Genomic DNA, 123,903 nt, shown 5'->3' with positions numbered 1-123,903 from the left:
TGACTCTGATCCGTGATCAGATCCGAACGGTGAGTTTTATGATCCGTTGCACCACTGGCAGTTATCCAGTCTGTTTCTAATGGAGCGTGTTCTTGGTTCAGCGCTGACACTGCTCTCACATCTTGTCATCATGACACTAAAGAACTCCAGATCACCCACAGAGAGCGTTGTGAGCAGCTTCTACCGAACTACACCGCAGACGCAAGCGGGACACACCGGAACAGAGACCAGGATGTCGAGTTGTTCAAATGTAGTTTTGCTTTTTTGCGGTGTGATGGCGCCATCTAATATTTTACAAATTTTATTGGAGGGAAGTCGTACATTTCAACGGCATTAACTGAACCGTTCGTTAGGAAGAAAGAAAAAACGATTTTGCATATTAACATACTCTGCAAAAAATGTATTGACAAAAGTATCTGTTCCATAATTCAGGCACCAAATCGGCAATGTAGGAAGTCAAGCTATTTATCTTTTGTCTTCCCGGTTTTCTTTAACCAGACATCACAATCAAACCAACAAAGAAGACTCCTTCTGTGGCTCTCTGTGTTGTAGACACAAAAAGCCGACTGCAGCATTTATTCCTCTCCGCCGCCGCTCGGAGACGTCGACCCCGCTGACCTCTGAGTGGTTTCACTGAGTCCCCCCACCCGAGATCAGCGGAGGAGATGGGGAGGCACGAACAGAAGTGCTTTCTCACACGGCGTCTTTTCATTCCTTTGGCAGGAAGTGTTTGTATGAGAGAAGCCATTCGTGCTGCAGTCAGAGAGCCTTCAACCTGAAGGGCTTCACAACAGGAGACGCTTTTTACTTTCTCTTAAGTCGGAGGCTCCTGAGCAGGCGAAGAAAGCACATTAAGAACTCTGCTCTGAAGAAGGTGGATGAGACTGAATTAAAACAAATCAGTTTTTGGGAGATCACAACCTGAGGTTCAACGTCTAATTCTACAACATGAAGGATTCAATCTGAAAAGTCTTCACAACATTTTTGCCAACCAAGGACATCGAGTCCTTTTTGTTGTAAACAGAGTTGCTTACAAGAAAATTGGTTTTATTTGCATGTTTTATATCCCGATCGCTCGGGAACTTCAGCTCTGAATTATGTACATCCGTCTACATAATGTGTATTCTGGCCCAGTATCACTGGTTTGGGAAATAGTCACAAAATACTTAATAATAATAATAAATCTGTTGTGCAGAAAAATGAATTGTCAGTTTTTTTGTGTTGATCAGGACAAAATGAATGCCAATGCAAAGTCAATTTAGTCAAACCTTATTTGTTGACGTATTTTTTAATATCCAAAGTGTGGGCGGGTCCAACTAACCGGACTTTCCACCAGAAGACTGGTGTTTGACACCGTGATGGGATTTTATGGTTGTGGTTTAGTTGCTTCAAACGAACTGTTGGTTTAGTTGCTTCAACCGAACTGTTTGTGGTTTAGTTGCTTCAACCGAACTGTTTGTGGTTTAGTTGCTTCAACCGAACTGTTGGTTTAGTTGCTTCAACCGAACTGTTGGTTTAGTTGCTTCAACCGAACTGTTTGTGGTTTAGTTGCTTCAACCGAACTGTTTGTGGTTTAGTTGCTTCGACTGAACTGTTTGTGGTTTAGTTGCTTCAACTGAACTGTTTGTGGTTTAGTTGCTTCAACCGAACTGTTTGTGGTTTAGTTGCTTCAACCGAACTGTTTGTAGTTTAGTTGCTTCAACTGAACTGTTTGTGGTTTAGTTGCTTCAACTGAACTGTTTGTGGTTTAGTTGCTTCAACCGAACTGTTTGTGGTTTAGTTGCTTCAACCGAACTGTTTGTGGTTTAGTTGCTTCAACCGAACTGTTTGTGGTTTAGTTGCTTCAACCGAACTGTTTGTGGTTTAGTTGCTTCAACCGAACTGTTGGTTTAGTTGCTTCAACCGAACTGTTTGTGGTTTAGTTGCTTCAACCGAACTGTTTGTGGTTTAGTTGCTTCAACCGAACTGTTGGTTTAGTTGCTTCAACCGAACTGTTGGTTTAGTTGCCTATTTGTAACGTAATACGGTCCAGAAGTAGAAGTACTCGAGCCTACCTAAAACACCTAGTAAATAATTCAATGTCCTTGATTTAGCGTCTGCTTGCCGTCTCTTCACTCTCTTCTCTGCTCACAGCTTGCTGGTAAATGATTTCACTAAATAAGATCCACAAACTGGTCTGACTCTATCCAAATCTCTCCTATGTGAGGGGGAATGTGTTTTTGTGGCATGAATACTTCCTCAGATAGCCGGCTGCTGCTGTTGTACTTTTACCACATTTCTCTCCGACACTGGCCTTCAGCAGGAGTCCCCTTATCTGTAATGAACTATGCGTTTCACATTTTCAACCCGTTAGATGGAGGTTGAGTCGCTTTGAATGCAAACGGCCACAACCTGCTGCTTCCCTTAAATTCCCCGTCTCCTCCTCCTCCTCCTCCGGTGGTTTAGAGGCGACCCTCTGCGGCTCCATTTAGACACAGAAAGGCGAAGGAGCCCACACAAAGAGCTGTCAGCCGGAGATAAGTCTCTGCTCACTTTGTGCGGGTGAAATTGGCACTTTGACTCTGTATTTGTATTTGTATCTGTATGTGACTCTCAATGTATTTGTTGCCAACACTGTTGGAACAAGCGGAAGAATAATGGTTTAATTTCCACCCAACGACGCCGCCGTGCTCATACATATGCAGCTTATGAGCCGCAGCTTCTGTCGCTCATGAAAACTTAAAATTCTCATTCAAGACAATATTCGGCTGCGGTTCACTGGGCAGGAATCACCCGGACCGATGACATTTATGGGAAGGATTTTTTTTTTCTTCCTTCGGGCATGACTGCTCTGCTTTACTGAGAATTGCTCCTCTGAAAAATGTTGTTATTGATGGAAAATATTAACTTCACCGCACTAGACCCTTGGATGTAGTGGATAGATGAGGAGATGGAGGTAGCAGGGCTAGTCTGGCTCTGCCCTGCAGCAACAAAAGCCATCTACCACCACCTCTAAACAACATAGATTCACACCTTGTGTTCTGATGTAGGCCCAGAAACAAACCCTAACTAACTAACCCTACTGTTCAAATAAAGAGTCAGTTTCACCAAAACAGTCTGACTGCCACTCTTTGTGGTGGACGAAATGAACTTCCAGTGAGAAACTTTAGGTGAAAAACTTGTTATGTTTTGGAAAAGATCGTGATATACTTAGTTATGTGTAGGAAAAGATCGTGATATACTTAGTTATGTTTAGGAAAAGATCGTGATATACTTAGTTATGTTTAGGAAAAGATCGTGATTTACTTAGTTATGTTTTGGAAAAGATCGTGATTTACTTGGTTATGTTTTGGAAAAGATCGGGATATACTTAGTTATGTTTAGGAAAAGATCGTGATTTACTTAGTTATGTTTAGGAAAAGATCGTGATTTACTTAGTTATGTTTAGGAAAAGATTGTGATTTACTTAGTTATGTTTAGGAAAAGATCGTGATTTACTTAGTTATGTTTTGGAAAAGATCGTGATATACTTAGTTATGTGTAGGAAAAGATCGTGATATACTTAGTTATGTGTAGGAAAAGATCGTGATATACTTAGTTATGTTTAGGAAAAGATCGTGATATACTTAGTTATGTTTAGGAAAAGATCGTGATTTACTTAGTTATGTTTTGGAAAAGATCGTGATTTACTTGGTTATGTTTTGGAAAAGATCGGGATATACTTAGTTATGTTTAGGAAAAGATCGGGATTTACTTAGTTATGTTTAGGAAAAGATCGTGATTTACTTAGTTATGTGTAGGAAAAGATCGTGATTTACTTAGTTATGTTTAGGAAAAGATCGTGATTTACTTAGTTATGTTTAGGAAAAGATTGTGATATACTTAGTTATGTTTAGGAAAAGATCGTGATTTACTTAGTTATGTTTAGGAAAAGATCGTGATTTACTTAGTTATGTTTAGGAAAAGATCGTGATTTACTTAGTTATGTTTAGGAAAAGATCGTGATTTACTTAGTTATGTTTAGGAAAAGATTGTGATTTACTTAGTTATGTTTAGGAAAAGATCGTGATTTACTTAGTTATGTTTAGGAAAAGATCGTGATTTACTTCGTTGTGGTTTAGGAAAAGGTCGTGAAATAGCTAGGTTTCGGAAAAGGTCGTGGTTTTGATTGATAGAACAAAGGAAGTTTCAAAAGTACGGAGTTTCGGTGACAAATTAAAGTCGACGTCTCGAACGTTCCGAAAACATTATGATAAAAACTCTCCAGGAATGTTAAGAACACAACGTTCCGAGAAAGTTCCGTGGACAATCTGTCAACAATGTCCCGTAAACATGAAGAACAAACGAAGACGGCTCTGTGCTGCCTGGAAAGGACCAGAAAGAAGTTCGATACTTAGAATCTTCGGTATGCTTCTTTTTCGTGAACCTCCATCATTCTCCAAAACATGTCTGAACGTTTTTTCCAGCACATCGTCTTCCCGTGTTGTTTTTGGAGAGCTCTGTTTCCGAATGAAAGACATTTGTTAGACGATGAGGCTCTTCGTCGTAATGACGCCGTCGACACGCTGTCACGCTTTAACAATGAGTCTAATCTTGTACTTTTTGTTCTGTTTCTCTTCCTCCCTATCATCTTCCTCTCCATCTGTTTCTAATTGATAACACCCTCCTCTGCCAACATCTTCCTCCTCCATCATCTTCCTCTGCTGTTTCTCAGGTGAACAAGCAGCAGCTGCAGGCGGTGAAGGAGCGTTTCCTCGCCTTCCTCAACGGGGAATCTCAGATTGTGGCCGATGAGGCTTTCTGCAACGCCGTGAGAAGCTACTATGAGGCAAGGCAATCTCTTTTTAATTATTCAGCTTTACAAATCCCCAAAGCTGAGAATTTGTTTCCCCCCCACCCCTCCTCTGCTGAAGCACCCATCATCCGGTTTGAGACGGAGATCTTGTCGGCCTCTCGCAGCTCGTCTCCTTAATCGTGTGAGGCGAGAGGATCTCGGTGAAGCTCTCTGTGTCGCTGCAGAACGATCAAAGTCTTCTTCGGTGGACGTCTTCGTCCTCCTGAGAGACGCTGGTTGTGTTTCTCGTGTCCTCCTGAGACGTCGCACTGGTACATTGATGTACTTTCATGGAGTCGGCGCATCGGTAACAGAGCATCAACGCCCTAAACACTCACGGGGATTTGTTTGTCATTCATCATATAATTCTTGACAGATGTTTCACATCAGGAGAGATGAGGTGATCCACGTCTGCCTCTCGCTCTGAACAAACTGCACCTTTTACTGTAAAAATAAATAAATATAATAAATGCTAGGAGCATTCTTCAGACGTGTTCCAGCTCACTCAGAACATGCGTCTCAATAGAGGGTTCTACGTCTCCTTCCTGTTTACGAGCAGAACACAAACCAACCAGTAAAGCTGGAGAAGAGATGCGTCCTCTCAATGTGGAACCCGGTGTGAGACACGTTCCTCAGTTATCCGTCTTTCAGTAGATTAAATGTCGCCTGCAGATCTCCTGACAGGAAGAAGAGTAGACGAGCAGACGTTACTGACGACCGTGGATTCAAAATAGATTAAATGTTCTATTCCTGCATCTGTCATTTTAGATCATCCTAATTATCTTAAAATAACCACATGGAATCTAATATTAACATAAAACACTCATGATGAGGAGATACTGGTGACATCTTTGTAACAAAATCTTGAAAATGGTGGTTTTTATATTGAGAAGAGATCTGACTGTAAATGAGAGAGAGAGAGAGAGAGAGAGAGAGAGAGAGAGAGAGAGAGAGAGAGAGAGAGAGAGAGAGAGAGAGAGAGAGAGAGAGAGAGAGAGAGAGAGAGAGAGAGAGAGAGAGAGAGAGAGAGAGAGAGAGAGAGAGAGAGAGAGAGAGAGAGAGAGAGAGAGAGAGAGAGAAAAAAGCAATTCAGCAGCAGAGTGAATCATCAGCAGAGGAGGGACCTCTGACCTGGCAACCCAACAGGAAGTGACACGGCTAGTAGAGGATGTCCTCATCGCATGAACACGTCGCTGTTGTAAATAGGAAAAGCGTTCAGCTCCCTGCGCCGCCTCAGCATCTTCTCATCCAGACTGTGTTTTTCAACCTGCGAGGTGAAACGGTTCAGATCGGAACACAAATGGTTCATTGAGACGCTGCTGCAGAGGCCTTGAGACCAACAGACTGCTCACACGATGAGAGTGGAGCCGGGAGATCATCCCAAAACTCTCTGAGATATGAAGAGGGAGGACAGAATAACAGGAAGGCTTTTTACCAACCAGATACTATAACACGTCAGCTGTGCTCGGTGTTTGCGTGACCTGGTAGGACGTGTGACTGGAGTCACCTTACAGCACACGGCACACTCGCTGTTTGCTGTTCGTATCTCTGCCAACAAAAATAAATGTCCTGTTATTTGTAGATCATCCACCTAATCGTGAACCAGGAAGTAAGAAGACAGCCAAAACCCACACAGAACAGGAAGGGGGGCGTCAAAACAAAAAACGGTCTTTCAGCCCGGAGACGATTGTTCATGTGAAACGTAAAGTCAGCTTTGAGTTATTCCTCACAAAGCTTTCTTATTTGAACTCAAACCATCTTCAAAATCTTCTCTTAAACCTAACCACGTAGTTTTGTTTCCTAAACCTGACTGAGTTCCGCAAGAAATAAACAGGAAGTGACCATATCTGGAGTGATGTGGAGACGCCGGCTACGTCTCTGGTAGGGACCTGTCAATCACTGTGTAGCCCCGCCCTAAAGCCCCTTCATGGTCTGTTTATTCTCCTGTAAGAACACTGCAACAGGTAACAAAAGCAATGGTACCGTGGCTATCTCCCCAGCAGGGACCCTGATGGCACTGTTTGACAGGATTGATGTGTGTTTCTGCAGTTTTTATATCTTTGAGGACACACTCGTGTGTGACCTGTAATCCAGCGCTCTAGAGCAGCTGGAGGCCGGCGCTGCAGGTGTGTGTGGCATTCTACAGCCGCTCAGGCTGTAAGTGCCTCCAGTTATTTATTCATCAAGGGATCTCACAGATTGTCGATCTGACCTTCTGACATCAGATCTGCTGCTGGTTTCTTCTCAGGCTCCCAGTAATCACAGCTTCTTTTTTTTAATCAGTGTGGGAAAAAAACCGAGGCGGCGGAGGGCAGCAGGGAGATCAACCGTTCATAGGTCAACATCATCAAGTCCGATCGATACGTGTTCTGGTGAAAAATAAATCAATGTTTCCTGACTGGCAGGCTCTCAGCGTGAGGCTGTGTGGCCCGATCCCACAAAGTCCATTCAGGGTTTGGTGCTGTCTCTCTGTCAAACCCGCCCGTCTTTTGACCACAGACCGTAGAGGAAGTGGACGTAGTCATCGTATCGTCACTCATTGGTTTTTGGACGTTTTGAAGCCTCCAGTTCGGCGATTTCGCTGTCGCCCGCTTTGATTACGGTCGTCGCCATCTTGACTTTTTGCAACCAGTGAACAGGAAGTGACCATATTAGGAATGAGGAGTGACGTAGAGACTCCGTATACGTCTCTGGTAGAGACCTGTCAATCACAGTAGCCCCGCCCTAAAGCATCCCCTGCTTTATGGTCTGTGTGACTCTAAATGGACCATAATGTACTAAATGAACATCATGCTGTATTGAAGAAGACTTGAAACTAGAGATTGAGACATAAACTCATGTTTACAATGTTTACTGAGGTAATAAATCAAGAGAGAAGTAGAGTCATTTTCTCATAGACTTCTATACAACCAGAGGAGTCGCCCCCTGGTGGACACTAGAGAGAATGCAGCTTTAACACGTGAAGCTTTGACGTCACTCTTCCGAACCGGAGGTTGCTGACTGTGCTCCGCTCATAGAAAACTTATCAAATCAATATCATATCAAATCAGGCTGACAGAATGAGGATCTGTGGTGAGAGGACTGCTGGAAATGGCAGCACTCCTAATGTGACAGACTAACAGGTTGATCAGGACGCCGTTGAGTCATCGTCACCTCACACTGATCCCGGAGGAGGAAGGAGACGAGGAGGAGGAAGCAGCAGCAGCTGGAGATCATTTAGGCGAAAAAAAAGGAAATATAGATTTGTTGGTCACTGAGATCTTCTGTTTTCTCGGCACACTAACGAGGTGCAATATTGTGAAGACGTGATGAATGATTACAACACATGAATCGTATGCAGTGGGCTCTGGTGATATGACGAGGTCATAGTTTATTGACGACAATATGTTCCTGACGATAACAACTTCCACGCTGACAAAGTGTGTGTGTGTTAAACTATCATGCGCTGGCGACACACTCAGCGGTGTCCTTTCATACGTTTTCCATCACCACAAAAAACGATCTGAATCAAATGTAGTCTTTTTTGATTCCTTAATCCTGACAAACACGGCAGCTCTTAAACATCACTGCTGTTTGGGAACATCCTTTCGGCACAAACATTAAAGCTGTGCATCCTCAGAAGAAGAAGCAACAAACAGAAACTTGAACTTGCGCGGGTGAATAAATGTGGAAATAAACACGCTGAAGAAGACTCGCATGCTCCTCTGTGGAAAAGAACAAACTGGCCGCATGCACACTTCAAACGTTCACACTCCTCCTCGGCTGAGCGTGGATCCACTTTCATGCTGCATTGGCGAGCTTCCATGTGAAACTTGTATCAAAGCAAACAGACAGACACAGAACTCCCACTCACAGGAGCACATGTGCTCAGACGGCCTGCAGGCAGACACGACAGCTGCTGTGTGTGATGACTTTACATGGTGTTCAGTCAGTTTACGGTTACTTTTCTTTATCATCACTGATCCTGAAGTCAAAGTACACATCACTTACTGTCATGAACACAGTTAACACCACGGACTGTATATAGGACGTGGACTTAGTCACCGCAGACATTGGTTTGTGTCGTATGGTTTTGAAGCCTTGAGTTCGGTATTTTGGATGTCGCATCTTGAGTTCTAGCCACCTGAACCCGAAAGCATACCCTGCTTTATGGTCCGTTTTATGTTTATGTTTAAAGTTTATTGTTTTATTTCTTTGCCGTTTCCTCCTCACCCGTTTGTTGTCGGCTCAGGGAATCAGAATGGATATAACGTCACACAGCAGGGGGTTCGTTCCCCATCAGAGCAGCGGGTTAGAGCAGCGGTGTGCTCTGACTTCCTGCTTCACAGGTCTGATCAGACACGAAGCTGGACCCAATCCTCCAGCTGCTCCTGACCAATCTGAGCCGTCACCTGGACACAAAGCAAACCGCTGTAACTTCTGACTCTGATCCTCCCGTCTGTGCTCTTTTAGTCCGACAGACTGATGCTTTCATACCTTCACGGTTCATCTGTGACATTTGCAATTTGAGAGGCGCGATGGGACCGGTGTTAAAAAGATTCTGCAGCTTCGCTGGAGGCAGAGGAGAAGCCCACGCGTGTTCCTTTAATCTGCACATCGTCAGCTCTTTAGTGAACATGAAGTAATTGGTTTTTAAGAATAAACACTCAGATCGGTTCAGCTGGTAGACGATCTGTTACAGGCTTCACAAAATTACACATGGCTTCGATGAAGGCACCACTGTGGGAGGTTTCTCTTCGTCGAATCGCTCCAAATCGAGCTTCCACAGAGTCTCACATGCTGCCAAAGTCTGGATCAGTACCTGCTTCCTGTCCACTGAATCCATCAGACTCCGAGAACCTCGCATTCAAACAACTCGTGTGTTTATTTTTTTAGTGACGCATTTCAACTTTGTCTCTTCTTCAGTGGTCCTATATATATACTGTGTGTGTGTGTGTGTGTGTGTGTGTGTATATATATATATGTATATGTATGTATATGTGTGTGTGTGTATATGTATATATTTATATACGTGTATATATATTTATATATATATATATATTTATATACGTATATATATACGTATATATATGTATATGTATTTACATATATATGTATATGTATTTACATATATATGTATTTACATATATATACGTGTGTGTGTGTGTGTGTGTGTGTGTGTGTGTGTGTGTGTGTGTGTGTGTGTGTGTGTGTGTGTGTGTGTGTGTGTGTGTGTGTGTGTGTGTGTGTGTGTGTGTCAGTCAGAAGTAATTTTCCTTGTGGATAGTTTAATTGTCAGAGCTTCATTCACATAATGAGTCACACGGTCTTTATTGGATCTCTTCATCACAGGATTCAGGATTTAAACTCGTCACTGATGACTTGTCTCTCTGGAGACATTGCCGTTTTATTGTCCTGGGTTGCCAGTTGCAGTGTTCAGCAATAAATAAATGTTGGATTTTTGGATCAAAATCTTCTTGCCTATTTCTTTAATGGCCTGAAGAAACTTTCTGATTGATCCAAGAAATAATCTGAAGTGAGTGTGTACTTTCTCCCTGAAGCCGAATTGTATCTATGGAGCTCATTCCAGCACTGTTGACTTTCAGATTTCTTTGTGATGGAAGTTATTCTTTAAATCTTTTTCTTATTCTGATAAACGAAGTGTTCGGTCTCTCTGACAGACGGACTCACCGAGTTTCAGCCGGCGATGGAGTTGTTTTAATATCGAGCTGGAGCATGTTTTATGCATGAAGGCGGCGATGATGCAGCGCTCCTCACTGCTGATGGAAGAACATTTAAACACTTCAATGTGGAGATCAACTGAGAAGTCTGATCAGAAACTTTTCTCTGACTTCAGAGATGTTTCTTATTCTGTCTTTATTCAAGCAACATTTCCTACTTATTTCGAGACAAACCTGTTTTGTTCGACATGTGACCACCAGTTTTAATTGTTTTCTCTTTGTTTCTGGGGAATCATGTGTCAGCTGTCAGTTTGGCAGATGGCTCTAAATACTACAATACCCATGAGCCCTGGCTGCCGTTGCCATGGAGAAGCCAGTCAGAGGCACGAATCGGAGGAAATTCAGAAGGCCGAGTAGTAGTTGTTGTTGTTGTTTGTGTCCTGATGATGATTCAGCCAGGAGTTTCCTGATGGTCCAAACCGTAGAAGAGCTCCAACAGTGAGTCACTAACGAGTCCTCACACTCTGCCAACATAAAGTACCACAAGTTCTCATCTCTACCAACATAAAGTACCACAAGTTCTCATCTCTACCAACATAAAGTACCACAAGTTCTCATCTCTACCAACATAAAGTACCACAAGTTCTCATCTCTATCATCATACAAGTACCACAAGTTCTCATCTCTATCAACATAAAGTACCACAAGTTCTCATCTCTATCAACATAAAGTACCACAAGTTCTCATCTCTATCAACAAAGTACCACAAGTTCTCATCTCTACCAACATAAAGTACCACAAGTTCTCATCTCTATCATCATACAAGTACCACAAGTTCTCATCTCTATCAACATAAAGTACCACAAGTTCTCATCTCTGCCAACATAAAGTACCACAAGTTCTCATCTCTATCAACATAAAGTACCACAAGTTCTCATCTCTACCAACATAAAGTACCACAAGTTCTCATCTCTATCATCATACAAGTACCACGAGTTCTCATCTCTACCAACATACAAGTACCACAAGTTCTCATCTCTATCATCATACAAGTACCACGAGTTCTCATCTCTACCAACATAAAGTACCACAAGTTCTCATCTCTATCATCATACAAGTACCACGAGTTCTCATCTCTACCAACATACAAGTACCACAAGTTCTCATCTCTATCATCATACAAGTACCACGAGTTCTCATCTCTACCAACATAAAGTACCACAAGTTCTCATCTCTATCATCATACAAGTACCACGAGTTCTCATCTCTACCAACATAAAGTACCACAAGTTCTCATCTCTATCATCATACAAGTACCACAAGTTCTCATCTCTACCAACATAAAGTACCACGAGTTCTCATCTCTACCAACATAAAGTACCACGAGTTCTCATCTCTACCAACATAAAGTACCACAAGTTCTCATCTCTACCAACATAAAGTACCACAAGTTCTCATCTCTACCAACATAAAGTACCACAAGTTCTCATCTCTGCCAACATAAAGTACCACAAGTTCTCATCTCTATCATCATACAAGTACCACGAGTTCTCATCTCTATCAACATACAAGTACCACAAGTTCTCATCTCTGCCATCATACAAGTACCACAAGTTCTCATCTCTGCCATCATAAAGTACCACAAGTTCTCATCTCTACCAACATAAAGTACCACAAGTTCTCATCTCTGCCAACATAAAGTACCACAAGTTCTCATCTCTGCCAACATAAAGTACCACAAGTTCTCATCTCTATCATCATACAAGTACCACAAGTTCTCATCTCTACCAACATAAAGTACCACGAGTTCTCATCTCTACCAACATAAAGTACCACAAGTTCTCATCTCTACCAACATAAAGTACCACAAGTTCTCATCTCTGCCAACATAAAGTACCACAAGTTCTCATCTCTATCATCATACAAGTACCACAAGTTCTCATCTCTACCAACATAAAGTACCACAAGTTCTCATCTCTGCCAACATAAAGTACCACAAGTTCTCATCTCTATCATCATACAAGTACCACGAGTTCTCATCTCTACCAACATACAAGTACCACAAGTTCTCATCTCTGCCATCATACAAGTACCACAAGTTCTCATCTCTACCAACATAAAGTACCACAAGTTCTCATCTCTACCAACATACAAGTACCACAAGTTCTCATCTCTATCATCATACAAGTACCACAAGTTCTCATCTCTACCAACATAAAGTACCACAAGTTCTCATCTCTGCCATCATACAAGTACCACGAGTTCTCATCTCTGCCATCATACAAGTACCACAAGTTCTCATCTCTACCATCCACTTCAGAGGACGGGAACGCTGCATTAACTGCGTCTCTTTAGTGCTGAAATCATTCGTTGAATATTTTATTGTGTTGCTTTGTTTGGCAGCGATGGTTAATAAAACATTCCTGTAAATGTGGCAGTGTTACGTATCGGGCAGAATTCTCTCCTCTGGTTGCAGCTCCTCCAGTGTGACGAGTTGCTGCTTTTCTGTTTTTGATCATTTTAAACTTGAATGTTATTGCGTTTGTTGGTCGTTTGTAAGACAAAACGAGACGGGCCACAAGCGCTCGTCTCCTGTGTCTCTAATCTCCCGGCTCCCAGCCCGGCGCTCTGCTGGTGTGTAAATAATTTAGCCAAACTTTTAAAGCTCCAATTAATTCGACCAGCGGGGAGGGAGGAAGCCCCCCGCTGATCGATTCATTAGTAATAATGGCTGACATTTGTGTCACCAGACAAAGCGGAGGAGAGCCTATAGAATCCAGAGAGCGGGGGAGGGGAGGGGGAGGGGGAGGGGGGCGTCTCTCTGATGCTCAAAACCACCCGACGTACTGCTTCAGTCTGAGTGTGTGTTAGCGGGTTCGTTTTCTTTTACTGATACAGACATTTATGTGAACTACAAATGGAGCATAATGTACTAAATGAACATCATGCTGTATTGAAGAAGACTTGAAACTAGAGATTGAGACATAAACTCATGTTTACAATGTTTACTGAGGGAATAAATCAAGAGAGAAGTAGAGCCATTTTCTATCGACTGTTTATCTGCAGAAACACTGAACAGAATGTGGCTCACTATTTTTGAGTGAGGCCAAAATAAATTCTATCTTTTGAAAATTGTTTAACATCCAGACTTTTGTTTGAATGATCCAGTAAGTGTGTGTTTTTATGGTTTGGGTTAAACAAGTGCACGTCTAATTCTAACATAACCTCAGAGCAGTCAAATACTCTTTAAAAACAAAATGAAACTACACAGTTGTGAGTGATGCCGCCAAGTCAACACATTCCCAACAGCATCTTTCTTCCTGCGATGAAACGTCAGATCTGCAAAGCTTCATTGGCTTGTAATTCTGTTCTCGGACAACAGATAAGTGTTTTTCTGTTAAATGATCATTGAGTGCATCGCCTGCTAGAACATAGAGTCCGATTAAATGAAAAGCAGAGGAGAGATGAAAACAAGTGTTTACATAACCGCTGTACTTTACTGCACTATTAGATGTACACTTTGAATATTTATCAGTATAAAGTTGTCTTTATTTGGTTCGTCGCTGTGTCATTTTTTAAGGAGCCATCTCAAAAGTGTCGTCTCGGTTAAGGAAAGGTGGCATCGGTTTCACCAGCATGCGTAGCTGTAAATAACGCGCTGTAGTTCGTCGATACACCACGGAATTATTTTGTGTGTTAAGAGAAAGTATGACGACCGCGAAAGGACACAACGTGTGCGGAAAGGGAGAGGAGGGGGATGGATCACATGAACGGCATCTTTCAGACGTTTGTGTGGAAGCAGAAGTCAACGTTGCCTTTTAGGTAACTGCACATCCGCGGTTCTCTTAACCCAAACAACAAAGGTTTCCTCAGCCTAACGTCGTACTTTTGTTTCCTAAACCTAACTGGGTTGTTTCCTGTCGAGACGGAAATTTATTTTTGAAAAGACTGGAGTAACTTTTCATAAGATAGAAGAACCGTTGACTGACACTACGGTTGAAATAATACTAGTTGTAGTGTTTTAAATATTTCCAATACTTTGATTATATACCAACTATAGCAGCCGGTTCCTCTCCATCCGCAGCCGGTTCCTACCACAACCCTCGCAGCAGACTGAGGCGTCACGTGGTGGTGTTTGAATGTCTGTCAGCAGCTTCTGCAAGTTTTTTCACATTCTGCTGATGTTGATCATTGCGTCAGCTTGATTTAAACAACCCAAAGTCAGAAATCACAAATTTGCCTCAAGGGGATCTACAATCTGTCCAGCGTACAAGTGTACGCTGCGTACCCTCCGCCTTCTGACCCTCGATTCAGATAAAGAAAAACTCTTTAGCGGGAAAGAAGGCAGAACCCCCCCCCCCCCCCCCCGCCTTCTGGTATGTTTTAAGATGTTTGTTCACATGGTTCAGTCCTGTTGTCTTTATGCTGCATTGAAGAAGACTTGAAACTAGAGATTGAGACATAAACTCATGTTTACAATGTTTACTGAGGTAATAAATCAAGAGAGAAGTAGAGTCATTTTCTATAGACTTCTATACAACCAGAGGAGTCGCCCCCTGGTGGACACTAGAGAGAATGCAGCTTTAACACGTGAAGCTTTGGCTTCACTCTGCAGAACCGGAGGCTGCCTGTAGGTACAAGGTGGTACGAAACATTTCATCTCTCTCTGCATGTGCTGCTGCACTCGTTATGTTCTTCTTCTCTTCGTGACTCTAACATGGAAGTGACCAGGGTGCTTATTCACACATGAGAGCGGCCGTCAGATGAACATAAAGGAGTTGGTATCGGTGTAGATGGCGTCCGATACGCGATGAGAAACGTCAACGATTAGTTTGAGATCGTTCAGAGCGGTGTCTCCATTAACAGTTTGTTTTGACCCTCTAAAATGTCGCTCCTACTACAGATCTTGATCACTAATCTTTAAGAACTTGTGTTCGTTAAATGCAAATGTGCTGTTATATAACAGTCAGATTATTTTTTAATTCTCAAATATTGAGCGGTGTTGAGAAATCCAACACTTAGAAGCAAAACCTGATGTTACGTAATCACGGATGCACATGACTTTTACAAAATGTAGCAGAATATTATTGATATTAATGAATTGTGTGTTCCTCTGGGTTTTGGATGAAGGGAATCGGTCGGGAACATGAAGCTGAATAAGTGAGAACGTTTGATGCTGGTGTCCTCAGCTGCTGCTCTCTGAGCTCTCGGCTTCCATCAGATGAATCATTTCCTCTCACTGTTGACGCGCTGCTCGCAGAGCGACTCACAGGAGGAGGTGAAGCAGCCGGCTGAGAGGCGTTTAATGTCGCCGCCTCAGTCTGAGCCGCTTGTTCTCCCGTCGGACTCGGAGAGCGGCGCTCTGGATAAAGAACTTCTGCCAAAAGCCGCCGATGTGACAGAGTTTAACATTCGACACAGAATGGCTGAGCGGAGGAGGACGGCGCCCTCTGCACGTTCTGGTGATTTCACTATCAAACGCCTGAACAGAGTTTGGTAAACCTCGACAGGATTCCTTTAGATTTTAAAGTATTTTTGTTAACAGCGTTTGGATGCATTTAAAAGGAATTGAAAGCCAGTGTTTTTACTTTGTCAGTGTACTGAATTATGCTGGATTATTGATTTATTATAATTCAACCCTACATGAATAACTCATGTCTGAACGGTATCGAGATGTCTGAAGGGTCCACGAAATTACACAAAATCTCTGCAGACTTAAGCGCACATCAAAACCACAGACTGTCTAAGTAGTGGACGTTGTCATCGGGACGTTAGTGGTTTGTGGACTGATGTTTTGAAGCCTCGAATTCGGCGATTTCGCCATCTTGGATTACGACCGTCGCCATCTTGGTTTTTTTTCTTGCAGCCAGTTAACGGCAGTTACCATGTTTGGATTGAGGAATGACGTAGAGATGCTGTATACTTTGTTTGGACGAGAGGTTTGAGTTGGGGAAGAGCCAGGCACACGTAGCAGCGCCGGCTAGCTAGCATGTTAGCAAGGTGCATCGATGATTCAAGATGAACTGTGACGATATCTGGGATGCTCATTTTGGCGGGCGAGACACAGGCTCGTTAGTCCGGTGTTCAATTCAGAACACGATGAGCTGTCGTCGCTGATGTTTCTTTTTTCTTCTGCATCTCTTCCCTCGGCAGGGCTTCCTGAAGAGCGAGCGCGTCTCCCGGATGGTCCACAGCGGCGGCTGCTCGGCCAGCGACTTCCGCGAGGTCTTCAAGAAGAACATCGAGCGGCGCGTCCGCAGCCTCCCGGAGATCGACGGCCTGAGCAAAGAGACGGTCCTGAGCTCCTGGATCGCCAAGTACGACGCCATCTACAGGGGGGACGAGGACATGCGGCGCCAGCCCCAGCGGGCCCACCTGAGCGCCGTGTCGGAGCTCATCCTCAGCAAGGAGCAACTGTACGAGATGTTCCAGCAGATCCTCGGCATCCGCAAGTTCGAGCACCAGCTGCTGTACAACGCCTGCCAGGTGAGCCGCTGGAGCCACTTCATGGCTAGAAGTAGAGGGAACTCTAAACAGTATCTTGTGCAGAATAACAGCAGCCTGAAGTTCAACGTTTTTTTGTCACATGACTGTTGGTCCCAGGTGAGTCAATCATGGCTTCATAGTTTCACCGAGGAGCTCACAGCTTAATGTTCTTTACAGGATCTGGTTCCTTCAAACAGTTTATTTGTGAAGGGATTTTAAATGAGACATAGAATAAAACGTTTTTGACGAAATATCACAACCTTAAGCTTAGCTTCAGTTGCGTTTTCTGACGGAAGTGTTTGTCACCTATGATGTGTTCATGGCCCGTCGGAAATATGAAAATCTGACAGCTTCTGGCTGTGATAAATGTGTAGTTTTGGTGGACGTTCAAAGAACACCTGCTTTTCCGTCCCGCCGGTGGGTTTTGGGGTTCAGAGGGTTAACACATTCTCACCTCTACGGTTGAATGATGAAGCAAATGTCCACAGCTGTAGTTCCCCTAATGTCCACTAGGTGCTGCTCTAGAGTCTTATACGGGACCACCGCTGCCTGCTTATTAGACCCGACCTTTTTTCATTTCTACAACTCTGATTAAACAGAATTATAACTTTGATCATCAATCTTGTCAGTTTGTCAAACAGCCTCATCTGCAGCAGAACATCACGACGGTCTCGGGGTCTCAGCACGCTGCTGCTCAGCAATTAGACCAATCAGAATCTGCACAGTGAGCACCATCCAGACTGGAATAACACTTATTTAAATACGTTGGGGAGCTGACATGCACGCAGAATGAAGATGAGGACTGAACATGAGTCCGGAGTTCACCGTCTCAAACTCAATAGTCCTTCAGGGTTTCATGATGATGATCATTAAATAATAATGAAGAATGTGCCCAGTTTTTGCAGGTCAAACTTGTTTGAACTGTTGTCCCAGTGAGTATTTAATGTTTGCCTCTTGTTGCTAGGTGGGAGCACATGTCTGGAGCTGAATCTTTAAAGTAAACCATTAAAGAGGCGCCGTTAAGTCTCTTCTTCTGTGATGAGTGAGAGTTTATGCACTAATGTAATGTTGTTGTTTGTCAACCTAAATGTAGTTGATTTGGAGGATAAAATAGAGAAGCAGAGAAAAATATAATGTTGTTATGAGCAGGTTGATTAAAATCAGACTCAGCGGGAGAGCTGTTGACCTCTCAGCCGGTGTGTCGGGTCTTCAGGTCTGACCGGTTCAGGTCCCGTTGAGTTCCTCAGAGTCCGCCTCCTGACCTGCAGCGACCTGCCGTCTGCTGGAGGCTTAAAGTTCACAGACGGCAGCAGAGATGAGTTCTAACAGAGCGAGAGGAGCCGGCGGACACACGGGACGCTTCACTTCATTCATCTCACAACCGGCTCGGCTCTTTGTGTTTCAGGACTTGGCTTTTTAATATTTGTTACCTTGAGACCATAAAGAAGGAAGTCAGTGCAGGCGGACATTAAACACATCGTTAACAAAGAGCAGCAGAAATATATCATATATTTAGGAACAGCAGATAAAGAATTTAAAATATCCAAAGAGATCTACATTATTAAAACGCAGTGGAAGATACAGATAATATGAATATGATTAATACCAACTGCAAATATAAAGCGACGTCTCAGAGTAACACACAAGAGCTTGGACTCATTCTGAAGTGGCCGGTGAGGGAAGTTAAAAACCGATTCAATACAAAGATTAATAACGTCACAGCAGCAATAATCCAATCAAATGTTTATGTATATATATATGTGTATATATATGTGTATATATATATATATATGTGTATATATATATATGTGTATATATATATATATATATATATATATATATATACACATATATATATATATACACATATATATGTGTATATATATATATATATACACATATATATGTGTATATATATATATATACACATATATATGTGTATATATATATATATATATACACATATATATGTGTATATATATATATATATACACATATATATGTGTATATATATATATATGTGTATATATATATATATGTGTATATATATGTGTATATATATGTGTATATATATATATATATATATATATGTGTATATATATATATATATATATATATACACATATATATATATATATATATATATATATATATATATATAAATAAATAAATAAATAAAAGATGTCGGCCATCTTATCTGCCCAGAGAGTAGTTTTTGTGTCTGCTGTTTACATTCTTCATGACTCCAGGAATGTTCTACTGTTGCTTTAGTTCTGTTTGTCATGTTTGTGCATCCCTGTGCTGCCTAATGACAATAAATGATCTTTGAATCTTTGGATCCCTTCCTCCAGAGGAAGAATCGGCTCCCTTCACTTGAACCAGAGTCTAGATTTGATGCCTCAGGGAACCGGCTTCTTCCTAATCCCTTCAGGATGTGGCTGAATCACACCAGAGCCGTGTGCTTGGTTGGACACTTCTGGAGGAGAGCGTTTTAGTTGTTAGTTTGGCTGAACAGACTGAGTGTCCACCCTACAGAGGAAGGAGTGCGTCAGTCGTCCTCCTGATCGTTTCCTTCGCTCTGAACATAAATAGCTCCGTTTACAGATCGCTTCACGGCCCATTGAGACATCATCCGGTCTGTAGAACAACCAGAAGGGTCTGTTGCTAGGACGGGTTCTATTATCGTCCTGCGTCATTAGAGAAAGAAGAAGATCGAAGATGACGAAATAACTACATTATACCGGTTTGTAAAAAGCCTGAATTCATGTTTTGTTACTTCTCTCTGCAAGTAGACAATCAAATAAATTATAATAACATTGTAGCAGCTCCATCAACACCAACAATAACGTCATCTAGGCGTAAATACGGCAGCGTCTTTTCCATTGTCTGTACCGTCTGGTTTACACACACACACACACACACACACACACACACACACACACACACAGTCGGGTCTGGTCTCTACTACGAGGTCTCGTAGAGCTCTGGGTGAACACGGATGCCGACAGGACGTCTGTGATGGCCGGAGGAGGATCTCAACACTGATGGGCTTTCAGACGTGTCGGCTAGCTGAAGCTACACGTTAACTTACCAACGATACTTCAAGTTTGTCTGATTCAGATGGAGATAAAATGCAACGTCAGCTATTTCCAACCTAGCGACAGGACACGCTCTTTGTGTCCTCCTGCATCTTTGTGTCTCTTCAGCTTCTCTCTTCTCTTTGTTACCTTCCTCATCTGTCCCGTCACCTCTTCTAACCACTAATCCACTCTTAGCTCGAACAATAAGTCAAAACCAACAGCAGCATCTGAAACAACAGGGGACGAGTTGGCGTAGTGATTCAATGCTTCCTTTCCTATCTCCTTCAGCATAGGAAACACTGGACCATCCTTCACCACAGGGCTTGTTAATGCTAACGCTAAGCAGCAGCTCTGTGTGAGAGGCACACGCTGGGGCTCCGCTGGTAGATGTCGTGATGAGTCGGGAGGACAGCTCAGAGCTCGTGCCCTTTATTACCCGCAGTCCGTTCCAAGAGGAGGCCCGGAGGCAGCATGGGACCCAGGAGTTCAACCCTGAGGCTAATTAACCCTCTGGGCTACTGTTGCTACACCAGCTGACTCACCAAACCGTCCTCGGTCCTCCCTAACCTCCGTCACCTTTCAGGAGGGGCAGTTCATGTGACAGCGTTGCCGATCTGTTTCTATAGATGTTCAGTTCGTCGTGATGCGTAACGATAGAAATAAAACACAACTAGCACAGAGATTGTGGTTTGTTTGAGAGAAGCAGCATCATCAGAGGAATGTCTCTCTGTCAAAAATAGCACATTTACTAAGAATGAAGAACAAAAAACCAGAGCGGAGGATAGAAATAGAAGCTGCAGAGAGGAGAGGCGTAACCTCCGTCAGCGAGGGGAGATAGAAATAGAGGAGAGGACCAGCAGCTTGTGTGTGTGTGTGTGCTGATCTATTATCCAAAAATATGTTCATTCCGTCTTGATTTTTAGGAGGCTTCAATACAACGACACTGAATATCACACGAGGGAGTAAAGGAAGCAACTCAACAGAGTCTTCCTCTCTGTGGATGTTTCACAACAACTTGCTCCGTCAGTCGGGAGAAAGTTCAGCGTTGTGTGAATGTAAATCCGCTCGGTTGAATTTCGTGTTGCAGTCAAGTCATTTGCATCGTTTTATTTTGCATTTGTTACCAGCTGTTAGGAATATTCACCTTTAAATGTATGCCCAGTCAGCAGCATGAATGTACAGACTAGTGTCACACTGACGACAGCTTTACAAAGCTGAGGACCCTCAAGCAGCTTCTGCAGTAAGAAGAAGCGTCTTTTCAACGTCTTCAGACTGATTGAACTCCAGGGTTCGTCTCACGGTTTGCTTGTCCATGACCAAATGAGTGTTTGCCCTTTACGTCGTCCCGCCTCTGTTTCCGGATGAAAGATGCATATTTTTACACTTCTTAGCGGAGGGATCCGCGTCCGAAGCTTTGCTTATAATTACACTCTGAATGACTTCAGACTCTCTGACGATTGCTGGAATAGAAATGCTAATATGTCGGTTTATTATTAAACACGTTGGTTTGCATTCATTGCAAGCTTTTTGTATTTTAATCACATCGCAGCAGGGTCACGCTTCTTGTTCTTCACTGTCGTTCTGCTCTTCTGCTATCAGCTCTACGTGACCTCAGCAGTGATATCGGTGCTGTTTGTTTCAAGCGTAGAGAGTGAGAGGTCACTGAACAACGAGCCGCTAACGAAGGGTTAAAAGTGGATCTTTGCAGATCATGCTCATTTCATTTTACAGTCTGTATATCTGCAAATGTCTGTCTGTTTCCTCCAGATGTGAGCAGCTCAGATCGCTCTGCGTCGGTTTCATTTCACCGGGAGTCTCTCGCTGTTTGTGTTGGTGTGAAAGACACTCATTCATTGCTGATCCGCAGTGAATGAGCTCCGTACGGACGTTTGTACATTCATCATAAAGGAACTCGCTTCGGTCCTTTAATATTCACCAGTGTATTGAGCACAACGTTCATCTGTTTGTATTCCCTGTTTTTATCAATGAATATTCATTTATTAGCATCAAAAACTAAAGTCACAAAACCTCCAGAATCACTGGATTGTTTAAATAATATACAATATTTGTTTTGTCCGTCCTTAGTTCATGTTCTAAGCATTTCAAAATCGGTGAACTCGAGGCTTCAAAACGTCGGCCCACCAACCGATGGGTGACATCAAGATGACTACGGCCACTTCTTACATGCAGTCTGTGGTTTTAAGTAAATCCACTAATGTCGGCGATTTCAAATCCTTCCAAAGGAATTGAAATGTTGTTTTATATGTTGAACAGACCTTTAATCAAACCGTGTCCCCTCTTGCAGATTTGATTTCACCAAAGTTCTCTTTGCATTTGCTCTCAGGGCTTTGATTTGAGCCGCGCACGTAGTTTGTGATTAAAGTTGTAACGGGCTGCAGACGCTCACCAAAATAAATTGGTTGCAGGTAAAAACATGTCTGTGTCATTCTCCAAAGGTTCCATGCACAGAAGAAAGTGTTTTGAGCCGGGGGTCCGAAGACCTCGAGGGTCCGGGTCCTGTCCGGCAGCTCAGTGGGTTTACAGAAGCACCACCGCTGTCTGCCCTTCAATGCCGAGTAAGAACTCTCACATGATCGGAGTGCGTTGTGTTGCTAACCCAACACACTCCTCCATGTGTCTTCTGACATGACGACACGTTGCCGAACATGAACGGAGTCGCATGAAGGCCGGTTGTCATAGAAATGCTCTGAGAGGCAGAATTAGAAAGGCTGCAAACAAAGACCAAGTCCGGGAGAAGTCATGGTGCGTGTGTGTGTGTGTGTGTGCGTGCGTCCATTTTGGTACTTGCAGCCAAACTAAGAATTGCGACGCATTATTCTCCGTCGGTAAAGCTGACACTGAATGAGATGAGCCTCCTCCGTGAGACTGACCGGCTTCTCTTCTCTGAACCAACACTTTGTTTTTCTGTTGAATGCAGGAATGGAGCTTTGAACTAGATTTCAATCATTTATTCTTTGCTTCTTTGCACGCAGGATGTTATATTTGTGTTATTTCGTCATGTGGTTGATGGAGCTCTGTGTGTTTGATGAGCACAGTTAATTAGATCTGACCGTAATTAACCGGTCGGCAGAGTAACGGCGAGCAGCGGCAGCGTCTCTGCCCAGAAGTTAATCACGGCGCTGACGGACGGACTGCACGAGCACACGAGCCCAGAGGAAGCGTCTCGTGGTGACCCTCTCATTATGGTGGCGCATCGAGAGGTCAGCTCACGCTCACTCAGCCTTTATTCAGCCTCATCTGTCTGTCGGAAGACATTTGGAATGTGGAAAGCGTGAAGAGCAAAGAAGGTGTCTGACAAACATCAGTTCATAAGATTCATGGAGCTAACGCTACTGTAGCTCTCAGTAATGTAATCATCTGCAAGACAATTTGCAAAAAACACTGGACCTATGTCGTATTTATTGTCGAGTTGTGAATTTATGTTTCCAATCATTTTTAAACCAGACAAATCAGTTCGGCGTGTTTCATTCGGTCGCCTGTCGGTGGCTTTTCATTGGTCAGTTTTTACTCCATCTTCACCGGTTAGAAGGATTTTAGTCATCGGACGTCTGGATGTTCAGTTTTCAGAGAAACGAGCTGCGTTTGACCAGTTATGACAGTCAAGTGTGTACGATTTGGCGACATCTAGTGGCGAGGTTGCAGATTGCAGCCAACTGAAACTTCTCTCGTGTGCCCAGCGTGTAGAGAACGATGTCCTGTAAATGTCAGTCGGGGTTTAGTTTCTCCGTTCTGGGCGACTGTAGAAACATGGCGGCTGATGAAAGTGATTATATAAAAAGTAAAACATACTTATTGTTGCTCCACGCTGGCCCTTTAATCAGCGGGTCCGTTTGTTTTGAGGAGGAGGAAACCTCTGCAGTACAAACTTCCAACTGACTGCAATGAAGACAACAACTCCCATGATGCACGCTGCTTCATGACGTCACCAAAGTTTGTCTTTGTTCCCGTTTTGAATGAGAAACAAACATATTAATGTTTGAGCATAAACACATGTTGACCTCCAGCAACACGATGCTGCGCTGCAGGAGATAAACACGTAGAAGAACAATAAAAACATGCATTTTCAAAGTATATCAGATGTGTGCACGTTGGTTTGACCTGGTAATGAATTCCTCTTTCTTCCTCACAGTGTTGAGTTAATTAGGACTCAGTGATGAGCCGTAACGACTGCACTGAACGTGTTGTTTCTCCGCTCTGGGCGTCTCTGGATCCGCTCCGCCGGCTTTCTGAAACAGAAACAAAACCTGTCAAATCACCCGTGAACGAATCTCCATCGCTCAGCAATCAGTGCAGGCGGACGTCAGCCCTGACAGGAAGTGGTGACAGCGACGATGTTCATTTATTAAACTGACAAATTAATTATTGAACAACTACTTTTTTTGTTGCTCTCTGACGCTAAACTGCTGAGAACAAAAGCGAGTGTTAAAAGCAAACGCAGGTCATTGAGTCATGATGGTGACAGTTTGTATTGTCTCTGCTGGTCCGTCAGTCGATCAACCGAGACTGAAATATCTCAACAACTACTGGATGGACTGTGATTAAACTCACTGCAGACATTCATGCTCCCCTGAGGATGGATTCGGATAACTTTGGTGACTTTAACTTTCCCGTAGCGCCGTCGTCGGGTCACAGCATCACTTTGTCCAATACTTCCATGACGTTCCCATCAGCCCTGCTGTACAGAGCCCTTCGATCGCTTTTGTTCAACAGAGTGGAGCACGCACTTTAAATGTCACAATCACAGTGACTGCGATTCATATCAGATTATTTGTGCAGCAAAGATCATTTTAAGACAATCATTTCTTTCATCTCCTGTATTGTGTGTTGTTCATCATACTGACTCACTCTTAATGATATTCCTGATGTATAAAGTCAAAGAACCCTTCAGTGAGGTGACCGGAGGAAGGCTTCAGCCTGTTGGTTTGCCAGCAGAGCGTCTCATGTGATCCTCTCTGTGGCTCACTTTGATTTCTGACTTCAGAAGTGGCTACTCAGCATCTTTTCTTTCTCTCCTCCAGCTGCAGCTCTGCGTCGCTCCTCGGCGTGACGAAAGGAACTTTCCCTTCTCTGTGAATGAGACGCGAACTGATTCTGGGCTCAAATGAAACGGCTTATCTCTTTCTGCGTTATCGGCTCTGAAGGTTCCACTTGTCTCTGTGTCTTCGGGCCCGTTTCCATCGGAGCCTTTTTTATCTCTGCTTGTTACTGTAGACGCCTCGGCTCATCACGGATTTGTGAAACGAGGAGCTTGTTTTCTGCCCAGTGAGCAAAACCTCGTTCAGTTTTCACTCTGCTTTCATCTCTCTGAGTCTCGCTGACGTCGAGTTCAACCGACGACTTGTTGAATGAACCATCATGTACTAAATGAACATCATGCTGTATTGAAGAAGACTTGAAACTAGAGATTGAGACATAAACTCATGTTTACAATGTTTACTGAGGTAATAAATCAAGAGAGAAGTAGAGTCATTTTCTATAGACTTCTATACAACCAGAGGAGTCGCCCCCTGGTGGACACTAGAGTGTTCGATCCCGGACTCCTGTCCTCGAGGTGTCAAGATTCTCCAAATACACAAATCCGATTTAAACTTATTTATTTTGAAGATAAACAGATCATCGGTTTTATTTACAACTCTGCTTCGTGTGCTCCACTCAGACAGCTGTTTGAACATTAAAGCATCCAAACATGTTCCAGCAGAAAACCCCAAAAACAATATTTCAGAGCCTGAAAGTGCGTCTCCTTTAAAGATCCACAAATCTCCACTTCATTATGTTTTGTTCATAGTTTGATTTGTAAAACATTGTATCACTAAAAACATGCAGAACATGTTTTTGTATGGCTGTTGACAGTATTCATGAAGCGATGCAACGACATATCCAAAACTCCCCCTCAATATGTATCTCTCTAACATGTCAACAAAGTGAAACAATCATTGTGAACTTCATCCAACGCTCAGACTTCTGTTCTGGGTGTATATGCAAATGAGCACCGATTAGATAAGATAATGCCTCATTTACATATTTAAAACTACATCATTAGAAAAGCTGTAATGTGAGAATAATGTAAGTGATTATCCGGGGACGTTTCATGGTGATATCTGTGAGTGATTGTTGTTTCACCCTGTTCACGAGAAGTGTCTCCTCTTTATTTGATAATCTTTTGAAATAATATTTGTATGTTTAAAAGCTTGTAACATGTAAATCGTGTCCTGATATCTTCCCATCCGAACGCACTCGGTGGATGAGGTGGAATGAACCAAGTGAGGCGTGTTTCAATGCAGCTGATCTGTGAGCAGCACCTGGTGGACAGCAGAGGAACTGCAGCTCAACAACCTGCAGCTTTACCCTCAAAACTAACGGAGTGAACGTCTCGTCTCTGATTGGTCGAGAGAGATATGACGAAGTCCTTGACCTGCTACTCTCAGACCCTCGCTCCTGATTGGCTCATTGCCGACGTCTATTACCAGCTGAGCTGCTAAATGGTTCATCGATGCACAACTGAGCCTCCTTTGAGTGTCTGTCCTTCACCCTCTGATTGGTTTATTGATCGTGCAGCTCTCTGATTGGCTGCCTGATGTGACTCTTTGTGTTTGTTTTCTCTCTCAGCTGGACAACGTGGACGAGCAGGCGGCTCAGATCCGCAGAGAGCTGGACGGAAGGTTACAGCTGGCCGAGAAGATTTCCAGGGTGAGAGATGAACATCTCGCTCAACTGCCAAAAACGTCCAACAGCCGGTGGAAGAATTGGACGTGAAGTAAACGTGTTGATGATGAACCAAGACCGCGGCTTCTTTTTGTCCCCGCAGGAGAGGAGACACCCGAAGTTCGTCTCCGCCGACATGGAGCCCCTCTACGTGGAGGAGCTGCGTTCGTCGGTCAACCTGCTCATGGCCAACCTGGAGAGTCTGCCGGTCTCCAAAGGAGGGCCGGACTTCAAGCAGAAGCTCAAACGCTCCTCCATCAACAACTCCTTCCTGGACATGGGAGACGAGGGAGACGTCCTGTCCAAGTCTGACGTGGTGCTGTCTTTTACTCTGGAGGTCTGTGGACGAGGACGTGCAGCTCACTGATTGGTTACATGAGGAAGTTCATTGATAGAGAACATGAGGTTTATCGGTTTATGACTTCAAATGAGTCCACATCCGACAAACCACATTGAAAGATGTCTTGTTTTCTGTAAAATAGTGATTTTCCCAGTTTTCTGCTGCTCTTTAGTGTCGAAGAGTGAAAGAACTCTGAGGAGACGTGTCGTGTTTTGACGCTCTGTCTTCAGATTGTGATCGTGGAGGTCCAGGGTCTGAAGTCCGTGGCTCCGAACCGGGTCGTTTACTGCACCATGGAGGTGGAGGGAGGAGAAAAGCTGCAGACGGACCAAGCTGAAGCCTCCAGACCTCAGTGAGTTCTACTTCCTCCTGCTCCATTCACGCTGTCTCAGTACAGACAGACCCACACAGGGGGGGGGGGTCACACACACACACACACACACCGTTGTTTGAGGAGCGCCGTAAAGATGAAGATCTGACTCGTATGACCGTTTGTACAGCGTCTGATAAACGCCGTGATTTTGGCGATTGTTTAAAGAAAACATGCTTTTCAATCCTGCACTCGGCTTCTGGGCTTCAGATATTAAAGTGATCAAACTTGTGGCTGCTCCTCCTGCGTGCTGTAATTAACCCGCGGCTGACTGCGGTGACACGGACCTGCTGATTGTCTGTGATTACACCGCGTGTTTAATCACAGAGGACCTCTTTATTACAGCAGCTTAATGAGTCAGACTCCTCGTGTTTGTCACTGATCACGTACGCTCCTGATGGTCACGCTCACGCAGAGACGCACGGAGGTTTATGAATGAAACCGCTTCACTTTGTTTGTGTTGATTCTCCTCCTGTTTCACTCGCTGCAGGGCTTCACGCTCAAAGCGCGTTCACCTTCTTCCAGAGAGCGTAGAGCTCAGGTGGGCGTCGCCTTCAGACGTCGCCCTCAGGGTTTAGATCGTCAACGCGTTGAAACGAAAAAAACACAATTTCATACATCAGCAACCAATGAGCCTCTGAGAGGAACAGCAGCCGACGATGAAGCAGAGAATCAACACGAAGACGAGCGATTGACATGAAGTACGACGGGTTCACCCTCAGAGCCACAGAACCACAGAACCGCAGAGCCACAGAACCACAGAACCACAGAGCAGCAGAACCACAGAGCCACAGAACCACAGAACCACAGAGCCACAGAACCGCAGAGCCACAGAGCCACAGAACCACAGAGCCACAGAACCACAGAGCAGCAGAACCACAGAGCCACAGAGCCACAGAACCGCAGAGCCGCAGAATCGCAGAGCCGCAGAACCACAGAACCACAGAGCCACAGAGCAACAGAACCACAGAGCAACAGAACCACAGAGCCACAGAGCAGCAGAACCACAGAGCCACAGAGCCGCAGAATCGCAGAGCCGCAGAACCACAGAACCACAGAGCCACAGAGCAACAGAACCACAGAGCAACAGAACCACAGAGCCACAGAGCCACAGAACCAAAGAACCACAGAACCAAAGAACCACAGAATCACAGAGCCACAGAACCACAGAGCCACAGAACCACAGAGCCACAGAACCACAGAACCACAGAACCACAGAACCACAGAGCCACAGAATCACAGAGCCACAGAACCACAGAGCCACAGAGCCACAGAACCACAGAACCACAGAGCTACAGAACCACAGAGCTACAGAGCTACAGAACCACAGAGCCACAGAGCTACAGAACCACAGAGCTACAGAGCTACAGAACCACAGAGCCACAGAGCCACAGAGCTACAGAACCACAGAGCTACAGAGCTATAGAACCACAGAGCCACAGAGCCACAGAGCTACAGAACCACAGAGCCACAGAGCTACAGAACCACAGAACCACAGAGCCACAGAACCACAGAGCCACAGAGCTACAGAGCTACAGAGCCACAGAGCCACAGAGCTACAGAGCTACAGAACCACAGAGCTACAGAACCACAGAGCTATAGAACCACAGAGCCACAGAGCTACAGAACCACAGAACCACAGAGCCACAGAGCTACAGAGCTACAGAGCCACAGAGCCACAGAGCTACAGAGCTACAGAACCACAGAGCCACAGAGCTACAGAGCTATAGAACCACAGAGCCACAGAGCTACAGAACCACAGAACCACAGAGCTACAGAACCACAGAGCTACAGAGCTACAGAGCTACAGAACCACAGAACCACAGAACCACAGAACCACAGAGCTACAGAACCACAGAGCTACAGAGCCCACCGGAGGGAATGAAAAGCGTGTTCTTAATAAGTGGACCATCATTTACTGAATGAACTGCTAACATGGTTAAACACGTGACTATTATGAACACGCTGTGAGAAGAAGCACAACCAATGGAAATGCTGTGAAGATGATTCATGTTCCGTCAGCTTTTAATGCTCGAGGTCCATGAACAAAGCGTCGTAACAGCCGGCGTCGTGTTACATTGAAACGGTTCCCTCAGGTCAGTGACAACATGAGGTCATCCTGTCTGTCTCACAGATCTGAGGTCTGCCATCACTTAAAACACGCTGTGTGTGTGTGTGTGTACCTTTTGGTGCAATGTTGCCTTGGAAACTGGGGAAAAGTGAATACGGAGTTCAGCTTTGTGAAGAGGTCACTTGTCATTTGTGCAGCACACACACACACACACACACACAATGACAGCTCCGACATGGAGGCATGGGAGCGTGTCCTTGGGTGTGATGGTCATCGTGAGCAGAAGCGTCGCTCTGCTCCATTAGAGCCTCAGTGAGATGAAGTGATTGTTGACACTGATGGGACGGTTTACTGCCTCTGGTCCTCTGGTCCTCTGGTCCTCTGGTCCTCTGGGCCTCTGGTCCTCTGGTCCTGAAGTCTGTCGCACACCTGCAGATTTATTCTTCGTCTTACTTTACGTTCATAGAAGAATCTTAACAAAGCTGCCTTCATGGCTTCTGTCAACATGGTTGTCTTGTTTGAATAAACTTTATTCGTTGTTTTTTTACATTTGTTACCTGTTGTTATGTCATAAACACATGAATCAAAACAGTTTAAATCAGATTTAAAATGCTCTTCTTTTGCCTCTCAGGACTAAAGAGTTACAGCTTCTGACTCCACAGAAAGGATGATTCATAACTATAAATATAAAATGTAACCACGACGCACACGATGGATGAGCGCTCGGATGCTTGTGTGTTTCAGGTGGGGGACTCAGGGGGACTTCACCACCGCTCACCCGCTGCCCTCGGTCAAAGTGAAGCTGTTCACCGAGAGCACCGGGGTCCTGGCTCTGGAGGACAAGGAGCTGGGCCGGGTGAGTCCAGATCCACTACGACACACACACACGAGACACACACACACAACTACACACGACTACACACAACCTGCAGACACAACACACACAACCTGCAGACACAACACACACACACACAACTACACACGACAACACACAACCTGCAGACACAACCTGCAGACACAACACACACACACAACCTGCAGACACAACACACACAACCTGCAGACACAACACACACACACACACACAACCTGCAGACACAACACACACACACACAACCTGCAGACACAACACACACACAACCTGCAGACACAACACACACACACACAACCTGCAGACACAACACAACACACACACAACCTGCAGACACAACACACACACACACAACCTGCAGACACAACACACACACACACAACCTGCAGACACAACACACACACACACACAACCTGCAGACACAACACACACACACAACCTGCAGACACAACACACACACACACACAACCTGCAGACACAACACACACACACACACAACCTGCAGACACAACACACACACACACACAACCTGCAGACACAACACACACACACACACAACCTGCAGACACAACACACACAACCTGCAGACACAACACACACACACACAACCTGCAGACACAACACACACACACACAACCTGCAGACACAACACACACACACACAACCTGCAGACACAACACACACACAACCTGCAGACACAACACACACAACCTGCAGACACAACACACACACACACAACCTGCAGACACAACACACACACAACCTGCAGACACAACACACACACACACACAACCTGCAGACACAACACACACACACACAACCTGCAGACACAACACACACACAACCTGCAGACACAACACACACACACACACAACCTGCAGACACAACACACACACACAACCTGCAGACACAACACACACACACACACAACCTGCAGACACAACACACACACACACACAACCTGCAGACACAACACACACACACACACACAACCTGCAGACACAACACACACACACACACACACAACCTGCAGACACAACACACACACAACCTGCAGACACAACACACACACAACCTGCAGACACAACACACACACAACCTGCAGACACAACACACACACAACCTGCAGACACAACACACACACACACACACACAACCTGCAGACACAACAACACACACACAACCTGCAGACACAACACACACACACACATTATTTATTGACTTATGACCTGAGTCAGGTCTATTTAATACATTAAAGAATTTAAATGTGTACGCTCCCAATAACAATAAATAAAGTTGAATGGATAAACATGATGAATGTTTGATGTCTCTGTATAATATGCAACAACTTGCAGCTCAGTATCACGCAGCCTCATGCGACTTTAAGCAGATGACGACAGCTTGTCTCTAAAGTATCCCTGAAGCTGAACAGTCTGACACAAACACGACCTTCAATACATGCAAACAAGTACGAGCAGAGCAGCGCTGCAGCCGTCTGCTCGCTCGCTCGTGCTGTCATCGTTTAGAGAAGACAGAAGTTGACTGTGTTGCCAATCAAACAGCGTTTACAGAAGGACCCGCTTGCTGACCAATCCCTGCCCTCCTCTGTGACCCCCCCCCCCCCCCCCCCCTCAGGTGGTCATGAATCCCACCACGAACAGACCGAAGCAGGCCGAGTTCCACCGGATGGTGGTCCCCAAGAACAGCCAGGACACAGAGCTGAAGATCAAGCTGGCGGTCCGCATGGACAAACCCCCCAACATGAAGCACAGCGGGTGAGTCTACACCCGGGTCTGGTCCTCTACTGGGTCTGGTCCCCTACAGGGTCTGGTCCCCTACAGGGTCTGGTCCTCTACTTGGTCTGGTCCCCTACAGGGTCTGGTCCTCTACTTGGGCTGGTCCTCTACTGGGTCTTGTTCTCTACAGGGTCTGGTCCTCTACTGGGTCTGGTCCTCTACAGGGTCTTGATAATCAGAGTGACAGCTCCCTCTGCTGGTTAACTACAGGAAGCACTCTGAAGATGTGATCACATGATCAGTGGACTCTGTGTCTGAACATCCTGTTACTCCGTCATCAATGATGCTCTTTATTGATGAGCTCGTGATAGTTTGACAGCTGTTATTAAAAGTCAGTTTATTTATGAAAGATGGGTAACAGATGTTCTGGTTTTAACTCTGAGTTTTGATTGAGTGATCCAGCTGTGACTCAGGATCAGACCGGTTAGTTCGGGGACTTAACGATGTCATCGCATCAACAGTAACGTTTGCTAATTGTAGCAATTGCAGATAACGAATAATTAAAAACCATATCAAATGAAAACATTTTTTATATTTTTATTGACGAACAACATATTTGTGCATTTCTTCCTGTAACTTATGCAGTTTGGCCAGAAATCCTTAAATCAGACAAAAACAACAGGTTCACTTGTTGTTACTTCAAGATTTAAGTTTTATGAAAACAAAATATGAATCACTGAATCGTTGTGCCTGTTTTTTGTTGCTGCATCATATTTAGTAGCAGTGTTCTTTGTGCAGTTCTTACTTTGTGTCACAAGATGGAAGCAGAACCTTCTGTTCAAACCCACAGACGTGAAATGTTTCTGTTCATTTCATCTGCAGTCTTCTCCAGGTTCCTGTTCAGGAACTCACTCGTGATGTTGGTAAAGAATAAGAGAGATGAGATCATCAACTGATGCTTAAAGGAGCTTTAGCTCACACGTCCAGTGTGACACAGTTCTTTACATCATGGAAGGTGATAAAACACAATAGTTTCAACAATGTAAACATTTTATTACAAGATGATGAATAATCACGTCACAATGTATTCGTCTACAAAAACAAAATCACATTCTAGTACTTGTTGCTCCTAGCGAGGAGAGGAGACGAGGAAAGGAATCGAGGACGTACAAACTGAGATGTGAGAACATTTACACGAGTTCCATCAAAGTTTCACTTTTAGGAAAATAAAAGTACAGAATCAGAGAGACATACCCCGATAAATACACACTGTCAGATTGAATACAAGTCGAATTTATGTTCTGTTCTGTTTGTTTTATTTGATATGGACATCACAGTAGCATTCGAATTGTAACATACACGTATGCACAAAGCCCAGATGCACTGTGTTCAGTGTTTGTAGCCAAATGCTAATTTACAACACCTGTCCACTGGAGGCTTTTTTAAAGAAGTTAAAATAGAAAATAAAGAAGTTAAAATAGAAAATAAAGAAGTTAAAATGGAAAATAAAGAAGTTAAAATAGAAAATAAAGAAGTTAAAATAGAAAATAAAGAAGTTAAAATAGAAAATAAAGAAGTTAAAATAGAAAATAAAGAAGTTAAAATAGAAAATAAAGAAGTTAAAATAGAAAATAAAGAAGTTAAAATAGAAAATAAAGAAGTTAAAATAGAAAATAAAGAAGTTAAAATAGAAAATAAAGAAGTTAAAATAGAAAATAAAGAAGTTAAAATAGAAAATAAAGAAGTTAAAATAGAAAATAAAGAAGTTAAAATAGAAAATAAAGAAGTTAAAATAGAAAATAAAGAAGTTAAAATAGAAAATAAAAGAAAAATATATATCCACAAATACATACCCATGATTTAATACCTCTATTAAAAACATGACAATTTTGTTGCATTTTCAACTCAGTTGGTGGACAGTTCCATAGTTTTGCTCCTTTAACAGAGAAGACTGATTCTTTTTTTGGAGGAAGAAGAAGAAGAAGAAGAAGAAAGTGGGTTATTTAAGCCAGATGAGATGGAAAACAACAATTATTATTGTTTCTGTGTTCTTACTTATTCCCCAGAAGATTTCATAAGTTTGCCAAATGGATTTTGGGATTTTTCTCAGCCTTGTAGTTGTTTCTGGACGTGAGGAGAGGAGGCGAGGAAAGGAATTGAGGATGGACAAACTCTCGTGTCCTTCTCGGTTTTCCTTTGAGAACACAAGAGGAAGGAAACAGATGAGGTGCAGTTCTCCGCTGCGTCCACAAGGGGTCAGCGTGAGTCCGGCTGCGTTGAAACGCTTGAACCTGATTCACGAGACTCTGAGATGCTGCTGCTCAACGCTTTCCTCTTCAGCTCGTCTGATGCTGTTTTCACTGTGAGGCTTCGACCCACGCAGGGCACACGGGGTCACATTCCTCACGAGGAAATACATAAAAACCACATCTTCCAAGAACAGCAAACTGAACGGAGGAATGTTTGCTGCTCAGAGGAGAGAAAAGGGAAAATGTTTTCTAAATAGTTTTCACGTGAAAGTCGTGAATCCTTTAAAAGGCCGACGGACGATATTTTACCTTCGGCGTGAAAAAATAAGTGAACAAAGGTTTGGGGTCATTTGATGTTTTCTTCTGAAAGAAATGTTTCACGTGTCGAACGCGAGCAGCGATGAGAACGCGGAGCGCTTCATTGATGTCGTCATCAAATACTTCACCTTTCAGATCTGTGTTTCTCTTCTGCTTCTGCTGAACGTGACGGACGCGCAGCCTTTATGATTCCTCATTATCGTGCGTCATCATCTTTTATGGAAATGTAACACAGCCGCGTTAATGTAGGTTTGCTTCAAGAGTTGGGAGGAAGGGACACAAGTTACAGATTCTTTGACCAAAAAACTTCACTAATTAAAGAGAGAACTTCATTTATGTAAAAGCAAATGACTCCTCAAATATTACATATTCTCCTAAAACAATAAGAAAGAAATGTGCCGGTGAGATTAAGACTAAAACTGTCTTTTGAGCTTTTTAGTGGAATACTTCTGCTCCTGAAACAAATGATTGACATCAGTGTGGGTGCAGAAAGAGATCCGTGCTTTTATTAAAACAAGCGAAATCTTTCACACTGATAAGCTTGAATTAATATTCAAGTTAAAAAAAGAAGCCTAAAACAGGTGAAATGTTTTATTGTCACAACAGACAGAATTACTTTTTGAAGCCTTGGAACATAAAACATTGTTGAAATAATTGGAAGACGATAAAAACATTTTTTTATTTATTCTTAAATTATGTTTTTTATTCTTATGAAAATCACCAAACGCTTACTTTTCTGACAGATGATTATTTCAAGTCAGTCTTTCCTTCGGTTTCTCTTGTTCTGATGAAATGACCCCTCGGAGTGTGACTGCAGCTCAGTGAGATGTGTTTGTGGTGCCGGATCAGCTCTGCGGAGTCTGAAACGTCCTCGCAGGACGACGGACGGACAGAAAGACAAGTGGCGGCGAGCGACGCCGCATGTTTAACCCGCAGGATGCCCCGATGCTGCGTCCAGACGTGCAGCCTTGACCGGAGGGCCTCTTCTCCCTGAAGGGCTGAAGGAAGAGGTTCTCGCCCATCGATTGGTTTTCCCGTGTCCCGCGCCTGCAGGAGGCCCCGGGAGCAGCCATTGATCGAGGGGCCACGCTGGTCATTCTTCCATCTCCCCTCCATGAGCTGCTGGCCGTGTCACGGCCCCTCTCGCTGCTTTCTCCTTCCACTCTTTATTGGGGGAGGAGATGAATGTGTTGACGACGTGTTAACACAAAAAACAAGATGAAATAAGATTCATTTGAATACGTCAAGGAGCTTTAAAGTGGATCCTGATGGACCCTGATCCAGGAGGTCTCTACATAAGGTCTGGAGAGTCTAGAAGGTGTCGGCAGTAAAATAAATGCAGATCAATGCTTCCTTCAAATCATACATTGATGATATTCTTTGTTGTTTTATTGTTCTGATTTACATCCTCCGGTCAGAGCTTCTCTATCGACCTGTTCGTCTTGTGACGTCTTTCACAGTGAAACTCAATATTTGAGTGGCGTTAAGTTACAAGAGGGATTTAAATCCAGTTCTGAAAAGTGAAGCCAATGCTTCATGTGTCAAAGCTGCATTCTCTCTAGTGTCCACCAGGGGGCGACTCCTCTGGTTGTATAGAAGTCTATAGAAAATGACTCTACTTCTCTCTTGATTTATTACCTCAGTAAACATTGTAAACATGAGTTTATGTCTCAATCTCTAGTTTCAAAAAACCAAGATGGCGACGGCTAAAATGCCGAACTCGTCAGACGGTGATGTCACAGCGACGACGTCCACCTCGTACACGCGGTCTGTGGTTTCTGCACCGCAGACAAGCAGCAGTCTGTTAACATATAGCAGTCTGTTTACATATCTATAAGTAGCAACATAATTACATGTTAAAGATATTAAATCAAGAATATAAAGTTAAATAGGTGCTCAACATACGACTACAGAGAGACGTGATCTAAAAGGGAAAGATTCCATCTGGACTCTAAATGCCTCGTTCTCTTTGGATCAGTGTTGAAATACACTTATATTCATTATGAATCTGTTGATTATTCATTTGATCCACCTTTCTAATCTAGTTTGTCATCAGAACAGTGAATTCTGTCACAGTCGACGTCTTTAAACGTCAGTTAATGGTTTAAAAACAGAGAAAAAGCAGCAAATCCTCACAAAAATCCAAATATCTGCTTCATTCATCACTGAAATAATGATGCAAACAAAACGCTTTTATATTTAAAGTGTTGTGTGTTTCAGGTATCTGTACGCGGTGGGACAGAGAGTCTGGAAACGCTGGAAGAAAAGATATTTTGTTCTGGTTCAGGTAAGAAGCCGACGAGGTGGACTCACGTGATCTGTGACGACGTGAAGTCATTCAACAGAAGTCTGTTTGTATTTAAGAGGCATCAGATCAAAGCCTTCATCGGAAACGTCTTTCCAAAAACTTTCTTTTCCTTTTTATATGTTTGCAAAGTTTCAAAGAAAGGGCTGCTGGGAAATGAAAGAAACCGTTTGAGGTTCTGAGTCAGAAGGTTTCTCCACCTCGCTCAGCTCAAGCAGAGCTAATTGAGTTGTGACTCCTTTAAATCCTCCTTCACACCTCAGCTGTGTGAGCGCTCAGCGACCACGCCGGGTCTCTGAGGCCGCACCTTTAAATCCACTCTTCTGTGTGGAGTCCTCTCAGGGACTCACAGGAGAGGACGTTTAGCGTGAGTCTCTTCTGTGTTTGAATGATGTTCTGCACGTCTCTTCATCGTCTCCTTTATCCTAAAGCTGTGACACACATTCCCTTCATTCAGTCAAACCAAGATGCCTGCAGGAACATTCGGACTGTTTGAAAACATTACATTTCGACAAGAACGGATAAAAAGGTCAATCAATGCGTTGGATCCATGAAGGAATCTGCAAAAGATCTTTGTTTGGTTGAAGACGAGCATTCTTCATGTCAACGAGGGAGAAAGTATCTGAAACAGGGTTAGGGTTGGTCTGTGATATGTTGGTTGACCCGTCACTAAGTCCCGCCCCCTGTGTGTGTGTCCGTCCGTCCTGCAGGTGAGTCAGTACACCTTCGCCATGTGCAGCTACAGAGAGAAGAAGGCGGAGCCTCAGGAGCTGATGCAGCTGGAGGGCTACACGGTGGACTACTGCGACCCTCAGCCAGGTAGAGGAGGAACACCTGAGCCTCTCACACACACTCACACACACACTCACACTCACACTCACACACACACACACACACACACACACACACACACACACACACGGTCTCAGGTCTTATGATTTACAGGGAAACAGAAATATATGAAACACCAAAGCCGTTGAATCCTTCGAGCTTCAAACGTGAATGAACTTTCTTGGTAAACTTTACAGACGTCTGAGAATGCACGAGATGAACAAAGTGACGGATTGAAAACTAAAAACAGATGCAACACGGATTCAGCATCGTAGGTGGAAGATTCATTTACAGCTCAGGAGAACTTTCACAATAAAACTTTATTGTCTCCACTGATTAAGACAATTGACAGTAAAAACAATCAACACAGTTTTTACTGTCACGCACAAACACTCACCACAAATCATCTGCAATACAACAATTAAAGATGATATACGTTCTTCCTCCTCCTCCTCCTCAGGCCTGCAGGGCGGCCGGGTGTTCTTTAACGCGGTGAAGGAGGGCGACCTGGTGATGTTTGCGTGTGACGACGAGCAGGACCGGATGCTGTGGGTCCAGGCCATGTACCGAGCCACCGGGCAGTCCTACAAGCCGGTCCCTCCCACGCAGAGCAAGACCACCAACTGCCGAGGGGGACTCCAGAAACCAGCGTCCCCCATCAGTACGTTGTTTTCACCGTCCACAGCCCAGAGCGCTCTCCTGTCTTTCTTCCCGTCTTCTGAAAGTGGAGTCTTGGATTAAAAATGTTATTCCAGAAAGGCAGACAAGGAGCAGGGTCTGAAGCACACACTCTTCCTTTAACTTTCCACTTTTATTTGATCTTGTTTTCTATTCAATATTTCCTTGATTCTTCTTCTTTCACCTCTTTTTCCAAACTGACGTTCCTCTTTGCGTCCACAGATCTCGTTCTCTCGTCTTCCCCTCAAACCCACGAATCATTTCGTTCAGTGTGTGTGTGTGTGTGTGTGTGTGTGTGTGTGTGTGTGTGTGTGTGTGTGTGTGTGTGTGTGTGTGTGTGTGTGTGTGTAAAGTCTGCTGACTGTTACTGAAGGAGCCTCAGCTTCTGTTGTTCTGGGATCATCTCTTCTTCTTCTTGACGTCTCACAAGGTTCTCGCCTCGACGCATGCTTTTATTTTGTAGCTCCATCAGTAGACGAGTTGACGTGTGCGTTTAAATAAGCAGCACTTGTGGTTTGATGCATTTTTAACGGGTCACTTAAGGCCTTATAAAGACAGGTGACTGCAAAATACGGAAACTCACTTGTGCTCAGACACAGTGTACTTCCTGTGCACAATGGGTTTCCTCTCTTCAGTTTGTCAGCCGTTTTTTATTCAGTATTTTTAGTCATCAGATTATATTTAACATTTCAGTCGATTTCAGTTCAACCAAAACCAATCATCGAATTTATTTCACGTAAGTTTTCATCTTGCAAAAATATGTGAGGAGAGGAGAGGGGAGGAGAGGAGAAGAGAGGAGAAGAGAGGAGAAGAGGTGACGGAAATAAAGAGAGATCGTGGGAAAAAAATGTTAAACTGCAATTTAGGCCTTTAATTCGTCAACGGTGTTGCATTGATATTGTCGGATTCATTAGTGTTGATCAGTGCCGTCTCGTCATCGTCTTAGTTTCCGTGAACAATAACCAGCACTGCTCAGAAGAAGAAGAGACAAAGAGCAACAGAAGACGAAAAAACAACAACAAAGTGAAACAAAAACCTTCGTGATGCGGTTTCCAGGTGTGAGCTGATCTCAACAACTGGCCTTTGAAAAACGAAAGAAAAGGACAAACGCACGCGTGCGACTTCGCTGAAGAAGCTCCAGGAGACATCACTTCCTGTCACGCTTCTGGTTTCCTTGCAGCCGGCCGTTCAAACGACCCACAAAGAAAGTCCAAACAAGTGGAAATCATCGGACTCCAGCGCGAGCAGACGGCCCGTTGAGGGTCCAGACTCGCTCCTCCACTTGTGTTTACTCATGTTTGCGCCTGTCGGTTGTGTTTTTGTTTGTTGAAGAAGCAGGTGGTCAGTTTGACAGCGAGGCCGATCCCGAGGAGAGACGTCCCGACTGTCCGTTCGTCTTAACCTTCCACCGACTTCCAGCGCCGCCCTCGAACGGCGGCAGAAGCAGCTGCGGATCTCAAACTTCCCTCACGAGTTCTGTTTGCGCTGCGTGAAGCCAGACGGAGACTGATGGGCATGTCTGTCTCCATCTTTGTCTCTTCGTCTCTGCTCGCCCTGACATCATCCTCCTCGCGCTGCCGCCACGCTCCGACAGATCAAGTCACATCTCTCGAGCCGGCGCACCTGAAACCGAAACGCCCTCCTCCTCCTCCTCCTCCTCCTCCTCCTCCTCCTCCTCCTCCTCCTCTTCGTCCGCGTCAATAACCTGCCATCAGCGGCCGACCGCCACCTCTCCGGACAGGATGTCACATGGATGTGACTGTTGCCGTGATGATACCAATGGAGCCCAGACGAGATGGACATGGAGAGATTGAACGCACCCCCACCCTCCCACCTCACCCCACACACACACACACACACACACACACACACACACACACATACACACACACACCCCTCAACTGTCACTCAAACAGCCTAATGTTATGAATCTGGTACTCAGACAAAGACGGATACAAACCACCGTTTAACGGCAACATGTCGGCCTCAAGAAAGACACCTGAAAAAAAAGAAGTGATGCAGCAGAGCCAGAGACATCCGTCTTTTCTCATTCAACACATTCTTGGTCAAAACGCGGCGCCTACAGTACCCACAATGCAACTTAATTAAGTTAAGTCCGTAGACTGTTTATCAGAAGTGGACGAAGTCGTCGTGATGTCACCTCATTGGTGCAGTTTTATATTTTTTTTAAACCTAGAATTTGGCGATTTTTGGCCGTCGCCATCTTGGAGTTTTGCAACCCGTGAACAGGAAGTGACCGTATCTGGACTGAGGAGGAGCGAAGTAGAGACCTGTCAATCAGCGTGTAGCCCCGCCCTAAAGCATCCCCTGCTTTATGGTCTGTGTGACTCTAAATGGACCATAATGTACTAAATGAACATCATGCTGTATTGAAGAAGACTTGAAACTAGAGATTGAGACATAAACTCATGTTTACAATGTTTACTGAGGGAATAAATCAAGAGAGAAGTAGAGTCATTTTCTATAGACTTCTATACAACCAGAGGAGTCGCCCCCTGGTGGACACTAGAGAGAATGCCGCTTTAACACACTGGGTGTTTGACCACAGGCCTGTTGTTAAAAGAACAGTGTAGTCGTTGGTCTTCAGATCTCCATCCGGCATCTCATCTGAGTTTGCTGCTTGGGATGAACGTTTATTTCTATTCCTGAGAGTTTATCGTCCTTAAGATCTTCGTTTCCTTTGTAGTCTCCGTTTATCAACAACATGCATTCAGTGCGTCTACATTCTGAAATGACTTCTCCACACGGCACTCTTCATTGTTGGCGGCGGGGTCCGCCATTCCCACGTTGGACTCGAACAGCCTTCAAAAACAGTGATGAGAAACACGTTGACAAATACAAAGTGAGGAAACGATGCAGCCATCTGTGCCAGGAGCAGTGACACCATCCATATTTCTGTCACACACACACCCTCCCCCCTTTAACACACACACTCCCCCGCTGCAGATAATAGCTGAAAGTTGGACTTGACACGAATCAACATCTCTCCTCCGCTGTCTGTCTCCCAATCAATACTCCCCCTCCTCCCCCTCTTCCTACTATCAGAACTAATCTATATCTCTTTGTCTCGTTTTCTTTAGAGTCGCCTCCTTCGCTCGCCGCCTTTTCTCCAAATTAGATTAAGGGCAATCTTGTGATTTGGAGGTAACGAATGTAAAAATGACCTACATCGGAATTAGACAGAGGGAAAGCGGGCCACGGGGGCCACGGGGGCCACGGGGGCCACGGGGCAGTGACGGGAAAGTGGGAAGAGTCAAAAGAAAAGACGACTGGGTAGACAAGGAGACGAGCGTCGATTGGAAGTTGATTGTGGACGTTTCACTTTTGCTGTCTTTTTTTTCTCTTTCGGACAAAGACGGGAGGGAGGCGGGGGGGGGGGGGGGCGGGGGGGCCGGGGACAACAACCAAACACAAATGTCTGAGAGACCTTGCGGGCTTCTCTGCGTCCACACAAAAACAAAAATGGCAGCGTTGATAAAAAAGCGATCGCTAATGTTCGTCTCGGGCGCAAGGCCGCTGGCGTCGCAGGCGTGGAAACGGCGCCGGGCATTCTTCAGCGAGCCGTGGTCTTTTGTGGGGCCATGTGTCACGCTCAGAAACCTCCCATGCCGAAATGTACTCTCCCCCCCCCCCCCCTCCAGATAAAGGCAGGATGGAGAGTGTGGGCTTTTCTTTTGGCGGGGCCATTAACAGGAAGGCCTGAAAGGACTGGAAATGAACCCAGGTTTTGCTCTGCGCCTCTTCTGCTTCTTTTATTTCTCCCATTTCTTTCCTGTCGATTCTTCCGTCGTTGACCCCGAAGCCTCGTTATCATCTGCTGCTCCGGGCGTTTCAGCTAAAAGAACCCAAAGTATCGGTACTACTGCGTCAAAATACTTGAGTTTTAACTCAAAGTGTCAGTCTGGTGGTCTAGAATCTTCATATTCACAACAAATCTAATGAACAAATGAAGAAATATCTGCAGAGCACGTGCCCAAAATATCCTTTTAAAGGAGTTTCACCTCAGGTCACATGACGCCATCCTGAGCGACCTGTTTGTGTTGATGGAGACGGTGGCGTGAGGCTGAATGCTTGAGAAGCTGTGAGGTTCGATTATTTTGATACAAAAAGGTTGAGAGTGATCCTCAAACGGACTTATTAAGAGATTATTAGTCAATCGTTCTTTGATCATAAACATCATAAACATTGATTCCAGGATGCTGAGTTGGCTTCAGTCTGATTGTTCGGTCCGTCGTGAGAGCAGCAGCTCACTGGTCGACTCCTGTTTTCAGTGATTTGTCCAGTAATAGCAGCAAACCTCGTCGTCTGCTCTCCCGCTGGCCGGTCTGTCGACTCCGTGAGTCACTTCCAGTGTTTCTCCTCACATGTCGTCCACGTTGGCGAGTGTTTGGTGTCAGCTGAGAGAGAGCCGACAGCTTCACAGAGGATCCGTAGCCAACCGAGGTGGGAACTATTAACCGCGGTGCCGAGAGCCGGCGCTGCCAATGTAGTCGTGTTTACACTTCGGTTCACCGCCGAGCTCAAAGGGAGGCGTGAACGATCGAGGATCTGAACACATTCATGTGTCACCTCTTTAGCTGACGGCGTCATGCAAAGAAATCTGTGCCGCCATCCGTCTTCACAAGTCCACGCTGAGCTGGATGTCTCCATTCTGAGAGGTTTATTTGAATCTTTCCATCGTGCATCCTTCTACTAAAGCCGCTCACTGGACAAAACAACATCAAACATCTTTGTTTTCTGCAACCATTGAACAGAAGTGAGCATATCTGGACTGAGGAGGAGTGACGTAGAGGGAACGTGTACGTCTCTGGCAGAGACCTGTCAATCACAGTAGTCCCGCCCTAAAGCATCCCCTGCTTTATGGTCTGTGTGACTCTAAATGGACCATAATGTACTAAATGAACATCATGCTGTATTGAAGAAGACTTGAAACTAGAGATTGAGACATAAACTCATGTTTACAATGTTTACTGAGGTAATAAATCAAGAGAGAAGTAGAGTCATTTTCTATAGACTTCTATACAACCAGAGGAGTCGCCCCCTGGTGGACACATGAACATTTCATAACCGGAGGTCGGGCCTGCAAATTGTTTCTCCATCTAAAACATTCAGTGTTGGAAGTCGAGTTTTCATTCCGCTCTTTCCTGCGTTTCCTCTCCAGGTCTGGATCCGTCTCAGCGTCAGGGCGTGGAGGGGCTGATCTCTGCCGCTCCGTGTCGCTTCGACCACGCCGCCCTCTTCACCATCTTACAGAAGCAAACTCTGCAGCACCGCATGAGCGACTCCTTCTCCTGCCTGGTACGTGGACGCCATCGCGTCCTCTCACACACTGATCTCACTCAGAGCTCTGCTCTTTGCTCACCTCCGGGTTTAAAGAACATTCGGTCATAATCAGAGAGTTTAAAGAAGCAGAGACGTGCAGAAGAAGAGGAGGAAGGTGAGAAGGTGACATGCATGTCGGTGCTTTTCATTTGAAGGGACACCACGTTGAATCTGGTAAACAAAAGAAAAGTCCTGGACAGGAGATCTTTTCCAAAATAGAATCTGTAAAATAACTTTTAGGCTTCAGACAAATCAGTAAATAACATTTGGCACTTTTTGTGAATATAATAATATTATTATATAGAATCATGTTCTATATAATAATCTGTAGGAGTAGGAGGAAGTAAATAACACGTCTCACGCTATTTTTTCCACTAAATGTTTCCTGACAAACTCTACAGAAGTTGAAAATTGTGGAACTTAATTTTCCTATGAAATCAAAGTGAAATATAATGAGAAACTACAGGTGCTATTTTATAGTGCAGGGTTACCTGTCCATCCTTCTGTCGTCCGTCTGGCCCGTCCTCGTGAACGTGATGTATATCAGGAACCTCTTCAACTGTATCAGATGACCTCACAACACATGTTTTTGGTCATAACTCAAGCATTGATAATCATGACGGTGACAGAAACGGCCTCGCAGAGTGAAACACGTCCCTAAAGCACGAGGGTCATGAGATGCGCCTTTTACTTGTGAAGGAAGCACCTCGTCAGCGGCAGCGCTCTCGCATTACAGCTAAATCACAATACCTTTCAAAATAAAAGCCCCCAGAGTCTCGGGCTTTTATTATGAAAGGTATTGTGATTTTTATGATTATTGTTCCATTTTTCTAAGAGGCAACTCAACAAAAAAGCGTCCAGTACTGCTCGTACTTATCCCTGCACGGACTGAAGAGTTTCTCCAGTAAAATGTAAGAACACGCAGCTGAGAAGAAGAAATGTAACTTCCATGTTCATATGTTCTTATTTTCCATTACTTACGACAATGTGTACTTTCCTGATGTTTCATGTTTTTCCCCTGGCATCGAGATACTTTAGTCTTCGTATTGAAGTTCTACTGTTCTTGTCGTAAAATGAACCGCTTGACTGTTACTGAGTCTCTCCGCTGGCAGCCACCTTCATCATAGCACTCAGTCTCAGTGCTCCTCTTTATTCAGGGTTTCTCTCTGCGGTCAGATCATTTGGTAATCTGAAGTCCCCCACCCCACGGCGTGTTGAGCCTGGGGGGCTCTCTCACACTGATTGAGGGGATAAACGCTCTAATCAGTACTTTCCAAATAGGAACATGACCCTCATAGACAACTGCTGGGCTGACTCAATGGAGGGGGAGGGGAGGGGGGAGGGGGGGCAAATGAGGGGTTTGTGTTGTGTGCAGCAACGGAGCATGACCCCTCAGATCTGTGCAGATTTCATTCACGTTGTTTTATATTTGTCCTGTTCACAAAAAACGTAGATCCAGATCTCACTGGATCGATCTCATCATCGACCTGTTCAAGAGAAGGCCTCTACAGGAACATGAATATTCGTTACGCTTCTAATAACAGCAGTAATCTTTGTTGACACAGCACCTTTCATGCAGCCCATGTAGCTCAAAGTGCTGTACATTTAACAATCAATCAAATGAATAAAGCATGCATTTTACACTTACATTTTAAGTGCAATTAAAAAATGTCAAAAGATCAACAATGAATGGAAAGTGTTTTGCATTTCAAATGACAACAAAAAGAGAAATGTTTGGACATAAAAGATGGTTTGACAGATGTGTGACTCACATAAAGTGCTGTTAAAAAAGAGGCTTGATGAAATAGAGGCTGCCTCTCTAATGTTTCCGGGTCGGCTGTTTGTGCACTCAAAGGTCTCAGTTAGTCATGCGAGGCTCTATTCGACACGTAGAACCATCATCCGACACCACGGCCCCGTCTACACGCGTAGAAAACCTCTTCAAGCGTAACGCTTTGGCCTCTCGTTCACACGCAAACAGCGTCACCAAAGCGGATATTTTTGAAACGGCCTCTGGAGTGTAGATTTGTATTTCTGTACTTTGTATCGGCGTGGACATGTGAAACGAGGACGTCTAAACATAACGATGGTTTCATTTCAACAGCGACCAGTGAAGATCAGTCGGACTCAGCGGACGGTCTTGAGCTTTGTCATCGCGTCTGTTTCATGAGGAAACTCTTTCTCCAACTTCTCAGAAAGTTTCCTCAAAGTTCACAGAGACGTCTGAATATTTCGTATGACGAGACTCCCAATTAACCTCTTCTTGTGTTTTCCTCTCATCATATTGTAAAGTGCCGCTAAGCAGCGACTCCTCCTCGTCCGGCCACACGGGTCACATTTAGTCGCCTTTGTGTTCTCGTGTGGACGGAGATGTTTTATTTTGAAGCGTAGAGGAAAACAATCATTGAAAAGGTGTAGACGGGCCCTTTACCTCGAGACGGACCTCGATGAGTCAGCTCACACGGACATGTGTCGCGTTGTGTTCCCAGAATGAGGAGATGTTCACCGGAGTGACATCTGTGCCTGCTTTCATTTCTCTACCTGCCTCACCAGGACTCTTTTTCCCAGCTCTGCAATTAGACGGATCCATTCACGCCGCCCCTCCAGCTCCTCTCCGCTCGGCCTTTTGTGAGAACTCGAGGGCTTTGTGTTTCCAGCCTGAGCCCCCTTTTCACGAGCGCTCTGAGAAAAGGCCAGTGCCTCGGCGTGGGGGACATCTGTTGAGAAGTGGCTTGGATTCATGTCATGGACGGGGTCATATTTTATTCACAAAGAGTTGAACCCAACAACAACAACAGTAATTAGGCAGAAATTTGGTTTGTAGCTGGGGCCCAGAGTGCTGCTGACGGGATCAGGGTAGTTCCCACTGATGACTGAAGGGTTGAACCCCCCAGTGAAGCTGCTGGTGGACCAGTGGGTTCCAGCTGAAACGCTTTATTCTGACACAGCTCGGTCCATGTAGGTGGTAACACGAGGGAAAGGAAATAGCTTAAAAGCATATTACAGGAGGACTTTGTTGTAAGAACTTTGGACTTACTTTCACCTGAAGTCAGAAGAAGTAAACGTCTTTATATCTCACAACGCTGACATTTCTACGACCTCTTCTAATATCCTCGTCTCATACGGTGTCACTGTTTAACCCTCTTGGTGTCACTTTGGGCCGTGTTTCACCGTTACATTACATTACATGTAGTCATTTAGTCCATGGCTCAACATCAGCGATGGTGGAGACCAAACCAGACATTACTGAATGTTAGATGTTAGAATATTCCCGGACGTGGTGTTGTGGAAGCTGAATGTTTGTACATTCAACAGTTTTTATTCCATTTCCTGTAGAATCCTACCTTGAAACCGAGAACTCATGAAACGATATACAGTATACGTTTATTTTCTCTTCTGTATGATTGAACAAATCTTGATGGTCAGCTGATGAGTTCGATTATCAGCAGCTTGTCTTTGTCCCAGGCCCCCCCCCCCAAACCTCTGGCTAGTAAAGCAGAAGGAAGAGGATCATGGAGAATGAGCACTGAACTGGACAACATGTGTACCTCTCCACGTTGTTTTAATCCACACAACGTAACCCTGACCCACTTTGGTTTCCTGTCCGCCCTCAATGTTGACCACCAACACGAGACGTCTTTTTACTTTTAAAGGACCTCTACCATTCATAGACTCATCAAAGTAACAATGTCAGCAAGTAAAGTCACGTTTTTTGATCAACCTGACAAAATAACGTTCTTGTGGGAAGAAAAGAAAAGGCAACAATGTAACTTCTTTACATGATATTAGAATGTAAAGAAGTTACATTGTATTAGAATGTAACTTCTTTACATGACATTAGAATGTAAAGAAGCTACATTGTATTAGAATGTAACTTCTTTACATGATATTAGAATGTAAAGAAGCTACATTGTATTAGAATGTAACTTCTTTACATGACATTAGAATGTAAAGAAGTTACATTGTATTAGAATGTAACTTCTTTACATGACATTAGAATGTAAAGAAGCTACATTGTATTATAATGTAACTTCTTTACATGATATTAGAATGTAAAGAAGCTACATTGTATTAGAATGTAACTTCTTTACATGATATTAGAATGTAAAGAAGCTACATTGTATTAGAATGTAACTTCTTTACATGACATTAGAATGTAAAGAAGTTACATTGTATTAGAATGTAACTTCTTTACATGACATTAGAATGTAAAGAAGCTACATTGTATTAGAATGTAACTTCTTTACATGACATTAGAATGTAAAGAAGCTACATTGTATTAGAATGTAACTTCTTTACATGACATTAGAATGTAAAGAAGCTACATTGTATTAGAATGTAACTTCTTTACATGACATTAGAATGTAAAGAAGTTACATTGTATTAGAATGTAACTTCTTTACATGACATTAGAATGTAAAGAAGCTACATTGTATTATAATGTAACTTCTTTACATGATATTAGAATGTAAAGAAGCTACATTGTATTATAATGTAACTTCTTTACATGATATTAGAATGTAAAGAAGCTACATTGTATTAGAATGTAACTTCTTTACATGATATTAGAATGTAAAGAAGCTACATTGTATTAGAATGTAACTTCTTTACATGACATTAGAATGTAAAGAAGCTACATTGTATTAGAATGTAACTTCTTTACATGATATTAGAATGTAAAGAAGCTACATTGTATTAGAATGTAGCTTCTTTACATGACATTAGAATGTAAAGAAGTTACATTGTATTAGAATGTAACTTCTTTACATGACATTAGAATGTAAAGAAGCTACATTGTATTAGAATGTAACTTCTTTACATGACATTAGAATGTAAAGAAGCTACATTGTATTAGAATGTAGCTTCTTTACATGACATTAGAATGTAAAGAAGCTACATTGTATTAGAATGTAACTTCTTTACATGACATTAGAATGTAAAGAAGCTACATTGTATTAGAATGTAACTTCTTTACATGACATTAGAATGTAAAGAAGTTACATTGTATTAGAATGTAACTTCTTTACATGACATTAGAATGTAAAGAAGCTACATTGTATTAGAATGTAACTTCTTTACATGACATTAGAATGTAAAGAAGCTACATTGTATTAGAATGTAGCTTCTTTACATGACATTAGAATGTAAAGAAGCTACATTGTATTAGAATGTAACTTCTTTACATGATATTAGAATGTAAAGAAGCTACATTGTATTAGAATGTAACTTCTTTACATGATATTAGAATGTAAAGAAGCTACATTGTATTAGAATGTAACTTCTTTACATGACATTAGAATGTAAAGAAGCTACATTGTATTAGAATGTAGCTTCTTTACATGACATTAGAATGTAAAGAAGCTACATTGTATTAGAATGTAACTTCTTTACATATTAGAATGTAAAGAAGCTACATTGTATTAGAATGTAACTTCTTTACATGATATTAGAATGTAAAGAAGCTACATTGTATTAGAATGTAACTTCTTTACATGATATTAGAATGTAAAGAAGCTACATTGTATTAGAATGTAACTTCTTTACATGACATTAGAATGTAAAGAAGCTACATTGTATTAGAATGTAGCTTCTTTACATGACATTAGAATGTAAAGAAGCTACATTGTATTAGAATGTAACTTCTTTACATGATATTAGAATGTAAAGAAGCTACATTGTATTAGAATGTAACTTCTTTACATGATATTAGAATGTAAAGAAGCTACATTGTATTAGAATGTAACTTCTTTACATGATATTAGAATGTAAAGAAGCTACATTGTATTAGAATGTAACTTCTTTACATGATATTAGAATGTAAAGAAGCTACATTGTATTAGAATGTAACTTCTTTACATGACATTAGAATGTAAAGAAGTTACATTGTATTAGAATGTAACTTATTTACATGACATTAGAATGTAAAGAAGCTACATTGTATTAGAATGTAACTTCTTTACATGATATTAGAATGTAAAGAAGCTACATTGTATTAGAATGTAACTTCTTTACATGACATTAGAATGTAAAGAAGCTACATTGTATTAGAATGTAACTTCTTTACATGACATTAGAATGTAAAGAAGCTACATTGTATTAGAATGTAGCTTCTTTACATGACATTAGAATGTAAAGAAGCTACATTGTATTAGAATGTAACTTCTTTACATGACATTAGAATGTAAAGAAGCTACATTGTATTAGAATGTAACTTCTTTACATGACATTAGAATGTAAAGAAGCTACATTGTATTAGAATGTAACTTCTTTACATGATATTAGAATGTAAAGAAGCTACAGTGCATAGAATGATTCTATTGAAGTGATTCCTTTTTTAAATGTTTTAGACGAGTCACTAATCACTTTAAAAGAGTGATTATAGCTGATTTAACTTAGACATGAGATTGATCTTCTCATGTCACTCTCTTTATACAATGACATAAATTCATCTCCGTTTTATTGATATCTTACGAAAAGTTACTCCTCATTTTTCATGCGTTTTTCCTGCAAAAGTCCAGCAACATGAGTCTGTTGTCGCTTGTTACATGCATACTGTCTTTTCAAAATAAACTTCCATCTTCACAGGAAACAACTCAGGTTTAATGTAATAACTTGGATCAATGCATGCACGCGCTGCAGGCTCTCGTTCCTTTGAATGTTCACGCTTCGGTTACGTTTGTGTTAATTAGAGGAAACTGCAGAAGAAGAAGAGAGAGGCTCCAGATTGCGTTGCAGTGTTCTCATGGAGAGATGAGCCGCTGCTGCAGAGGGAAACAAGCCGAAGTGCTCTGAGAAAGTTACTCACATCTGAGTTTTCAGCGTCTGAGAAAATAAGAAATCTTTTTTTCAGCCTTTGTAATAACAATCCCTTTAATCTCTGAATGAAATCATTTGAAAGTGTAAACGTAAACGTGTGCTCTCTGGTGGACGGACTATATAACGGAGAAGACAAACTAAACTAAAGAAGCTCAACATTTATTGTACAGGATGTTTTGCGTTGCCTCCATGCCCCTAAAAACAGAACATGTATTTATGTGTAATTATTCAAGACAAAGTGACAAATCTTGACTGTTGGGGGGGTCATAAGAAATTTTGGACCAAAAGATGTTTTCGTGGGCCAAAAGAAGTCCTGTCAGGCGTCTGTAGCGAAGCGTCACGCCACACGCTGCTTTCACTTTTATTTCTTTTGGGGGGTCATGTCGTTCCTCTCGGGGAGGCGGCGGACTCGGAGACGTGCAGTCGTGGCTGACGAGGCTCTAACGAGGCTCTAACGAGGCAGTCGGCTCGTTAGCCGCTAATTGAGCGGTCAGCGCCAAGACTGGAGTTCGCCATCTGTTTGTCACAGAGGAACATCTTGTCGCTTCGCGCCTGTCGACAGGCCCCTCTCTCTCCCTGTGGTGTGATATTAATAGCTCGAGCTCACAGACGGAGAGAAAAATGAAAGAAAGAAACCGGAGAAGACGACAAACAAACTGGAGGGGGGGGCGGGGGAGACTAAATGGCCTGCAGAGGCGATATGTGCCAGGTCCAGTTAACCCCGACAGGAAGCAGCATGTCTGAGAGAGTCTAAATACAGTCCTCAAATGATCTTTAATTCAGTTAAACATACAGAAATCATTTTCACGAAACTAGATCTATATCTAACCAGATCTAGATCTAACCAGATCTAACCAGATCTATATCTAACCAGATCTAACCAGATCTATATCTAACCAGATCTATATCTAACCAGATCTATATCTAACCAGATCTATATCTAACCTGATCTATATCTAACCTGATCTATATCTAACCTGATCTATATCTAACCTGAACTATATCTAACCAGATCTAGATCTAACCAGATCTAGATCTAACCAGATCTAGATCTAACCAGATCTAGATCTAACCAGATCTAGATCTAACCAGATCTAACCTGTCTAACCTGATCTATGTCTAACCTGATCTATGTCTAACCTGATCTATGTCTAACCTGATCTATGTCTAACCTGATCTATATCTAACCTGATCTATATCTAACCTGATCTATATCTAACCAGATCTAACCTGTCTAACCTGATCTATGTCTAACCTGATCTATGTCTAACCTGATCTATGTCTAACCTGATCTATATCTAACCTGATCTATATCTAACCTGATCTATATCTAACCAGATCTATATCTAACCAGATCTATATCTAACCTGATCTATATCTAACCTGATCTATATCTAACCTGATCTATATCTAACCTGATCTATATCTAACCAGATCTATATCTAACCAGATCTATGTCTAACCAGATCTATATCTAACCTGATCTATATCTAACCTGATCTATATCTAACCTGATCTATATCTAACCTGATCTATATCTAACCAGATCTATATCTAACCAGATCTATGTCTAACCAGATCTATGTCTAACCAGATCTATGTCTAACCAGATCTATGTCTAACCTGATCTATATCTAACCTGATCTATGTCTAACCAGATCTATATCTAACCAGATCTATATCTAACCAGATCTATATCTAACCAGATCTATGTCTAACCTGAACCAGATCGAATATAAAGCCAGCAGACATATAGCCTCAACATTTTGATGCCTTTTTTCATTTTAATTCGTCTTCTTTCAAAACTTAGACCCGAAAACATGTTGTGCAGAAAGTACTTTTATTTATTTTTTTATGTGAAAAATTATCCTTAAATGTGAATAACAAACCCATCAAGACGATAATCAGAGAGTCAAGATGCTATTTAGGGATCAACCGATATGATGTTCTGTTTACGGCCAACTATTAGCAATCAAGGAGAACTACGACCTGTAAATGTAAATCTACAAGGAGCAGTGTGAAGGATTTAGTGTTCAGTTCTTTATCAGTGAAGTGTATGAACTACACTGCAGACTGGATCCAATGAACAGTCAATGACACCGTTTGGTGAAACGTATCCTCACTGCCTTTCTTTATTTAGTAAACTGATGATCTGCTCCTTTTTGCTCCCCTTACAGTTCTCATACAGCTGGAGTTACATCCCGTAACTAACATTACGAACAGGAACGTTACAAGTGGCTGTTACTCTCACGTGTAACCAATCGGATACGAACGACATCAGAGACGGGAAGCGTATTTTTCAACTCATTTGTTTTTGCGGCTGTGTGTTAAAAATTCCGATCATCATAAAAATGCTGAATGTTGCCGCTCCAAAGCTGTTTGATTTCAAATATACTTGAAACGTTTCAGGTGGAAACTATGATTTTGAAATTAAAATATCAAGTCAACACTTTTTTTATTTTTTCTGCACTAATAAGAAACAGAAACAAATCTTTTCCAAAAGCCGAATGAAGAAGAACCTTCACTTTACAATTCATGCGCTCACATTTTAAACAATATATCTGGTGTGTAAAATAATTTCAATGAAATATGAACTCGGTGTCATTTTACCAGATAAACCGTCGCTTTCATCTTTCAAACGACAGACAATGTCCAAGAGAGAAAGAAGCCGCTCTGAAGGTAAAACCAAACGGCTTCTTTGCAGCTCGTCTTCTCCTCTGGGTCGCCTGTCGCCGGGCGGAAAGTCATGGCTGTGCGTGTGTGTGTGTGTGTGTGTGTGTGTGTGTGTGTGTATAGTGTCAGCTCGGTGGAGGTGCTAATTTGTTAATGCTCCTCCGTGAGGAATCTTAATTGGCGTTGTAGGTTTCATGCCTAATTTGGTGATTACGTGCAGGATGAATGAGCTGATGAAGATCTCGGGGTGAGCCACACCTTCCTCTACCTTATCTGCTGAAGGGTTATTAACCTTTACTCTTCTGCAGTTGGTTGTGTGTAAAGTATCCAGGGTTTTTTTGTTTGTATGTGTGAGTTTTGTGGAGTCAAAAGGTCTGTTCACGTCTCCCATGGTGGCGGGCAGCTGTGCGTCAGGAGTCCTGGTTCTTCCAGGACCGTAGTTTCAGCGGACGCAGGGCGCTGCTCTGCTGTCTGATGATGTGATGCTCTCTTAATACTCTTCACAATCCCAATGTGGTTCATCCCCATGAAGGTTTTCACAAACAAGGAATTTGCTCTGTGGTTTGGTGCACAACAATAAGCATCGTAAGAGAACATAAACATGAAAGCAAGTTCTACAAAGGTCAATACAAATCCCATAACATGTGCAATATATCAGTTTTAAAATGACAGAGTGGTGCTTTTGTGCTAACTATTGTATTTGCAAATGTTCTGAGAATGAAAGTATAACTTGTATGTTTGTGTCTTCTTTCTCTTCAGGGTTGGTTCAGTCCCGGTCAGGTGTTCGTCCTGGATGAGTACTGCGCCCGCTACGGCGTTCGAGGCTGCCACCGCCACCTGAGCTACCTGAAGGATCTGATGGATTATTCGGAGAACAGCGCGCTGGTGGACCCGACGCTGCTGCACTACAGCTACGCCTTCTGCGCCTCCCACGTCCACGGAAACAGGTACGACGCCGACCCAGTCCCAAGAATCAGAGCTCATTGTAAGGACGGCCGGCCCTGCAGAGACCCAGGACTGAGGCTCCCTGTAGCCGGGCCAATAGAGGACCCTGTTCATGTCTGTGGGTGGGAAGCCAGTGAGGGATTGTCCTTCCCGCTCACTGTAGTGACTCCTGCAGTGAAGAAGAAATGGTTCATCTAGATTCATGAATAATATTGTGTAGAACGTCTGTTGGTCGAACTCGAATAGGAGGCTTTTATTTTGCTAAATCAAAGATCATTAACGAGGACGATGAAAGCAGTGGGCACTTCCTGGATCATCTTCAGTGACGACCTCATGCTGCATGTCAGAGTAATAACATCATCGAAAATGTTTCAGGAATTTAGCTTTTCTCACCATCCGATCAAATGAGACTCAATATTCACAGCTGCTGATCCGTCAGCGTCGTCGTTTCAACAGGAACTACATCACATTTAGGACGTGCTGATGACTTCAGTGGACCTTAAACCCAGTGAATCCCCGAGCAGTACATCTCCAGAATAAAATACCATGTGGAGATTTATTCTCTTTATTCCACTCAATCAGTTGTAAAATAACATTTTTAAATAGAATAACGTGCAACTAATAAAGCAACAACTAGCTGAGAACTGTAATTTGACCTTTTCGTTTCCTTCTGTACATCCTCTCTGAGCACAGATGCTCTTTCTTCAGCCACACACGCACACGCACACACACACGCACACCACACACACACACGCACACACACACGCACACCACACACACAGAGGCTGAATCCAAAATGTCCGAACTTTCAGACTCCGTTTGTGGCGCGTAGTCGTGAAGGCGAGAATAAACTTTCACACTGAATTTAGTTTTCAGATCCGTTCGGAGACTCAGCTGGAGGTTTTCTCCACTGGAGGTTTTCTCCGCTGGAGGTTTTCTCCACTGGAGGTTTTCTCCGCTGGAGGTTTTCTCCGCTGGAGGTTTTCTCCACTGGAGGTTTTCTCCGCTGGAGGTTTTCTCCGCTGGAGGTTTTCTCCACTGGAGGTTTTCTCCGCTGGAGTTTTTCTCCACTGGAGGTTTTCTCCGCTGGAGGTTTTCTCCGCTGCAGGTTTTCTCCGCTGGAGGTTTTCTAGGTTTTCTCCGCTGGAGGTTTTCTCCGCTGGAGGTTTTCTCCGCTGGAGGTTTTCTAGGTTTTCTCCACTGGAGGTTTTCTCCGCTGGAGGTTTTCTCCGCTGGAGGTTTTCTCCGCTGGAGGTTTTCTCCGCTGGAGGTTTTCTCCACTGGAGGTTTTCTCCGCTGCAGGTTTTCTCCGCTGGAGGTTTTCTAGGTTTTCTCCACTGGAGGTTTTCTCCGCTGGAGGTTTTCTCCGCTGGAGGTTTTCTCCGCTGGAGGTTTTCTCCGCTGGAGGTTTTCTCCACTGGAGGTTTTCTCCACTGGAGGTTTTCTCCGCTGGAGGTTTTCTCCGCTGGAGGTTTTCTCCGCTGGAGGTTTTCTCCGCTGGAGGTTTTCTCCGCTGGAGGTTTTCTCCGCTGGAGGTTTTCTCCGCTGGAGGTTTTCGCCGCTGGAGGTTTTCGCCACTGGAGGTTTTCTCCACTGGAGGTTTTCTCCGCTGGAGGTTTTCTCCACTGGAGGTTTTCTCCGCCGGAGGTTTTCTCCGCTGGAGGTTTTCGCCACCGGAGGTTTTCTCCGCCGGAGGTTTTCTCCACCGGAGGTTTTCTCCGCCGGAGGTTTTCTCCGCTGCAGGTTTTCTCCGCTGGAGGTTTTCTAGGTTTTCTCCGCTGGAGGTTTTCTCCGCTGGAGGTTTTCTAGGTTTTCTCCACTGGAGGTTTTCTCCGCTGGAGGTTTTCTCCGCTGGAGGTTTTCTCCACTCGAGGTTTTCTCCACTGGAGGTTTTCACGGTAACGATTGAGGACTTCCCTTCTGCACATTCTCTCAATCGTGGACTTGACGAGATGGCAGTAAACACTCACAATACTTATGATCAAACACATTCCAGGGAAATCATTCCATCTGATTTTCATGGTGAATAAACCAGTTCAATATGAAAGTGATCCAGCGTCTGTTCATCCTTGGCTTCACTGCTAACAGGAACTGTGAGTGGTTCATCCTTTCATACTCTTAATGGGGCCAATCTGCCAGAATGTGAGCAGATATCTGCTCGGAGTAAGCGGGGTTCAGCTCTGGGCACCTTCAGCTTTCCGCTGACTAGCGAGCCGCCCGGATATGAGCAGCAGCGTCTTTTAGCCACTTGTTGGCATCGGCGTCACTCCAGCAGTTCAGTTCTCCACTTCACTCCCAGCAGCCCCGGCTGCTAATTACCGATATCTGTGCTTTCTATCTTTGTCGACAAATTTAGTCAATTAGAAAGAGTAATGATGAGCTTCTCTTAGCAAACCGCCAGTTATAAAATGGAGGCGCGGGGGGGGGGGGGGGGGCTACTGGAATTGGCTTTTTGTCAGTTGGAGCTGTAATTTGAATAATTGATGCCCATTCAGGGCTCTTGGAGCTGCCTGAGTGGGTGTGGATGGAAAAAAAAGAGGTTTTTGGATGTCTGGCAGGCTCGAAGGTTGAAAAAACAACAACAACTTAATTACAAAACTGAAGTTTCCCTGGAAAAACTCTTTCGTTTTATTATTCAAAATCTGCCCCATTCATCCTCTTCGGTTGCAGCCGCGTCACACTTCCAAATGAAGGGCTTTCAAGCTGCCGTGTTTCCTGAAGATGACGTTCCCGTACAACGAAACTGCATCGTCAGTTATGTTCCGGGGAACGTTTTTATTTCACAGATTACAGATGCGTGTCATCAAAGAGAGCGTCGAGGTGTTTGAACGGGTCAGAGACACTTATTAAAACTAAAAGTACTTCTTTAAACCCAAACTGTGATCTTCACTGAACTTAACAGTGTCGTTTTGTTGCCAAAATCTAAATGTAGTATCGCAACAGCAAAAGCGTAAAGAGTGGTGGAAACATAACGACGATAAACACATAGGCCGACATAGACACATTGATTTGAAACCAAAATGTATTCTTGCAACTTGCGACAGTTGAAATAAGTGCGTGACTATTAAGACCTGCTGTGTTCATCGTTCAGTAAACATGTGATGGACCAATCACACCTCCAGGTGAAGCAGCCGTGACGCTTAAGCTCGTACTGGTCTGTGTGGGTCTGATGAGACGGGTGCGTTTGAACTGGGATCAGGGTTAAAGGAGCATTACCAGAGCCGGGGGGTCGGTGGGGGGGGTGTCCGTTCGCCTCCCTCTCACCCGTCACATCCCATCTTCTCCTTCGACTCCACGCTGACACGGGATGTGATGGGAGCTTTTACCTCCCCCAGCCCTTCTGGTGATGGGGAGAGGAGGAAGGTGACACACACGATCACCTGCCACTCCGCTGAATCTCCTTTCCACACCTCTTGAGGTGAAGTGGCGTCCGCTCCACCGGTACCCTCACCCCGCCGGCCGGCGAGCTCCACTCACGACCACTCCTGTCAACCGTCAACCGTCACCAGAACCAAACAGCCGGAGGGGGTGTGCTGGACCCCGCAGGCGGATATGGTACTGACCGTTTACACTTGAGCCACATCGACTGTAAACACACTAACCTGAGTCTGCACCCCCCCCCCCCTCCAACATCACCACCACCCACCATCACCACCACCCACCATCACCACCACCCACCCCGCCCTCGGCCCCGGAGCGCCGCTGACAGCAGCCTCGCCTCCAACGCGCTCGCTTCATTTAGCAGCAACAATGTGTCTGAACCCCGACAAGCTGTCGCATCGCTCCCCGTGTGAGGCCAAGCGTGAACGCACATCTGACTGGGTTTCATGGTGTCATGGTGTCATGGTGTCATGGTGTCATGGTTTCATGGTGTCATGGTTTCATGGTGGCATGGTTTCATGGTGTCATTGGTTCATGGTGTCATGGTGTCATGGTGTCATGGTGTCATTGGTTCATGGTGTCATGGTGTCATGGTGTCATGGTTTCATGGTGTCATGGTTTCATGGTTTCATTGGTTCATGGTGTCATTGGTTCATTGGGTCATGGTTTCATGGTGTCATGGTGTCATGGTTTCATGGTGTCATGGTGTCATGGTTTCATTGGTTCATGGTGTCATTGGGTCATGGTGTCATGGTGTCATGGGTTCATGGTGTCATGGTGTCATGGTGTCATGGTTTCATGGTGTCATGGTTTCATGGTTTCATTGGTTCATGGTGTCATTGGTTCATTGGGTCATGGTTTCATGGTGTCATGGTGTCATGGTGTCATGGTTTCATTGGTTCATGGTGTCATTGGGTCATGGTTTCATGGTGTCATGGTTTCATGGTGTCATGGTGTCATGGTTTCATGGTGTCATGGTGTCATGGTTTCATGGTGTCATGGTGTCATGGTTTCATTGGTTCATGGTGTCATTGGTTCATGGTGTCATTGGGTCATGGTTTCATGGTGTCATGGTGTCATGGTTTCATGGTGTCATGGTGTCATGGTTTCATGGTGTCATGGTTTCATGGCACGGTGAGCGAGAGCTACCAAACCAAGCACCACACCGGGTTGTCTTTCCTTTTTTTTACGCTGCGTTTTGGCGTTGGGCTCCGTCTCTATATCTCTACGTCCGTCTCTACGTCCGTCTCTCCGTCTCTACGTCCGTCTCTACGTCCATCTCTACGTCAGTCTCTATATCTCTACGTCCGTCTCTACGTCCGTCTCTCCGTCTCTACGTCCGTCTCTACGTCCGTCTCTACGTCCGTCTCTACGTCCGTCTCTACGTCCGTCTCTACGTCCGTCTCTACGTCCGTCTCGATATCTCTACTTTCGTCTCTATGTCTGTCTCTACATCCGTCTCTACGTCCGTCTCTATATCTCTACGTCAGTCTCTACGTCCGTCTCTACGTCCGTCTCTACGTCTCTACGTCCGTCTCTACGTCCGTCTCTACGTCCGTCTCTACGTCCGTCTCTATATCTCTATGTCCGTCTCTACGTCCGTCTCTACGTCCGTCTCTACGTCCGTCTCTATATCTCTATATCCGTCTCTACGTCCGTCTTTATATCTCTATGGCCGTCTCTACGTCCGTCTCCACGTCCGTCTCTACGTCCGTCTCTACGTCCGTGTCTACACTCGTCCATCCATTCGTCCGTCCATGAAGACCTGTCTGTGAGCACAGTCCTGGGGTCTTAATTTGTCCGTGGAGGGGCCCAGAGAGCAGCGAGGCCCTCGGCTGCTTCAACATGAAAGCCAGCTTTTCTTGTCTTTTCATGAGCGAGGACACACGCTCCTCCCAACGACTCTGCTTCATGTTCCCTCAGGATAAACTGGTGCGTTAAATAGGGGTTGTGGGAAGTGGAGGGGGTTAGTAATGAGGGTGGGGGGTGGCTGGTCATGAATTGACAGATTTGGGGAACAACGGGGTTTAGAAGTTGTGCTAACAAGTGCCGTTGTGCAGAGAAAGCTGCCTCTCATTACACAACAAATGGAGTAGAGTGGAGCTGAAGAGAGGCGCTGATGTTCTCACACAATGCATTACCACATCCTGTTGTCCTCCTCCACCCCAACCTGTTCTGAGGACATACTCCCCATAGACAAAGTGAATGTTCCAAAAGCTGTGTTTGTTATTTTTAACACTTTAGTTATTTATGTATTTATTTATGTATCTTTGAACTTCTAGCATTTTGTTTTACTTCATTTGATTTTATTGTATGTAGTTTTGTTAATGTGTTATTCTTAAATATACTTAATTATTCTGTCATGTCATTTATCTTGTATATGTATATTTTTTCTATGTATTAATATATTTTTATTTAATATTTGATTTCATCAAATTTTATTCTATTTCATTTTATGTGACATGCCAGATGTTTTATATTATGTCGTTTTTATTATTTACCATGTTTTGTTTAATATTTTGTTTAATTTCATGTTATTTCATGTTTATTCCACCTACTTTTCATTGTTCATTATATTTTTCTCCAATCTGGATTACTTGACATGTACTACATTTACATAAATGTTTTGTTTTATTTATTTTATTTGAATTATTACAAGGCTCCTTTATTCGTTCATGTGTTCTCTGTGCCGTTACCGGCTCGGTCTGAATTATGTTATTGTTAGAAAATATTTTCTACTCCCAGCAATTCACCTTCCCGGTGAGATAACGTGATTATTTTAATAACGGTAATGGACAGGAGGTGAGTCGGTATCCTCCTCTCTGCAGAGACTCTGGTCTTTTTATTTAAACGTGAGACCGGAGAGTCGGGAGCACGCCGTGCGGAGCTCGTGTTGGTGCTCGAGGTGCGGTCGGTTGGGGCCCGAACCAGCGAAAGGCTTTTATAAGACAACAACTCATTAACAGACAACCTCACGCTTCGTCCCTCCAGCGACTGCGAGTGCCGTTTGGAGAGGGTGCGTTTCTCTTTCAGCCGCACAGACAAAAGCCCAGAAAGTCAAGGCTGGGCGCTCTGGGTACTGATTGCATTTTTCCCCTTTTTTTTTTTGTTGCCAGAGTGCCTATTCAGACGAAGCAAGAAGGGAATGAAAGCTTTACAAACATTAATGAAGCGCTCAGCTAACAGTTTTCTTCTTTGTCGACTCTCCTCCTGCCGGCCGTGCGAGAAGTGGAGGAGGAAGAAGAGCCCGAGCAGCTCTCTGTTTGATTGGTTGACTTTGAGGTCAGCGTGGATAGTTTGGCTGCTTTATCGGTTAGTTTGGTGAAAACACGCACGTTGTCAGAGCGAGAAAGAGAAAAACCAAAGACGGAGAAGCAGCTGGAGACGTTTTGTTCTTTCTTTCTTTCGTTATTTCACCTGTGCGTGCCTCCGATTTCTTGATGGTTGAGGACCTTTAGCTGATGCGCAGTTCTTCTTGGTATTTGCAGTGATAAAAAGAGCCTCTCTGCTGAAATGTCAACAGCATAGCAAGGCCTTGAGTTACCTCACCAGAGACCCAGGCCTTTATTTGAAACGGGCGTATATCTAATATATAAAGTATTTTTATCATATTTTACATGTACGTATGGACACAATATCAGTGCGCATGTTGGCAATGGATGTGGTGTTTTAGACCAGACGAGTTGGAACGCTTTAAACGTTGAATTCAAACTGTTTCCAGCATGAAGACGTCTGCTTGTTTCATGGTCGGCTGTCAGGATTACCACAGCGGACTCAAGTTCTACACTACAGTATTCAGACAGGTGTTGCAGTTCATCAAGTGACCGTGTGAACTGGTGACTCCCAGCCGAATGCATCAGTGGTTTCTCGTAGTAACTTAATGGTTGTCGTAGATAATAAACACAGATGAGTGTATTTAAAATTGATCGAATGCTTTTACGAGAACATCATCAGCTGCCGTCACTACGAGCAACCGCTGGCCGGCTGGGAGTCTCCAGTTAACACGGTCACTCGTTAAAGTGAAACACCGGCGGTGTCTCTGGCCGTAAGCTATTAAAAGTGTTGACTATAACTGGACTGTTTGTAGCGAGTATCTAAAAAGAGAATAAAGTCAAACCTCTGAGTCTGTGTTGACGTTCTGTCGTCTTCGTAGTTACGCATCGTCAAAGTCTGATACTATAATTTTACACGTGATATGAGTAATTCAAATGGGATCAAACTAATTATTTGTCTCTTGCCGTTGACTACCGTGCAAATCTTTTTCCAAAATATATTTCCATGTTGGTCCACGGGAAGGGGCAGGACTTCACCTCTCTATTCGGTATAGCAGATGAATCTGAAGCTGGTTTTCTTGTCATACTTCAAGAGATGAATGAATGAATGAATTTTATTTATAGAGCGCTTTTCACAGACAGTAGTATCACAAAGTGCTTAACAGAGCAGACATTTAAAAGCATAAAAAACACAATGTGACCCAAGGGTCAATAAATTATCTACACAGAAAATAAAAAAATTAAAAGATAAAATAAAAAATTATAAAAAATAAAATAAAAATGTAAAACATATTTTAAGAGCAGGTCTAGGACATGGGTTTACTTTTACACAAACGCCAGCCTAAACAGGTGGGTTTTGAGCTGGTTCTTAAAAGTATTCACAGTATCTGCGAGGCGCAGAGTTGCAGGCAGAGCATTCCAGAGCCTCGGGGCCACTGCCTCAAAGGCTCGGTCACCACGGGGCCACTGCCTCAAAGGCTCGGTCACCACGGGGCCACTGCCTCAAAGGCTTGGTCACCACGGGGCCACTGCCTCAAAGGCTCGGTCACCACGGCTCTTACATCGTGTGCGTGGGACAGAAGACCTGACAGATCGTAGTGCGTTTCTGAATCATAACGTGTTATGGATGTGTGCGCCTATGAAAATGTTGTATTGTGAACACATCAGCTGCCAACATGTGTTGAGGGGAAACTTGTTACAAAATCACAAATAGGAGGGTGATATACTTCATTATGTAACCCTACTGTTCTGTTCCTCTATTAAAGAGGACTAGTGGTCTGTGTTCGAGAGGTGAAGATCAGCTGACGGTCCTGTGTGTGTGTGTGTGTGTGTGTGTGTGTGTGATTCTTCTCTCTTCAGGCCTGATGGGATGGGGACGGTGACCGTGGACGAGAAGGAGAACTTTGAGGCCATCAGGGGTCGCCTCATGTCTCTGCTGGAGAACCAGATCACACATTTTAGGTACCAACACCTCCTCAGCATCACAGACACTCACATCTTGTACATTCATATGTCCATGCAAATCGTTTATAGACCCATGAATATTGTTTATAGATTAATTTTGATAGTTTATATATACATGCAGATCGTTTATATATGTTTGGTTTTTGTTTGTAATTTGGATCAGCTGACCCTTTAAATGCAGATTGATACATTTGTCCTGTTTACCTCAACAATAATGTAATATTGACTGTAATCGACACACAACTGAAGTTTTGAATCTCACGATAGGTTCTTATTTAAATGAATGGAAGTTAATGGCTGAAACAAAACTGTAGCAAAATGTCATGTTAACCTCTCAAACACATTTGACAGAATGCTGAGCTGCGTTGTGAAGTGAAGTGATTTGACAAAAACCCAAACGTGTAATACCACCGGTATGCTCCTTTAACTGCATCATAATGAACCCAGGCATTCTGGGTATTTTCAGCCCCATCAGCAGCACACAACAGGTGCAGGGCATGCGTCGGCGGCGGCTGATGAGACCTCCCTGCATCTGCGTGCTGCTATTCAGCGCCGCTGCCGCCGTGTGAACGCATTGTGAGCGCGGTGTGAAAGCGGCAGCCCCGAGACCTTGAGCAGCACTCGTCTGAATGGACCTGTGCCATTAACTGTCCTGAAGCCCGGCTCTTTAAATCCTTCACGCCTGAGAGGGGCCCTCCATCTGGCCCCAGAGGGGAGAGGAGGGGGGCCGGTCAGGGCCGAGTGTGTGTGTGTGTGTGTGTGTGTGTGGGGGGGGGGGGGGCTGATCAGCGGGAGTCATTACTAACTCACCTTAACTAGAGGCTAATGCTGGTAAACAATGGCTGGGACAATGCTGGGATTATGCTAATGTCCCCCAGACAAGAGTTTAGTTTAGATTAAAGCCGAGCTCAGCCACTAAGGATTCATCCAAGGTTTAAACTCCAGCTGCTCCTCTTCACTGCCTCGAACCATTATTGTTCTTTCACACAGATTATCTAAAGATTACCTCGTCACTGTTTGGTAATTATTCGTCCTTTGGTTTTTACCACCAACAGTCAAGTCTCACAACTAAAGATCCTCGGAGAGGAACTGGCAGCCGAGTAGCATGGCAGTTCATGAAATGTAATCTATTGACTTTGTTTACATGGACACAAATTGTCTGCTCAGGATGAACATATTTGCCAATGGAAAATCAATTAGGAGCCTTCATCGTGGTGGAAACACAAATGAAATGCATCCACGTGACTAAGCAACAGTCAGAGCGAGTGATTCCAAAAAGACGACGATCGGTGGACGAGTCCTCGAGACAAGACTTTCACCCAGAAGACTGGTGTTCACACTTTGTTATGGTTTTATGGTGGTGGTTTAGTTGCCTGAAGCTGACTGTTGGTTTAGTTGCCTGAACCTAAATGTTGGTTTTGTTGCCTGAACCTGACTGTTGGTTTAGTTGCCTAAATCTGACTGTTGGTTTAGTTGCCTGAACCTGACTGTTGGTTTTGTTGCCTGAACCTGACTGTTTGTTTAGTTGAATGAACCTGACTGTTGGTTTAGTTGCCTGAACCTGACTGTTGGTTTAGTTGCCTAAATCTGACTGTTGGTTTATTTGCCTAAATCTGACTGTTGGTTTAGTTGCCTAAATCTGACTGTTGGTTTAGTTGCCTGAACCTAAATGTTGGTTTTGTTGCCTAAATCTGACTGTTGGTTTAGTTGCCTAAATCTGACTGTTGGTTTAGTTGCCTGAACCTGACTGTTGGTTTTGTTGCCTGAACCTGACTGTTGGTTTAGTTGCCTGAACCTGACTGTTGGTTTAGTTGAATGAACCTGACTGTTGGTTTAGTTGCCTGAACCCTGACTCTTGGTTTTGTTGCCTGAACCTGACTGTTGGTTTAGTTGCCTGAACCTGACCATTGGTTTAGTTGCCTGAACCTGAATGTTGGTTTTGTTGCCTGAACCTGACTCTTGGTTTTGTTGCCTGAACCTGACTCTTGGTTTTGTTGCCTGAACCTGACTGTTGGTTTAGTTGCCTGAACCTGACTCTTGGTTTTGTTGCCTGAACCTGACTCTTGGTTTTGTTGCCTGAACCTGACTGTTGGTTTAGTTGCCTGAACCTGACTGTTGGTTTAGTTGCCTGAACCTGACTCTTGGTTTTGTTGCCTGAACCTGACTGTTGGTTTAGTTGCCTGAACCTGACTGTTGGTTTAGTTGCCTGAACCTGACTCTTGGTTTAGTTGAATGAACCTGACTCTTGGTTTTGTTGCCTGAACCTGACTCTTGGTTTTGTTGCCTGAACCTGACTCTTGGTTTTGTTGCCTGAACCTGACCGTTTGTTTTGTTGCCTGAACCTGACTGTTGGTTTAGTTGCCTGAACCTGACTGTTGGTTTAGTTGCCTGAACCTGACTGTTGGTTTTGTTGCCTGAACCTGACTGTTGGTTTTGTTGCCTGAACCTAACTGTTGGTTTAGTTGCCTGAACCTGACTCTTGGTTTAGTTGCCTGAACCTGACTGTTGGTTTTGTTGCCTGAACCTGACTGTTGGTTTAGTTGCCTGAACCTGACCGTTTGTTTTGTTGCCTGAACCTGACTGTTGGTTTAGTTGCCTGAACCTGACTCTTGGTTTAGTTGCCTGAACCTGACTCTTGGTTTTGTTGCCTGAACCTGACTGTTGGTTTAGTTGCCTGAACCTGACTGTTGGTTTAGTTGCCTGAACCTGACTGTTGGTTTTGTTGCCTGATGGTGTGAATCACTGGCGTGAGACTTTTTGTTCAGACTTTCAGGAGTTATGGTGATGAAGCGGTCACCTCTCAGCCAGGTGTTCTAGTCACAGAATGTTGGTGATGCTGTCTACAACTAACACGTTGGACCATTATCCAATCATATTCATCCACCGTGTAAGTCAAATTAAATGACAGTGATCTAACTCTAGGGAGTCCCACCAAAGTTTCATAATGAACTGAAAACAGTGTCTTCTCAATGGGTAGGGTCAGGACAGTCTCCCCTCATGGAACCTCTCCCGGGTGCTGGTTGGCCCTCGCCGGGCACAGTTCCTCCAGTGCGCCACGACCGGATCTACGTCGTCTTGAAAAGGCTCGGGGTGTACGTGACCAGACTGCGGCAATGTCGGCAACCCATCCTACCCAGTGTTGAAAGTTCCTCATAGATGGAGCCTCTTCATTTTGCTCTCAAAGTGCACCAGATTGATGCATTTTTACTTTGAAATGCACAAAATAATTTCTAGGTCAGCATGAGCCTCCATGGTCTGAGATCCACCGACCACTGTCTCGCAACATCCGGTCGAAAACACTGTATTACGTCATCCAAACCTGTCATCCCCAGCATCGTCTACCTCCTTCTAGCGCTGCTGGTGTGAATTCACCCAAGACGCACTGAGACCACATCCGGAGGTTCCGGACATTCTTTCAGCAGTGTGTGCCGTGTGACTAAATGACATGACTCGTATCTAGGGTTGGTAATCTTGAGTAACGAGTAAGAGTACGCTAGATTTAAATAATGATCCCACCTAAAAACTCAGCCCAGTGTTGCCAACTCTTCTCCAATCAACGTAGCTCGCAGCACTAGCCACAGAAGTTTCTAAATCTAGTAAAGAAAGTTGCCATGTCGTCCCTTCAGACCTCCCTCCCCCAAAAAGGGTCATTATGAACTAAACTTTAATTCACTTCCTTCCATGATGGAAACGGCAGCATTCAGCCTCCACTGATGCGCTCTGACCCGTTGCATCTCTGCTCCTATGTATTGCCTTTATATCCTACTAACCTGCAACAGCAAATACTTCTCAAGAGAAACATATTGTTGTACTTTTTTTATCAACATACTGAGGGAACGGGTCTTTTCCGTCATTTTTATGCAGAACCTTCATTGACAGTTATTTTCCTTCAGTTTCCACCCGAAGCAGCTAAATCATGAATAAACGTTGGTTATGTTTCGACACTCGCAGCGCTGTGTTGAAGAAGAGGTCACGGTCTTGGTTAAATACTACCAGACACGATGTGTTGACTGTCATTAGCGTCTAACTGAACCGTGATCTTTCTCTCACCCGAACCAGCTCGCTTTTGTTGCCTCAACTTTACTGAACAATATCCAGGCAGCAAATGATGTTTCTCTCACAGCGCATCAGGCAAAACAAAATAGTGGAGTTTCAACGCAATTTTCACGAGGCAGAGTTTCCCATTCAGATGGAGCGCCGACCCACGTCTGACCCACGCCGCTGTGTCAACCTGAGAGTGTTGTTACGAACTCAGTCTGAAAAAGACTTCCGTCACACATGCAGCTCAAACACCTCAAATAACACGCAGCATATAAAAGTCAAACTATTGTGGATGTGAACATCGGATGAATCAGGTTCAAAGTCATTGTGTCATTTTGTCGACATATTGGAGTCAAAGGTTTGTACAGAGGGGATTTATGATACCTTTGTTTGTTTTAATTAGAAAATACTGTCAACACACCAAAGTAATCTAATTTTCTCCATGTTCATATTAATAAATGTATAAATGAGTGTGTGAGTGATGTGTGAACCTTCAGCACACAGAGGAATGAACGAGTGAAGTTTGGTGAATGTAAGAGCTGCTGAAGTGGAGATTTATCATCAGAGTACCTCACAGATATCACCATGAAACTTCACCACTTCATCGCTCACATTAAGAGACTCTACAGGTGAATAGAGTCAAACATGACCTCATAGATATCACCATGAAACTTCACCACTTCATCGCTCATATTAAGAGACTCTACAGGTGAATAGAGTCAAACATGACCTCATAGATATCACCATGAAACTTCACCACTTCATCGCTCATATTAAGAGACTCTACAGGTGAATAGAGTCAAACATGACCTCATAGATATCACCATGAAACTTCACCACTTCATCGCTCATATTAAGAGACTACAGGTGAATAGAGTCAAACATGACCTCATAGATATCACCATGAAACTTCACCACTTCATCGCTCACATTAAGAGACTCTACAGGTGAATAGAGTCAAACATGACCTCATAGATATCACCATGAAACTTCACCACTTCATCGCTCACATTAAGAGATTCTACAGGTGAATAGAGTCAAACATGACCTCATAGATATCACCATGAAACTTCACCACTTCATCGCTCATATTAAGAGACTCTACAGGTGAATAGAGTCAAACATGACCTCATAGATATCACGATGAAACTTCACCACTTCATCGCTCATATTAAGAGACTCTACAGGTGAATGGAGTCAAACATGACCTCATAGATATCACCATGAAACTTCACCACTTCATCGCTCACATTAAGAGACTCTACAGGTGAATGGAGTCAAACATGACCTCACAGATATCACCATGAAACTTCACCACTTCATCGCTCATATTAAGAGACTCTACAGGTGAATAGAGTCAAACATGACCTCATAGATATCACCATGAAACTTCACCACTTCATCGCTCATATTAAGAGACTCTACAGGTGAATAGAGTCAAACATGACCTCATAGATATCACCATGAAACTTCACCACTTCATCGCTCACATTAAGAGACTCTACAGGTGAATAGAGTCAAACATGACCTCATAGATATCACCATGAAACTTCACCACTTCATCGCTCATATTAAGAGACTCTACAGGTGAATGGAGTCAAACATGACCTCATAGATATCACCATGAAACTTCACCACTTCATCGCTCACATTAAGAGATTCTACAGGTGAATAGAGTCAAACATGACCTCATAGATATCACCATGAAACTTCACCACTTCATCGCTCATATTAAGAGACTCTACAGGTGAATAGAGTCAAACATGACCTCATAGATATCACCATGAAACTTCACCACTTCATCGCTCACATTAAGAGATTCTACAGGTGAATAGAGTCAAACATGACCTCATAGATATCACCATGAAACTTCACCACTTCATCGCTCATATTAAGAGACTCTACAGGTGAATAGAGTCAAACATGACCTCATAGATATCACGATGAAACTTCACCACTTCATCGCTCATATTAAGAGACTCTACAGGTGAATGGAGTCAAACATGACCTCATAGATATCACCATGAAACTTCACCACTTCATCGCTCATATTAAGAGACTCTACAGGTGAATAGAGTCAAACATGACCTCACAGATATCACCATGAAACTTCACCACTTCATCACTCATATTAAGAGACTCTACAGGTGAATAGAGTCAAACATGACCTCATAGATATCACCATGAAACTTCACCACTTCATCGCTCATATTAAGAGACTCTACAGGTGAATAGAGTCAAACATGACCTCATAGATATCACCATGAAACTTCACCACTTCATCACTCATATTAAGAGACTCTACAGGTGAATAGAGTCAAACATGACCTCATAGATATCACCATGAAACTTCACCACTTCATCACTCATATTAAGAGACTCTACAGGTGAATAGAGTCAAACATGACCTCATAGATATCACCATGAAACTTCGTTAGTATTTTCTAAATTGTTATGTTTAAATATGCAACGGTAACTTTTGGTGAAATCTACAGACGTAAACAAACAAAGTAAAATATTTTGGATTTTTCTTGTTTAATTTATTTTCGTTTTCTCTCCTCTAGTCTGAAAGTTATTGAAGCAAAATCGACCAATCATATCAAAATGCCCAGTGCATTAAAGAACTGTTACAGTTCTTAATGATCACAGGAGCAAACTATTTTTTAAGGACTATTAAAAGTCTTTTATTTATTTATTTTTAAGAGCTGTCTCACAGTTGCACTGACCCACTTAATGATAATGATATTATATATATATTTACTGTGTTATCTGATTTTAATTTCCCCTAAAGTAGTTTCATAAATGACACACATGAATGTGCGGATGTTCATACATCACGTATGTCAGTAAACCGGTGCTGCTCTGAGAACACCTGACAGCATCACCTTCATCAACATATTCTCTTTCACATGTTTCTCATGGAAGTGAACATCACAAACTCGTGACTTTTACTGGAAGTATGAACTGAACCTTCAAACAACTGCTTGATAATACTTTTTAAATATATATATATATATCTCCAGTGTGAACATCTGCCTGTAGGTTTTTGTCCAATAAATGGCTGACCCGTGCGACCGCGTGCTTTTGTTTATTTAGTTCTGTTCACTTGTCAATTAGCGACGTGAAAACCCGGTGAACCTCCTCGTCTGCGCTGAGACGGAGGCCGAGGTGAGAAGCGTTTCCTTCATCGGTGTAATTAGAGGAGAGGAGGCAGCCATCTGCTGACGCCGACTGACGTCTTGCTGCCGCTGCTTCCATCTTCTTCCTCTTCTCATCATTATTTCTTCACCCCCACGCACAGTTGTCCTTGACATTGTTTCTAAATGTGCTGACCGCCCACGTTCTTACATCTGCAGGTACTGCTTTCCCTTTGGACGACCAGATGGGGCCCTGAAGGCGACGCTCTCCCTGCAGGAGCGGGTACGGCAACACATTTTAAATACGCCGGCGCAAACTTCCTGTTAGAGCCACTGATGATCAAATCATCTCCAAATGATGCTGAAAGAAAAACCTCCGACGTCGCTCCAAATGATAAGGAATCTACGGGTTTAGGTCATATTGAGCTCCACATATTCACCATTAATAGGTGCTTATTAGCATGCATATTAGTGGCACATTACTACTCTTCATAGAGCACTTATTAAGGCTTTATTCTGCATGGTTACTACTCGGCCATCAACTAAGATTTACTAATTCCTCCTTATTGATAGTAAGTAAGTTAGGAAGTTGTTGTACATGAATTACTATCTCAATGCTTTTCTCAGTATGGCCTTGATGTGGATAACACTTCATGTTGTTGAGAGGAAACGGCCTTTAAAGATACGTTAGCATCTGTACCCGTAGATCTCACCGTGAAACGTTCCCGGTTGATTTACTGGCTTTGAGGCAATTCTTTTTTGTATTACAGGTTTTCTGAAATGTTATGTTTAAATATGCAAATGAGGCCTTTCTTATTAAATATGTGCACATTTTCATACCCAGAACATAAATGTGAATATTTGAAAGTCAGGTTCAAAGTGTTAGTTTTGTTGACTTATTACAGTAAAATGTTTTCACAGAGGGAGTTTGAGAAATCTTTTTCTATCACTCCATAAATTAGAAAATACTTCAAACGGACATCAAAAAAAAAATCAAATTTCTCCATATATTTGAATATAAATCAGGCTATGAATGATATGTGAACGATTCACCGCGATGTGGCCGTTGTTGGTGTTGTTTCAGGTTCTGATGAAGGACATCACCACGCCGGTTCCTCAGGAGGAGATGAAGAAACTGGTGCAGAGATGTTTGGAGAACGCAGCTCAAATCAACTACAGTCAGCTGATGGAGTACGCTCAGATTAAAGGTCAGAGCCTTCAGCTGAGGTTTAAACGTGGTCCCGATTGTCACGTGTATTATAATCGAGTGTTTGATATTTCTACCCGGGTGTTTCCTGCTGTGTTCGGACCTTCAGCGGATCTTCAGGCAGCTCCGGAGAAGAGACTGGAGGACATGATGAGACTGGGAGAGCTCTGCATCGAAGTCCTGCAGCAGAACGAGGAACATCACTCCGAGGTATTTGATTTGTTTCACGCTGAAGGAGAAAATATCTCAAGAACGGTGTTTATACTCCAACCTCATGTTCTGACAGCATCCTATAATGAACTTTTAGAGTTATTGTTATTAAAGTTACACTCTAGGAGCTTTTCACTGGGAGCCTCATTGTTGATTTTCTCTACTTTTATTTGAGAGAAATAATTAAATGTTTTGGCAAAGCTGCCAGATCGCAGCGCCCAGCTTCCCCCCACAGTCACACCAAAGTGTTTCATGGGTTGGTCTCCCGGCTTCCTTCTCACTCCAGTCTTTATATGGAGGATCATACAGTGAGCTCATCGCCACAATACAAAATCACTCGGGTCATTTTCTCTGCGCCTGATAGATCTCGGGCTTTTATTGTGAAAGGATAGGACGGGAGTAAAGCGGTACGCGCTGCCGTTGTGAATGTAATTTCCCAATTTAGTTTATACAAAGTACTTTGTGGCTGTTTTTGTGTTGTGATGCTCTGCTCACAATAAATATATTATCTCGTCTCGTCCATCTTCATCAGAGCAATGCATTGTGGGACACTTTGAGTCCACTAAATATTGTCACCGTAGATTCAGACAACACGACAAAATGGCAAACTGGTGTTAAAGTCCACTGTGTAGCGAGTAGTGACCGCACTCAGCTGCAGACGACAGAGACGACAACGTCTTTCAACCGGAACACCTTCGTGTGGGATTTGTTATATTCAAGCGTATTTTGTTCAGCAGATTTGAACAGCTGGTGAAACATGAACCGCAATAAATCTGCTGAGTGGTCTGATGGAATAACTTTTACGTGACAGAATATCAGAGTTCAGCTGAGCTGCTGAAGAGAACGACTCTTTACCGCGTCGTCGTGTTCATGACAGCGGAACCTCTTCTTGTCTTTTCTCTTTCCGTCTGCGTGACGGCAGCAGAGACTTGATCGTTCCATTAACGTTCTTCATCTGTTTCTGATCTATTTATAACGTTTATCTGCCGCTGCCATGGTGACTGCTGGATCTGCGCTCCGGGCTTCAGATGTGACGTTGACTTCAAGTTGGAGGCTTTTATTATTCTGCCGCCGCCGCAAGCTGTCACAGTGACATGTAGAGATCGTTCATCGTTGTTTCACTTCTCGCTCCGTCTCGTTGTTTATTCATCGTCCTTCGCGGTGTCTTCACTGTCGAGACATGTTTCAAAGTTCAGCTGCTGGAGAAAAGGCGTGTCCTGCTTCTCTGGAAGGGTTTTTGTGCATTGGAGGTTTTTTACTTCTTGGAACGTGATTGGCTCCAAACTTGTTGTGATGTCATAAACTCCTGCTGGCACGTCCGCATGCTGACCTCCATTTTAAAGTGAGTTCACAGAATCTTTCCTCCTCAGCTGGTGGATTCCATTTTACATTTTTGGTAATTTGATATTGATTTGTGTTTTAACACCCTCGGGATTACAAACACGCATAAAACACACCAGCAATGCTTCTCATTCAATAACAAATACAAAATACAAAAAAGTCAACTGAAGAGAAAACAGGATCGTCCTCAGATCACAGCGATCCCTCAAGATGCAGGATGAGCTTCAGAATCACATTCAAGTTCTCATTGATCTGACGTTCCTCTCTGTTCCTCTTGTTTGTATTCCACCGTGGGAAGGGAAGAGAGGTGAGTTTTTTTCATTTGAGTTTCAGTCTATACCGCCGCCATGTTTGTGTTCTGCATCAGACCGTGTTCTCCATCAGACCGTGTTCTCCATCAGACCTTGTTCTCCATGCGACCGTGTTCTCCATCAGACCGTGTTCTCCATCAGACCTTGTTCTCCATGCGACCGTGTTCTCCATCAGACCTTGTTCTCCATCAGACCTTGTTCTCCATGCGACCTTGTTCTCCATGCGACCTTGTTCTCCATGCGACCGTGTTCTCCATCAGACCGTGTTCTCCATCAGACCGTGTTCTCCATCAGACCGTGTTCTCCATCAGACCTTGTTCTCCATGCGACCGTGTTCTCCATCAGACCGTGTTCTCCATCAGACCTTGTTCTCCATGCGACCTTGTTCTCCATGCGACCTTGTTCTCCATGCGACCGTGTTCTCCATCAGACCGTGTTCTCCATCAGACCGTGTTCTCCATCAGACCGTGTTCTCCATCAGACCTTGTTCTCCATGCGACCTTGTTCTCCATGCGACCTTGTTCTCCATGCGACCTTGTTCTCCATGCGACCGTGTTCTCCATCAGACCTTGTTCTCCATCAGACCGTGTTCTCCATCAGACCGTGTTCTCCATGCATCTTGTTCTCCATCAGACCGTGTTCTCCATCAGACCGTGTTCTCCATCAGACGGTGTTCTCCATCAGACCTTGTTCTCCATGCATCTTGTTCTCCATCAGACCGTGTTCTCCATCAGACCGTGTTCTCCATGCATCTTGTTCTCCATCAGACCGTGTTCTCCATCAGACCGTGTTCTCCATGCATCTTGTTCTCCATCAGACCGTGTTCTCCATCAGACCGTGTTCTCCATCAGACGGTGTTCTCCATCAGACCTTGTTCTCCATGCATCTTGTTCTCCATCAGACCGTGTTCTCCATCAGACCTTGTTCTCCATCAGACCGTGTTCTCCATCAGACCGTGTTCTCCATCAGACCTTGTTTTCCATCAGACCTTGTTCTCCATCAGACCGTGTTCTCCATCAGACCGTGTTCTCCATCAGACCTTGTTCTCCATGCATCTTGTTCTCCATCAGACCGTGTTCTCCATCAGACCTTGTTCTCCATGCATCTTGTTCTCCATCAGACCGTGTTCTCCATCAGACCGTGTTCTCCATCAGACCGTGTTCTCCATCAGACCTTGTTCTCCATCAGACCGTGTTCTCTATCAGACCGTGTTCTCCATCAGACCGTGTTCTCCATCAGACCTTGTTCTCCATCAGACCGTGTTCTCCATCAGACCGTGTTCTCCATCAGACGGTGTTCTCCATCAGACCTTGTTCTCCATGCATCTTGTTCTCCATCAGACCGTGTTCTCCATCAGACCGTGTTCTCCATCAGACCGTGTTCTGCATCAGACCGTGTTCTCCATCAGACCGTGTTCTCCATCAGACCGTGTTCTCCATCAGACCGTGTTCTCCATCAGACCGTGTTCTCCATCAGACCTTGTTCTCCATCAGACCGTGTTCTCCATCAGACCGTGTTCTCCATCAGACGGTGTTCTCCATCAGACCTTGTTCTCCATGCATCTTGTTCTCCATCAGACCGTGTTCTCCATCAGACCGTGTTCTCCATCAGACCGTGTTCTGCATCAGACCGTGTTCTCCATCAGACCGTGTTCTCCATCAGACCGTGTTCTCCATCAGACCGTGTTCTCCATCAGACCGTGTTCTGCATCAGACCGTGTTCTGCATCAGACCGTGTTCTCCATCAGACCGTGTTCTCCATCAGACCTTGTTCTCCATCAGACCATGTTCTCCATCACACCTTGTTCTCCATCAGACCTTGTTCTCCATCAGACCTTGTTCTCCATCAGACCGTGTTCTCCATCAGACCGTGTTCTCCATCAGACCGTGTTCTCCATCAGACCGTGTTCTCCATCAGACCGTGTTCTGCATCAGACCGTGTTCTCCATCAGACCGTGTTCTCCATCAGACCGTGTTCTCCATCAGACCTTGTTCTGCATCAGACCGTGTTCTCCATCAGACCGTGTTCTCCATGCATCTTGTTCTCCATCAGACCGTGTTCTCCATCAGACCGTGTTCTCCATCAGACCTTGTTCTCCATCAGACCGTGTTCTCCATCAGACCGTGTTCTCCATGCATCTTGTTCTCCATCAGACCGTGTTCTCCATCAGACCGTGTTCTCCATGCATCTTGTTCTCCATCAGACCGTGTTCTCCATCAGACCGTGTTCTCCATCAGACGGTGTTCTCCATCAGACCTTGTTCTCCATGCATCTTGTTCTCCATCAGACCGTGTTCTCCATCAGACCTTGTTCTCCATCAGACCGTGTTCTCCATCAGACCGTGTTCTCCATCAGACCTTGTTTTCCATCAGACCTTGTTCTCCATCAGACCGTGTTCTCCATCAGACCGTGTTCTCCATCAGACCTTGTTCTCCATGCATCTTGTTCTCCATCAGACCGTGTTCTCCATCAGACCTTGTTCTCCATGCATCTTGTTCTCCATCAGACCGTGTTCTCCATCAGACCGTGTTCTCCATCAGACCGTGTTCTCCATCAGACCGTGTTCTCCATCAGACCTTGTTCTCCATCAGACCGTGTTCTCCATCAGACCGTGTTCTCCATCAGACCGTGTTCTCCATCAGACCTTGTTCTCCATCAGACCGTGTTCTCCATCAGACGGTGTTCTCCATCAGACCTTGTTCTCCATGCATCTTGTTCTCCATCAGACCGTGTTCTCCATCAGACCGTGTTCTCCATCAGACCGTGTTCTGCATCAGACCGTGTTCTCCATCAGACCGTGTTCTCCATCAGACCGTGTTCTCCATCAGACCGTGTTCTCCATCAGACCGTGTTCTCCATCAGACCTTGTTCTCCATCAGACCGTGTTCTCCATCAGACCGTGTTCTCCATCAGACGGTGTTCTCCATCAGACCTTGTTCTCCATGCATCTTGTTCTCCATCAGACCGTGTTCTCCATCAGACCGTGTTCTCCATCAGACCGTGTTCTGCATCAGACCGTGTTCTCCATCAGACCGTGTTCTCCATCAGACCGTGTTCTCCATCAGACCGTGTTCTCCATCAGACCGTGTTCTGCATCAGACCGTGTTCTGCATCAGACCGTGTTCTCCATCAGACCGTGTTCTCCATCAGACCTTGTTCTCCATCAGACCATGTTCTCCATCACACCTTGTTCTCCATCAGACCTTGTTCTCCATCAGACCTTGTTCTCCATCAGACCGTGTTCTCCATCAGACCGTGTTCTCCATCAGACCTTGTTCTCCATGCACCTTGCTCTCCATGCGTCTTGCCCACCGTCTTCTTCTTGCTGCTGTTGTTGTGAGTTAACGTGTTTCACAGGATTGCTAAAAGTCTGACTCCTCTCACTCAAAACCCTAAATGCCTCTTCTTCTTTAACTTGTCACTTCTTCCTTTTCCTTTCCTCCCTTCTTCGGTCTCTTCTTTCCTCCTCTCTTCCAATCCTTCCTTGTTCATTTCAGTTCATTCTTTCATATTCTCTCCTTCTCTCTCTCTTTCTTTTGTCCTTTCTTTCCTCTGCTCTTTCTTGATTTCTTCCAGTCCTCCTGTGTTGACTCTGTTACCCTACTTCCCTTTTATTCATACTTAATTGCCTTTCCGAACCTTTTTTCTGTTTTACTTCTCCTCTTCTTCACATCTTTCTTCCATTCATCTGTTTCTCTGATGGTCCTTTATTGCTCTCTCGTCCTTGCATCGCCTGCTTACATGTCTCTCTTCTCTTTGACTCCTCTGCTTCTTTCTCGTCTCTTTGTCTTCCTTGATGGACCGATCTTTACAATCGGCCGATACTGAAACCTGATGCCTTGAGAATAAAGAGTAGTGAGTGCTGGAGCCTCGTCAGGCTGGTTTAATGCTGTTTGTTGTCAGTAAAAGGAAACTGAAAAGGCCCCGATGAGTACGAGCCGCCGCCGTGTCACCTTTTCTCTCCGTCTCACGTCTTACAAATGCTGACCTCCGTGCATCAGCATGGGATTCAAGGCCGGTTGCACTTTTCTCTCGGATGTCCTTTAGTCTTCCACAGCAGCGTTGGCCTGAGCAGGCCGACCTCTGGCCGCCGGAGAGCCACGCAGTCGGAATGCAGCCGCTCTTCTGGATGTGTTTTTATTTTTCCTCTATTTCAGTTTAAAAGCAGCAACTAAAGACTTCTGGCATCTGCCTTTATTTATTCAGATTCCTGCCGCTTTTAACAGGTGAGCTCTCTTAATCAGACCGTTAGACAGAGCAACACACAGTGCTCAGGAAGAGGCTTCACTCCCCTGAGACGCTTCTTTCTGCTGATTTACAGAAAAGGACACTGCAATGTGGCAAAGTGATTTGAATTCATGAAATATCTAAAATACAAAATGCAGTTATTCACCCCAGTTACGAGGACACACTCGTGGAGGCATTTAATTAGTTAAATGGCGATCGCCTGTGTGTAGTCCAGGTGTTTTAATTCACTGTTTATAAATATGTCTAAATCTGGAAAAGTCCAGCTTTTGGTGGTAAAACCACTCTGAAGACGAAGGACACAATAGTAGTAGTAGTAGTAGTAGTAGTAGTAGTAGTAGTAGTAGTAGTAGTAGTAGAAGAAAATAATAGTACAGTAATAACCACTTGATGAAGGTTAATGAAAGGTGGTCGTGGTTAGCATGTAGCATGTTGTTGGTGTTTGTGCGTTGGCTCCTGTCTTTGTACCAAAACTAAGACGACTTCCTGTCGACCGATCTGACTGTTGTCTCTCCTCTGGTCTCGTCTCGTCTCACGTCTCTGTGTCTCTCAGGCTTTCTCGTGGTGGCCGGAGCTGATGGCGGAACACGCCGAGGCCTTCCTGTCTCTGTACAGAGCCCACATGAACGGCGCTCTGCAGGTCCAGCCCGTCGACTCCTGGGACAGCTTCCCGCTGTTCCAGCTCCTCAACAACTTCCTGCGAATGGACCGTGAGTTTGACCTTTGCTCTCTGACCACATGTTGTCAGACTCAGCTGTGCTTTGAGCTGAATGCCCAAAACCCGCTGGCAGCATTGAAAAGCATGTTTTCTTTAAACAATTGAACAATGTTCAAAACGACACCGTTTATCACAGCCAGAAGCTGTGAAATCCTTCATTAATCTCAGATTTTCATCTTTGCGACGGTCCTTGAACACATCCAGTGCGCCGAACGCTTCCATCAGAGAAATCGACCAAAACGAAGCTTAAAATCGTGATATATTCCAGCGCTCAGACTCTACTGGGCTGGAGAGGATGAGGATGATGGTGACACAGTTATCGGCAGCACCCAGAAGAGGAATAGATCTCTTCTTTGTGTCCGTACTGTAGTGAGCCAGGCTGCATTAGGTTTGATACACACAGCCTCAGTGCAGACAAAGTAACTTTACAGAAGCCACTCAAAACTGATAATTGACAATTAATGTAAAATGGCAATCGTTAAAGCTGTGGGTCAACTCTCTTGATCAAAACCAGGTCATGTGACATGAAGAAACGAGAGCAGATTGTGATCTTCACAAACTCCTCGGCCGCGCCTTCATCAGTCTGTGACCTCTTCTTCTCTGATGCCTTGTTACAATCCTTCTCGCACATGCAACGAACTCCCGCTTCTTTCTTTTGCGGAGCGGAAATTAAGCTGATCAAGTTCAGCGCAGAAGATTTGTTGTGATTTGAGGCGTCGGCCAACCGAGTGTCAGTAACGGTTCAGTGAATAATTTCCCGCCGCCTGTAATCACAGCTTCACTCTGCCAGTTTCTGTGGGCTCTGAACCAACAAGTGTGTGCAGCAGTGAGATCATCCTCCACACACACACACGCACACACAGAGCTGCTGCAGATTCTCTCCAAATTAAATTCTTTCAGTTTTCTCGCTGGTGGAAAATCAGAAAGTGAAAGATCCAAAACTAATCCAAATAAATTCTTTCTAGATTTACCCTGATCTCACAACCACCCATTGACTAGGAAGTGGACGTAGTCGCCGTGACGTCACTCATTGGTTTGTGGACTGACGTTTTGAAGCCTTGAGTTCGCCATTTTGACTGTCGCCATCTTGGTTCTTGGCCGCCGGCATCAGAGGGTGGAGTTAAGAGCAACTGAACGCTGAACAAGTTGCAGTTAACTTTCATCAACTAAAAACACGCTGTGAAAGAGTTAAAGTTTCCGTCTTTTTAAAGAGTAAGAAAACAAAAACACGTACAACTCTGAGACCCGACAATGCTGTGATACCGACCTGTCACTCACCGTGTAGCCCCGCCCTAAAGCATCCCCTGCTTTATGGTCTGTGTGACTCTAAATGGACCATAATGTACTAAATGAACATCATGCTGTATTGAAGAAGACTTGAAACTAGAGATTGAGACATAAACTCATGTTTACAATGTTTACTGAGGGAATAAATCAAGAGAGAAGTAGAGTCATTTTCTATAGACTTCTATACAACCAGAGGAGTCGCCCCCTGGTGGACACTAGAGAGAATGCAGCTTCAACACATGAAGCATCGGCTTCACTCTTCAGACATTGAAGTTTCCACTTGCCTTCGCCGCTACAACCTTCACCTCCCACCACTCAAACACACTCACTGAGAAAAAGGACTTCAGTAAATTCGCCTCATATGTTCTTTCTGGGTAATGAAGTCTTCACACCTTCTGCATAACTTAAAATAATGAACATGGGGTCATTGGATTATTTCAACAACAAATTAATACAAAGATTCACCTTCAGAGCAATACAAATACTCCATAAATAAGAATTACCTTTGTGATCCGTTGGCCACCTCGCTCAGCCACTGATGCCATTAGTTTCCTGTCGTACTCTCCGCTAAGAGCGCTAATTAACACGGGGGACGGCGGAGACAACGAGGCTTGTTAAGAGACTTGTTAACGGCACCTCGCACGCTCCGGCTGACACGTAATTACCACGAGCAGCGGAGGAGGGACGCGGTCAGCTGACCCGTCTACCTGTCAGCAGGTAGCTCGATTTAGCACAACGTTTGAAAAAAGAAAAACTGTTTCAGAGTCGTGATCAGTTTTTTGGTCTGAATGTTAATATGTTGATATAAAGATGTAAAGCTTTTGTTTTAGCCACGATTTATAGAAAAAAACATGGCGGCTTAAACGGAGTGTACCTGTGTAATAAATAAGGTGTTCTGGAATGTTCATCTGTGGATCAACACATGATCATCTCTGCTGTTAGTTTCCTTTGTAGTTAATAATTCATAGTTAAATCAATCAACTAACTAACTATTCATAAAGCACAAGAGTTTATCCAAAGTGCTTCACTTTAAAAAGAGAACCCAATGAATAGAATCAGTCAAACTTCACTGAGAAAAGATGGCAGCTGAAAATACAAGCAAGATGAACTTAAAGGTGAGATTTCATCGTTTCCACAAAAACCTCCAGAATCATTTTCCATTTATGTTGTGGATTTATGAACGATGAGCCATGTTTCTGGAACACATCCACACCCACTTATGTTCGTAATGTGCTTTTCTACACCTCAAGGCCACAACGGTGCGAACAACAACCGAGGACGAGATGTTTGGAACTTCAGATTAAAAAACGTTGCGCTGCTGTATTTCAGGTTGTTGTCATGTTTCCTTCGCCGATGAACAGAAGAGTCTCGCTGCTCACACTTTGACTGTTGGGGAGAGAGAAAAAAAGAATCGTCTCATTGTTTCCTCCTTCCGAGCCCTCCGTCGGCTGCGAGGCTTTGTCTCGCAGCCAGCAGAGATTTGGCGAGACGCGAGGCGTTATTTAACATACATGGATGGATGGATGGATGGATGGATGGATGGATGGATGGATGGATGGATGGATGGCATTATGTGAAGAAACCCAAAAATCTCTTTCTTTGTGGCTCATATCTTTTCTACTTTTTTCTCTAATTACCATTCTGCGTTAATGCCGTAATTACTCCAAGTGTCACAACATTAGTGAACTTAAATTGAAGCGTAATGAGGCGGCAGACAGAAGCCGAATTACAGAACTGGAGGAATCATAGTTTTGACTGTTTGCACAAATGAGGTCTTCGCTTTTTTTTTGATAATTATTTCTGAAGTGAGATTCATTTGAGTTCAGTCACAGGAAGTAAAAACACAAAAGGTTTGGAGGATAGTGAAGTTCTCTGAACCTCGCACTGATAATTATGGACGATCCTTGACTTCTCTAAATGTTTTCAATCTCAGGTGACTGGATATAAATCTCACCCAGTCTTTGAGGATTGTCCCGGTGAAGTGTCTCACCTCTCAGTCGTTCTGTAGATGATTTAAATGCTCACTTGATTGTCAGCGGTTCTGAGGGGGAGGCTGGTTCCTCCTCTCTGGAGGGCAGAAAGGCTAGTGTTACTCATGACGGAGCAGAGCGAGAGGAATTACAACTAATGAAGCCCTGAGAGAGCAGCCGGCTCGCGTCTCACCCAACACTGTCTGTCTTTGTCTCTACTCGCTGTGGACTGTCAGCGTCTCTGGGGATTCTTCTGTCTGTTTCACTGTCTGTTTCAAACCTACAAGGACGGGGGGGGGGGGGTACGCAACACCTGTGCAGTCACAGTTTAAGTACAAGTTATGCTTTTGAAAGGCTTGTAATGTTCAGGTTTTGCTCATAGTCTGTGGATGAAAACACGGAAAACTCCCATACCGGCAACGCCATGATGCCGACCTGTCAATCACCGTGTAGCCCCGCCCCTAAAGCATACCCTGCTTTATGGTCTGTTGACTCTAAATGGACTAAGACATTAATAACGTGAGTCACGTGACTTGTTAGGCACTCGTTAGTCACATGAGTCTTCGGGTTAACCTCAACCACAATCTTTTTCTAAACCTAACTAAGTGGTAGAACAGGACATCCTCTAATTGGAAGATCGGCGGTTCGATCCCGGCTCCTCCAGTGGAGTGTTGACACTGAACCCCCCAAACTGCTCCCGAAGGCTTTACCTTGTGTGTGTGCGTCCACATTAATGAGTTTAGACCCTAATGGGCAGGTTGTACAGCACTATGAGTGGTCGGCAGACTGGAGTCCTGCAGTCGTTTACCAAGATGGAAGTTTATTTTGAAAAGCCACTATGCATTTAACGAGAGGCAACTGACACCGTGTAGTCTGCTTTGTCCGTTTTTATTTAAATGGTATCACATTTGCTCACCTGGTCTTCTTTCTCACAGTTCACCTGTGCAATGGGACGTTCCACAAACACCTGCAGGACCTGTTCGTCCCCCTGGTGGTGCGCTACATCGACCTGATGGAGTCGTCCATCGCCCAGTCCATCCAGCGCGGCTTTGAGCAGGAGACCTGGCAGTCAGTCAAGTAAGAGTCCGCCGCCATGAGCGAAGAGCGCTAGACGACATAGTGATGGTAGTTCTCTCCCACGCAGGCTCCGCTACCTGCAGCTTTAAAAAGGTGCGTTCAGGTACAAAGCAGACGCAGCCGGTTTGTGTTGCCCGTAGGATTGTTTTTAATCAACAAAATTTGAAAATCGGACAGGCAAACCGCTCGGCTTCTGAGGGGCTCCAGGTGTGGTATGACATCGTGCAGAGGAAGCAAGCACTCGGTAGAACTGAGTTTCAAATGAAAGTGAACAGATTTACAGATTCTATCTCCATGGGCGTTTGAGCCAGAGTTGTTTATTTAAGCGATGCATGAAGTGTTTATTCTGAATAGTCTCCATCTGATATAATTCCCCTCTGGCCTTCTCGATCTCGGTCAGTTCCACCTCTCACTGTCAGTTGTACCTTTTGTTTACTCTCATCAGCGATGGTTTGTTGAGGTGTCATACTGGCTGCTGCATGAATGTAACAGAAAAGAAAAGTCAAAGAACAAACCAAACGCTGCACAGGACAGAGCTGAACATGAAGCTCAGACAGCAAGGACATGCTGCAGTCAGGAACAATGCAGCGAGAGCTGCACTCGTACTCCAAACACACCGAAACTGAAAGGAAGTAGAATGAATAGAAGAGAGCAGTGACTTTTCTGTCTTTGAATAGTGTTTGCTATTGATCAATTACAAGTGGCTGCCATTATATGTTACTATTCTTCTGTGTGTGTGTGTGTGTGTGTGTGTGTGTCACTATTTCTTCTCTTTCATTCTTTTAACATTTTTCCTTTCCCGCCATGCATCGACCTCTCCACTGACTCCTTCCCGGCAGGTCGTTAACTAACAATCTAGCGAGCGTTCCTCTTCCCAAAGTCCCCAGCCTCCCTCTCACGCTGCCACAGATGCCCAGCTTCTCAGCTCCCGCCTGGATGGGGCCGCTGTGTGAGAACACGTATGTATGAGGGGTTAGGGGGGGGGGGGGGGTAGACTGGACTAGAGGTCTTCACAAGGTTTGAGAATTTTATAACCAGGATTAATACAAGATGGTGTCCAGAAATAAAAGATACCCAGACCTGAACTCAAAGACAGCTGATGTGCTGATGGTCTGTTACCTTCTCCGGCTCTGAACCCTGAAAGTTATGTTCTATGATAACGTAGAGGAAGTCCACTGAGGGTGGACGGGTCAAACAAACAGGACTTGGCCGACTGCTATTCGTGTCCGTGTGAAAACGAAAGTCAACGTCAACTTTACGCTTATTACGTTGTTACAAAATGTTACAAAAGAAAGTCCACTAAGGGCGGATTTTATTTCTTTACGGCAGTTACGTTTTACGGTGGTTACATTACATTAGTACATTACTCTGTTTCGTTCCAGTGTTCCGTTCCGTTGTTACATTACGTTGTTACATTGTTACGTTCCGCTGCTACATTACGTTGTTACATTACGTAATGTTACATTACGTTGTTACATTACGTTGTTACATTGCGTTGTTACATTACGCTATGTTACATTATGTTATGTTACATTGCATTGTTACATTGCGTTGTTACATTGCGTTGTTACATTACGTTGTTACATTACGCTATGTTACATTGCGTTGTTACATTACGTTGTTACATTACGCTATGTTACATTACGTTATGTTACATTGCGTTGTTACATTGCTACATTGCGTTGTTACATTGCGTTGTTACATTGCTTTGTTACATTGCGTTGTTACATTGCGTTATGTTACATTACGTTATGTTACATTGCGTTGTTACATTGCGTTGTTACATTGCACTGTTACATTGCGTTGTTACATTGCGTTATGTTACATTGCGTTATGTTACATTGCGTTGTTACATTGCGTTGTTACATTGCGTTGTTACATTGCACTGTTACATTACGTTCTGTTACATTGCGTTGTTACATTACGTTATGTTACATTGCGTTGTTACATTGCGTTGTTACATTGCGTTGTTGCATTGCGTTGTTACATTACGTTGTTACATTGCGTTGTTACATTACGTTATGTTACATTACGCTGTTACATTGCATTGTTACATTGCGTTGTTACATTGCGTTGTTACATTGCGTTGTTACATTACGTTATGTTACATTACGTTGTTACATTGCGTTGTTACATTACGTTCTGTTACATTGCGTTGTTACATTACGTTATGTTACATTGCGTTGTTACATTGCATTGTTACATTTCGTTGTTACATTACGTTGTTACATTGCGTTGTTACATTACGTTGTTACATTACGTTGTTACTTACTTCACGTTATGTTACATTGTTATGTTCTGTTGTTGCATTACGATGTCACGTTCAGTTGTGAAGAACATAGCACGGTAACATGGTAGGCTACCGTGTTACCTTACGAACATGTATATATATTTATTTATGTATATTCATATACAGTGTATATTTACAGTATATACCTTCAATTAGATTTCTTAGTTTATTCAGTATTATTATGCTTCATAAATGGAATGCTGACAAAAGTGCTCATCCTGAAGCTAACCATGCTATGTCTAACAGAAGCTGTTTAATATGTATTGTGTCATGAATTGAAAATGTAACAAAAGTAAATCAGATTCATCCTCTGGGCATCATCGATATCTGATCTATACCTCGTGGAAATCCATCCAATAGTTGAACCTGAGTAGACAACACTCCCCCCGTAGTTAGCTCGGCTAAAAGAAGATTTAACGTCCTAAAGTGAACCTCAGTATCCTGCAGAGCTGCAAGGAAACACCATGAGGACGCATTCAAGTCGGACATTTGCTGCATTTTCATTGGCTGAGTAAACATGTCGTCCTGCAGGTCAGTATTCAAGCCAGACGAAAGTGTGGTTTTGTCAGGTTATGTGTGAAGACCTCTAGTCAGGACAGTCTGTCCCGAATGATCAGCTCTGTTTCTGTCCGTCTGTCCGCACGTTTGTCAAAGAGTCAAGAAACGTTCCTTCTTTTTGCATGAAGCCTCGCTCAAGTGTATAAGTCCTTCCACAGTACCTGTGTGACGGCGTTGAGTCTCTGACAGCGAGCCAGAGAGCATGCGGCATTATTCTCGTCTTCTTCTCCGGCTCGTGGTTTTTGAAATTGTTTCCGTGACGCTGTGGCTCTTCTGTCGACGGGGCTCCGCCTGCATGCCATTGTTTCCTCAGAGACTCATTGGTGAGGATGTTGTGACGCGCTGTGCGGTGTGCATGTCGTGATGTGAAGAATATCAGTGTAATAATAAAACGCCTCAATTTTCTATTGCAGCTTGCAAGGGATGAATCTACCTGACATCTTGTAAGTGGAGAGAAGTTTATTCAGTAAAACCCAACTCCTCCTCTAACCCTGCGAAATGTCCCTCTGGCTCAAAACATAGCAAACAAAACTGAGATGGATGATGACACACGGCTAATAAACTATTAGCTTCCTCTATTTTAGACTCTCTGGCTTTCCGATCACTCAAAGGTCAGAGCTGTTGGTCTATAGCTTCGTGTCAAAGTTCACCAAAGTTGCCTCCACAAATGAATCGCCTGATCGCAGCGAGGCCTTTGAAAAGAACCGAGTTCATCGCAAAATGGTGCCACTTCAAACGCTGATGGGATCGAGCCTTAAGACAGAAGGAAACCTAATAAATCTAATAATTAATACTAAAGAAAGACAGTTATTGAGAAAACATATGTCTAATCTTCACTCATTCTCCCGTTCCAGGTCCCCATTTGCTGCTTTTCTGTGTTTTATAATGTTGTAAATGACAAAACGAGACGTTTGATGGACATTTAACACCATTTTCAGACATTGTCTCAACTACGTCAGGGTTCTCCAGCTTTTAGACATGAAGTGCCATTGTAAGATGTTCTAGTTGATCAGTGTGCCACATCGACATCAAGATGAATTATGACAAACACAAATTTAAATCTCCAATCTGTAATTTTCTTCCATCAATATAGGCATAGCAACATTTTTGGCCATTTCAGGACTTTGTAATCATGGAGGAGAACATCTACATCCTCATCTGAGTTGAAGTCATTAATCTACCAAATTTCCACCAATAAACTTTGAAGAAGTCAACAAGTACTGGCCAATGAGAGGCAGAGTAGGGTGTTTCTATCGTACTGCCGTATAACCGTCCACGGATGAGTTCTCTTCTACACTTACTGCTAGGGTTGATTGTCTACCATTGGACTAAATGATCAGTTGTTTGAACCTAAAACAATCGAAGAAATAATCGATATTAGAACTAAAATAACAATTCAGGATCCTTGCTATATGCTTTAATGTCTGTCAGTCTGTTTTGGAGTCTGCAGCAGAACTGGCAGCCAGCGTTGGCGGCCATGTCGGGGCCACCAACGCTCGACCAGGAGGCTGGTGGTGGTTTCTTAAAAAGGCTCCTCGTTCGACTCCCCCAGCCTTTTTCCCACAACACAGACCGCACTGTTCCTCTACCTCACTTCACTTGGCCCTCCTCGATCCAATGGAAAAAAAAAAGAAGAAAAGCTGGCACTTCATTAGCGAGCACAGACGGGCGAGTGGGATCGTCCCGTTCCCCGGGGAGCCCGGCGGAGCGCGCTCACAGAAGAGCACCACTAATTAGACATGAGGGGGATAGCCGCCGAGCGTTTAATTGCACCGCGGACTCGAGCCCAAAGCGTTTATTCCTGTGCGCCACTTGTTAAGGTAACAGTCTTTTAAAGGCGAAGTGAGAAAAGTGAGGGAGTGAGTGGTACTTGGTTGAACCCCCTCTCCTCCCTCCCCCGCCATCCACCATCCTCCTGTGGCTGTCATTCTAGCCGGGGCGCTGTACACTTGGATGTCGGTGGCGGCGAGGCGTTGCCATGTGTTGCTGTGTAACCTGTTCGCAGGGGAGACGTCCATCTGTCTCACAGCTCTGCATCAAAACCACCTAAAACCTGTTGAAGATCCTCAATACACTCACTGTGATGCATTTACTGTCACCACTGGTTGGACCAAATACCAGTGAGGTTCCAACCGGTTTGTGCACATTAAATACAAATCAGGAATAGTTTGCCTTTCATTTTTACTTCTTAGATTCATCTTTTCTTCCTCTCTTCTTCATTGGAAATCAGTTTGCTGCAGAGTAATAACCCATCACAGTCCACAACGTGTGTGTTGATTGACGAAGTCGTTGCGTTTATGTCTTCAGAAAATCAACCCTAGAAAGCAAACGTTGAAGAACATGGAATGAAATTAATAATTTACATTGAAAATGTTTGATATGACTTAATTGTTTGGGTCTGCAATTTTCTCAATAATATTGCATATAGTCCAGGTAACTTGGTTGTAGGAAAAAGACCCGTCCAGAGATCACAGGCTTTAGACATCAAAACTCCCTCTCCATACTGCACAGTAACGCGTTACATAGGCATGTAGATCCAAAATGTAAAAAATATTTAAATATATACGCCTAAAGGTTATTTAAAGCAACTCTGCACAAACAACGGAAGACAATGTTTACTTTCCTGAGAAAAGTGTAGAACCGAAAGAGGAAGTAAAGCTGAAAATATACCACATTATTCCAAGTTTATATGTATTTACAACAGCAAAGGTAGCCAAGTCAGCATTATATTAAAAGTAATTCACGATTCACAGTTTAATATCTACATCGCTCTCCTACACCTGACAAGAAAGAGGACAATCAACCCTTAAATACTGTCGAATTGGAAAATGACGAGCAGTAAGTTACAGGACTCGCACACAAGAAGTGTGGTCGTCTTTCAAAAGGATAGAGGTCCTCGCATTTGTTGCACACTCTACAAACTTACCAAAATAAGAGTTTGGTGGAAAACACGACGACTCTGCCTTGTTGTCTTTGTGACGTTCCGTCGGTAACCCTCTCCGTCACTCCCCGCAGTAACGGCTCGGCCACCTCGGAGGACTTGTTCTGGAAGCTGGATGCTCTGCAGATGTTCGTGCTGGACCTCCACTGGCCGGAGCCCGAGTTCGCCAAACATCTGGAGCAGAGACTCAAACTGATGGCCAGCGACATGATGGAGGCCTGTGTCAAGAGGTCAGACTGAGAGGTCGCCGCAGCTGGATCAGGACCTCTGGGTTCACATCTGTCCGGATCCTTCTCACTCTTTCTCTCTCTTATTGTACCACACATCTGCCAACGTGAATCCCTTTTTTTATTATACTATGAAGATAGAATACAACCCAGTACATAAACACAACTGTCGCTCTTGTAATTCGCTTCTGAGTTTATGACATCAGCAAGCTCAAGTACACATGTGAGAATAATCATTTCTAACCTGAAAAAGTCAGAACACTATCCTGCTTTTGTGACGCTTTGGATGAAGGTCTGTCTAATTCTTTAGAATTGTATTTCGACATGCATAGAAATTACATGTAAAAATACTTTTTTGTAATTTAACAGAAACATTCACAAATGTGTCGCAGTTTTACAGAAAATAGGTAAAATTTCAGCCATTTTTGAGAAACAACTACTATTAGAAATATATATTTTGTGTTTTGCCTTACAGAACAAAATCTGCCTTTGATTCCAAAATGCAAAAAGCGAGTAAGTCAACGGACTTCAGGGTGGCGCTGTCGGTCTGCACCATGTTCAACGTGCTGATGGACGCCAAGAAGCAGTGCTCCAAACTCTGCGTGCTGGATACGGGTCAGGAGGTACGCTAACGGTCACGTGACCTTTCTCCCCTTATGTTCGCGTTAGACTTTCAGCTGAAGGTGGAAAAGGATCACTGCTACCAGTCGTCACACTCTACGTTGTTGCTCTACGTTGTCGCTCTACGTTGTCACTCTACGTTGTCACGTTACGTTGTTACTCTACGTTGTTACTCTACATTGTCGCTCTACGTTGTCACTCTACGTTGTCACTCTACGTTGTCGCTCTACGTTGTCGCTCTACGTTGTCACTCTACGTTGTCGCTCTACGTTGTCACTCTACGTTGTCATGTTACGTTTTTACTCTACGTTGTCACGTTACGTTGTTACTCTACATTGTTACTCTACGCTGTCGCATTACTTTATCACTCTATGTTGTCGCTCTACGTTGTTACTCTACGTTGTCGCTCTATGTTGTCACTCTACGTTGTCACGTTATGTTGTTACTCTACGTTGTCACTCTACGTTGTCACGTTACGTTGTTACTCTACGTTGTCGCTCTACGTTGTCACGTTACGTTGTTACTCTATGTTGTCACTCTACGTTGTCACGTTACGTTATTACTCGACGTTGTCGCTCTACGTTGTCACTCTAAGTTGTCACGTTACGTTGTTGCTCTACGTTGTTATGCTACGGTGTCGCTCTACGTTGTTACTCTTCGTTGTCGCTCTACGTCGTTACTCTACGTTGTCATGTTACGTTGTTACTCCATGTTGTCACTTGACATTGTTACTCTATGTTGTCACTCGACGTTGTCGCTCTACATTGTTACTCTACATTGTCGCTCTACGTTGTTACTCTACGTTGTCGCTCTACGTTGTTACTCTACATTGTCGCTCTACGTTGTTACTCCACGTCGTCACTCGACGTTGTTACTCAACGTTGTCGCTCTACGTTGTTACTCTAAGTTGTCACGTTACGTTGTCACTCTACGTTGTCGCTCTACGTTGTTACTCTACGTTGTCACTCTACGCTGTTACGTGACGATGTCTGTGAGCAGGTTTTTATGGTTCAGAAAGGTGGACATTTCAACGTATCCGTGGTTTGCAGAATTGACCATGCCAACATTTTTTCTGTCAACTGATTTGTGACAAACCACCGAGTCTGGCAAGCCAACCCATTCCTGATGACAAAGTTCATGCAGCCACTAACTAGCCGTAACTACGGGAGAACATCTGCTCATCTCTGATTGGTTCTTTGAGGGAAAGGCTTGGTGCTGAGGATTGTTCAGTAGATGCACTTGACTTTTCTGATGGAATCCCTTTAATTGCAGTAATTCCATTGAAGTGAACTGACTGTGGTCTGAAATCATAAATGCTGGTGTGACCAATCCCTGATCTAGTTTAACACAAGAACTCATTTTGGGAAAGAATCTGTAACGAGGAGAAACTGGAACAAGAACATTGGCAGAATGTTGTTTGTAGATAAAATGAGTCTTGGCTGAATATCAGACTAAATCACTTAAGACGGTGTATTTTTTCAGTTTGCATCTCACAGCTCACCATCAGAGACTCGTTCCTTGCCGAGTGAATGTGTATCCGCTTCTAAAAGGACCCTCAGTCGTCTTTTATTTCCAGCCTCACTGAACCGTCAGATCAGCCACTGAAACGCCACCGTTTCCCGCCGAACATCCAGCGCAGACGGGCGGTTCAGGTGTATTTGTGTTCACTCGACTCGAGCTGTTAAATAGACGGCCGTGAAGCCCGTGTGAGGCGGCAGCCTTTGCGTTTGCTGAGAGCGAAACCCTTTTGGCCGCAGACGGGCTTGACGGAGAGCTAAGCTCGCTGCTCTGTTGACCTTCATCTCAACACAGTCTGTCCGTTTATCCCTGAATACCTGCCTGCAGAAGGACACTGTAAACCAGCTGCATGCACACAAACAGCTCCCATACAGACCAGCTGCAGTGTTGTACTGGCATGTTTTACACAACAGGCTGAAACACTGAAAATGAAAAACTATTATGAAAAATAGAATAAAAATCAAATGTGCATTAGGAGGAATCATTAGTTCAGCTGAGGCTGTATTTAAACTTTCAAATCACACAAACGTATATGTACGAAGCAGTCCGTCTGCTGCTTTTTCCGATCTTGTGAACTTTAGTTCCGCATTACGTGCGCAAATCTACATCCAGAGATGAGATGCTAACATGACGGTGATGGGAGAGAACCACATGTTGTGAGTGAAGACTTCACATCTTGAATGGAGACATAAACTAAGAGATCGTTTTGACTCCATGATGATTCCATGGAGTCCTTCTGGGTTCCCAAACACGACGAGCCTCCGTTCCACATTTAGTTCGGTTTGTCAGACTGAACTCCGTATGAACTCTTGGTGATGAATGTTCTCAGGAGTTTAGTTGAAACGCTTTTACAACTCGTCTGTTTGATGTTTACAGCCGACAATAGGAGACAAATTTAAACCCACAGAGACGGAGTCATGTGAAGATGTGTTGCAAACTCTTGTAATTGTACAATGTTACAATAGAGAAATGTCACTGATGTGTTGTGAAAACTGACTCGTCTCTTTGTCTCGTGTCCTCCGGTCCCTCATGTCCATGTGTCCTGCACGTCATGGTTTGAATCCCAGATTGACAAACAATGGGTAAGTCCCTCTATCGCCTCTCAGCTTAGCCTTTCTTTTTCATGTCACACTTCTCCACCTAAAGAAAGAAGTTCAGTAACTCTTTACAATAACCACATTAATAAATGTTCAATTGATCGTTTGTGAAACTGAAGAATCAAAACCAGAAGTTCTGTTTGTCTGCCTTCACTTGTAACAAATGACAGCCGGGATTTAAAAACGACGTTCCCATAGAACGAAACTGCATCAAATACAATTTGAAGGAACTTATTTCTTCCCGGATTACGTTTCTTTTTGACGCATCACAATTACTTTTGATCAAAGTTTGTCCAACTATTGATACATGGGTCAAACACAGGACTTTCACCCAGGAGACTTGTGTTCGTGTCCCGTTTGAAACCAAGAGTATTGTTACTATTTTAACCCAAACCCTGATCTTTTACTGAACTAAACGTTATTAAGAATGCAGTTCGGGAATGGCAAACGCCCCCCCGGCGGAAAGTACGCATGTCTAGAAATGTAATAAGAAACGTATTATTGGTTCAGAAACGTCTCGATTCAACGTGTACTCGGTTTGCAGAACCCTACGATGCCAACATTTTATTCCAGCGACTGTGTTGATTGATTGAAAAGTGTATGAGGTTCTCTGTGATGTTTGAATTCAGCAGATTTCTTTCTTTGCGTTTCTTTCAACATCAGCGGACTCATTGATTTCCATGAATACGGTTCAGTCGATGCACGTCCGCGGTCACTTGCCGGTAGGCGTCGTGAACGAGGCCTCCTGATCTCCGACCGCTGACCGGCAGTCTGAAGGGTCTTGAATACGTCGGTGTGAACTTGATCCAGACCCTTTGCTGTGGTCAGTTTTCAGCCGTGGGGGGTTATAGTGCATTGATCTGCACCGAAGCATTTTGGCCGTTTCTGACGCCTCAGCGAAAAATTCCGCTGCCCTTTTTTTCTCATTTTTCCATCTTGGTTTATTTATTTTTGGATGAAAATTTGGCGTCGAGATTTCCACCGCCTGCAGACGTGGGGAGGAATCTGCACTTGAGGAGAAACTCCTCTGCTGGATTCATGAACTCTGCATTTACAGACCTGTTCGACGGGGTGATCCGCCCAAATCAACCAGAACGCTTATCAGCCTGCTGTCTTTTTGTTGCTCGGGTCATTTGAATAGTGTCCGGGGGGGGGGGAAGCGAGAGGGGAGGTCTTGTTGAAAACGTGACCTGGTTCAGAATCTAAAACATCTCACAGAGCTGAAGTAGCAGCGGTGGCTGCAGCTCAACCACCACATCAATGTTTTTAAAAGCTCTAATTGTTCTTTTCAGTTCTTTTTTTTATTTTTGTTGCTGCGCACATGGCAGAGACCGAACTATTTCTTCTCCTGCTCTCTGCTTTCCACGGTGCCCTTTGTAGGAACAAAAGAGGGGAAAGCAGCGATGTTAATTGAGGTAAGGGGAGAGGGAAAAAAACAAGATAAGCTCTCAAGATTTGCCAAAAAATATTCGGAGAGCGCTGAAAGAGAACTGCCATTTTGCGAACTTGCGGAGGGGCGGGGGAGAAAATTAGGGCTGTCGGCGGTGACCTCCCAGGACCCACAATTTGTCAGCGATCTGTGCGCTTTGTTGATTGAAATTTTTAATTTGGGTGTTCTTTAGACGGCCAATGAAAGGGCATTGTCGCCAAGAGATGAACTCCCCCGCTGCTGCTGCCATTCAGCCGTCAGCCCCAGCCTTTTTTTTTCCCTCAAGGAAAAAGGTGCCATGAATATGTTTTAGGGTGGGGGGGGGGGGGGGCGGAGAAACGAGACATGGAATGGCGGATTAATTGAATGTCGTGTGAGCCTTTGGTCCTCGCAGCTGGACCGATGCTTTAGAGAAATACAAGGCTGCTCTAATTGTAGGGAGACACACAAAAAAGTATCCTTCAGATTCCTTCGCTTTTCCAGCGCGGACGGGAATGTTATTCAGCGCATAATGGTCCTATTAGCTGCTTAACTCTGTGTGTGTGTGTGTGTGTGTGTGTGTGTGTGTGTGTGTGTGTGTGTGTGTGTGTGTGTGTGTGTGTGTGTGTGTGTGTGTGTGTGTGTGTGTGTGTGTGTGTGTGTGTGTGTGTGAGACTTGATGTTCATACCGAGTGTTGTAGGTATTTTTCTTTCTGTCTTTTACAGCACAGACAACATGTTGTTCAGGGAGGCGAGGAGTCATTTTTAGCCTTTGTGTTCTGTCAGTTTGCTGAAAATACAAAAAAATTGCCCCCCCCCCCCCCTCATGTCCCCCTGCAGCAACAGTACCACTCCAAGATCGATGTTCTGATTGACGAGGCGTTCAAAGACATGATTTCCTCCCTAGTAACGAAGGTAAAATGTCTTATGTGATCACATCCTCTCACTGGTGACTCAGGATTTACTTTCATATTATTTGATGTTTATTTCAAGAAACCATCACAGATTCCTTCCGTTTGTATGCGAGAAATTATGACTTGAATTTATTTTTAGTTTACTTTTTGTTACTTATATGTATTTATGTATATATATGTATATATATACATACATACATATACATATATACATATATACATATATACATATATATATATACACGTGGATATATATATATATATATACACGTGGATATATATATATATACATGTGGATATATATATACACACATATATATATATATATATATATATATATATATATATATATATGTGAATATATATATATATATATATATATATATATATATGTATATATGTGGATATATATATATATATATATATATATATATATATATATATATATATATATATATATATATATATATATATATCCACATATATATACATGTGTATATATATGTATATATATATATATATCCACATGTATATACATGTGTATATATATGTATATATATCCACATATATATACATGTGTATATATATGTATATATATCCACATATATATACATGTGTATATATATGTGGATATATACGTGTATATATATGTGGATATATATGTGTATATATATGTGGATATATATATATGTATATATCCACATATATATACATATATATGTGGATATATATGTATATATATATATATTTGGATATATATATATGTGTGTGTGTGTTTTTCAGGATGAAAAGTTTCTGAAAGCTGTGTGTGTGTGTGTGTGTGTGTGTGTGTGTGTGTGTGTGTGTGTGTGTGTGTGTGTGTGTGTGTGTGTGTGTGTGTGTGTGTGTGTGTGTGTGTGTGTGTGTGTGTGTGTGTGTGTCCCGTCTGTCTCCAGTTGGCCGCTGTTTTAGACGGCGTCCTCTCCAAGCTCTCCAGATACGATGAAGGGACGTTCTTCTCTTCTATCCTCTCGTTCACAGTGAGTTTTCTTTTTGTCTCTGGAAACAGAGCGCCGAGCTGTTTCCCTCACCGCTCACAGGAAACCTGTTATTTACTGGAAACCATTTGACTTCTTCTTCTTCTCCTCTTTGCTCCTCTTCCTCCTGCCCCCCCCCCCCGAAAGGTGAAAGCAGCTGCCAAATATGTGGAAGTGCCTGTGAGTCCGTGTATCTGCCTGCTGTTCTTATTCATTCACCCTGTTCGTCACAGTCGGTTTTCCATATTTCTGTTTCCATCACAATCGAAGCGTCGCTGTTGAAAATGAAGCAGCCTGGAGATGAGAAGCGACCGCTCGTTGCATTCCGCCTCAGTCGTGTCTCAGTCGTGTCTCAGTCGTGTGCTTGTTGGGTTTTGTAAGTTTTCTCATCGCGGCGTGTTAAACGTGTGAAAGATAAAGAGGCTTTTTATTCCGTCTGCAGCTCCACAGCCAAAGATCACACAACAAGCCCAATTAATTGCACTCTTGTCCTTCGAGATGTGTTTTTGCTGAAGTGTCGCTTTGTGGGCGGCGGCGTTCGGGTGTCGAGCGGTTAATGAACGACGGCGATGTGGCAAAGATCAGAGGCTGAGGCTGAGGATGAGGAGGAGGAGGAGGAGTTAAAGTGTGGAGGTGATGAGGCGTTAACGTTTTGGCGGTGTTCGAGGTGTGAAGGAGAGAGAGAGAGAGAGCTTTAATCTCCAGAATTAGATCTCACAAAGAAGAGGTGACCTCTCACTTTATAAAGTGATTAACAGCTCGAAACTAACAAAGTACAATTCCTCTGTGATTTGGGGTTTTTGCACGTTTTTTAATTTTTCATCTCATATGAATTTAGTTTTTAAAAGCATCCGCTGGGATTAAAGATATTTAAAATCAGTTTTTTCAAACCTCTCAGGCTTCAATCCAACAACCACCAAACACTGAGGAGGAAATGAACCGGTCCTCTTACTTGGAGTAGGTTGGCTGTAAATGAAATGTTTTAGACGTCTACGATGAAATTACATTTCCTGTTGAATGTTACAAAACAAGTCTTCCAATGGTGGCAATTATTTAGTATGTAAATTTAATTTGGCCAAAATCAGCCCATGCATCCAGTATCCTGAGACATTCCCACGGCGTTCCTGGATGATCCTGTGCAGGAAGTTGTGCGTCCTTTGTGAACAGAAAAGGGAGTTTTAAAGGAGCTAAAAGGTTTGATGTGAAAACTCTCCGGCAAACATTTTGCATCAATCAGCTGTTTGTAACAGTTGCAGCACGCTTCAGATAAAAGGTTTGAATACAAGACCAAGTACCAGGATCCTGTTGACCCGGAGCAGCGGCTGTTGCACAGACTCCGGTAAACAGTCGCTCTATATGTCATGGGCTTTTATTGTGAAAGGTCTCCAACCATCGGAGCTCCGAGCGGTGCCAGAGTCTCTCTCGTTGTGGAGAGCTAGCTTTGTCCGCTCGCCGTTTTAGCCTCGCGATGTTTCTTTTTAGAGTCCATTTATTCCATTTATTTAGAGTCCAGAATAAGGATATCAAACAGATTCCTGCGTTGTGTGTTTTGTATTTGGGACACGGACGTGAGAAGGTCCCACACTGAGTCATTCATCAGCTGAGATAAAGAGCAGCACAACCGTCTCACCTGACCTCCTAATCCCCTGCCCCGCCACGGGACGTCCCACATATCCCAGCATGCTCTCTGGTTTCCGTCCAGACTCCCCGCTCCCCTGAAATTATAATGTAACCGCTACCTTGGCCTTTTTGGTCTTTTGTGTGGAGGGAACCTGACGCAGGTAAGCAGGTAAGCAGGTAAGCCTCTTCTCCAGGTGCGATGACGAGTCGCCCCCCCCCCCCCCCCGGGAGTTTATATCTTGAAGACTTTTCTTTCTCTATATTCTAGTGAAAAAAATACTTTTCAATCACCCTACAACTGCAAGTACTTGCTTTATACTTCTATAGTTTTCATTCTACATGAGATATTATTTTTTGTCAACGTTTTAGGAACTTTCATTTTGGACTTTTTTTGATGGTTTTGTCAGTTATTCTGACAGGACGAGCCTTTCTGTCGTTCATGCTTTTCCATCCTCAACAGATTTGAAAGCATAAACTTCTGGTCCATCCTTCATGAAGTCCATTTTTAACATTTACGTTTGGCGTCATGAGAGTCTGTGCGGCCAACGTGACGGAGGTCCCGGCATGAGCCAGGATGGATGGATGAAAGGATGGACGGAGGAACGACTGGAGAGATGGAGAGAGGGAAAACAGCCAATTAGTTTGTCTCTACATTCATCCTGATGAAACGAGTCCCACGTGTTCATCACACTGAGTCACACGTGCTCAGCAGGACCGACGTGTTCACACGCAGCCAAGACACCAGCGACTGACAGCCGCACACGCTCGAACATATGCAGCGCTGGAAGAGCAGGAACACAAACATCGTCGTCGTCGTCATCATCGTCATCATCACGGCTCTTCACCGTCTTTAACGCGACACGGCCCTGCAGGAAACAAGCGAACTAGAAACGACCCAACTGGCTGTTGTCGGGCGTTCTGGTGGTTCAAGGCGTCGACCGCGTAAAAACCACAAAGTCTCTGCTTTGAGTCAACAAAGAAAGTCACTGCTGTTCGATGTAGCAGCAGTTAACCAGCAGTTCCCACAGATCAGAGGAAGATCACTCGTCTTCTTTTGCTGTCGCACCGCTTCTTTAAAGCACACGACGCTCGGAGCTGTCGCACCGCTCAGTTTGAACACGTTATTTACAGACATTCAGCACGTGATGCACAGAATCCCTCTTTAATTTAAATGGAATCTTCAGCACGTACATCCGTCAACACGTGGAGATATTTCACATTTAAAACGACGACGTCTTCGTTTAAATGAAGTATAAACAGGTTTATGAATTTCATGCTTCTTTATGTCAAACAAAAAAAAGAGGAAAAATATTTTTAAAAGCACGAGATTAAAGAATATTTACTGCAAAATAAAATCCTGTTTACTGAATATTGTGGAAGATTTTAAATGATTAATTCATCAAATAATGGATCAACAGAAATGTAACGACTGAGCGTTTGTTATTTTTAGGATGATTGATTGAAAATGTCTGCAAACTGTTTCTGGTCTCTCAGATATGACAATCTGCTGCTTCTCCTGATTTCTTATATGATGATAAATTAAATATTTTAGGTTTTTCTAGACAGTTGGTCAGACAAGAGAAGCAACATGCTGATGGTCAGGAAATGAAGTCGTTATTGGCCGTCGCTCACAGTGGATGTGCATGAGCCTCATAAACAGAGTTATTGTGAATTATTGAGGCATTTTGTGTGAACACACGTATTTGTACACACACACACAAACACACACCTGGTAGAAATGAAATGAATCCCGGGCAGGAGACGAGGCCGGTCGAGCTGTGTAATTACCTGGCATCCCCCCCCCCCCCCGCCCCCCCCCCGCTTCATTTTACACTCTCAATTTTGTTGTTATCAAATGTTGACGAGCAACCAGGCGGCCATTATCCCGGCGCGGAGGGGATTACTGGTGTTTGGCTACAAGTGGAGGAGACGAAACAGGCCGAGCGTGACGAGCTGTGTGTGTGTGTGTGTGTGTGTGTGCGTGTGTGTGTGTGTGTGTGTGTGTGTGTGTGTGTGTGTGTGTGCGTGTGTGCGTGTGTGTGTGTGTTTCTTCTCCTTCCATTCTTTCCTGTCGTGTTAAAGTCTTAATCTCGGTGGCTGGAACTGTGCCGGCGTCTCCGATCTGTCAGGCTGCTTTGTCACCTCGTCAGAAGGAGAGAAAAGAGGTAAATGATTGAGACTGAGCCTTGAGGGGATGGAAGGAGGCGAAGATTGATGTCTCAAGTGACAACAAGGGCAGTAATATGTTGCCAGTGACACACACACACACGATCTTGAATGGTGGAGTACAGAGCTTTCTCCGGCTTTGACCCTCTCCACATCGGTGCACATGTATTTTTGACGGCTCTGTTTTGGTCCTGTACTTGTCTGACGGTGTTGGGTCGGGTTGAGGTTCAAGACTCCAGTCGCGTTCTTCCACAACAAACTTAGAAAACCTTTTTATTTCTGTTGGAGCTGACTTGCTGCAGGCGGAGTTAGAGGCGTATTTGCTGCAGCATCAAGAAGCCTCAGACCAGAAGAGTTTCATGTCAGAAGTTCTGTTTGTTCTGATGTCAAATGTTGAGCTCTGAGAAGTCAAAAGTAAACGATCGTGACTTAAAAACCGATTTGTTTAATGTCTTTAAATATAAACGTTTCATTTCCAGCTTGGTATCTTTTGTTTGTTTGTTGTTAGATGAATCAACATACATAACTGGTTAAATGTCTGATTTAAATCTGGAGGAGCCAAACAGACATTTGTGTTTATGTCACCTCGGTAGCTTGAATTCAAAGAGGTCAGAAATGGTGGTTTTTAACTCCATCCTCAACAATAGACGTCACATAAATGAACCCAAAACACAATCTTTTCCTAAACCAGCTGACTTGTTTCCTGTGAAGACGTTTATTTTGAAAAGATTGTCTTCATGTAACAAGTGTAAATTGACACTCGTCGGAAAACGCATGAAAAATGAGGAATAACGTTTTCTGTGAGATACGTGAGACAAGTGGTGAAGGACGATGCTTTTCGGGCGGTTTGGCCGAGGGACAGGTCTCCGGAAGATAAGGACTCAAGAACCGTAAGACTCGGGACTCAAAGACTGGCAAGAGTTCGGATAGGTCACGATGTGCAACCAGATGAAACCAGTTCCTCCGGTCGCTCACTCATGATGCCGACGCCGCTGCAGACCTTTCAGATTCGTTCCGTTTGGATGTAAAACTCGCTAAAAACGCTTACATGGACATAAAATCTCATTCAAACGTATCCGCATCAACGAGGACTTGGACCTGGAACTGATCAGAGACGCGTCGAGAACCGTAACGCACCCGGTGAGACGCACGTTGGTTTCGGTCTCTTCAAGAATTCTGATCGTCGATCCGACGATCATCCTCGATCTGCCAACACTCGCGCCGCTCCGCTCGCTCCAGAGGATTATGGGGATTCTGACAGGCCTGACCCCTCCTCTCTGTGGTCGCACATAACACTCACACCGCCCTCCTCCTGCACACACACACACACACACACACACACTCTCTCCAGACCCTCGCGGCCATGTGACCCCACTTTAGCCCCTGGTATCTGCAGGTGTTCTTGGCGAGCGGTCCGTCTGAATTACAGCTGAGCGTCTCTGACTGACGCAGTCTGTCACTTGCTGTTCGAGGCCTCTGAAATAACATTTGACTTTCATTCATCAAGAGAGGCTCCGCTTACTTCTGTTGCGTGTTTCCACAGAAGCAGAATGTGGTATTTTATGACTCTGGCTGAGTGCTGGTGAACAGTACTTTTTTACTTTGCTGGCGTTGTCTCTTCAAACACAATGCTGCACTGTGGAGGTTCAGTCACGGACGATAATAAGTGGACGTAGTCGTCGTCACGTCACCCACTGGTTTGTGGACTGATGTTTTTTCCGCCTCAAGTTCAGTGTTTTGACCATCGCCATCTTGGATTTGTGCAACCAATAGTGAGCATATTCAGACTGTAGAGGAGGTAACTTGTTAAAGACGCCACTTAATATTACTATTAATACATAAAGTCATGTTCACAATGTTTACTGAGGTAATAAATCAAGAGAGAAGTAGTCATTTTCTCATAGACTTCTATACAACCAGAGGAGTCGCCCCCTGGTGGACACTAGAGAGAATGCAGCTTTAAGACACTTGCCTTCACTGACGGGACTCGACAGTGTGGTGCGATCCCGTCTGTAACACCAGCTAGATCACCGCTAAAGAGAAAATGAGCACAGTCCATCAGAACACAGTCCACACAGTGAACACAGTCCATCAGATGTCCATCAGAAGCCCCACAGTTGCCTCTCTTGCATGTCACGCCACAAACCAAAAGACTCAAGGCACTTGCGTGATGTTGTCAATGTTGTTTTACACAAACACTACCAAGTGACAGTTCGTATTTTTTCGTGTTGTCCTTGATAACAAAAAAAGGTTAGAATCCCAAATGTATTTATTTATTTATAAACGAGCCTTTTTGCCTTTTTAAGTGACGCCAACAGGTTTCTGTGTTTTCTCCGAGGTTCTATTTCCTTGTTTTTCCACGGGGGACCTGGCGTGCCATGCTCAGCGGCGCTGCAGCAGAACAACCCCCCCCCCCTCCTCCCCTCCCCCCCCCAAGCCGCACGGCTCAGAGAAAACGGGTGTGAAAGATGTCAAAGCAATTACAATAAGCATTAGACTTGTAATGTCCCCTGACTACCTGGGAGTGTGAATGAACAGGGCTCCCCCCACGTTCTCCGGCCTCTCCCAGCAGCTGCTTCCACTCCTCCGGTGTTACCGCCCAGCGCTGCTGCTTACTCCGGTTCTTCATCTTCTTCCTTTAGCCCGTGTGTTCCCGTGTTGTCCTCAACAGACACACAAACGGAACATGTAGTCCGGTGTGCATCAGTGAGGAAAATGCTTCCAATACATCGTTGCTTAAATATGCACATTAAACTGAACGAGGCTGCTGTGAACGCGCCCTGAAGCTCGTGGAAGTCTCTTCTGTGCATTGTTTGTTTTTCCTGTTTGCATTATTATTTGCGGGTCTGTATCATCTCACTGTGAATGAATGACTTTGTTTTAAGCTTGACTGTTGCACACTGTAGGTGTGATGTCCATGAACAGCATGGATGAAGTGAGATGTGCACCATCAGCATCAGGCTCCACTGCTTGTTGTGCACGTGTGACGTCGTCCTGTGTATCCAGCCTCCACCTCCTCCTGTCATCTTCAGGCCTGTGTGTGTCCTCTCTCCTGCAGAAACCAGGGATGGATCTGGCCGACACCTACATCACCTTCATACGGCAGAACCAGGACGTCCTCCGAGACCGCGTCAACGACGAGCTGTACGTGCAGAAGGTGTTTGACGTGAGTGCCGATCCTTGTTCTTAAAGACGACTCCAGCCGATCACAACTTGGCTTTTACTTCTGTTGATTTGTCCGTCATGTCTGAGATGTGCGAACACGGCAGCGTCACTAAAGAGAGGTCAGACGATTGGAAGCAAACGGTTGATCCAGATGAACTTGTTGCACAGGAGAACTGTGTGTACACAAAGTTACTTCAATTCTATTTATTTTGTACAGCCCAAAATCACAAATTTGAAATGAAATGAAATGAAATGGTCCGAGCACAGAACCTTGTGGAACTCCATGACTAACGTTGGGCTTCATCGTTTATATACAAACTGAGATCGATCTGATGAATCGGACTTAAACCAGTTCAGTGCGGTTCCTTTAATGCCAATCAATAATGTAACAGGTTGTTTTGATCAATGGTGTTGAACGCAGCACTGAGGTCTAACAGGACCGGGACAGAGACGAGTCCTTTGTCTGATCAGGAGGTCATTAGTTATGTTCCCCAGCTCTGTGCTGTGATGCGCTCTGAATCCTGACTCAAAGTCCTCAAATGAACTATTGTTACGCAGAAAGTCACACACCTGATTCCTCAAGGATCTCAGAGAGGAAGGGAAGGTTAGAGATCCATCCATATAGTTAAGCAACACCTCTGGATGGAGAGCGGGCTTCTTAAGAAGAGCTTTGATTACAGCCGCTCTGAAGGACTGTGGGCTACTTTCATCCAGGAAACGTTGACTTATTTAAAAATGTAACATTTATTTAGTCTCATACGTAATAAAAGCGTCCTAACACAAGTACCTATTTTAAACCAAACTGTAACAATTCATTTTCTAACCCGAACCAAGTTGTTTCCTGTGAAGATGGTTTATTCTGGAGCGTGTTGTTTGTGTGAATGACGTCTCATTTAAATACCAAACTGATTATTGATCTCGGCCTTGAATCAATTAAACATGACATGATGTCATTGAAAGAGCTCCAGTCACATGACAGGATTATTCATCCTGTTTATATTACACTTCTTTCTTCCAAACAGCAACTTTTCCACCTCAGTAAATTGTAAAATGTGTTCAACTTTCTGTTAAATTCCCGTTGTTTCCACGCCGATCGTTTTACGTTGGAATTGGAAACGTGCATGAAAGCAGTTGGCATTTAGTCAATAAGCTCTCATTGCACGGTGTCCTCTCTTTGTTGTACCGTGCACAGTAAGCGTCTGAATGGAAGCACACGATCCTCCACAGTGAGCTTTGATGTCTCCGGGTTTCGTAGCAGCAGCACTTCGCTCTGAGGCTGCAAACACCGACTGCTTCTGTTGACCCGTTTATCACTTAACGAAACACCGAGAGACGTCTGCTCGCTCCGCGGGAAGATCGCCGCCGCATCGTCCGCCTGTCCGTCCCCTGTCCACCCTTCCATCCCACGCTGTCCGGTTTCTGCACCGACCCCCCCCCCCCGCCCAGATTCAGATTTATATGAATATAGTTTAGTGCAGAGTTGCCAAACACGCCTGAGCTCGCCGCCCGAGTCAATGCGGCGGACATGGCAGCTCAGACCCTCTCACACATTAGCAGCACGGAGACGAGCGATGGATTTCTGCCACCCGCCGCCTCCTCTGAGGGTTCAGGGTAGTGCGTGTGTGTGTGTGTGTGTGTGTGTGTGTGTGTGTGTGTGTGTGTGTGTGTGTGTGTGTGTGTGTGTGTGTGTGTGTGTGTGCCTAATGGAGCTCAGAAGAGCCCAGTCATGCACCGAGGAAGAGGAGGAGGTGATGGCGGGGCCTCCGAGTGTCTCCACTCAGCTCGGTTTGTGTGGAACAAAGAAAGTAAACCTTGTGTTCATACGGCGGCACCAGGCCTCCCGCCAGGTGCATTATGGGTATGTTGTCTTGTTTACGTGCGGCTCGGCGAGTCGAAGTCAAACTCGTGTCAGGGTTTGTCAACACGGAAGAAGACGAGGCGGTTGGAGTGTGTGGCGTCAACACGCAGCTGCAAACACGTTTGCTTTTTTTCCAGCGTGTGCATGCTCACATGTGCATGTTCGTCGATTTGTGTACAAGTGCTCACCGGGGAACGCCTTTGTGTGGATGAGGAGTGTAATGCAAGCCCTCACACACACACACACACACACACACATACACACACACACACACACACACACACACACACACACAGAGCTCATCCTCTTCACATTACAGGTCAGATCAGCGTTAGGGTTGAGGAGGAGCTGCACGCTGTCTCTTAACAGGAAGTCATTTCATCTTCTTGTTTTCTTTGTTTATTTTGTAAATGAAGATAAAACCTCGATGCCGTTTTGTTTACATTCAGGATATTTTGACTTGTTTTAAGCGGTGTTAAGCGGGCAGCTGTGGCGGGTACAGCGGGTTGCTCTTTAGTCAAACGGTTGGCGGTTCGATCCCCGTTTAGTCGTACTGCCGGAGTGTCCCTGAACGAGACATTGAAGCTCGTTACAGCAGCTCCTAAACGCTGAGGGCGGTTAAACACAGAGGGGTCAAATGTCATGTACGCATACGTGACAAGAAAGAAAAGAAAATATATTATTTGTTGCACAAGAATCCAGACATTTCTTTCCAAGATCCTGGTATTCAAACACAAAACCTTTTGTTGCCCAAGTAAAACATGTGATGTTTAGTTTCATACATACAATCATTTTCATTTATATTTTCTAGAAATGAAAGTCAGCGTCTTGACACCTGATGAAAACCCAAATAATCTCATGTCACAGCTCTTTATAATATGAGAAAACAATATTTTAGACGTCAATTCTGGCACTTTTTAGGACTTAGTAAATAATCACTTTTGATTTCAACAAAATGACAGTTGTTGTTTCTGTTCGGTGCCAAAGACAGAATGTGTCAAATGTTTAAATGACATCATTACTGTGACACAATCAGGGGGAGCCAGCCTCCATTCATCACGTAGAAATTGTTTTTGACAGGACTAATGCACACCCACAATGCCGTGCAGGCCCCCCCCCCCTCCCCTCCTCCTCCTCCCATATATTCGCTCCATCTGTTTTCACTCTCGTCCTCTAATCAGCTCAATTAAGGAGCGTCTTCGTACTCAATTTCCACGACAGTTAACGCGGCTGGCGAGGCGACCGTCAGGCAGCTGATTAGTTGCTGTGAGGAGAACTCGTCTCCCAGAGACTCGAATAAACGTTTCATGAGGAGGAGGAGGAGGAGGAGGAGGAGGAGGAGGAGGAGGAGGAGAATATCCAGCAATTTCCACATCCTCAAGCATCTGTTAACTCAAGAGCGCAAAGCGATTGTCAGCGAGCTGATTAGCATACAACTCAAATTCCAGCGAAGAAATATTTAGTGTGAAGAGAGAGAGAGGAGGATGATGAAGGAGGAAGGGAGGAGGGAAAAAGGACAATATTGAAGCTGTCACACACAAAGGATAAGAAAAGAATAAAACATGTCGCACATCAGGAAAGTTTATTGAAACACATTTCAAAGGTAGCTCAACGTGCTTCACATAATGCATTAAAAACCTAATTTAAAAAAGCATTCAATTAATAATAATCATATTATTTTACACGGGTAAAATCGTTGGTGTGCCCTTCAGGGTTTCGTATCGTTTTTTTTATATAAAGTGTGTTTTTCTGAATGCAAAGCCAATTTTAAAGGATGCTAATTAGCTGTGAGTGTCACGAATTGAAGTCAAGATGTTTGAAAATGTTTAATATCGAAGGGGGAAACAATTTAAGCCCATCTCTGAGATTTATGTCTCCACTTCACCAACGCACAGAGACGAGAAGCACGAGGAGAGCTCAGCGTCAAACACACACACACACACACACACACACACACACACACTCTCCGGCTGCTACCGAATGTTGCTAGCTAGCGTTAGCTGCAGGAGGACAAACAACGGCAACTACAAAAACCAATAATGCAAAAATGAAACGGCTCAGCCGAGTGCAGCACTCCCCTGTGGCGTCTTTTATTTATTTATTTATTCACCAGGGACCGTGCACATTAATCAACATTTCAGTTTCCACCTCAATGTAAAGGAGTTAGGGAGAGAGATCATTGACTTCTGTGGTCCCCTGGGCAGGTTATTACAATAGTGGCCCTATTATTATCAGTACAGTTCAACAGCAAACACTACAGTACAACACTGTGCAGCACAATACAGTGTACACAGACAAATAACTGCAAACAATTCTGAAAAATTGCATGTTAGTAGTTTTGGACCCTGGCCAAATCACTCGAATTGAAATTCTAAATCAACTCAATCAATCAAATCCTAAAATCTATTTTTTTAAAACTTTGAGTGTCTGCCGATTGCACTCAAAATACAAACGCACGACGTCGTGTCGACTGTGTTTTTGTTCCTCTCGCTGCCTGATCGGGTTGACGACGGTCCACACCAGAGAGTTGAAATGTATTCATAGTTAAAGTCACTGGAAGCCACAATATGCTCAAACCGAAGCACCGGTCTCCAACCGTCAAGCTGGCTAGCCACAAGCTACTTAGCGCGACACAGCTATAGCTGGCTAGCCACAAGCTACTTAGCGCGACACAGCTATAGCTGGCTAGCCACAAGCTACTTAGCGCTACACAGCTATAGCTGGCTAGCCACAAGCTACTTAGCGCGACACAGCTATAGCTGGCTAGCCACAAGCTACTTAGCGCTACACAGCTATAGCTGGCTAGCCACAAGCTACTTAGCGCGACACAGCTATAGCTGGCTAGCTAGCTAGCTAGATTGTTCTCTATCTCCAAATTGGTGTGTCTTGATTTAATTAATCCTAATTTGTTACGACCCCATGTTAAAACATGTTTATTCGTGCAGTAAGAATAATTACAAAAACACTCCATGTGTGCTTTTGATATGCCGAACGGCCCAAAAAACCTTTTTGTTTTGTTTTAGCAAGTAAAGCATGGGAACGCTGGCGACGCCAAGCTTTAAAACGGAAGTAAGATTACAAAATGGCAATTTTATTATTGCAGGCCAGTCGGTTTCACTGTCCATTATTGAGTCAATAAAAATCTTCGAGGACAAAGTTTTGGAACACGTAAAACACAACACACGCAACGCATTATTATATCATCAACAACCGAAAGCGAACGTGTTGAAAATCAAGCTGCAGGTCGGAAGTTAAATCTTCTACGATGCTTTCATATTTCTGAGCTTCGTCTGTCTTTTCAGATCACAAAGTAAAACGTTTTCAAAGCGTTCAAACTTTCCGTGTTTATTCTTTTGGGACGGAAATGAAATAAGATCAGGAACTGTGATTAATCTTGAATCCAACTTGAATCTTCTTGCATTTAGTTGAGACTCTGAATGAAAACCGCATCATCACTTAACTTACTTAAGGAGCCGGTGTGAAGGAGGTCAGGGGTCACTCCCACAACAGATGCAATCAAATATTTGCGTGACCTCCGAATGATCACGGACGTGTTTTTGCTTTTGTCAAGTGCATGAAATAACCTCTGGACTGTGTTTCTCTCTTAAATTGGAAGGTAATTACAGCTCTTGTCAGCGTGAAATGAAGTCTGCTGGCGGCTCTTGAAGCAGATCTGAATATTACGGGTCATTACTGTGTCAGAGCAATTTCCCCGAGCATTCTTGTTTGACTGGAAACTCAATGAAGCCGCCCCTTTGTGTGCATTTCACCAGCAGCGCGCCGCCGGTGAGGACTGCTCTTCAGGTGAGAAGAGGTGCGTTTGGTTTGCTGCGGTTGTAGCCTGGTGGCAGGAGGTGTGCGGGGAAGAGAACTATAAGACGACACATTTTATTTCTTCTTCTTTGAAGGTTGAAGCAGAGCCGTGAACTCTTCTCTGAACTCGGCAGCATTCAGGAGTTTTGCATTAAATTGCCTTTTTAAATAAGTAAACCTTTCCACCACTTCGAGCTTTGCCGTTTTAATGCCGCGCATCGTTTCACCTTGTGTTGTTGTGTGTCGGCGAGTTTTCCTTTTGTCGACGATCTCCTGAACTCCCCTGAAGGAGAACGTGTAGAAATAAGAACCATAAACTGTCCTTGCTCAGGCAGCAGCCATTAACATCATGTTGTTGTTGTTTATTCATGTTCTTTTTGAGGAATAAAGCCAGCGCGGAGCTTAATGCTCCTCAGGGTGACCATTTACATGTATGGCTGATTCAGAAGGCCATGTTGTATCTCTTTTAATGCTCCAATGCTTGATGCTTTAAAGCAGAGGTGTGTTAAAATAAATCAAGGCCTTGGCTTGGATTTATTGTTTTTGGTTTGGCTGTTTACATTATTTTTTTTAAATATGTTCTGAAGCCTCGAGCATTTCGGCTGCCGCGATTTGGGATTTTTACTGTCGCCAGCTTGGTTTTTATGACCCGTGAGCGGAAGAGCCCATATGTGTAGCCCCGCCCTAAAGCATCCCCTGCTTTATGGTCTGTGTGACTCTAAATGGACCATAATGTACTAAATGAACATCATGCTGTATTGAAGAAGACTTGAAACTAGAGATTGAGACATAAACTCATGTTTACAATGTTTACTGAGGTAATAAATCAAGAGAGAAGTAGAGTCATTTTCTATAGACTTCTATACAACCAGAGGAGTCGCCCCCTGGTGGACACTAGAGAGAATGCAGCTTTAACACATGAAGCTTCAGCTTCACTTATCCTGACGGGAGGTTGCCGCTTGGTTTGTGGTAGAAACGTAATGTTTTAGAAACATTTATCTCCTTCAACCTCTCCGGGTAACGAGTATCACTGATCCTGATACATAACGTTTAACCACGACGAGCTCCAAACCCACGAAACCAGCCTCTGAAACCATCCATGAGAGTCTGTGGAGTTGTCCGACCCTGGACGATGCTACGCTGTGATTGGCCAGTCTGAGTTTGGAGGGGCGGGACTTAGCAAAGGGTCATCGGATGCAGAAGAAGAAAAGGGTGCAGTCTGATTGATTCATGTGTCAGATTCAAGAATGTAGGTTACCGGGTCTCGATTCCAAAAATGTAAACTATAAATGCCATGTTTTACTTTATCGTTTGATTGTGTGCGGAATTCAAAGACGGACAAACACTTTTCCAATGTCTCGCTATAAAACACCTCACTTCACTCACTCACACACAAACAGTTTATCCATATTACCCAAACATTTGGAGATCAAACTAAAAAGTGTGAGAAACTAAAATGTTGGTGATTAGCCGTCACTGTGTGGCAACAAACAGGGTGATAAGAGGCGGGTTGAGGTGGGCCTGTGAACTGCGAGGTGCTGTTACAGCGGAGAGTTTGCTTTGTCTTACAGCAATGGTACAGCGGCTCCATGAAGGTGGTGTGTGTTTGGCTGACGGACAGACTGGACCTGCAGCTCCACGCGTACCAGCTGAAAACACTCATCAAGATTGTGAAGGTGAGAAAATATAAATTTCTTAAACTATTCACGAGAACTTCTGTCAAACAAAAACTGATTCTTTGTTGGGAAAAAAAAAAAAGGTTTGAAATTCAGAGCTGACAGGTGACTTTTACCTCCCGGATTTAAAGTCTCCTTTTCTCTTTGGTTTGAAAAGATCGGTAGAGAATGAACCTTAGACTGACTGTAAAAAATAAATAAAGAAATCTTAATTTTGGCCTCATTCGTGTAAAAACAGTCAGAGCTGACACTGAGGAGAAGAAGAAAAGACAAATCAAACCACAAGTGTCCTTGAAAGCAGCAGCGGTGTGAAGAGGCGCCGACGCTCGAGAAAACTGCTCAACTGTGCTGCTCGCTGCTTTTGTCTTTTCGTAGTTCGCTGATGTAGAGACGCGCGAGTTTAACTTGAAAGCAGCGCGACGAGGAATTCTAATGGCTTCCGACTGAAGGTAAAAGCCCCTCAGACGCCTCGGTCCGACATGAAAGACTCGGCTCGTCCTTGAGCCTCAGTCTTCCCGTTTTCTTTTTTGTGTCCTTTCAAACGGCGAACGGCAAGAGCCTCCTCCCACTCGCCACATTCCTAAGGTGCTCTCTGCCCCCCCCCCCCCTTCTCCCTTTACCTATCCCCGTCTCAACAGAAGACCTACCGCGACTTCCGGCTGCAGGGCGTCCTGGACGTCGTGCTGAACAACAAGAGCTACGAGACCGTCTACAACCGGCTGACGGTGGAGGAAGCCACGGCGGCCGTCAAGTCGGGCGACGGCCTGCAGGGCATCAGCATGAGAGACAGCGACGAGGAGGACGATTGAACGCACGCCATTACCTCCACCTTCATCCTCTCAACAGATCAGGACCTTCCGTCGCCGTGTGAGTTCTGTTGTAGATGAGAAAAGTCACAGGTGTGCAGTAGAGGTGTCATTCATCGTGACCGGAGGTCCTGATCGGGTAAGGACGAACGCTCAGGTGGTGATCCCCCCTCCCCCCCCTTTGTTTTTCTACCCGATCTGTCACATGCTCACTGCCCTGACACACTGCCGTACATGCACGAGTGCGAATGTACGAGAAGACAGTGACTCGTGGTGACGGACCCTCTGGACGGTGCTGAGACGAACCCGTCCTCCTCCCTCTCTCACCTGCGGGACAGGAAGCCCCGCCCTCCTCCACGTGCAGCCGTACTCTGATTGATGTCACTTCGTACAGCAGAGCTCAGCGATCGCCGTCACGGCGGCTCCCTCTGGTTTTGTGTTCACCCGCAGTTGTAGCGTAATGTTCAGAAAAGTTGTTTTTAACAGACAGCAACGGCAGCGAAATCAACTAAAGACATTTATTTTCATTGGAATTTATTGGAATTGAAAAGTTCTGTTTGACTTTAATTCACAATCATATCTTTGAATGTTACTTTATGCTGTTATAGTCTCATTTTATAACCAACCTATGTGGTTAAAGGTACAAGTCGAGAGTCCTGCTAGCATCCTCTGTATGCTGAAACATCCGTCACAACCCACAGCACCTGTCTCCACCAGGCGCCAACCTCCGCTTCTGAAAAATAAAGTCATGTGATAAAGCTGCATTCTCTCCAGTGTCCATCAGGGGGCGACTCCTCTGAGTGTGTAGAAGCTCACCCCTGTTCACGTCGCCCATCGTTGGATCCTTTAAGCACAACTACAGTATCTCTGGAACCGTTGCCGCGTAGCTTTTAATTGGCTCAATGGACAGGTTTGTTTGGTAACCTACGTATGTAACTAACGGTTCGTACGTAAGTTACGTAACAAACGTGGCAGAACGTAACTTTTTCTGAATTTTACTTTCGATAACGCCATCCAATCGGCTGATGGCATTTGAAATTGGTGGCTGAGAAGCTTTGCCTTGAAATGTAATCTGGGGTTCGGCCCAATGGTCCGTCGATGGGGTCGAGCTTTCACAACAAGAACAGAGATCAGTTCAAGGCCTGATGTTTGGTGTTCAGAGTCTCACATCTGCAGAAGAACTCTTCGAACTCCGAGCTCATGGAACGTTGCTGCACCGCTGTATTTACTGAACCTTGTGACGAAGAGACGACCGGCATAGCCTCAGGCGGTAAAAGATGCAAAAGAATCCACGATCCAGTTTCACCACCGGAAGGTCTTTAAAGGTGTCGACCCGCTCTGTTTGGGTAGATAATTGTTCAGAATCGTGACTACATGGTGATGCAGTCGCCGTTATCTCTGTTCATCGTAATGTTAAGTGTTGTGAAGAGTATTGAGCTGTGGAGTGATTTGGTCGTACTGCCTGATGTGCATTGTGTCCAACCATCGATCAAAGTCTTCAAAACGTGCTGACGAACTGCAACAAGTCTGGACTCTTTCAGCGGGAACGTGGATCTGCTTTTGTTCCATCGATGTGTTTTTGATGCCGTTCATTCAGTCTCTACCGTCTGTTCGCGTGTCGTCGTTGAGATAAAAGAAGAAGAAAAGTCAGTGTCGGCCTCCGATCGACTGCAACAACCGGCCGTTTGTTTTAACTGTCGGTCCGGTTTGTGCAGTTCAGAGGACAACAACATAATGAAGAAGTATATTTATATTGTCTCACTGTGCACCTGTTTTGTTCAGGTGTCTTATCTGAGTGTCACATTAAAAGTGTTTTTAAAGCACCTGTGTTTTCACCGCCTTTTTATTTTACTCAAACGACAGATTCATTTCATTTTTTGTTTTATTAGAAAAGAGACGATAACTTGTGATTGTTTTATGCTGTCCACAAATCCACAACAAGCATTAAGATTTAAGGAAGTTTAAAATTTGGGGCGAATATTTGAACCACTTTACGGCCAGAAGTATGTGGACACCGCTGTGTTCATAGTGTTCGGTTGGTCTGTTCTCCTGTTCCGTCCCGGCCCTCGGCAGACGATTGTGTTTTAGACTCCAGTGTTCTACTAACTGGTCAGTTCGTCTCTTTCCTGTTTCAACATCGCAGTCGGCTCCGTAAAGAAACGACGTCTCCAGTTTGATGTGGAGGAACTTGACCGGCCTGCAAAGAGCATTGAGCTCATCCGACAAACAGTTAATGTAGAACATCTCCGTCTGAAGGAATCTGCTTCATACAGCAGGAATCCCAATAATACAAAGAAACACGAAGCTCCGGAAAACCATTTAAATCAGTGAAGTAAAGAAAATCACTGCTGAATGGTTAATAAAAGCACCAATAATCATAACAGTAAACACCCTTTAAATGCATTCATAATCATTATTGTCTTTCTTAATTAACTCACTGTTCTATTAATTATGCAACAATTATCCCTTCAAGCTGATTTTAAAACGCTTTCATGTTCAACATGAAAAGGTTGAAGAATTTAAAATCATCCGTTGATCGACGGACTCGAGTCCTTAAATTCAGCCGAAGACGATAATTAACATGAAAACAGACACATTGATATTTGGTACGGACACAATAATAAAGAGAACAATCCCTTTGTTTTCTCTGCTTAGTCGAAGACATTTTCTATCATTTAAAAACTAAAAGTAGTCCCATCGGTGCCCAAAGACTCAAATATAATAAGAACAGAAAAGCAGAACATCTGCACCAACGGTTCAAATCACAACCTTCACGGCTGTGTTCTGGTTTCTGTTGTTTTCGTCCTTACTTCTTCTCCGTTCCACCGTATTAATAACTCTTGTAGCTTGAAGGTGTTTGTTCTGTTTGATTTGTTGAAGGAGCTTCTGTTCGTCTGCTGGCTGTCGTCCATCAGCTGCGCTTTCTTTTCTCATTAAAATGAGCATCAAACCTTTTTACTGCAGTCTGAGTCCTGCTGCTGCTGCTGCAGCCGGACCAACACGTTATTATCATTATTAATAATAACAACATATAAATAGGATGCAGCTCATGTTATAATAGTTATAATACTTCGAGTTCCAGAGGTGTTAAAACGTCCTGCAAAGAGAAAAATGAAAATAAATCAAGAATAAAATGAAAATAATAAACAGAATCAGATTTCCTCCTTTTTCATCTCGATATCATAAACATACTGAACTGAACCATTTCTGTGAGATTGTTTTCATTTCAGAGGTCAATAACAATAAAACACGAGCAGCCACAAATCTCTGACGTTCACAATAATTCATAAACTAACAACGATCATCAGCAGTCAGAAGATAAAAAGAATAAATCACAGAAACATAATTATGTTTAAATAATAATTATAGCTGGCAGACAAAATACAAGGGCAGATCAACACACTGACTTTATTACAGATATCAATAATGATGATAATTTGCACTTTGTGTAAATTTGCATGCAACTCATTTAGTCATATATATTTGTGCATAATTGTCCTTTCACACATGTTGTTAATTAAGAACTGCACATTGAATTCCACTCATTCTATATTTGGAGCTTGATGTGAAGCTGAACGTGACAATAATAATGACAATACAGTTAAATATAATAGTACTTTATTGTTATTATTATTACATATATATATATATATATATATTATTACTTTAAGTTCCCCTTCAGCCATCAGACAGCGTTATAACACGAGCTGTAAGCTAGAACCGTCATATATTATATTCTATGTTCAGAATGTGTCAACAATTATAACTTCATATTTTATTATTACCTATAGCTTTGTTTTATTACAGCTGTTTTACTGCATTCCACTCCTTTTGTTTGTGTATTCAGTTCCAGGCCTTCACTGCTTCTGTGCGTGCGCGCGGCTCATAACGTAAAGTGATGCAACATTATGTTGTTTTATAAAAAAGGATAAAACGTGCAATAAAAACGGAAATAAAAGAGAAGAGAATGGAATAAAGGCCGCTGCAGCTGCGACACAGAGTGTGTGAATGTGTGTGAAATAATAAGCTGCTTGTCATAATTATTACATCATAATGTTTTTACACACAAACCTGTAAAGCGTGATTTTTATAGAATGTGTTGAGTGTTCGTTCTGACGCGTGAAGCTTCCGGTGGAAACATGAAGTCACGTCTGAGAATCTCTCGTTCCTTTAACGACACAAAGAAGAGCGGTGAATTGATTCCGACGTTTAAAAAAAATATGTTTTATGAAAGGCATCACGTGTCAGTTTGTGTCGCCAAAAATACATTTTTACTATTAATATTAGAGTCACGTTTTATTTATCACTTCAGTTATAAGACTCGTTTTATCTGCTCTCATTAATCCATTTATGGGTTTTTCATATTTCATAAATTATGATTATTGAGGAGATGTTGATCGGATATTCATATTTAGATTTAAAAAAATATATATATTTTTTTTTTAAATCACAACAATCATTTTTATTTTTAAAGAAATTTAAAAAGAGGCGTGTTCTTCACCTGAAGAAACAAATATGAATAAAAAACGTTTACGTTTGTTTTATGTGTAATGAAACACGAACGCGTAATGTATCGATGTGTTGTGTGTTTGCTGCGTCGCTCTTCAGCGTCACTTTTATTTTCTCGCCATCTTTTGTTGGAACCCTTGAAGAGAGAATTCAGCCTCGCGGAGCGGCTGGAGGAACATTGTTGTCGGTGTTTACGCGTCAGTCTCGCAGGTTCATTCTGTGGAGTCACGTGTTTACGGTCTGCTCTCTGTGCGTAAAAGAGGCACGCGGGAGAAGTTTGCCTTCTGAGTTTTCTGCTAGAAGAGGTTTTTATTTGAACCCAAACGTGATGTTCTTCTGAACCTAAAGCACTAAACACAAGGAGAGTCCAAAAGGGAAACGGCTCGTGTGCGTAAAAGAGCCGTTTGCATCCAAAAGGACAAAACATGATGAGAGAAGAGCGCGCACGTTATTGATCATGTTAATTCTTAAGCATATATCTATCAGAGTCCATCCAGAAGAAGGTTTTTCTGTCGCGGGGAGGTTTTGGCATCCAAAAAATCTGGTGCGTAAAAAGAAAAGAGAGAGAGAGTCAAAGTTTGTGATTCCAAGACCCGAAGCCCAGCCAGGCCTGGGATCGATGTCTTGAAATCCATTTTCTGTTCAACAACTCGATCCGGTTTTTTCTCCTGTCTCAAGTTCACCCGCGTGACAGCTCCGTGTCTTCTCTGCGCCGTGCGTAAAATCAAAAGGGCTGGGTTTCAGGAGCCAAAAGATGCGTCCAAATGTGATCAAAAACTCCTGACAGCTCGTGACCCCGAAGCGTCTGCCGTATTGCGATTCAAAGACGAAAAGAAAAAAAGAAAACAATGATGTCACGCGAAGCCACAAGGGGACCTGGGATTTACCAAATACCTTCCAGTTGAGCAGGAGTCCTGCCAAGAAAGGGACCGCCTCCTCTCCTCTTCCTCTTCCTCCTCCAGCGGCGACAAAGTGCAGAGAATCGACGGAGGAGAATTGAGCAAATTATCTACTACTTTTATTCCGTTCTTCCTTCCTGGACGGTAACGATCGGCGAGGTCTCGGCTCTCCCCACGCCGTTATCGAGCGTCAATAAGGACGGCGGGAACGGGGCCGGTGATTCGGAGGGGTGGGGGGTTTCCCCGGCAGATGATGCCCTTTCCTACGGGCCGGTGAGGAGCAGCGCCGACCCCCGGCTTCCCTCCAGCAGCTTCTTCTTCTTCTTCTTCTTCTTGATGCGGAGGTGATGGACGGTCCCCTCCGCCGCCCAGCGGGGATCCTCGGCTCCCCCCCGGCTTCTGGGAGCCAGCCCGCGGGTTCCGACATGCTCACCTCCGGCGGCGGCGCCGGAAAGCCGCTCGCTTTCTCCATCGACCGGATTATGGCGAGGACACCCGAGCCCAAGTCGATACCGCTACCCAGCTGGTTCCAGTCCGCTCCCGCGGGGAAACCCGACGTCTGTCCGTCCTCGATGCATTGCATGATCCCGTTGGTGCCACTCGGATACGAGCCGGGCCACCGGCTCAGCATCGCCGGGCTGGATTCGGGCCACTTCGACGCGTCGTCTCTCGCGACTCACGCAGACTTTTTGGGCTTTGGGTTGAACCACAAGAACCTGCAGGAGGACTCTGCTTTGAGCCAGACCGCCGGCCAGTACAAACTCTTCAGACCCCGGGTCGTGAACCAGTCCTCCTTCCCCACCGTGGGCACCGTGTGCTACCTGAATTGCAGCGGGGACGGCGGCTCGTGCCCCCCGCCGGCCGGCCTGGTCAACCTGCACCCGATGGCCTCGTACCTGCTCAACGCGAGGCACAAAACCTTCATGGCGGAGAAGAACAAGCCGGGCCTGCAGCAGGCCGGGGAGCGGTACCCGGTGTCCAGCGTGCAGGCCTTCAAGGAGCTGTCTCAGAGCCAGATCCAGCACTACATGAAGGAGCGGGACCAGATCCTCACCGATAAGATCTTCAAGGGCTCTGCGGCGGCGGCGGCGGCCCGGCTGAGCGGCTCGTGTCCCGGCAGCAAACCGAAAGTTTTCACCTGCGAGGTCTGCGGCAAGGTGAGTTCTTTCATTTCACCGGGAAGCGGGAAAGTCAACCAGAGTCACAGCAAGTCCTCCGAACCCCGGACCGTTCATTTAACATGCAATTAGGAGAATTCAAAGTAATGTTGCAAATATTTTATTTTTCTTAAGAAAGCAAAAATATTTAGCACAAGACAGCGAGCACGTGAACCGAAACCGAATTAAATCTCGTTAATTCCTCAGTTAAATCCAGATTCATTGTAATTTAAGTCTTTCACAGTGCGTGCTGTACAGGGCTACATGGATGTTATTAATGAGTTATTAATGAGTTATTAAAGTCTATTAAATGAACCCGGACAGATTCACTTTAATTAGACTCAAACTGATAATTCAAGATTATTTATTTGTGTGGAAAATATATATTAAATAAACCTTTAAACTGTGTATAAGGAAGTATTTTTCATGTGTTTTATTATTATTGTTATTATTATTAGTATGACTGCTATTGTTATTGTTCTTATTGTTGTTATTACACATCTTTTTTATTTCTCTCTCAGGTGTTTAACGCGCACTACAACCTGACCCGCCACATGCCCGTGCACACCGGCGCGAGGCCGTTTGTGTGTAAAGTTTGCGGGAAAGGATTCCGACAGGCGAGCACGCTGTGCCGACACAAAATCATCCACACTCAGGTACGGAGCCACGGGCACGTGCTCATTGATATGATTCATAAACTCAGTTCAGTTTAGACAAAAACCTTTTATTTCATTATTTTATTTTCATTTAATTGTTTTCTTCCCTGATGATGCGGACAGGAAGTCATTCTGGCATCATCTTTATGGCTTATGATTTATTATCTTCTTCTGGTTCATTTATTATACTTTACAAATCAAATCAAAATAATATTGTTTGTATTAAAGCCCTGATAACAAGAATAATGAAAAGGGCCCGTTTTCTGTTTTCGGTTGATTTTAAAAAGCCTCAGAACATTAATAACTTAATATAATATCGTTTAATAATTCCTGCATTTAAAAGACCTGTCAATCAATTTGATACGAGGAGTGATCTAATGAACCCACAGTAATTAAGGTGTGTGTGTGTGTGTGTGTGTGCGTGTGTGTGTGTGTGTGTGTGTGTGTATTACTTTAGTATCACTGTTTTAATTCTGTGAAACTTTTATAAAAATAAATAAATAATAATGAATTCAAGTAAATTATTTTGGGGATTAAATGAGCGAAAAATGAGCGAAAAATAAGAATACATATTGTAATATTCCTGACGTCATTGAACGCAATCGTCTCGTGCTGCATTCACTGTAACTTTGTTTTAACAGATATTTAGTTTTTCCTCTTTATTTTTTTCAGGAAAAACCGCACAAGTGTAACCAGTGCGGGAAAGCCTTCAACCGCAGCTCCACCCTCAACACCCACACCCGCATCCACGCGGGATACAAACCGTTCGTGTGCGAGTTTTGCGGGAAAGGATTTCATCAGAAAGGTGAGAAGAAGAAACATAATTTACATTTTAACCTTTTGTTTGAAGACACAAATGACCTGATTTCATTTTGAAGTAAAAATATATATTATATATATATAAATATATAAATAAATATATAATATTTAAATTCAGTAATTATTGTATATTGTTTTAATCTGCAATATTGAAACACTACAATTGTGTATATGTATATATATATATATATATATATATATATGTTATGATAATAATAATAGTAGTAGTAACACTATGATACAAAATAAATTAATAACAAAATAATCATAATTTGCACTTTAATGTGAACATTTCTAGAAGCAGTTATAAATGTATCTTTGCGGTGATATGATCGTGTATAGACAAAATAATCTGGCTGAACGCCAGTCAGCAGCATCTGTCACCTGTCAATCAAAGTAACAGCCAATCAAATCACTGAGATCCAAAAACAAAAACAAATCACAGAAAATAATGAAAGAAACATGAAAAAGTCATTAAGCTGGTGATAACAGGGACCGGCTTTAACGTCCCTGAGGAGAATATGTGCGACTGAATCTTTCTGTTCAATAAAACAAATGAAACACATAAAACACACACGAAGCTTTTTAAAAAGTACACAACGCTCGTGCAAAAGACACAAACCGGATCTTTTCAAAATAAATCACAGATGAAGGAAGTATTCAGAACTTTTGCTGAATTGAAAATCATGCATTCAAAATGGTTCAGAAATACTGAATAACCCACAACAACAATGTTAATAACAGAATACGTTGTATTTGAATCTTAATCCCAAAATATAATTCGATTATATATTTATTTATTTATTGCAACATTCGGCCTTTCCCATTTCCCAGCATCCTCGATTCCTTCCCTCGCCTCCTCCTCTCTTTCTCCTTGCGTCTTAGTCCCGCCCAACGGGAGATACGAGAGAAAGGAAACGAGGAAGAGAGGCGAGGAGTCATCCTCTGCTCGCAGTTTAGCAATTATAATAATAATAAAAGGCACAAAAAAACAGATAAATGAGAAGAGTTTATTGATTTCCACCATTCAGAGGGCAGCGTTATGTAACCTGGGAGCCTCCGGTTTATCAACACTTTTATGAATACAACCACATCATATTCAATATAAATGTAATATTTTTAATATCGTGTGATTGAGTTTATTTCTTCGTCCCGCTGGCTCTCTGGTTTATTACACCGATCCATCCTCATGAACAGGAACCTGTTCAACCCGCTCACATTAAAGCTGCTGAGTCTTGATCATTTCAAAAGTATACTTCTATAAATTCTATATATTTTGAAGTTCACGGTTCTGTTTGCGTTCTTTGTTCGTGCGTTATGTTTTATATTTAGAGAAGTACAAACGTGTGAAATGCTTTTTGCTGGGAGGCTCCAAGAAAGAAAATAAATCGTAGATATAGAAACGACATATAAGATGTAGTACAATAAACTGCAAAAATATAGGAAGCAATACAAATATCCTTCTGAATAAAAACAAACAGTAAAGAAACAAATCATTTCTTTTAGTTTGAGCTGCTCTCTGTGACGTGAATCAGCTTCAGAGCGTCAGAAGCTAAAAGGTTCAGACTCTATGAACACAAATCATTTCATATTTCTCTATAAAACTGAACAAAGTGGGTCAAAGTGTTCCGTTTTTCACGCCTCGTTCTGAACTCACTCGTCCTCTGACTTTTCCTGCAGGAAACTACAAGAACCACAAGCTGACGCACAGCGGGGAGAAGCAGTTCAAGTGCTCCATCTGCAACAAGGCCTTCCACCAGGTGTACAACCTCACCTTCCACATGCACACGCACAACGACAAGAAGCCCTTCACCTGCCCCACCTGTGGGAAGGGCTTCTGCAGGAACTTTGACCTGAAGAAACACATCAGGAAGCTGCACCACCTCGTGGCCCAGCAGGCGGCCCAGCAGGCGGCCCAGCAGGCCTGAACCGAAGACTCTCCGTCCCGACATCATCAGGCCTGGCACTAAACCTAAGTCCCAATATGTCACATTTACAGAGACCCCTTCTCTTTCTTTATAAATTAGCAACTTGTGCCCTCAAAAGAACAATGAGTGCTTCGTTCCCCCAAATGAGTCGTCTGGATCCTCTAACGACTTCATGTCTTTCTTTTCATCGGTATTTGGAGCCCGACAGTGAAAGTCCTGCTCTGTAGACGGGCTTCATTCGGCCGCTTGCTTCTTTCTTGTGCAGCCATGAAATTCTCCGAAACCTTAAAGAATTCTGATGTTTATTTACACAAATTATCTTTTGTTAAAAACCGTCAAAATCAAAGCCGCAGATGCAGAGATGGGATACACGGGAGCCTACATTTCCCCACAATGCATCTGGACAGTGTGTTTTGCTTAAACCATCCCAGACGGACGCAGACAATCGGGAGAAAATAAACGTTCCGACCTGAGACCTCCTCAGTATTTATGACACTTTTTTTAAAGATAAAACCTCTAAAGTTCAAAGTTCAACAGTATTTCTTCACATTCAGCTCAAGTCAAATATGTTTTACGAGGTTGTTGTTTGTTTTGGTCGATATCTCTCTGACTTAAATGTGAGCAGTCCGTCTGATTGGCTCCACAAAGTCTGTCGTCTTTAACGCGCTACGAGTAGAAGACGTTTCCTTTTTGTACAGATGTCCCGATGCTGCGCCGTCCCCGACTCCTCCGCCCCGCCTCTCAGGCCTGTTGACCCCAAACTTAACCCGTCCCCCCCTTTTCCATCTTGACCCCGCAAGAGCCATCAGGACGCGTCCTAGCCCCTGCAGACCCCTCAGACCTGATAGGACCTGACCCCTCTGGCCCCCGACGCCGGCTTGGAAACTGAGCGGAGAAAAACCTCCCGACTCGCTTCTGACGCTCTGAGCTCGAACTGAGGACGCTTCAGCGAGGACACTGAACTTTTCCCGTCTTCTGATCATTCGCCAATTATATTACAATGGTGGCTAATTATCTTGCCATTAGTCATCAGTGAATACTAGTTTTCATTATTTGTCAGTTGCATCTCAGGATGTGAGATTGATGAACTCTGAGACCAGAGATGAGGTGGAACAACACAAAAACAGGATGTAAACCAACATTTCAAAACAAAAGCCTGGTAATGTTCTGTGTTCTTCTTACTGACATCAAATCCCACGAAAAGACAAAAACCAACAACGAGTTTATCCTACGAACAAGTGTCGTCTAGACTCTAGAGCACCAAAGGCGGATTCATCCGCCGCTGAAAATAGTCCCCAACAAGAACACTATTCCCTCCCGTTTGTTTGATAAAAACTACAGGGACCAGATGTTCAGATGACCGAGAGACACAGACAGGAAGTCAGAAGAAGTGTTGTTTGCGTCTTTCCTGGGATTTGTGCACAAAGAAGAAGAACAGAGAAACGCATCAAGTCACAGCACTCATCCAACAGCTCGGGTCAAACTGCTGTTCCTCAAACACTGATTGAATCCTTCTCTCGTGTTACGGCCAGAAGTTTGGAAGTTCATTCTTAATTTGAGAGAAAATAATCTTCATTTTTCGGCCCGTTTTGTTTCAACCGTATCGCACAGTTTTCATCAACACGGTGATGAGACCCAGACGTGCTGCGTGAAGTGTGTTTCACACTGGAGTCACTGTAAAGCATCCCTAATGTTTACCACAACTTGGCTTTTTAAAGTTGTTGCACCTTCGTGCATGATTTATATTAGTGGTAATAAACATTTAATCAGCAGCTGAGATCTGGGAACTGGTTGATATCACGAGTAAAGAAAGACGAGCAGACGATCAGACGGGTTACTGACTCTCATGCGTCACCTTTGACCTTCTGTGTTTCCTGTCGGCGAGTGCACTCGAAGGATTCTTCCAGACATCTCAAGAGCCGGTGAAGTGGTTCAGATGAACCGTTTGTTTCCAACCTGTCGGACCGTCTGACTGCTTGTGTTTCTTCTATATTATAATGTTATTATCATTAGAAATGATGGTCAGAACTACAAGAAACACTGTAAGCCGAGCTGCAACAAAGCAGAAGTGTCCCTGGACCTTCAGGTTGTAAAGAGAAGACAATCGTTCCCACGCAGCTGATTCCAATGTCAACAGACGCTGACCAATTCAAACCCCAAACCAAACTAAGAAGAACTTCTGCACTTCACTCTTCACTTCTACGTCTCTGGTGCGTCTGTTGTTATTTTTGATTTCAATCTCAGGATTATTGTAAAAAAACTAAAGTGTTTTATGATATTTATTTTAAATTGTGCTGCTGTTATAAAAAACGTTTCTTGTCCCGGTGAAGGTTCATTTTTATTTCATCGTTCCTGCTGCAGACACTTAACAAGGAAAGAATAATAAAAGAATGGAATCTGTGATCACTGTGGAAACATTTGATTCCACTTTAAGTATTACACGAATATGAGCCAAACAAGGAAACATATACTTTGTGTTCATACGCTGGGGATCTACATTGGATTCATAATATTAAACGTATTTTATGTTTGTCTCTGCTGAGAAGCACAGAAACAGTAAAACATACATTTAGAAGTTATATTTCATGAACACAGATATACAAATATACATTTTCTTTTAAACAAACATTTGTCTTTTCTAACAACAGAGTATAAAGTTCATAAAGTACCAGATAGTTTACAGCACGGCCACAGCAAAGCCGGTAGGAAAACAACATAAATAGTCATAAACATAACATTCTGAGACAAAAGTATGAGCTGCCAAGTCAGCACTTTTCAACCTCGAGCAATTACAATGACTTTTAAAGTCAACATTATAGCGTTACAAGTCTTCTTCTTTTCATTTTTTATGACAAAATTATGCAAAAATAAGTCAAATTGATGACTTTTTAATTCAAATTAAATAAATATCAATCAGTGATTGACATTCACTGATTAATCACGGGCATAAACGGGTTGAAACGTTGTCAAAGTCAAAAGTGTGAACTATTCAAAAGTCCAAATGTTTACATTATATTTAAAGAAGCCTGTGTTTGATTTATGGATCTAACATGTGGTTAAAAAGCTGCTGAATGAATCAACAGTGGTGTAAAAATACTCTCATCAAAACTTACTTTAAAAGTACAAAAAGTAAAAAGTATTCATTATGCAGAATGGCAGAGTTCAGAATAAATTACATTTATGTTATTATAATTATAATGATGCATTGATGTGTTTAATGTTGCAGCAGGTAAAGGCGGGCCTTATATACTGCTGGGTAGTTTAATCTGTAATAGTACCTCATAATAGTTTATTCATATTTTAATTATCTGAATTTGAGAAGTACATAAATTATCAAATAACTCTAAAAAGTAGGACTATTTGCCTCTAAATTATAGTGTAGTAAAAGTATAAACTAGCATAAAATGGAAATACTTCAGGAAGTGTGCTACAAGTACCTCAAAGTCATTCTTAAATTTGTATTTGTTTTTAAAATACACATTGAAATGATCAAACATTGCTGACATGCACTCAACATAAAGGTACAGAGGAGCAAGGATATTCATTTCAATTAATTCATTTGTACAAATAATACGAATTCAAAATAGTTGAATTTGGATTCAAAAAAATCTTCATTTAATTTCAATTCACGTATAAATCCAGTGAGATTCGGGTTAAATGTGCACTCTCACTCCTCTACGTCATCACAGTGCGACAGGCTGAGCAGGAGGCCGCTCCTCCGCTCTGGCAGCTGATTGGTGGAGAGGCTTCCGTACTGTAGAGGTTCATAGA

At 43.7% G+C, this 123,903-nt stretch overlaps 2 protein-coding genes across 4 annotated transcripts; both read left to right on the top strand.

Moving 5' to 3' along the window:
• The first annotated feature begins 16,641 nt into the window (after positions 1-16,641).
• On the top strand, positions 16,642-110,345 carry cadps2 (Ca++-dependent secretion activator 2). Of its 3 annotated transcripts, XM_079275307.1 has the most exons (27): positions 16,642-16,959; positions 26,667-26,747; positions 26,866-27,099; positions 27,333-27,454; positions 30,288-30,399; positions 32,050-32,189; positions 36,938-37,004; positions 37,733-37,841; positions 38,314-38,514; positions 43,714-43,850; positions 54,123-54,310; positions 62,822-62,923; positions 70,324-70,387; positions 71,189-71,312; positions 71,421-71,521; positions 77,972-78,128; positions 82,329-82,470; positions 83,310-83,429; positions 85,732-85,761; positions 88,334-88,489; positions 88,962-89,109; positions 93,971-94,045; positions 94,980-95,063; positions 95,208-95,240; positions 101,905-102,012; positions 109,254-109,358; positions 109,997-110,345. In XM_079275307.1, the coding sequence occupies exons 1-27, from the start codon at positions 16,657-16,659 to the stop codon at positions 110,165-110,167; spliced, it is 3,414 nt and encodes a 1,137-aa protein (XP_079131433.1). In that variant the 5' UTR covers positions 16,642-16,656; the 3' UTR covers positions 110,168-110,345. The 3 variants fall into 3 exon arrangements, with proteins under 3 accessions (XP_079131433.1, XP_079131434.1, XP_079131435.1); XM_079275308.1 differs by lacking the exons at positions 83,310-83,429; positions 85,732-85,761 and adding an exon at positions 91,693-91,707; XM_079275309.1 differs by lacking the exons at positions 83,310-83,429; positions 85,732-85,761.
• Positions 110,346-115,919: 5,574 nt separating this feature from the next.
• fezf1 (FEZ family zinc finger 1) lies at positions 115,920-120,132 on the top strand (the record flags this gene model as incomplete). The annotated part of the gene is made up of 4 exons (XM_079276127.1): positions 115,920-116,729; positions 117,251-117,385; positions 118,058-118,190; positions 119,885-120,132. 4 exons carry the CDS (start codon positions 115,920-115,922, stop codon positions 120,130-120,132), a joined length of 1,326 nt encoding a protein of 441 aa, XP_079132253.1.
• Between the last annotated feature and the right edge of the window lie 3,771 nt (positions 120,133-123,903).

Source organism: Melanostigma gelatinosum (genome assembly GCF_949748355.1).
Source record: "Melanostigma gelatinosum genome assembly, chromosome: 1".
Lineage (NCBI taxonomy): Eukaryota > Metazoa > Chordata > Actinopteri > Perciformes > Zoarcidae > Melanostigma > Melanostigma gelatinosum.
Note: the sequence above shows the minus strand (reverse complement) of the source record. Positions and strands in the feature narration are given on the sequence as shown.

Excerpts from the sequence above, each read along its gene's own strand:
- cadps2 (XM_079275307.1), top strand. The coding sequence starts at position 16,657 with ATGGTCCACAGCGGCGGCTGCTCGGCCAGCGACTTCCGCGAGGTCTTC. Across the intron at positions 30,400-32,049 it reads AGGACAAGGAGCTGGGCCGG|GTGGTCATGAATCCCACCAC; the intron begins GTGAGTCCAGAT and ends CCCCCCCCTCAG. Across the intron at positions 54,311-62,821 it reads TCCCACGTCCACGGAAACAG|GCCTGATGGGATGGGGACGG; the intron begins GTACGACGCCGA and ends TTCTCTCTTCAG.